Here is a 144,179-nt window from a genome sequence, read left to right on the forward strand (position 1 = left end):
GGTCTCAGATTATTTCAACAAATTAAATGACCAAGGACATCACCCAGTATTTCATCCATGTCTGAGAAAGGAAATGACACATTTTTTTTTTTTAAATTTCAGGGACTGCTTCTTCTTGGTTGTTGTTTTAGAATTTTTTTTTCTATTAGGATGATTTGTGAATATGACTAAATATTTGGTATGAGAATGGACCTGTAAATAACATCTAAAGTATTGTGGTCAGAAATTTCACAAGATAACAGCATTAGATAATTATTATTCAATCAAACATTTATGTACTATTTTAAGGGTATAGAGTTTTCACAAATAATAAATATTATTTAATAATAACCTAATAATAGATGGCCTGTGTTTAAAAATATCTTTAATAAACATATATAATAGATGGCCTATGTTTAAAAATATCTTTAATAAATATAAAATACTTATAACCTTTTATAAACTGATTACTGTTGATAATATTTAAGTCAATTGACATACAGATTGTGACTTCATAAAAATATTCAAGATTGCCAAAGGGTGACCTCAGAAAGAGTATGTGGAAAACACATTATGTAACCTTATTTGAGATGGGGAAGTTCAAAATAAAAAAGTCACATATAGAAGTGGGGATTGTAGATACATATTTTGCCAATATATGTAAAAATAGCAATTTTGAGTGAAAAAGAATGTATTTAAAAGAATTTTAGCAAAATAGATTACCAAAAAAAGAAACCCATCTGGATGCTTGCAATATTCAGAGCAATAGACAACTTTATCTAAGGGAAAAAAGTATTCTATTTTGAACATTACCATATTTGCTAAGAAAAATATCAAAAAAAGATGCCAAAAAATACCTTTCTCCCCAACAACTTAAAGTGAGCTATAAGTAAATAGTTTCTAAGGTCTTATAGAATTCAGGAGTTTGGATATTATTGTATCTTGTTTGCTAATTGGCCTCCAGGCTGAGAAAAGACCAGACACCTGAGAAGAATTTAGTCAAGTAGAAAGAGTTAGCTGTTGGAATTAAGCCCTGTGTTCAAACTCCATTTCTGCAAATCCCAGTATATGAAGAACCTCCTGAGCCTCAGTGTTTAATAAGGAAAAAAAAACTCTTAACTTGAGGGATTATTAGGAAAATTAAATTAGACCTATCTGATTTTCTTATTATAATACCAAACGTATAGAACCTGTCTATTTTTTTAAATAAATAAATGATGAATATTGTATATTTTAAAAGGAATAATTTGTCACTCTGCAAATAGTCTCCTTTCTTAGAGTGTCAATGTACCTAGTACAAAGGCTTGGATGGAGAGATTATTCTATCTCTTTACTTTTGATAACATCATATCAGATTTCAAAGTTGCACTGTAGATATTCCTTTCACTGAAAACACATTATGGAAATTTTCTTCAATTGTATTTGAAAAAAAAATTTGTCTGTGCATGGTAGCAATTGCCTGTAAACCTGCATATTCAGGAGACTGAGGCATGAGGATCACAAAATTAAAGCTAGCCAAGAAAATTTCATGGAACTCTCAGCAACTTAATCATGGGCTGTCTCAAAATAAATTTAAAAAATCTAAATAAAAAGACTCTGTAGCTAGATGTTATTATGCACCTAAACCATTCAATAAACCTTTTATTTTGATTTTTTACTCTATGAGTATTTAAGAGAAACTATTTTCTCATCAAAAGTTAAGATGAGTGCTAGGGATATAACTCATTTGTTAGAGTGCTTGCCTTGAAAGCACAAGGCCCAGGACTCAATCCCCAGCACCACAAAAACAAACAAAAATAAAAAGTTAAGATAAGCTGAGTATGGTGGCACACACCTATAATTCCAGCAGCTTGGGAGCCTGGTGCACAAGAACTGTGAGTTCAAAACCAGCCTGAGCAACTTAACAAGGCCCTAAGCAACTCAGTGAAACCCTATCTCTAAATAAAATATAAAAATGGTCAGTGAATATGGATTAGTGATTAAGCACAGCTGTGTTCAATCCCAGATACAAAAGGGGGGAGGAGTGAAGAAAGATAAAGTTAAAGGTTAAAAAAAAGCAAGCAAGCAAACAAACAAACAAAGAAAAAAACCTACATGTTTACAACATCTAAGAAATTCAGAAAAATTCAGTATGACAGCAAACTCCATATTGATTTATCTAGTAGACTTTGAAAAAAAATGAACCTATTTATCAGTGTGGGTTCAACTAACTACAAAATTGGTAATTTAGGAGAAGTCACTTAACTTCTCTGAATATAAATTGTTTACATAATGAGAAAAATAATATCCTGAATAGTTTTAATGTTCAATGTCTTCAAACTAATCCCTAACATACCATAAGATCCTAATAAATGCTGTTTACTTGTAATAAGACTATTCACGCTAATCATAAAGTTTTGCCAAATTTGGATGTAGCCCTGCCTGTGACTTATTAATGCAATGGCATAATTTAGATTTGAGAGTATAGATAAGTAAAAATAAAGCATTTACTATTTTCTATTGACTAAAATCTTATTGTGCAAATGCATTTGTTAAAATACTATTTCTTGATTTTTGATCAATAACAAAGAAGAGAGGAAGATAATTAAGAGACCCTTTTCTTTAGACTGGATATTACCTGCCTTGGCATTTATTGTGAAAAACAAATGAATCCTCTTAGGTATTCTTAAAATATATTCCAAATACATATTTATCCAAATGTTTCTGTACACATTGTGCATCCAGATATAGCTCTTGTTCTCTTATTGGGACAATGATAATAACCTTGTGTTAATAATTATTTCTTCTTGACCACTCTCCAACTTGAAGAACATTGAGTAACTTCAATAAATATTATTATTTAACTCGAGTAAATGTTTCAAAATATGAATTATTACACTTTCTAGTGAAAACACTGTAAAATAAAATCCATGTTTCTTATTATAGCCATTGTGGTTTCAAGTCCCAAGATGGCCCCAAAATGATCCCTGATTCTTGATTTTTTTATCCTTCTGTAGATCCTTCTATGTTGTGCCATGTTTGGTTTGTCTGGCCAAGAGCATATATCAGAAATGGTGGGACATTGCTTCAAAAAGCTCTTTCACTTTGAAGAAGGTGACCTACTAAGTTATGAGCAGAACTGTACAGAGACTCACATGGAAGCAAGTAAAGTCTTTTGTTTTTTAAGAGTGAGAGAGAGTGAGAAAGAGGGAGAGAGAGAGAGAATTTTTTTAATATTTATTTTTTAGTATTTGGCGGACACAACATCTTTGTATGTGGTGCTGAGGATCGAACCTGGGCTGCACGCATGCCAGGCCAGCGCGCTACCGCTTGAGCCACATCCCCAGCCCCAAGTAAAGTCTTGACCCAATAGCCAGTAAGGAGCTGAGGCTGCCATTACCCTTATTTGCGACTTTAGAATACATCCACCTATTGATTCTTGAGGTGACTGCAAATTTCTTTTGGTACTTGAGCCAGAACCACCCTGCTAGACACTTCTAGATTCTGACTCAGAGAAAGAATATGAGATGGTTAGTTGTAAAATGTTATGTTTGGGTATAATTTGATATACAGTTCTTCTTTCCAGATCCTGAGTGGTAAATTGCTTGCAACAAATAATAATTTTCCCCCTGGATATCTCTAAACACCCTGTCTTTTATTTTACATATTACACTCTTTGATCCAGAGAAGTAGTCAAATAATCTGTAATTTTCCCACATTCGTGTAAAATATATCGTGTTAACATGTAACACCTAAAAGAGCAGGGACCAGATCATCACATTCTTCACTGTATCTCCTATATTTACTCAAGGCATGGCAAAAAAAGAGTGCCTAAATAAAAATGTGTTGATTACATAAAAATTTGAATCTTTTTTTGGAAAAACAAACAAACATAAAGCTCACTTTAGATATTAACTCTAGTGCTGGAGGCCAAGTATTTTTACTGTGAGCATTGTGTACAAAGGATATCTTTGTTAGTGGAGATAAAATCCAGTAAGTATACTGCACACTCTCTTCTATAGAATGCCTTGTCATTTAAAAATTTAAAACCCACTTGAGAGATTTTTAACATTTTGTATTTTAGCAAACCTAATAGATGTGTAACAGTATATTACTAAGATATTAATTTGAATTTCTCTGATGACTGGTTTCTTTCTTCTTCTTATCATTAAATAGAAAAGAGTGTACAGTATACTTACTAGATTTTAGCCACAATTAGATGACCAATGTAGAGATGATCTTTCACCCTCTGCAGGCCTCTTTTTTGTTTTACTCATTCATCAATCAGTAGAGCCCTACTGGAGCACACAAATGATGATAACAATTTACATGTATTGTCAAGAGCAGAAGAAATTTCCCCATAACATAAAAATCCCTCATATAAGTTGGTCATATCAAGAATTATAGGACAAAGTTTTCATAAAATTATACCTTAGAATTGGTAAGAAATGTAAGACTATGATATTTCTAATTCAACAGCATTGTCTCATTAACTCATCACCTGGCCAATATGACACACAGTCATTTTTAATACTTCATTATGAACATTTTGAAATATAAAACTTGAATTAGTTCTCTAATAAATTTTATGACATGTTTAGTTTTCAAACAATGTGTTCTGAGAAAATTTGTTTTACAGTACTTATTCTCAGTATCTGAATGGTTAACACCTTTGCATCCTACTCTACTACATATGCTCTCTGTCTTTTAGTACAAATCTTGGTATAACCAAAACTCAATTCAAAAATTAACATTTTATAGGCATCCAACAATCTGTTCTTCAACTGATTAACTTGTTTCATTTTTGGCATTTTAGTGTGAACTGCAAAAAACAATTCATTATTCCTTGAATACTACAACATGGCTATCACTAACAACAGTTAAATTTTCTTCACTTGCTATAAAATCTTACAAAAAGAAAACCACAAATATACAGATCTAAAGTACACATTTACCAAGATTTGGCAGATTTATTTATTATGTACTCTAAACTCCTATCAAAATATACATAATCATCATCAATCCCAAATGTTATCTTTTTCTCCTCATCATTTATTATTTTAACTAGCAGGAATGGTCTCCATGTGCTTGCTCATAGATGAAATTTTCACTACAGACATAAAATCATTGGGTAAAAAGTTCATTAATGAGAAATCCAAATTTATTTACCACTAATTATATTAAAAATATAAATCCAAGCAGCAAAAATTTAATCACTCACATCTCACCTGCTTTGAACACCTAGCATCTGATGTCCAATTAAAAGAGAATGTGGTTAAAAAATCCCAAGGTGCTATTACCCTTCAGATATCTATAACCCCTGCCATAATACTGCTATATCACCTGGACAAATAAATCCCAGAGACAACTTCTCTGACTCTCTTGTTACCCATGAGTTCCCTCAAACTTCTCCTTTTTTGGATAATCCTCTGGACAATTTCAGGCTATGAGGGGTGTCCTTTCTTTTCTAATTTTTTTTTAATTTAAATTTAATTAATTAATTAATTATTTTTTTGGAACTAGTGAATGAACCCAAGAGCATGCTTAAACACTAAGCCACATCCCCAGGTCTTTTATTCTGTTTATTTACTTATCTATCTATCTATCTATATATATATATATATATATATATAGAGAGAGAGAGAGAGAGAGAGAGAGAGACAGAGAGAGAGAGAGAGTTTCTTTAGGTTGCTTACATCTTTCCTAAGTTGCTGAGTCTGGTTTCAAAAATGTGATCCTTTTTCCTCATTCACCCAAGCTGCTAGTATTACAGGCATGTACCGCCACACCCATTGGAGCATAATTTCTGACGAAACCCTGTCCCATGATTGTATCTTCATGACTGATAAGCATCCAAATCCCCCAATTCTTTATACCAGTCAATTTCAACTCCATGACTCCAGAAGCAATAAGTATTTTAATATTTTCTTAACTGATGACTTGCCTGTGCTAGAATTTTATGTAAAACATACCTGGGTTTATGTACTTTTATATCAGTTACACTTTAGTTATCCTGTTTGGTTATTCATTCATGGTACATTTATCAGTAATGCACTAAAGGACTTTACTGAATACTACTCAGTACACAAGTAAATTTGCCAGGGTGTATTTATTTTCCTATCAGTAGACTCCAAACTTGAGTTTTTAGTTATTATGAATAAAATATTACTAAATACTACTTTTGTGACCTATGTTTTCATTTCTCTTGGGTAAAACCTCTGAGTTTAATTTTTTTTTTTTTTGGTTTTTTTTTTTATATTTTTTTTATTGTTGGTTGTTCAAAACATTACATAGTTCTTGATATATCATATTTCACACTTTGATTCAAGTGGGTTATGAACTCCCATTTTTACTCCGTTTACAAATTGCAGAATCACATCAGTTACACTTCCATTGATTTATATATTGCCATACTAGGGTCTGTTGTATTCTGCTGCCTTTCCTATCCGTTACTACCCCCCTCCCCTCCCCTCCCCTCCCCTCTTCTCTCTCTACCCACTCTACTGCAGTTCATATCTCCCCCTTGTATTATTTTTCCCTTTCCCCTCGTTACCTCTTGTATGTAATTTTGTATAACCCTGAGGGTCTCCTTCCATTTCCATGCAATTTCTCTTCTCCCTCCCTTTCCCTCCCACCTCTCGTCCCTGTTTAATGTTAATCTTCTTCTCATGCTCTTCGTCCCTACTCTGTTCTTAGTTACTCTCCTTATATCAAAGAAGACATTTGGCATTTGTTTTTTAGGGATTGGCTGGCTTCACTCAGCATAATCTGCTCTAATGCCATCCATTTCCCTCCAAATTCTATGATTTTGTCATTTCTTAATGCAGAGTAATATTCCATTGTGTATAAATGCCACATTTTTTTTATCCATTCGTCTATTGAAGGGCATCTAGGTTGGTTCCACAGTCTTGCTATTGTGAACTGTGCTGCTATGAACATCGATGTAGCAGTGTCCCTGTAGCATGCTCTATTTAGGTCTTTAGGGAATAGACCGAGAAGGGGGATAGCTGGGTCAAATGGTGGTTCCATTCCCAACTTTCCAAGAAATCTCCATACTGCTTTCCAGATTGGCTGCACCAATTTGCAGTCCCACCAACAATGAACAAGTGTACCCTTTTCCCCACATCCTCGCCAGCACTTGTTGTTGTTTGACTTCCTAATGGCTGCCAATCTTACTGGAGTGAGATGGTATCTTAGGGTGGTTTTGATTTGCATTTCTCTGACTGCTAGGGATGGTGAGCATTTTTTCATGTACTTGTTGATTGATTGTATGTCCTCCTCTGAGAAGTGTCTGTTCATGTCTTTGGCCCATTTGTTGATTGGGTTATTTGTTATCTTGTTGTCTAATTTTTTGAGTTCTTTGTATACTCTGGATATTAGGGCTCTATCTGAAGTGTGAGGAGTAAAGATTTGTTCCCAGGATGTAGGCTCCCTATTTACCTCTCTTGTTGTTTCTTTTGCTGAGAAAAAACTTTTTAGTTTGAGTAAGTCCCATTTGTTGATTCTAGTTATTAACTGTTGTGCTATGGGTGTCCTATTGAGGAATTTGGAGCCCGACCCCACAGTATGTAGATCGTAGCCGACTTTTTCTTCTATCAGACGCCATGTCTCTGATTTGATATCAAGCTCCTTGATCCATTTTGAGTTAACTTTAGTGCATGGCGAGAGAAAGGGATTCAGTTTCATTTTGTTGCATATGGATTTCCAGTTTTCCCAGCACCATTTGTTGAAGATGCTATCCTTCCTCCATTGCATGCTTTTAGCCCCTTTATCAAATATAAGATAGTTGTAGTTTTGTGGGTTGGTTTCTGTGTCCTCTATTCTGTACCATTGGTCCACCCGCCTGTTTTGGTACCAGTACCATGCTGTTTTTGTTACTATTGCTCTGTAGTATAGTTTGAAGTCTGGTATCGCTATACCGCCTGATTCACCCTTCCTGCTTAGCATTGTTTTTGCTATTCTGGGTCTTTTATTTTTCCATATGAATTTCATGATTACTTTCTCTATTTCTATAAGAAATGCCATTGGGATTTTGATTGGTATTGCATTAAACCTATAGAGAACTTTTGGTAATATTGTCATTTTGATGATGTTAGTTCTGCCTATCCATGAACAGGGTATATTTTTCCATCTTCTAAGATCCTCTTCTATTTCTCTCTTTAGGGTTCTGTAGTTTTCATTGTATAAGTCTTTCACCTCTTTTGTTAGGTTGATTCCTAAGTATTTTATTTTTTGGGGGGATATTGTGAATGGAGTGGTTGTCCTCATTTCCATTTCAGAGGATTTGTCGCTGATATACAGGAATGCCTTTGATTTATGTGTGTTGATTTTATATCCTGCCACTTTACTGAATTCATTTATTAGCTCTAATAGTTTCTTTGTAGACCCTTTTGGGTCTGCTAGGTATAGAATCATGTCATCTGCAAATAGTGATAATTTAAGTTCTTCTTTTCCTATTTTTTATGCCTTTAATTTCTTTCGTCTGTCTAATTGCTCTGGCCAGTGATTCGATAACTATGTTGAACAGAAGTGGTGAGAGAGGGCATCCCTGTCTTGTTCCAGATTTTAGAGGGAATGCCTTCAATTTTTCTCCATTCAGAATGATGCTAGCCTGAGGTTTAGCATAGATTGCTTTTACAATGTTGAGGTAAGTTCCTGTTATCCCTAGTTTTTCTAGCGTTTTGAACATAAAGGGATGCTGTACTTTGTCGAATGCTTTTTCTGCATCTATCGAGATGATCATATGGTTCTTATTTTTAAGTCTATTGATGTGGTGAATAACATTAATTGATTTCCGTATATTGAACCAGCCTTGCATCCCAGGGTGAATCCTACTTGATCATGGTGCACAATTTTTTTGATATGTTTTTGAATCCGATTTGCCAAAATTTTATTGAGGATTTTTGCATCTAGTTTCATTAGAGATATTGGTCTGTAGTTTTCTTTCTTTGAAGTGTCTTTGTCTGGTTTAGGAATCAGGGTGATGTTGGCCTCGTAGAAAGAATTTGGAAGTTCTCCCTCTTTTTCTATTTCCTGAAATAGCTTGAAAAGTATTGGTGTTAGTTCCTCTTTAAAGGTTTTGTAAAACTCTGCTGTATACCCATCCGGTCCTGGGCTTTTCTTAGTTGGTAGTCTTTTGATGGTTTCTTCTATTTCCTCAATTGATATTGGTCTGTTTAGGTTGTCTATATCCTCCTGCCTTAATCTGGGCAGATCATATGACTTAAGAAATTTATCGATGCCTTCACTATCTTCTATTTTATTGGAGTATAAGGATTCAAAATAGTTTCTGATTATCTTCTGTATTTCTGAAGTGTCTGTTGTGATATTGCCTTTTTCATCCCGTATGCTAGTAATTTGATTTCTCTCTCTTCTTCTCTTCGTTAGCATGGCTAAGGGTCTGTCGATTTTATTTATTTTTTCAAAGAACCAACTTTTAGTTTTGTCAATCTTTTCAATTGTTTCTTTTGTTTCGATTTCATTAATTTCAGCTCTGATTTTAATAATTTCTTGCCTTCTACTTCTTTTGCTGTTGTTTTGCTCTTCTTTTTCTAGGATTTTGAGATGGAGTATGAGATCATTTATTTGTTGGTTTTTTCTTTTTTTAAGGAATGAACTCCAAGCAATGAATTTTCCTCTTAGAACTGCTTTTAATGTGTCCCATAGATTCCGATATGTTGTGTCTGTGCTTTCATTTATCTCTAAGAATTTTTTAATTTCCTCCTTGATGTCTTCTATAACCCATTGATCATTTAGTAACCAATTGTTCATTCTCCAAGTGATGCATGTTTTTTCCTTCCTTCTTTTATCGTTGATTTTCAGTTTCATTCCATTATGATCAGATAAGATGCATGGTATTATCTCCACTCCTTTATATTGTCTAAGAGTTGCCCTGTGACATAATATATGATCTATTTTTGAGAAGGATCCATGTGCTGCTGAGAAAAAAGTGTAACTGCTTGATGTTGGGTGGTATATTCTATATATATCAATTAAGTCTAGGTTATTAATTGTGTTATTGAGTTCTATAGTTTCCTTATTCAACTTTTGTTTGGAAGATCTGTCTAGTGGTGAGAGAGGTGTGTTGAAGTCTCCCATGATTATTGTATGTTGGTCTATTAGACTCTTAAACTTAAGAAGAGTTTGTTTGATGAACATAGCTGCACCATTGTTTGGGGCATATATATTTATGATAGTTATGTCTTGTTGGTGTATGGTTCCCTTGAGCAGTATGTAGTGTCCCTCTTTATCCCTTTTGATTAACTTTGGCTTGAAATCTATTTTATTTGATATGAGTATGGACACTCCTGCTTGTTTCCTAAGTCCATATGAGTGATATGATTTTTCCCAACCTTTCACCTTCAGTCTATGTATGTCTTTTCCTATCAAATGCGTCTCCTGTAGGCAGCATATTGTTGGGTCTTGTTTTGTGATCCATTCTACTAGTCTGTGTCTCTTGATTGGTGAGTTTAAGCCATTAACATTTAGGGTTATTATTGAGATATGGGTTGTTCTTCCAGCCATAATTGTTTATTTATGTTACTAAACATGGTTTGTTTTCCTTTTTTGATTATTTTCCCCCCCTTTACTGTCCTACCTCCCACTGTTGGTATTCATTGTTATTTTCCATTTCCTCTTCCTGTAATGTTTTGCCGAGGATGTTTTGAAGACATGGTTTTCTAGCTGCAAATTCTTTTAACTTTTGTTTATCGTGGAAGGTTTTAATTTCATCTTCCATCCTGAAGCTTAATTTCGCTGGATACATGATTCTTGGTTGGAACCCATTTTCTTTCAGTTTTTGAAATATGTGATTCCAGGATCTTCTAGCTTTCAGAGTCTGTGTTGAAAGATCAGCTGTTATCCTGATTGGTTTACCCCTAAATGTAATCTGCTTCCTTTCTCTTGTAGCTTTTAAAATTCTCTCCTTATTCTGTATGTTGGGCATCTTCATTATAATGTGTCTAGGTGTGGATCTCTTATGATTTTGCACATTCGGCGTCCTGTATGCTTCTAGGATTTGGGATTCTGTCTCATTCTTCAAGTCTGGGAAGTTTTCTCGTATTATTTCATTGAATAGGTGGTTCATTCCTTTGGTTTGGACCTCTATACCTTCCTGTATCCCAATGACTCTTAAGTTTGGTCTCTTTATATTATCCCATATTTCTTGGATGTTCTGCTCATGGTTTCTTAACAGTTTTGCTGAGCTATCTATGTTCTTTTCAAGTTGAAATACTTTGTCTTCATTGTCTGATGTTCTATCTTCTAAGTGTTCTACTCTGCTGGTAGTATTCTCAATTGAGTTTTTAAGTTGGTTTATTGCTTCCTGCATTTCTAGGATTTCTGTTTGTTTGTTTTTTATTACCTCTATCTCCCTGTATAGTTGATCTTTTGCTTCTTGGATTTGTTTATGTAATACATTGTCAAAGTGGTCGAAATGATCTTTCATTGTCTGATTTTGCTGTCTAATGTCTTCCTTGAGACTCCAGATCATTTGCAGCATGTATATCCTGAATTCTTTATCTGACATTCCATCTGCTGCAGCTATAACCTCTTCTAAAGTTGAGTTGACCTGCATTGCTTGTGGTCCTTTCTTTCCTTGTCTTTTCATATTGCTCGTGTTTCTTTCTGCTTAGTGAAACTATTGTGTTTTTGAAATTTTTCCCCCTATATATTTATATTGCTCTTGTATAGTTGAAAAGTCTCCCTTGCAGGGGCGGGCGGCAGCTCTGCTCCTCCTCCAATTGGGGTGATCTGTCTACCACGCTGGTGGGCCGCTGGGACTGTTCTGCCGGTCGGTCGCAGGTCTGCCTACCTTGGAGGCGCGGGCAGCGGCTCTGCTCTGCCCTTCCTCCTATTGGTGTGACGTGTCTACCACGTCACCACGTCCGTGAACCCCTGGGCCTGTTCCACTAGTTAGTCGCGGATCTGACTACCTTGCAGGCGTGGGCGGCGGCACTGCTCTGCCCCTTCTCCAATTGGGTTGTCGTGACTACCACCCCGGCAGGTCGCTGTGCCTGTTCTGGGCGCGGGCTGCGGCTCTGCTCTGCCCCTACTCCAAATCGAGTGATGTGACTGCCACGCTGGCGGGCCGCTGGGCCTGATCCAGGCTCGGGGAGCGGCTCTGCTCTGCCCCTCCCCCAAGTGGTGTGACGTGTCTACCACGCCGGCAGGCCGCTGGGGCTGTTCTGCCAGACTGTCACAGGCCTGCCTACCTTGCGGACGCGGGTGGAGGGTCTGCTTTCCCCCTACTCCAATTGGGGATTCTTGACAACCACGCCGGCGGGTCGCTGGGCCTATTCCGGGCTCTGGCAGCGGCTCTGTTCGGCCCCTGCTCGAGCCGGAGCGATGCGACACCAGGCCGGCGGGTCTCTGGACCTGCTCCGGGCGCAGGCAGCGGCTCTGTTCGGCCCCCGCTCTAGCCGGAGCGACGCGACACCACGCCGGCGGGTCGCTGGACCTGTTCCGGGCACAGGCGGCGGCTCTGATCGGCCCCCGCTCCAGCCGGAGCGACGTGACACCACGCCGGCGGGTCGCTGGGCCTGCTCCGGGCCCCGGCGGCGGCTCTGTTCGGCCCCTGCTCTAGCCAGAGTGACGCGACACCACGCCGGCGGGTCGCTGTGCCTGTTCCGGGCTCTGGCGGCGGCTCTGTTTGGCCCCTGCTCTAGCCGGAGCGACGCGACACCACGCCGGCGGGTCGCTGTGCCTGTTCCGGGCTCTGGCGGCGGCTCTGTTCGGCCCCTGCTCTAGCCGGAGCGACGCGACACCACGCCGGCGGGTCGCTGTGCCTGTTCCGGGCTCTGGCGGCGGCTCTGTTCGGCCCCTGCTCTAGCCGGAGCGACGCGACACCACGCCGGCGGGTCGCTGTGCCTGTTCCGGGCTCTGGCGGCGGCTCTGTTTGGCCCCTGCTCTAGCCGGAGCGACGCGACACCACGCCGGCGGGTCGCTGTGCCTGTTCCGGGCTCTGGCGGCGGCTCTGTTCGGCCCCTGCTCTAGCCGGAGCGACGCGACACCACGCCGGCGGGTCGCTGTGCCTGTTCCGGGCTCTGGCGGCGGCTCTGTTTGGCCCCTGCTCTAGCCGGGGCGACGCGACACCACGCCGGCAGGTCGCTAGGCCTGTTCCGGGCCCTGGCGGCGGCTCTGCTCCGCCCCTCTGGCCTTCACAGTATTCAGCAGGACCCGGACCGAGAGACAGTTTCCGCGGGTTCTTTATCCCTGGGCCAGAGCAGTTCCGGGAGCCAGAATTCGGCCTCTCCGGACTTGGTGCATGCTCCGACAGGAGCAGGCTCCAAGAAGCAGTTTCCGCGGGTTCTATAGCCCTGGGCCAGAGCAGCTCCGGTAGCCGGAGCTCCGCCGCTCCGGGCTCGGTGCGTGTTCTGATAGGAGCAGGCTCCAAGAAGCAGTTTCCGCGTGTTATTTAGCACTAAGTCTGAGCAATTTGTCTGCGAGACGCAGACAATTGTCAGCCTGAAATTACCTGTTCTATAGCTGAAAGAGCTGCAATCAGTCAAAAACAAGGATGGTGACGTCAGCTCTCCAAGATGGTGGCCGCTGGCTTCCTCCGTGATCTGACCGGTGTGGAGAACCGAACTGGACCGTTTCCTTCCCCGTCTCCAACCCAGAATTCAGCTCCGAGCTCAGCAAATGCCTAGCTGGCAGGAGCCCGCAGAATCAGCATCGCTGTATCTCTGCGCCACCAGCCCGTCGTTTCCCAGTGCGCTCCGCAGACTCCAGCCGCAGGGCGATCTGCCGAACAATAAGCGCTCCGTACGGACAAATCGCTCGCTTTTGAGCCCCTGAAGCTGATCCTCGTGCGATGAAAATCCTTCCACTAGGTTTTGGAGCACCCCAATTTTGCTGGAAATTCCTAACCAGATAGCTTTTAGCCGTTCTAACTCATCATTTTCCCTCACAGTGACGCAGTACTCGGATTTACTGCACTCCCTTCGCGGCCATCTTCCCTCTCTGAGTTTAATTTTTGGAACTCAGATTTGGTGTCTATGTTTAATTTCAGAAACAAAAATAAAAAATGCCAGCATATTGGTACCAATTTTTATTCTCAGAAATTCCACAGGGGATTCTCAGTTGCTGCACAATCCTGCCCACTTGAGAGGTTTTTAACATTTTGTATTTTAGCAAACATAGTAGATGTATAACACTATATTACTAAGATATTAACTTGAATTTCTCTGATGACTGGTTTCTTTCTCCTTCTTACTGGTATTTTGTATATCTTAAAATTTGTGAATTATTTTCAAATATTTTGTCCACCTCTAGAAAATGGGATATGTTTCTTTATCATTAAGTTTTAAAAGAATTTTTCATACATTGTTTACCAGATGTTTGCCAAATATTTGTTTTGGAAAATATTATCATTAGGTGAGTCAAATAAATTATGACTGTGGACTCTATATTTCAATTTCAAAATTCAATTTGTATCTAACTAATATATATATATATATATATCCCCCTTACAAAACCTCACTTATTTTAGGAAAACCAAAGCAATCACATTAAAAAGAAACTGCAGTCTTAGATAGGTCTGCCTTAACATATCACAAGTGTTTCATGCAAACCTCTGCTAGAATTTCTAATCTTAACATTTACCATTTAAGAAATAAAATTTAACATACTTTCTATTTTAAACAGAAGCAAACATAAACCTTAACATTAAAACTAGATATAATATATACAACAAATATTGGTAATGTGAACTGTCCTAAAGGACTTTTAAACAGTAAAAAAAAAGTAAATTGTATACAAAATTATTTTCCAATTATTAATGTTTTTACCTGGTGCTGTCACCATTGGTATAAATACCTCAATAACATAATATAAAACATAATTTAAAAGGCCTGGTACTTTAAAACAATCTTTTTACTCTGTACAGTATTAACCTCTTTTTTCATTTCACAGTCAACAAAACCAAGAACAAAACAGAATTCTTCTAAATATACCAGGAACATATTAATGGTCATTCTTTACTGAAAGCACTGTATTTAATATAAAAATGATATAAACTTAAAAGTTAAAAGAGAACTCAAGTGTAAAGATAATTTAGAAGTTAGAAAGCTTACTTTTAGAATATAGGTGGTAAAATCAGAATATTGATCATGTGCTGGGAGGAAGACAAGTGTTCAGAAAAGGCTTTGCAGAGGAGTCAGCAGAGATGTGAGTCTCAGAATTATGTTTTGGATGAAATAGTAAATGTGCAGCATAAATATGTCAGGTATTGTGCAAGAAAATTACAAAAATGCTAATTACAAAAAATCATATCTACAGCAATGGTTCCAAAGAATTAATCTTTTGGTCAGGCATAAATATTTTGACAGGAATGGCAGTTTTGATAGTATTTTTGTGTAGTTTTACTCATAAAGAATAACCTTTACCCATTTATCCATCTTACTGGTTGGAATTAATTACAATTTCAATATCAGCTAAAAGGCCATTGAATGCAGAAAAATATCAATGGCATGTTTAAATCACTTACATTATTTGATCTTTCCCTTTTTAAACCAATAGATCTACCTAAAACTGTCTCTTCATAAATATCTGTATCCATGGTATATTAGTAGTGACTGATTATGAAATATGCTATTATTACTTGTCTTTTCATGTAGTTATAGACTATGAATGTGCTGCTTAACACTTAGGTATAATTTTCTATGATGTCTCTACTTACTTTATTTGTCTATGCCAAGTTTTATGCCAAGCTCCAAGTATGTGCCTTAATTACTCTGTGTATCAAGATAGGATCCATGTCTTATTTTTGACACTTTCTTTCCAGAACTGTGCCTAAAGGAGAATATGTACAGAATGATTATCTAGGAAGAAAAAAAGAAAAGAAAAGAAATCTTTCTACAAAATAAAGTCGAGAACACATTTTATTTGTATCATTTTAAAAACCCACTTTGGTCTAAAACTACAGTGCTCCTAGTATATTTTAGCTTGAACTAGTTTTGGGAAACAAAATAATTTTTTTTGGGGGGGGGCTGGTGATTTTCACTATCTCTGGAACATAGTGAAGTATGGTGGAAATAAGTCAGTATCTTTCTTGTTTGAGGCAAATCTGATCATTTGATCCTTATTTCTATCTTTAGAATCATAGATATACCTTTATACCCACACTAAACCACTGAACTTTTTGGAATTCTTTTGTGTTATTTCTTCTTCTTCTTCTTCTTCTTCTTCTTCTTCTTCTTCTTCTTCTTCTTCTTCTTCTTCTTCTTTTTCTTCTTCTTCTAATTTTTTTTAGTTGCAGTTGGTACAATATCTTTATTTATTTATTTGTTTTTATGTGGTGTTGAGGATTGAACCCAGTACCTCACACATGCAAGGCAAGTGCTCTACTACTGAGCTACAGTCCCAGCCCCATTATTTCTTCTTAATAAAATAAAAAGGAAAGAAGACTGCTAGAAATATAAATAATTGATTTCATACAATTTATTTCTTAAGACAAATAATTATTTTTTTTCAAAAAATTAAAAATTCTAAAAATGAGAAAAGTGGAAAGCTATTAGAAATACCCTAAGGCAATTTTCCCTTTTGCTCAGTACACTATAACTCCAACTCATCCCTCTCTAAGAATTGGGCTATGTGCACATATATAAAAATATGTGCTAAAATGCCCCAAATGGCTTATGAAGTTTACAATTCCAACAGGAGCTCAAATCTCTCATTTTTGTTCTTTACAAAATACAAAGTCTGGAATTCATGTACTTAACAAACATTTGCTGAACTGTAATTTAAAATGTCCAAAACAAAATGAAGAAACATTGAAGGAGTTATCTACTGGATATTAGTCATCGAGAGCTATAATATCGAAGACATGACATTAAATGTCTTTTTCATCATTCTCAAAATTTTTTATGTTTATGTTATTGATATATTAATCAAAATTTTTACCCACTTATTAACAAATATCTTAGTTTTTATTTTATTATAGAAATATTAGTAATATTAATATAATAATAATAATAATAGTAATTAATATTAATAATTTAATGTTCATACTTGTTAAAGTATGAAACATGTATTTAAAAAGCTATACCTTTAGCAGGGTGCTGTGGTGCATGGGATCCCAGGAAGCAAGAAGGCACAAGGCCTTCCATGTTTAACTGAGGCAAGAAGAAACAGTATGTACTTTAGTGGATTAGTGAGAGTATTGATTTATTTATTTAAAGCCTATGAAGTTATTTACAAAATAAGAAAATTCTGGAATCAGCTTTCCTAGACTCACAATGATAGCCAATTTTTTTTTCTTAAAGAGAGAAAAACTTTGAGCCCTTTTAAAGTATAAGTTCTCTGTATTATGTGTATTTTTGCATAATTGTAACTTGGGGAGCAAGACCTCACACATAGTTCCCTTTAGAAACTCATCAGCTCTTTTTATAGCAAAACAAGCCATCTGGGGTCAGTAGTTCATCACGCTGTTGTTTTTTCCCCTGCCCAGAGTGTTCAGCTACAATTAAAAATTAACACCTGAGATTAGAGTTGTAGTTCAGTGGTAGATCCCTTGCTTTGCATGCATGAGGTACTGGGTTTGAAACTAAGCACCACATAAAAATAAATAAAGATATTGTTTCTATACACATATGTAAATGAACAAACACCTGGGCACTGCCTTTGTAGGTTTTGTAAGAAGGCAGGTGAATGCCCAATGCCTGGCCTCCAGGTGACTGGCCTGGAAACTAGGCAAGCACCCAGGTTGACCTTGTGAAAGGCTGTCATCATGTGGCCACTGCAGATATTTCTCACCAGTGAGCTAATGAGCCCAGGCACACAGTTTGGTTTTACACTGTTCTGAGCTCTCTAAATTTTCTGCAATGATTGTTATTTTCTGCCTCCAGCCAGAATGCAGGCTCAAGATATTGATTAAGTTCAGTTGGAAGAATAGAATGTTCTAATGCTGCCATCCAGGTCCAAGTCTTCTTCATGGCACCTGTCAGGCCTGCTGTGAGCCTCCACCAAAGTGGGCAGTGCTACATTGACACAAGGGGCTGAAACACCATTTCTGTTTGTATAATTTTTGGTTGATGAGTGTTAGTACAAATGACACACACATGATAAAAGTGGGAGAAGGGAACTTGACATCAGCAAGATTTTATTTATTCAGAATTCAATGGTGAATTCAATCAACCACCTGGCATGACTTATTGGGGCATAAAATGGTGGTTGGTTGAGTTAAGGGTCTGGGTTATATGTGCTTCTTTTAGGGTGGTACAGGAGGATAATTTCTGGAGTTCATTTTATTGGATTCCACTGATCCATTAGTGTCCAACTGGAAAATAAGCAGGAAATTTCCTGGGGCTTATTGCTTTGGGGTCAGCTGACCCATTGAAGTGGGGATTGAGGTACCAGTCAGGCACAAGTTCCTTTTGTGTTACTTATCTCTAGCTAAGGCTTGGGATTTTAAATGACAAAGCTTAGGAAAAATGTTCTTGGACTTACATTTCACATTATTCCAGGAGAAGATGACAAATCAAGCACTCCAAAGGACATTTTGGGACATTTTATTATATTGCCACAGAAATCTCTGGTTGCAATTGTTTCTCTGTGGGCAAGATTCTCTTGGTATTGGCATTTATTTATTTATTTTTTTCCCCATGGGTCACCACTTGTCCATGTGGCAAATAAAATAACATCTTTTTTTTTTCAATTTTTCAACTGACAATCTTGAGTTATATTTATTTTTCAGCAATTTAGATATTATTTTATTCCCTAAGTCAAACTCAAATTTTGGACTGTGTATTGTTCTTTGTTGCTGCCTGAAGTCTCTAAGCATTTGCCCAATCAAGGACCTAGGAATTAAACCAAAGACTCTGTGTCTAATAGAAAAAAAAAAAGTAGGCCCTAATCTTCATCATGTGGCCCCAACTTCCTTAATAAGACTCCTATAGTGCAAGAATTAAAACCAAGAATCAATAAATGGGATGAAATCAAACTAAAAAGTTTCTTCTAAGGAAAAAAAAAATCTCTGAGGTGAACAGAGAGCTTACATCCTGGGAGCAAATTTTTATCCCTCACACATCAGATATAGCTCTAATCTCTTGGGTATATAAAAAACTCAAAAAGTTAAGCACCAAAAAACCCAAATAACCCAATAAACAAATGGGCCAAGGACCTGAACACACACTTCTCAGAAGAGGTTATACAATCAACAAATATATGAAAAAATGCTCATCATTTTTAGCAATTAGAGAAATGTAAATCAAAACTACTCGAAGATATCATCTCACTCCATTCAGAATGGTAGCTATTACAAAGACAAACAACAATAAATGTTGGAGAGGATGTGGGGAAAAAGGTACACTCAAACACTGCTGCTGGTACTGCAAATTGGTGCAGTCCATATGGAAAGCAATATGGAGATTCCTTGGAAATTTGGGAATGGAACCACCATTTGACCCAGCTATCCATTTCCTCTAAAGATACCCAAAAGACTTAAAAACAGCATACTACAGGGACACAGCCACTTCACTGTTTATAGTAGCAAAATTCACAATAGTTAAACTGTGCAGCCAACCTAGATGCCCTTCAGTGGATGAATAGATAAAAAAAATGTGGTATATATATACACAATGGAATTTTACTCAGCATTAAAAGACAATAAAATCATGGCATTTGCAGGTAAATGGATGGCACTGGAGAAGATAATGCCAAGTGAAATTAGCCAATCCCAAAAGAACAAATGCAGAAGGTTTTCTCTGATATAAGGAGGCTGACTCATAGTGGGGTAGGGAGGGGGAGTGTGGGAGGAATAGATGAATTCTAGATAAGGCAGAGGGGTGGAAGGGAAAGGGAGGGGGCAGCGGATTAGCAAGTATAGTGGTATGTGATAGACATCATCATTCAAAGTACATGTATGAAGACATGAATTGGTGTCAACATACTTTATATACAACCAGAGATATGAAAAATTGTGCTATATACATGTAATAAGAATTGCAATGCATTCTGCTGTCATTCATTTTTTTAAAAAATCAATTAAAAATAAAAATTAATAAATGAATGAATAAAGTGAAAAAAAGGAACCTGGGTTGACATAGAACTGTTACTAAAAAATTCCCTAATGTATAAAAAGAATAAATAATAGTCTCTCAAGTGATGTCTTCTCTAGGCTCTCTCTTTAAAATAGAGAATAAATTATATTTCTCTAGACAAACAACCCCTAAATAAGAAGCAAACAAACTTTCAGAATGCTAGAAGAGATTTCATAAAGTTCTCTCCTGGGTACTTCTTTGTTCTTACACATGCTGCTGAGATATTTGATATCTAGAAGCCTATATTTTCTCACCTATAAAATTGGCTGCTTTTAGGGGACTCAGTTGGATAATGGCTTAATGGGAGATATTCATACAAGTAGGTGCTATGCTTCCACAGCTGACATAACACCTTGAAGTTACTGTAAAGATAATGCTTAACTATTACCTGACACACTATCAATTTTCTTTCAGAAGCTTATAACCTTCTCATCATGGGCACTGATGTCATTTATATGCCAAATACAATATGTCAAATCTTCCTTTTCTGAAATCCAGATTCCAATTCTCTGATGTTTCATGATACTGTAAGTAATTATATGTCCCACCTTGGTCTCCCTTTTCTCTATGCCCTCTATTAAAAAAAATCTGTTGTATGTCTTTATAGCCCAAGTCTCTCTTAAAAGAAAAGTGATCATAACACTCAGAGCAACCAAAAGATCTTTATTGCAGCAGTGCAACAAAGAGAAAAGAAATAAGGAGAGAGAGAGACAGAGAGAGACAGAAGAGGAGAGATGAAGAGGGAGATAGCAAGAGCAAGAGAGAGACAGAGAGTGCACACAAGAAAGACAAAGAGAGCAAGAGAGAGGGGGCCCTGGCAGGAGGGAGTTTTTATAGCCCAAATTTAATGGGGCCTCTGGGTCTGCAAGCTGCCTTGTTGGCCCAAGAGGGAGTTAAGTGTTCAGCCTTGAGTGGGGTTGAATGTTCAAACTTGAGGCAAACAGGTGATAAAGGACCAGATAGAGGGGGGCTTGAGTGTGTGGGCTATCTTGCAGCCAACATCTGTTCAGCCTGCCCTGCAGGCAACATAGTTCAGCCTGCTCTGCACCCAACATTCCTCCCTTTTTGTTTTTAAAGTGACACAGGGGATGGTGTAAAGTCCTCTGGCTACTTCCTGCTTAATGGTGGGTGGTGTTGGACCTAGAAGGGGAAGTGGAGGAATGTTCAGGAGACAGGTCTGAGAACACCAGGGCAACCAAAAATAACACTCAGTGGCTACAGACAACTACTGTGGTAGGGGTAAAGTCCATAAAATTTCCTTGAAGCCACAAGTCCTTGATGGCATCAAACCAGTCCTGGATGGAGGAGATTCTTGGTATCAGTCACTGGTCCTGTAGCAGAGACTCTAGGAAGTATTGGAGGTGGCTTGGTTGAATCCAGTAATGTTAAGGGTGACAGACTGATTGCAGCCAGTGGAAGGGCAATCACCTTGATCTATAAACTGAGAGTGGGTGGTGTCATCCTGGTGTCATGTCGCTTGGATATAGAAGTGACATCTGTGGGTTTTGATAAAAACTTGAGAGAGAATAATGATTAGTAAAAGAAGAAGAGGGTTGGCGAAAAATTGTGAGTTTGGTGGTCATGGTGGAAGTCAAGGACTGGACATTTGGAACAGGTGCCTTTTTAACTTGGGAGACATGGTACCAGGGGGAGTGGCCCAAAAGCTTGGCCACCATTGGGGTAGTAACTATGACTGTATGGGGTCCCATCCATTGAGGTTCCAACGATTGAGAATGCAGTTCCTGAAGTAAGACTGAGTCACCCAGTTGAAGAGGGTCCAATTCAGTTGGTGATTGTGCAGGGATTGAGGCAATGAATGGAACAGGAAGGCACCGATCTGCATGTTCTCTTAGGAGTTTGCATAGAAGTGTGAGATTAGGCAAGTAGGACACAAGGGGAGGAGGAGTGATTGGAAAGCTTTGGTTGATTAAGAAAGGAAGCCCAGAGAGTAGCTCAAAGGGGCTAAGGCCTAAGGGAGCTCTTGGGGCTACCTGAATTTAGGTGAGGGCCAATGGCAGAAGATTGGGTCAGAAAAGCCTGAGTTCAATAGCATGTTTAGTGAGATGATCCTTGAGAATGCTGTTAGGCCTCTCAACCTTACCCAAGGATTGGGGTTGATAGGAGATGTGGAGCCCCCAAGTGATTGAAACCTTTGGAGACTAGATGAACAACCTGAGAAGTGAAGGCCAGATTGTTGTTTGACTGGATGGAAACTGGAAGTTTGAATCTGAGAATGATATGCTGGATGAGGATGGAGGTGACAGTGTCAGCAATTTCCCTGGATGTAGGGAAGACTTCTATCCAACCTGAAAAAGTATCAACCAAAGTAAGTAGTTAGCAAAGCTTTTTGTGCCTAAGCACATGAGTGAAGTTGATATACCAATCTTTGCCTGGCTCCTGGCTTCTATCTGATGTGTGGGGAGTTTAGGTTTGATGCTTCCTTGTGGTTTTTGATAAAAACTTGAGAGAGAATAATGATTAGTAAAAGAAGAAGAGGGTTGGCGAAAAATTGTGAGTTTGGTGGTCATGGTGGAAGTCCAGGACTGGACATTTGGAACAGGTAGTTAGCAAAGCTTTTGTGCCTAAGCACATGAGTGAAGTTGATATACCAATCTTTGCCTGGCTACTGGCTTCTATCTGATGTGTGGGGAGTTTAGGTTTGATGCTTCCTTGTGGGGATACTGTAGAGCAGACAGAATAAGCAGAGTGCACATGCTGGAGAGTAGTTCTCATTCCTAGGAAGTGAAAGAGGGGTTGTGAAAACTGGAAAAAGGGGTTAGAGAGGGTTTTAGATGGGCACAGAGTCTCTGGAACCAGAGGAGTTGGTCATGAGTTGTAGGTCTTCGTCTTGAGCATCAGGGCTGGTAGTCTTAAAGAAGTAGTTGATTGACTGACTTGTTGGTGAATTTGTTTATCTGGTCTTGCAGGAACTTCTGTAGGCAATTTAACATACATTGTCCTATTAGGAGAAACATAGAGAAAACTAATAGGGATCCTGTGAGGGGGAGGAGCCAAGGCCATACTTGACTGAACATTCCCCATGGAGCCTGTTGGCTTAGTTGCTGTCTCCTCTTTTTTAGCTGTTCTTGTCCTTTATTACTCCCAGGAATGGCTGTGTTTTGGCTTAACTGGTTTTGGTAGGTGTTTAACATAAAGCTGGTAAAAATTGACTTTGTTTCTCTCTATTGTTAAGAGTCAGCTGAGTTCCCATAGGGGTCGCTCATGGGGGAACTTGAGAGCAGCTTCTTAGTTTTGCTAGTGCCATTTGCGCTAGGATGGGACCAGGTCTTGCTTGACCATGTGGCTTCCCTTGGAAGCATCAGGAATGTCTCCTCTTTCCAATGACCCTCCTATTCACAGCAAGTGCACTGATTGGCTTTTCTTTCTCCAGTGGTCTCAATAATCTCCCCGATCAGGAGGTTATGTGGCCCAGAGTTGCAAAGCTCTTTAGAGAAGTTCGCTGTTCCCTGGATTCAGACTGACTCAGAGGGCCAGAGCCAAATGTTGGTTTTCTTGGCCATTTTAATTTAAGTCTTGATCTTAAACATTCAGCAAAGTCAGTTTCACCCTAAATTAAGAGTATTGGGCTTTAGCTGAAGTCTGGCCTACTTTGGAGTCATTCTGACATGTAGTAAGATGGGAAGCACAGCCTTATCTCAGGTAAGGCTAAGATTTATAAATCTTAGGTGAAGTGTTCTACTATCAAACTGATCTTTGTTTTTAAAGATCATTTTATAAAATTTATATATTGTTGCTTGAGGTCATATGAATACTAGCTAACACAATATGATAATACATTTAAATTGTATCCAATGTATAGAACTTTATATTAATCTTATGGATAACAGGTCCAGTTATAGAAAATTAAATGATATAAATAAATTTCCAATATGTTATTTTTATAAGCCTAAAATTATCATGCAACCTTTTGGAGAACACAAGCTTGATATGCTTTTTTTTTTAAAAAAGCTTCTATCTTAAAGATTTTTATATCTGGAAAATATGAACACATTTAATATACAGAGAAGAGTAATAGTACCACAATTACTATTGAGGTTTTTATATTAATCAAGTTTAGTTCTTAAAGAAATAACATATTACAATATTGCAAATAACAGTTGTTGTTTAACCATAGTTGTATAATGCTTAATTCCTTCAAGATTACTTGCTCAAAAAACTTACATATATAACCAACATACATTGTGTCATTGTTATTAATAATTTTTGTTAAAACACCTTATGTTTTTACAAAAGTAGTTGCTGATGATTATAAATAAAAATTATATATTAAAATAATTATATTGTCCTTATTTTTCAGGCTGTACTATTTTGCCTTTTGCTATTATGTATGCTCAGTTAATTACTGATGGTCATACTAAATTTTATTCTTAACAGGCATGAACATTCATGTTTTATACCATACTTATAAAAATATAACTTTATGTCTTGAATGCTTACAGTTTTTCTCTACTATCAAGTTGTATTAATAAATTTTTTAGCATAAATTGTTTTTTAACATTCCTTTTGATGGCCAATTATTTTTGTTATATCAGGTTCCTTAATTTTATTCCTCTTTCTTAATTTTTAGTATTTCTCTTGTAGATAGATTAACAGTGTATACAGACAGAGGTAAACAAAAAGGAATAATATCTATTTTTGTGAATGAAAAATGGAGTGACTATTATACTCTTCCTCAAATCTCTCCACATAAAGCTGGATTAGCTTCTTCTCTTCCTGCCTCTGCCTCTTGTCTTTGTGTGTCCTTTTATTTTCTTTACATAGCAGAATGGCAGTCTTTTGACCACCAGAGACCAAGATCAATGTAAACAGCTAGTTTGGCCCTCCCTGCCCACGCAAAGCAACTGGTGATGCTGAGAGGCCCAAGCCCAGGTTTGCAGCAGTTTTATACATTCTTTGGAGAAGGCAGGGACCCCCACATATATCATAGCATCTCTTAGCAAATCATCACACACCACGGGAAAATCAAATAACAACTCTAAAACATGATTTGCACATTCACTGGTGGGAACAAGTTGGGTAGGGGTGATTGGTTACTACAAGAGGGGGATTCATTTGAACTGATTGGTTTAAGCCAAGAAGGGTGTACGTGCTGAACTACATGGTTTCCCAACATGTTATCAACCATCATAAACTACTGGGAGGGTCATCTGGCATCCCAGGTATTTGTCTCAAGCTGATTGATGGCTGCTAGGGGGTTGCTATGGGTCTTCACCTAACCTGACCGAGTATGGGACATCTGGCACAGCAGATCTCTCCTGTTGTTTGTAGATAAACAACTCAGCAGGGTGGGTATTTGCCTAGGAGTGCTCTGTGGGTCTTTCCAAAGACAATGGTCATACTCCTTCCTTGGACAGACTTTGCTCTGAGGTAGAGGATGGTTTTTCAAGGTCGGTGTCATCAGTAATATATTATTGTTCATTTTCTTATTAGGCAGGTCACAGAATTAGCAACATTATGCAGTTTATTTCTGCTACATACTATAGTTGTATGGGCAATGTTCAAAGCTTTGTGTTGCTTTCAAGAATGTTTAATGTTTAAAGTTACTGTTATGTGGACAGGTCAGTTCCCTCAGTTGAGCTTGATAAAACATTATGGCTGTCTAAGAGAGTGTCTTTATTCCAAGGAGCTGAGTGCCTGCGATCAAAGTCCAGGCTGATAACACTCTAGCACAGAGCCTTCTCATGCAGGGAATTGGGGGCTGAAGATGTGGCTCAAGCAGTAGCATGCTTGCCTGGCATGCGTGCAGCCTGGGTTCGATCCTCAGCACCACATACAAATAAGGGTGTTGGGTCCACCAAAAAAAAAAAAAAAAAAAAAAAAAACTAAAAAATTAAAATTCTGACGCGGGGAATTGCCCCAGCAGATGGGCATTGCACATGTTTTAGTTATCTTGCTAGTTCCTAGGAGAAACTGCAGAATATTTTAAGTGTGGAAAACAAGGCATCTATTACCTCTCAGGAGTTTGCTCACCAGAAGAATGCTGTCCTGTATGTTTCCAAAGCCAGAATCCTTAAAATTTCTAGAGAATGCCATTGAAATTTTAATAGGAATTGCATTATATTTTTATAGAGCTTTTGGTAGTGTAGCCGTATTGTGAATATTAATACTGCTTATCAATGTACCTGGGAGATTTTTCCATCCTCTAAGAATTTCAATTTATTTTTCAGAATTCTAAAGTTTTCATTGTAGAGAACTTTCACCTCTTTTATTAGATTGGTTGCCAAGTATTTTTTGAGACTATTATGAGTGTGATAGAGTTCCTAAGTTCTATTTTAGCTTATTCAGCTTTGGTGTGTATTTTGCAGAATTCATTAAAAATTTTTTGGCAGATTTTTTTCGATTATTATTATTATTATTATTTAGACATGAAAATAGAGTATATTTTGATATATTTATAGAAACATTAAGTATATCATATTCTAATTGGGATCCAAGTCTTTGATTGTATATTATGTGAATAGCCATTTTGTTGTATTGACATATATACATAGGAATGTTTTGTCAGATTAACTGTACCATCTATTCTATTCCCATTTTTCTATTGCACTTAACTACTTTTCTTTCACCCTACTTTCTATTGTGTTAGCATCCATATACCAAAGAGAACATTCAACCTTTTTTGGGGGGTGATTGACTTATTTTCTTAGCAAATATAAATAGTTTCCTGTGGTCTTTTTCTATTCATATGCATTTAATTTCTTTTTTTTTTTTTGGCTCATTTCTCTGGCTAGAGTTTGAAGAATTATGTTGAATAGAAATGGTAAAAGATGGGGGCTGGGGTTGTGGCTCAGATGTAGAGTGATCATTAGCATGTGTGGAGCATTGGGTTTGATCCTCGGCACCACATAAATATAAAATAAAGATATTGTATCCATCTATAATATAAAAATAAATGTTAAATAAAAATAAATGGTAAACAAATAATGTTGGCCTCAGTTTTGAGATATATATATATATATATATATATATATATATATATATATCTTTTACAATGTTGATGAATATACCTTCTAATCTAGTTTTTTTTGTGTGTGTGTTTTTTAGCATGCATGAACTTTGTAATCTCTATTTATTTATTTGTTTATTTATATTGTTGAGGTAATCTTGTTGCTCTTGTCATTAAGTCTATTTATTTGGTGAATTATATTTATTAATTTCTGTGTGTTGAATTAACTGTGAATCCCTGGGGGTAAAAAACCCTCTTGATCATGGATTTTAAAGTAACCGAAGCAACCACAGAACAGTTACCAAAACAAACAGCCTACTTATGATGACTTTCTATTTTAATGCCTTCCTAATTAAATCAAAGTTTTCAAACCTATACTTTTAAATAAGCTTTTGAAATAAGCAAAATAAAATTGACAATAATGAGCAAGCATTTGTCTCATAACTAAAAAAATATAAAAACTAATGTGTATTATATTTATTTTCATACTCATTCCTCAAATAGATCTTTTTCTCATCCTTTAAGGCCTTCACTTTAAAAGTGTAGAGGAAATGAGTTTGTTTGCTGCTTCTTTTACTTACCTTAACCACATTTGGCATTCCTTATTGTTCTTACCATGTTGACTTGAATTACCTCTATAATTGTATAGTTACTGTGTTCTAACATAATTTCCCCCCACAATCTTGGAAACGTTCTACATTTGTAAATCCTCAAGTCAAAGACCTTGACCTTAGCAAATGTTTCTGCACACTTGCCTCAGGCTCCCATCTTCCATGGGGGAGGAGTGCATTGGATCCAGGTGTAGAGAAGGACCTATATTTCATCTCAGAGTCTGTGTCATGAAAATAGGTGAATATAAACCTTGTGAAAAAGACTTTCATATACTTATTCCATCTGAGTGGCCAGATGCTCATAGAATCAACATCAATTAATTTAAAAAAAGAAAAAAAGAAAAAGCAATCAGGTATTTTCTAAAAATTGGTTCATATGTTTCAAAACAAACAATGTTGTAGACTTATGAAGTAAATCATTACTTAAAGAGTCTGAAAATCTTGAGCTAGAGTAATCACTTTTAGAATATACTGAGTTCCAATAAATCTTCAATCCTCAAATGCAATCAAGTTATGTAGAAAATGTTTGGCAGATATATATGTAAAAGATACAGAAACTTTGGGTCACTTTGGTCACATAGGTAAGATTGTAGGAGTCAACATTTGAAGAAAGAAAACCTAAAATTTTTAAAGGGACAAGATGCCCCCACTCCCTCAGGCACTACTGAACACCCTTATCTCCAGAGCAGTCAGAGTCTCTCTCTCTCTCTCTCTCTCTCTCTCTCTCTCTCTCTCTCTCTCTCTCTCTCCCCACCTCTCTATCTCTTCTCTCTCTCTCTCTCAAACCTATGCTCTATTCTTCAAATAAAACTTGTTTTCTTTCATCAACATTGTTGATGGAAGGGGGGGGGAATGACCCTATCTAATTTTCAAAACCAGTTTCAATTTTACATATTGCTGAGACTTTTTAATATATTTGAACCAATTACAATATAATTTGGTCAATATTACTCCCCAGCACTCCCCTCACAACCACCATTATGGTTGGTTTTGACTTGTCCTTCAAAAGCTTTATATGAGAAAATGCAAGAATGTTCAGAGGAGAAATAATTGGTTTGTTTCAGTCTTAATTCAATAAGTGTTATGCTCGAATTTGGGACCCCCAAAATACCACCAGAGACCAAGATTGATGTAAACTGCAAAGAGGTGTTTATTGCAAGCTAGCTCGGTCCTCTGCACTCACACAGCAACTGGTGATGCTGAGAGGCCCTGAGCTCAGAGTTTGCAGCTGTTTTATACACTCTTTGGGGGAGGCAGGGACTTCACATACATCAAAGCATCTCTTAGCAAATTATCACACACCATGGGAAAATCAAATAACAACTCTAAAACATGATTAGCACATTCACTGGTGGGAACAAGTTGGGTAGGGGTGATTGGTTAGTACAAGAGGGGGACTTATTTGAACTGATTGGTTTAAGCCAAGAGGAGTATACGGGCTGAACTACATGGTTTCCCAACAGGTAATCAACCACAATAAACTACTGGGAAGGTCATCTGGCATTCCAGGTACTTCCCTGTCTTATGCTGATTGGTGGCTGCTAGGGGGTTACTATAGGTCTCCACCTAGCCTGACTGAGTCATGGACACCTGGTGCAGCAGATCTCTCCTGTTATTTGGAGATAAACAAGTTAGCAGGGTGGGAATGTGCCTAGGAGTGCTCTGTGGGTCTTTCCAAGGACAAAGGTCATATCCCTTCCTTGGACAGGCTTTTCTCTGAGATAGAGGCTGGTTTTTCATAAGCAAATTAATTCCCTGATAGAGATTCACTGAGCACTAACAGAAGGTGGGTAGGGGATGGCTGGGCCAGATGTTTACTGGGGGCATGCTTTTCAGGTCAGACCTTTTAGTTACAGCAATTTAAAAAAATGTGCCCCAAATACCTCCTCACTACCTACTTTCCACCCTTTGGTTCCTTTCTTATACTGAGCTTCCTAGTATATTTAGAAGATCTACCCACTGCTTTGTTTTTCCTTTTACTCTATAGCTTCCATATATGACATAAGGCCCTTACCGATCTGTGTTTCACATAGTTTAGTTAAAATGATGGTCTTCAGCTCCATATATTTTCCTCAAAGACATAATTTTGGCTTTCTTTATGAATTAAAAAAAAAAAACTCCATGTGTATATTGTTGGGAAAACATATAATGGCAGCAGTACCCCAGAGAAAACCCCAACATGGCGTCTAACGACCCTCTTTCTCCTCTTTTTTTTTGTTTCTTTCACTGCCACAAAATGTTCCTGTTGGCACAAATGTTCAAATCCTGCTGGTGGGAAGCCTTAGCCCCAATAAGAATTAACTTCTTGGGTTCCAGAACTGACATAAGGAAGAGTCTGCCAATAAATGGGCGACCTGTTATCTACCTCATCCATGCTATCTCTCCTTAGACCTATATAAACACACAGCCTTTTGTAATAAAATGGAACATCTTTGGTGATCTGTGTCATGTGGTATGGCATCTTCCAGTCTTACAGTGGTTCCAAAGATCCGGGAGACGGTGTGCTCGACAAACTGAGCCCCGTCTCCGCCAACACCATCACCAATGACACAATTTGCCCTTGTCTGTCTTTTTGGGCGTGGGCTCCCTGCACTCACCACTGATCTAGGTAAGTTTCCCCCTCCCCAGTGCGCCAACTCCCTTCAGGTTAGGAGCTGGAGATGGACGATAATCATCTGGCACTCTCCTCACGCCCAGTAGGGAGGAGGAAATGCACTCCACTAAGACATTCACTGGTCACAGTGGACCCTCTGGTGACCCGCTTCCCTTTGGGGCATGAGGCTTCTGGGTTTACACGAGAGAGGCTCCCTGGTCTCTTCATCCCCCGCCAGAGTTGTATTCAGCCTGGAGCTGAACTTCTGGCCCAGAGCTGCGTTGTGCTGGGGCTCTGCCTTTCCTTCCTTGATTCTCTCGTTTCAGTGGAAAAATTTTCATGACATCAGGTGGCCCATGGCCTGGACCTTACAGGGTCACACAGACTGCACTTCATTGGTGATGACCGAACTGTGCCCTACTCGCAGTGAACTGGTCACTTCGGGGACGCCCACGTGATCCTTCATCTGCTCTACACTTCCAGGAAGCTCCTATGGCCTGGGCTAATTCTTTTTCTCCCTCTGTTGTCCCTTCCTCCACTCTCTAACTATGGGTGCCTCCCCGTGTATACCAAAAACATCACCACTCAAGTGTCTCCTTAAGAATTTGACTAATCTCTCTCTCCCTGGACCTCAAGCCCAAAATTCTTATCAGATTCTGTACCCAAGATTGGCCCACATATCCGCTAGATAATGACAATCATTGGCCTCCAGAAGGCTTGTTAGATCCAAATTTCCTCCGGGACCTTTTAACTATTGCCAGTGCCTCAAAGGGTAGAAAGAGTTCCCAGGCCTCCCTGTCATGCCTTCTGCTCTCTGTTCCCAGTCTTCCCCTCTGTGCCTTGCCAGCACACTCCCCCCCTCCTCTTCCTCCGTGTCTGCATCCCCTAAAAGGTTCATCAGAAAAAAATTCACCCTGAATGTTAATGCCTGAAGCAAGAAATACATTAAAAATCATTGAAACATATATGGAAAATATGCATTTGGATAGAATTGATATGTTTGCCTTTAATATTTATTGTACTACCAACAAAAAATATTCCTACAGGAGTATTTTGGCAAGAAGGTCCATTAATATGGATACATTTATCTTATTTTCCTAAAAATATTCTTACTAGGTATCCAGAGGCTGTAGGACAATTAATACTCAAAGGAATAAAAGCATCAAAGGGAGTGTTTGGAAATTCTCCCAATAAAATTATTAATCTATATACTATGAATCAAATTGATGAGTTAGCTAATTAGTTAAATACTTGGGCAATAATCATGTGTAAATCTAATGTTTCATTTGATAAACACTTACCATCTAATCCTTTGTTGTCTTTTTGGTCTTCACATCCTGTAATTTTTCCAAAAATGACAAAAAAAACACCTATCATGAATGCTCCAAATATATTCACTGATGGGTCAAATAATGGTACAGCAGAAGTAATTATACCTGATCAAACTTTTACATTTTTAGTATTCAAACAATCAGCTCAAAAGGTAGAGCTTCATGCAGTATTACAAGGTTTTGTGATGTTTAATGATTCTGTATTTAATTTATTTTCCAATAGTCAGTATATGGTAAATGCTATAGTATCCCTTGAAGATGCTGGTAAAATTTCCTCTTCCTCTACTGTTTTCTTTTTGCTTTCCACTATACAAAGTCTAATGTGGGACAGAAAAGATCCATTCTTTATTGGACATATCAGGGCACATACAGGATTGCCTGGATTCCTTATTTTGGGCAATGATTTAGCAGATAAATCTACACATGACATTCACATTTTCTCTACACTAGAAGAAGCTACAAATTTTCATAAAAAGTTCCATGTCAATGCTAATACTTTACAAAAGCATTTTAAAATGACTAAGGAACAAGCTAGACAAATAATAAAACAATCTCAAATTGTGTGACTTTTTACCACAAGTTAATCTTGGAGTCAATCCTAGAGGACTGATACCTAATCATATTTGGCAGATGGATATCACACACTTGCCAGAATTTGGAAAATTAAAATATTTGTATGTTACAGTTGATACTTCTTCTGGATTTTTGATGGGCTCCCTTCATGCTGGAGAAAAAACTAAAGATATTATAGCTAATTGCTTACAAAATTTTGCCAATGTGGGCGTTCCAAAACATGTAAAATCAGATAATGCCCCCTGGTTATACCTCTACCTCTTTTAAAGCATTTTGCTCATCATTTGGCACTACTCATATAACAGGAATCCCATACAATCCACAGGGACAAGGAATAGTTGAAAGAGCTCATCAAACTATTAAAATGTACTTATTAAAGCAAAAAGAGGGTATTGGGAAGGGGTATATATTCCCCAAAGATAAACTTAAAATAACCCTTTTTACTCTAAACTTTTAAAATTTGGATTCATCAGGACTTAGTGCTATGGAAAGGCATATGTGTCCAAAAAATGTACATAAGCCCAAGGTACTTTGGAAGCATATTCTAACAGGACAATGGAAAGGTCCTGACCCAGTAATTGTCTGGAGTCCGGGGTCTGTTTGTGTGTTTTCACAGGGAGAACAGCAGCTGATTTGGATTTCAGAGAGATTTCTACAAACCAAAAAAAAGATGATTTGGTTCAAATTCATAACAGCTGAAATCCAGAACTCCAGTTTGGCTCCCCTTACATCTGTGTCAGAACCAGGATGCTTTTTTCAATATCTATTTTATTATTACCCTTTCCCACATCATGAAGTTCTATTTTGTTTTGTGAGCTCACACAGACCTAGGTTAATGTTTTCCTGATCAGTTCTATTTTTTGACTATAGAGTTTTTAAACATTGCAATGGAGATTTCACCTGTAAAAAGTTATAAGACCTTTACTATTATGTTATGTGTTGTATGTATTATATTATGTGTGCACACTTGTGTTTTATGTTGTATGTTTGTATGTGTGTATGTCCATATATCATATGATGAGCGCTTATGAAAAAATGGATCCAAATATTTTATTTTATTCATGTGATTTAAAAGGTTTAATTCAAATTGGGTAAACAACTGTTGAGGATTGTTTTAATATGTGAACAAAAAAGAAGGTTAACAGATCTGTTTGTTTACTTTCACCTTTCCTTTTCATTATATTTAATAATTCTGTTCAAGATAATGTAAATTGTTCAGAAAATTGTTTTCTTTTAGTGCCTTCTGGAATGTTACATAATTTTTTCTTTAGCCATTATTGCCAGAATTCCTATCTTTATCCCAGTGCCGGTGAAGACAGTGTAAATTATTAAGAAAATTGTTTTATTTTAGTGCCTTCCGGAATGTTACATATTTTTTTCTTTAGCCATTATTGCCAGAATCCCTGTCTTCAGTGAAGACAATGTAAATTGTTAAGAAAATTGTTTTCTTTTAGTGCCTTCTGGAATGTTACATAATTTTTTCTTTAGCCATTATTGCCAGAATTTCTATCTTCATCCCAGTGCATGAAGACAAAGATAAAACCAATCTACAGCTTCTGCAATAGCCATCACTGAACTGCTTGCAGAACTTGCCTGGACTATGTATCACTTGTATGCATTGTGAACTCACTTGTATGCATTGTGAACTATCTGTTGGTGCAGCGACTTGTGTTAGTGTTGGGGTATTTTTGCTGAGGGTGTGGTACAATTTTTCCAAAAGGAGCCGTCAATTGGCTTTGTGTATCTTCATCCCTTCTGCTTGTGATGGTCGTTCAGCTAAAATCTGTGGGCAAACAGAGGTGAGGCAAAGAACCTCAAACCCCCCCACCCCTTGCTGGTACAAAGACCTATCCACAGGTGTGGCTGTATGCTGGACCTGTAGTCAATGATGGGTAAGATCCAATTGCAATGGTACCAACCTAAGACAGAAGGCTGACGCCTTGAGGTCAGCTCATCTGATGACGGGTAAGGACCATATGTAGTATTAGACAACCTAAGGCAGGCACGTTCCCTAAGCCACATGCTTGTTGTTTAAACAGAGAGGGGGAGATGTTGAGAGCCCCAGCCGAAGGGGCCCAGCAAACTTCCAGCTGCCAGCAAACTTCCAGCTGCCAGTTGATGATTGGCTCACAGCGGCCCCAGCAAACATCTAGCTGCCAATTGATTGGCTCCTCTGTGGTGATGGTCATCGGGCTGTTTCCCAGCCTTTTCAGACCACGGAGCTGCTCATTGGGGGACTTTTTTTTTTTTGGCTCTGTCGACGCGACCCAGCCAATCGGCCTCAAGAGCAGGAGAGGTGGGGGAGGTTGAGAGTCTTCTGGGAAGCCAGTGGTGGCAATTGGGCTCTGAGGTTTTTGCTGAAGAGCTCTGTGGTGTGGTGTGTGTGCTCTAAAAATAAAGTTTGTTTCTTTTGACAAGTGGCTCCTGAATTGTGCCCAGCCAGACTGCAGCAGTATGCTCTTTTTAGGACTTTTGGGTATAGTCTGTGATGGGGAATAGCTGGGTCAAATGGTGGTTCCATTCCCAGGTTTCCAAGGAATCTCCATACTGCTTTCCAAATTGGCTGCACCAATTTGCAGTCTCACCAGCAATGTACAAGTGTACCCTTTTTCTCACATCCTTGGCAGCACTTGTTGTTGTTTGACTTTATAATGGCTACCATTCTTAATGGAGTGAGATGTTATATTAGAGTGGTTTTAATTTGCATTTCTCTGATTGCTAGAGATGGTGAGCATTTTTTTGTGTACTTGTTGGTTGATTGTATATCCTCCTCTGAGAAGTGTCTGTTCAGATCCTTGGCCCATTTGTTGATTGGGTTATTTGTATTTTTGTTGTTTAACTATTTGAGTTGTTTGTATAGGCTGAAGATTAGAGCTCTATCTGAAGTATGAAGGGTAAAAATTTGTTCCCAGGATGTAGGCTCCCTATTTACCTCACATATTATTTCTCTTGCTTAGAAAACCTTTTTAGTTTGAATACATCCCATTTGTTGATTCATGATTATAACTCTTATGCTATAGGTGTCCTATTAAGGAATTTGGAGCCCAACCCCTGAGAAGGAGTAGGGCCAATTTTTTCTTTTATTAGATGCAGAATCTCTTGTTTGATTTCTATCTCCTTGATCCATTTTGAGTTAACTTTTGTGCATGGTGAGAGAAAGGGATTCAGATTTATTTTGTTGCATATGGATTTCCAGTTCTCCCAGCAACATTTGTTGAAGATGCTATCCTTTCTCCATTGCATGATTTTAGCACCTTTGTCTAATATAAAGTAGTTGTAATTTTGTGAAATGGTCTCTGAGTTCTCTATTCTGAACCATTGGTCTGCCCACGTGTTTTGGTACCAGTACCATACTGTTTTTGTTACTATTGCTCTATGGTATAGTTTAAAATCTGGTATCACTATACCACCTGTTTCACTCTTCCTGCTTAGAATTGATTTAGCTTTTCTGGGTCTCTTTTTTTTTCCAGATGAATTTCATGATTGCTTTTTCTATTTCTGCAAGGAATGCCTTTGGGATTTTGATTGGCATTGCATTAAACTTATAGAGTAGTTTTGGTAATATGGCCATTTTGAGGATATTAATTCTGCCTATCCATAAATAAGGTATATCTTTCCATATTGTAAGGTCTTCTTCTATTTCCCTTTTTAGGGTTCTGTAGTTTTTGTTGTATAGGTCTTTCACCTCTTTTATCAGCTTGACTCCCAAGTATTTTATTTTATTTTTTTGAGGATATTGTGAATGGGGTGGTTGTCCTCATTTTCATTTCAGATGATTTGTCACTGATATACAGGAATACCTTTGATTTAGGCGTGTTAATTTTATATCCTGCCACTTTGCTGAAATCTTTTACTAGATCTAGGAGTTTCTTGGTAGAAACTTTTGGGTCTGCTAGGTATAGGATCATGTCATCCACAAATAGAGATAATTTAACTTCTTCTTTTCCTATCTTTATGCCTTTAATTTCTTTCATCTGTCTAATTGCTCTGGCCAGTGTTTCGAGAACTATGTTGAATAGAAGTGGTGAGAGAGGGCATCTCATCCTTTTTCCAGATTTTAGAGGAAATGCCTTCAATTTTTCTCTGTTTAGAATAATGCTAGACTGAGGCTTACCATAGATAGCTTTTACAATGTTCAGGTAAGTTCCTGTTATCCCTAGTTTTTCTAGTGTTTTGAACATAAAGGGATGCTGTATTTTGTCGAATGCTTTTTCGGTCTCTATTGAGATGATCATATGGTTCTTATCTTTAAGTCTATTGATGTGGTGAATTACATTTATTGATTTCCGTATATTGAACCAGCCTTTCATTCCAGGGATGAATCCTTCTTGATCATCTTGCATAATCTTTTTGATATGTTTTTGTATCCGATTTGCCAGAATTTTGAGGATTTTTGCATCTATGTTCACTAGAGATATCAGTCTATAGATTTCTTTCTTTGAATGTCTTTGTCTGTTTTAGGAATCAGGGTGATGTTGGCCTCATTTGGAAGTACTCCCTCTTTTTCTATTTCCTGAAATATCTTGAAAAGTATTGGTATTAGTTCTTCTTTAAAGGATTTGTAAAACTCCGCTGTATACCCCTCCGGTCCTGGGCTTTTCTTGGTTGGTAGACTTTGATGGCTTCTTCTATTTCCTCAATTGATATTGGTCTGTTTAAGTTGTATGTATCCTCCTGACTCAATCTGGGCACACCATATGACTATAAGAAATTTTTCGATGCCTTCACTGTCTTCTATGTTATTGGAGTATAAGTTTTCAAAATAATTTCTAATTATCTTCTGTATTTCTGTAGTGTCTGTTGTGATATTGCCTTTTTCATCCTGTATGCTAGTAATTTGAGTTCTCTCTCTTCTTCTCTTCATTAGCATGGCTAAGGGTCTGTTAATCTTTGATTTTTTTCAAAGAATCAACTTTTAATTTTGTTAATTTTTCAATTGTTTCTTTTATTTCAATTTTATCAATTTCAGCACTGATTTTAATTATTTCTTGCCTTCTACTGCATTTACTGTTGTTTTGCACTTCTTTTTCTAGGGCCTTGAGATGAAGTGTGAGATCATTTATTTGTTGTTTTTTTCTTTTTTTGAGGAATGAACTCCATGCAATAAATTTTCCTCTTAGAACTGCTTTCAGTGTGTCCCATAGATTCCAATATGTTGTGTCTGTGTTCTCATTTATCTCTAAGAATTTTTGTAATTTCCTTCTTGATGTCTTCTGTAACCCATTGATCATTCAGTAACATATTGTTCATTCTCCAAGTGATGTAGGAATTTTTCTTCCTTTTTTTATTGTTAATTTCCATTTTAATTCCATTATGATTGGAAAAGATGCATGGTATTATCGATATTCCTTTATAATTGCTAAGAGTTGCCTTATGTCATAATATATGGTCTATTTTTGAGAAGGATTCATGTGCTGCTGAGAAAAAAGTTTATCTGCTTGATGATTGTTGATATATTCTATATATGTCAGTTAAGTCTAAGTTATTAATTGTGTTATTGAGTTCTATAGCTTCTTTATTCAACTTTTGTTTGGAAGATCTTTCCAGTGGTGAGAGAGATGTGTTAAAATCACCCATAATTATTGTGTTATGATCTATGTTTCTCTTGAAGTTGAAGAGAGTTTTTTTATGAACATAGCAGCACCATTGTTTGGGGCATATATATGGATGATTGTTATGTCTTGTTGGTGAATGGTTCCCTTTAACAGTATATAGTGTCCTTCTTTATACCTTTTGATTAATTTAGGCTTAAAGTCAATTTTATTTGATATGAGTATGGCCACCTCTGCTTGCATCTGAGGTCCATGTGAGTGGTATGATTATTCCCAACCTTTCACCATCAGCCTGTGTATGTCTTTTCCTATCAGATGAGTGTGCTGAAGGCAGAATATTGTTGGATCTGTTTTTTTAATTCAGGTTACTAGCCTATGTCGCTTAATTGGTGAGTTTAAGCCATTAATTAGGATTACTATTGGTAAATGATTTGTACTTCTAGTCATGTTTGTCTATTTTTTAAAATTTGGATTGTTTTTTCACTTTGATTAAGTTTTTCCCCTTTACTGAGTTACTTCCCACTGTTGGTTTTGGTTGTTGATTTTCATTTCCTCTTCGTGTAGTGTTTTGCCCAAAATGCTTTGCAGTGCTGGTTTTCTGGCTGTCAATTCTTTTAGCTTTTGTTTCTCATGGAAGATTTTTATTTCATTGTCAAATCTGAAGCTTAATTTTTCTGGATACAATATTCTTGGTTGGCATTCATTGTCTTTGAGCATTTGAAATACATTGTTCCAGGATCTTCTCACTTCAGTGTCTGATGAAAAATCAGCCATTAACCTAATTGATTTACCCCTAATCGTAATCTGCCTCATTTCTGTTGTAGCTTTTAATATTTGCTCCTTTTTCTGTATATTGGATATCTTCATAATAATGTGTTTTGTAGTGGTTTTTTTGTGGTTTTGTACATTCGGCATCCTATAGGCTTCTAGGATTTGGATTTCCATTTCATTTTTTCATGTCTGGAAAGTTTTCTAAAATTATTTAATTTAACAGATTGCTCATTCCTTTGGTTTGGGCCTGTACACCATCCTCTATCCCAATGACTTTTAAGTTTGTTTTTTTTTATGATATCCCATATCTCTTGGATGTTTTGCTCATGGTTTGTTACCAGCCTTTCTGAGTTGACTAGACTCTTTTTGAGATGATATATTTTGTTTTCATTGTCTGATGTTTGGACTTGTACTTGGTCTACTCTACTGGTGATACTCTCATTTGAGTTTTTTATTTAGTTGATAATTTCCTTCATTTCTAAGATTTCTGTTTGATTTTTTAATTAACCTCTATCTCCCTGAAGGGTTGTTCTTTTGATTCCTACATTTGTTTATGTAACTCATTGTCGAAGTGATCTTTCATTGTTTGCATTGGCTGTCTAATGTTCTCTATAAGATTCCATACCATCTAAATCAAGTATGTCTTGAATTCCTTATCTGACCAATTCTTTGATGCATCTGTCATCTCCTGTAAATATAAGTTGTCCTGCATTGTTTATGTTCCTTTTCTTCCCTTTTTTTTTTTATGATGCTCGAATTTCTTTCTAGCTGTTTTTGCTGCTGTGTTATTACTTTCTCCAAAACAATAAAATAGTTTTGGTTTTGTATAGCTCCAAGAACTCTCCTTTGTGATGGGAGACAATGTCTAGAGATGTTGGGTTTAGTTGTAAATTAAAGTAAATTCGTTAGTTTCATAAAAGCCATACAGATTCTGATGGCATATAGAGAACTGAGGTTTGGTCTTAGGACTTTATGTTTAGGTTGGAAGATGTGATGGTATGGGGGTTAGTATATCTTAGCTTCTTCGGAGAATTGCTCTAATGAAGGAGGATACTAACAGGAGAATAGATAGGAGTATTTAGGTGTAGCTAAGGACTTAGGATCACTACAGACAGCCTTGGAACATTCACCTATTTGCATTTAGTAAATTGGTAATGCTTGGCAGGAAAGGTAGGGGAAAGGGAAGGAATAAATTAAGAAAGAGAAAGAAAGAGAAAAAAGAAAAAGAAAAAAAAATTAAAAGTAAAATGAAAAACAAAATGCACTCTTAGAGTTCTATTTTCTTCTCTTCCAGTAGGTGGAGCTGTGTTTTCTGGACTAAATCTCTGCCCTCAGGATGTAGGAAACAATCTTTGGGAGGTGGCTCTCTCTCCCCAGCAGGATGTCTCTCTAAACCCAGTCACTTAGGGTTGCTCCTGGTCTCTAGCCCCCTAGGTTCTCCTGCTCACCAGGTCCTACTTACTGAGGCACTTCTCACTGTTCTATCTACACTCTGGGCCTGCAGTTTCCAGGATTCCCTGCTCTCTGGAATGTCTGGCTGCACTCTTTGGTTGTGGAGCGTGGGATTTGGATACCAGCAGCCTATTCTGTCAAATTCCCTCTCATGGCCACATCTCTGAGAGCTGGCAAGAAAGGTTGCTGTTCAGCTAGCCAGTTCCTCCGCACTCAGGGTAACTCAGATTCATTCACGTCTGAGCCACGTGGCTCCCCATCAGATGTTCAAACTCTTCCGTTAGGTTTTATTGTGGCCCAGCTTCACTGAATATTCCTGACAAGACAGCATCTGGCTGTTCTGAACTCACTCACTGCTGGTGCAGCAGCACGGGTCACGGGGTGCTATTTTCTTACCCACCACCATCTTTCCAACCTCAAGGGCTTATTTTCTAAGTGTTAATATATTTAAACAGTATTGAGAACTTGATGTAGTTAAACTCTTACATGACTCAGGTATAAAAAGCTATTTCTGTAGGAGAGGAAACTAAGGTGGTTGCAGCACATTGTAAAAATGTGTGCTGCATATGAGCACCTGTGTTTGATCTCAGTCACGGCAAGAAGAAATCAACTAAACAAAAACAGACTGGGAAATTCCACAGTATACATTACCTATTTGTTTCAATAAGTAGGTTAGAAGAACAGAAAAGGGAAGAGGACTTAAGCTGTACTTGTTGGGAAAACATATAACGGTGGCAACACCCCAGAAAAAAACCCCAACATGGCGTCTAAGGACCCTCTTTCCCCTCTTTGTTTCTTTCACTGTTGCGAAACATTCCCACCAATGTCAATGTTCAAACCCTGCTGGTTGGAAGCCTTAGCCCCAATTAGAATTAACTTCTTGGGCTCCAGAACTGACATATGGAAGAGCTTGCCAATAAACGGGCAACCTGTTATCTACCTCAGCACCTGCTACCTCTTCTTAGACCTATATAAACACACAGCCTCTTGTAATAAAGCGGAAACATCTTCGGTGATCTGTGTTGTGTGGTGCGACGTCTTTCAGTCTTACAGTGGTGCTGGAAATCCGGGAGACAGTGTGCTCAACAAACCGAGGCCCATCTCTGCCACCGCCATCACCAACGACACATTTTGCCCTCATCTGTCTTTTTGGGCATGGGCTCCCTGCAGTCACCACTGATAGGGTCTAGGTACGTTTCCCCCCTCCCCGGCTCCCCAACTCCCTTCGGGCTCCCGGCAGCAGAAGTGACCGTGATCATCCGGCATGCTCCTGATGCCCAGTAGGGAGGAGGGAATTCACCCAATAAGACCTTCACTGGTTGAAGTGGACCCTCTGGCGATCCACTTCCCTTTGAGGCATGAGGCTTCTGGGTTTACAAGAGAGAGGCTCCCTGGTCTCTCCCTCCTCCACAGAGCTGTGCACTGCAGTACCCGCGCACGCACCCCGCCCAGCATGGAGGCGAATGCCCCTCTCATGCAAGCAGTTTCTAATAAGGTAGTTAAACTTTGATAAACTAAAAAACATTACCCAGAACCTGGTGAAAATCCATCCTTATTTCTCAACCACCTTACAGAGGCCCTAACCAAATACATTAAGCTAGATCTTGAGTCTCCCATCAGGGCTACAGTGTTAGCAACCCATTTCATTACTCAATCGGCTCATGATATTAGAAAAAGCTCAAATGAGCTGAGAAGGACTATCAGACCCCTATCTGAGATTTGGTGAAAATGGCTTTTAAAGCAGGCTCCATTGCATAAAAGAAGGTAACACCCCAAACTCAGGCTTTGACAGCAGCCCTGAGGCCTACATCTCCAGCAAAAAGTTTCAGAGGGGAAACAGCATTCCTCTCCACCAGAGGCTTGCCTCAAATATGGATGGGAAGATCACTGTGCTTGCCAATGCCCACGGCCTCCTTTCAGGCCATGCCCCACCTCTAAGCAGACAGGTCATTGGAAGTTTGACTGCCCCTGGCTGGCCCTTCCTTGGCGCCTCTTTGCGGGAGTATGACCAGTCAGGAAGTCCCTTCTCCTGAACTTTTGGGGTTTGCAGAAGACTGAGGAGGCCAGATTCAAAGACCCCCTCAGCCCTCTCCAAGCCCAGGGTAATGCTCCAGGCAGCGGGTAAGTCCATAGCCTTCCTTGTGGACACGCGGGCTACCTATTCTGTCTTGCCTGCCCCTTCAAGGCCTCGGTTTCCTTCCCACGTCTCAGTTATGGGGATCACTGACAAACCTTTCCCCACCAAACAGAACTGTAAAGCTGCTCTGTGCCCTTAGGGAGACCCATTCACTCACTATTCTGGTTATTTTATCCTGTCCAGTTTCTCTCCTAGGCAGAGATGTTCTCCAATTATTAGGAGCCACCCTCCAATTACACCTCAAGAATACTACCACCCATCTTCTTCAGCCTTTAACTCTTACCCTCTCTAATTACCTGACAGTACCCACTGTGCCATTGCCCCCTGATCCCTAGGTCTGAGACATCTCCATGCTTGTAATTGCCTCCCACCACAAGCCAGTCCATACCCAGCTGGAACACCAAACTAAACTTCCTTGTGTTCCCAATTCCCTTTCTCTAAAACCCATAGGGAGGGATTTAAGCCCATTATACACCTGTTGCTGGCCGAGGGACTCCCAATCCTTACTGACTCCCTCTGTAATACTCCTATATTTCTGATATGCAAACCCTCAGGAGCCTATCACTTAGTCTAGGAACTCTGCCTAATTAATGAGGCAGTTATTCCCATCCAATTGGTATCCAACCCTCATGCTTTTCTTTCTCATATCCCCCTTTGACCATTCACTTTACTGTCCTGGATCTTAAACCTAAGGTTTTTACAGTGCCTCTGCATCCGGACTCTTATTACCTCTTTGCTTTCACATGGGAAGACCTTACATTCTTTAGGTTTTAACAGCTGACAAGGACAGGCCTACTCCAAGTCTTCAGGGACAGTCCCTACCACTTTGGTCAGGCCTTGACACAGGATTTCACTGTTTGTAATTTGGGGATAGCACTCTCTTACAGTTGAATAGAAGCCTTCCCTACCTCCAGGAAAACTGATGACACTGTTGCCTAAAACCTCATTGAGCAGATCATTCCTAGGTTTGAACTTCCTGCCTCCATCCAGTCAGACAATGGTCCAGCCTTCACTTCTCAGATTGTTTAACTAGTTTCCAAAGGCCTTAACAGCACTTGGAGGCTCCACATCCCCCATTGACCCCAATCCTCGGGTAAGGTTGAGAGGCCTAATGGCATTCTCAAGGATCATCTCACTAAACTTGCTATTGAACTCAGACTGTCCTGGCCCAATCTTTTGCCATTGGTCCTCACCCAAATTCGGGCAACACCTAGAGCCCCCTCAGGCCTTAGCCCCTTTGAGCTGTTCTATGGATGCCTTTCTTAATCAACTAAAACTTTCCTGTCACTCCTCCTCCCCTTTTGTCCCACCTGCCCTATCTCATGCTTCTGTACAAACTCCTAAGAGAATACACAGACTGGTGTCTTCCTGCACCATCTGTTACTTCTGTTCCAGCACAATTGGGAATTAAATCAGACCCTCTTCAACCGGATGATGCAGTCTTACTTCGAGAGCTACATTCTCAGTCATTGAAACCTCACCAGACAGGACCCCATACAGTCACATTTCCACCATGCTGGGGCCCACCAAACTTAAAGATTTCTCGCCAACCCTCTCCTGTTACTAATCATTAATCTCTCTCAAGCTTCTATCCCAACCCACAGATGGCGCTTCTACATCCAAGCGACATGGCAACAGGATGGCACCACCCGCTCTCAGTCTATGGGCCAAGGTGATTGGCCTTTCACTGGCTGTAATCGGGCCCTTAATGTTACAGGATTCAATTGGGCCACCTCATCCCACTTATGTTCAGCAATGCTATGCTTCATAGCAGATCAAACTGAGGAATCCTGTTGAAGCCATATCATCAGGAGGCCGCCCCACCTGATGATGACAAGACTACCCCAGAGGAGCCTCAAGAGTCACCTCCTAGACCTCTCCTTTACTCCTGCTCTCCACATCCTAACTATCCTCTAAAGCTTCACCTGTCTCATGTAACCACCCATACTCTACCATCACTCCCACTCTTCTAAGTGGTATTTTCCCAGTCATCACCCTTTTCCAGGGGACATCATCCTCCTCTTAAAGCATTCTGAATAGCAGTTGTTAGACTCCATACAGGATCCATATGAGCCTAATGTTGGGAGTTCACCACAGTATTCATGGCTACGACTACTTACTGAATCTGTAATCTTTTTAAATCTAACCCTCCCTGCCATCACACCAACTTATTGCTGCTCATGCGCCTCTCTGACTCGACTGTTGCTTGCAACAGTTCCCTTGAATGTCTCGGCTTCTGATCTCTCAAATTTCTCCACTCCATCTGCCCGCCGTTCTCTCTGAACCCTTTCAGCCAACGCTCCATTATGGGAGCCCAAGGAGTCTAACCATACTGTGATTCCCCGGTGCTGCCTTCTGGGTTTGGGTGTCTCCCAGTCAAAGTTTTGCCACTCTAACATCACCTTTAACTTCACCCTCTATGGACCACCTGGCTCATTCTTCTGGTGTAATGGTTCTCTCATCACTATCTTATTCACCAACACCTCTACCCCATGTATACTGGTGACACTTGTCCCACAATTGACTCTTTATACCCCAGCTGAAGTGCAGACCCTCTTGTCTCCCCCAGTGCAGAATAAGCGGGCTGCTTCCCTTCCAATACTGGTGGGTCTCTCACTGGTTGTATCTGCAGCGGGAGCAGAAATTTCTGGTGGAGCTCTAGGACACTCCTTATGGGCTGTACAGGGCTTAAGTTCTAAACTTGAACAAGTTTTCACTTCTACAGCAGAATCTCTAGCATCCTTACAAAGGCAGGTCACATCCTTGGCTCAAGTTACTCTTCAAAATCGACGAGCTATAGACTTACAGCCGAAAAATGTGGAACCTGTCTTTTCTTGAGGGAAGAATGCTGTTACTACATCAATGAATCAGGCCTTATGGAAACTAATGTAGTCAAGCTCACCGACTTGGCTACCTCTTTGAAAAATCCACCAAACCAAAACCCATTTGCCACCTTCTTTTTAGCCCATTTCCAATCATGGCTGTTTCCTCTTTTAGGGCCAATATGTCTTCTTTTTCTGATGTTTCTGTTCCTGCCCTGTCTGCCTCGCTTCCTACAGGGCCAATTACAAAAGATCTCTAACGAAACTTTCAACCAGCCTCTGCTTAGGTACTACCAGCCTCTGATGACCGATGAGCCCCCAACATCTTCCAGAGAACAGCTCATTCATTGCTGAAGGTCACTACCAGGCATGAGGGAATGCAACGGACATTGGACAGTGGGAGACAACGAGCCTGGAGAACCTCTTAATCTGCCATCCTGGATTCTTGAGCCTTTATGTCCTTTTAAGCCTCCTCATGGCCCTTGGCCTCTTCTCTGTCAGTCCCCCGACATGGAACTCCTGCCAAAAACTGACATTTGCTTTAATTTTATCTTCATCCTGCTTTTGTTTGCTCTGATCTTCTTCGGGTCCTAGTGACACCATGTCAAGGCAAGACTTCTAATATTTCCTAGACTCTCTGTTACAGGACCAGTGGCTGATACCAACAATCTCCTCCATCCAGGACTGGTTCGACTATAGACTTTACCCCTACTGAAGTAGCTGTCTATAGCCACTGGGTTTTATTTCTGGTTGCCATGATATCCCCAGACCTGCCCCCCCACAACATTCCTCCACTTCCCCTTCTAGGCCCTACGCTGCCCCCGCACAGCAGGAAGCAGCCAGATATGACCAGTGATGTACCAATTTTTAAGAAAACAAAAAGGGAGGAATGTTGGGAAAACATACAATGGCAGCAGCACCCCAGAGAAAAACCCCAACATGGCGTCTAACGACCCTCTTTCTCCACTTTGTTTCTTTCACTTGCGTGAAACGTTCCCACAGGCGCCAATGTTCAAATTCTGCTTTTGGGAAGCCTTAGCCCCAATAAGAATTAACTTCTTGGGCTCCGGAACTGACATATGGAAGAGCTTGCCAATAAACGGGTGACCTGTTATCTACCTCATCCCTGCTACCTCTCCTTAGACCTATATAAACACACAGCCTTTTGTAATAAAGTGGAACCTCTTTGGTGATCTGTGTTGTGTTGTGCGGTGTCTTCCAGTCTTACGTATATATACCACATTATCTTTAACTATGTATACCTGATGGACACCTAGGCTGGTTTTATAGTTTGACTACTGTGAATTGTGCTTATAAACAATTATAACTGGTATGTATATACATACCAATGTAGCATGATGGCTTTTGTTTTTAGGATAAACAGTGTGGAGTGGTATAGGTCATATTGGTAGTTTCATGTCTAGTATTTTGAAGATTCTTTGTACTAATTTCCATAGTGGTTATATTAATTTACATTTCCCCCCCAAGAATAAAAATGTGTTCCTTTTTCTACACATTCATTGTGGCATTTATTATTTGTATTCTTGATGCCTGCTATTCTGGCTGGTTTAAGATGGAATCTCAGTACAGTTTTGATTTGTATTTCCCTAATTGGTAATGATGTTGAACATTGTTTTATATATTCATTGGTCATTTGTATTTCTTCTTTTGAGAAGTCTGCTTAATTTATTTGCCCATTTATCACTTGGGTTATTTGATTTTATTTTCTCAGATATAATCTTCTTTTCTTCTTTTGTACCATCCTCTTGTCCCTCCATTAATATAAAAGAAATGGAAATGAGAAAAACCATATATGAGTAAATACACTTGATTTAAAATTACAGAAATCTAGCCAAAAGTAAAAAAAGGCAAAAGTTGTGTTTGTGTGTGGGGGGTGGGGGTGTTGTTTTTCTTTTACAAGTAAACCCTGAGGGTAGTTTTAAATGCAGGCACAGCTGGTATCAGTGATCCAAGTCTTCATCTCTCTGTTCCTATTCCATTTTCTGATCATCACTGTAGCTCCAAGATGACAGTAAGGTTTTTATACTAACTTTTTTGGACCATCTGTCAACTAGCTCAAACCAACTTGGCAGGCTAAGTGGCTCCTTGTTCAGGGGACTTCCATGCTTTGACTTGTTAGGCCTTGTCACCTGCCTCACTCACCACACATGGAGTGAAATGCAGAGGGCAGTCCAAGTAAAATTCAGGGGCTACTTTTGGAAGAAGGAAAAACAGATACTGGAGAAAGATTAAACCCTCTGGGCAAACACCACTCTGATTTTCAGGAAAACGGTTGTTTCCATTATAACCTAGGAAGCCTCCATTCTTGCCAACTCATGGAACCAAGAGACCAGGATATCTTGACTTCATAGATCAGAAGACCAGGGCTGAGAGAAAATTAAACTTCCTGCCCAAGGCCACTGGCCTTGAAAGTGGTATAGCCAGAATATGAAAACAAATTTGGTCTGCAAAGGTATGTTTTAAATCAATCTTGGGATAAATACTTACTGCTAGTCTTCTGCAGGTTAAAAAAAAAAAGATTATTATATACCTAGAGAAAAAAGAGGAAGCAGAAAGAATAAAGACTCCCTTACAGCACCTAGCAGAAACCCTGAACCAGTCAGATTTTTGCTGAGTTTCAAAATGATTCCTACCTACTCATGTCTTCTAGAAGTTTCCACAAATACTTATTTCCATATCACCTTTGCAATTTTGGCACATATATTATTTTTTATTTACCTATTTTTCTTAATTTAATTTGTGTATTATACTTACAAAAATTTGTGTTAAGCCTGAACTGTTTATGGCAATTGTCAATCAAAATGAGGACTACTTGCCTCAAATAAAATTTAACTTCAAAATTCCATAGAAACACTAAATCAAATAGTGGCCATCTGTGTACCATTCAAAATCACCCGACATCCACTCAGTCTCAGTTTGGAGAATTAGAACTGGCAGGTCACACCAGAACACAAATGAATCCTGTGCTCCTCTGCCACAAGCAGTGATCTAGGCATGCTTGCAGTGTCCCTTGCACTCTGAGAATGAGATCAGGGAAGTCCAATGAAGAGGCCAGTAAATTGTAAACCAAATTTGTCCTCATCATCAGGCTCCTTGTTCTGTACACTGCATTCTTAGATTCTGACCACATTCCCTTGCAGACATATGATATTCCAGGTTTGTAGACCATTCCAGCACCTTTTGGCCTAAAAATTTGGTCATATTTTTACTGCTGTCGACCGGTGACAAGTCCTTGCTTTCCAATGTTGAAGAATAACACCAGAGAAGCATGCCAGGGCAAGGTCAGAGTGGAAAACAGAAGTTTATTAAAGGATAGCAGAAAAGATTTCTCCCAGAGGAAGAAGGGGACCCAAGAGATGAAATCCGTGGAAGCACAGTTGTCTCCCATTTTTATAGTCTTCATTTAGCTTTTTTGCATTCCTGTCACATTCCTGTCTTTTGTTCTGTTAAGGGTGGGGCACAGGTGAGCCAAAGGAGTAATTTGGGCAGGAAAGACTTTTCAGTCTGCATCTTCAAGTTTGCTGGGGGCTGTTTCATTAACACTTTTTGGGGATGGGCTCTGGGCCTTGGGCTTTTTCCTGGACTTCATTAACATTCCAAGAGTTGTTCAACTTTTCCCAGAATTCATTCTAAACATGGCCTCCATTTTGGATTTTACTTGATATTAGACCTGATTTACCTAACTACACTGACTACCTAACTTTAAATCTAGCTTCAATATCATAACTCCCAATTTACTTCTTCTGTGATGATTAGACTGGTTATGTGCTCTGGGAAAAAGAAACCAGGTTTGCATGATGTCTCCATGAAGCCAGGCAGTTCTAGGCTAAGCAGAGTCCTACTGACCTTCTGTCCAGTGGAAGCTCAATGTCTGCCAGAGACCAATCTCCATGGGAAGAAAGAGAAGCCACCAACTCCAAAAAAAAAGGGTCTTTGAAAGCATGGGAGAGAAGCAATTCCCTTTACAGAAAATGAAGCCAGTATAGAGGGCTCTTCTCTTTCTATCTTGTGCAATCATCTGGAATAAGCTGTATTGAATCAATGTCTCCTAAATACTAGCATAAGTTTAACATTTATTCAACTGAGAATATTTCCAACTAAAATTACATTGAGCTTATAGCTTCAAGAAAAGAGAGTGCAAACTCCTTACTATATAACTATCTATCCCCTGGTGTTTATAGTCCATGTAGTCACAATGACAATCTCTCACCTGGAAGATGAACCACATGACCTAATAGAATCTATTGATCCTATACAATTAGAAGTCAAAAGCTTGGTTCACCTAAAAAAGATTTGAGTAGCCCTACCCTCCTCACTCTTATCCTGAAAACTCCAAGGCTTGCTATCTGGTGGGTGAGGACTCTCAAACCAGTTGCTGTATATATATTAAATTTTATCTTGGGGCCGGGGACGTGGCTCAAGCAGTAGTGTGCTCACCTGGAAGTGTGCGGCCCGGGTTCGATCCTCAGCACCACATACAAACAAAGATGTTGTGTCTGCCGAAAAACTAAAAAATAAATATTAAAAATTCTCTCTCTCTCTCTCTCTCTCTCTCTCTCTCTCTCTCTCTCTCTCTCTCTCTTTAAAAAAATAAATAAATGTTATCTTACTCAGAAAGCAATATGGAGTCACTATGTCTTAGAAAATTCAGGCTGTGTCCTGATCCCTTTTTTTCTCACATGTGGCCACTCTGTTTCCTGCTGCTCAGCACTGTTACTCAATTGAGCTTCAGTGTGGCCACCCCTGACTCCTTTCCCAGTTCTAATGGGAGATGGCCAGGAAGGCATGCTGCTTCCCACATGCCCAGATTCAGCACAACTACACCAGTAGGAGAGCTGAGTAGGCATCAGAGACACAAGGAGACTGAGGGGACAGAATGCCAAACAATTCAAGGGCAGAGCTTGTGCCAAGAAAACCTTCCCCGTACCTACTCAACAGCCTCAGAGCTACCTGGGACACCCAACTCTGCCTTGCTACACAGCTGTCACTGTAATTTTAGCCTAGGAAGCTCATCCAAGTGGCCTAGGTTGCCCTGCTTCATAGGAGGAGACATAGAGGAAGAATGGCATTGAAATTTGCTGAATTCAAGTCATCTTGAGGGTTTTTATTCTCAAATATTCAGGCTTGAAATTGACATCCATATGTGACTGAATGTATCAATATTGGTTGGGCATTGAGCCGTGACCCTGACCTCAGCCAGTTAACCATTCAGAATAAATATTCACAAGTGAACACTTTGCTTCTACCTGCTACTCTAGCACTGTAAAGAAACTCAAGGTCATCATACCATGCTGCCAGCCACTGCCACAGTTCTCTGTGTCTCTTTCTCTGTCTTTTCATATGTTGCCATGCTGCTTGTTAACACTAGAATGAAACTAGAGCCCCAGTTTTCTTACTATCATTTCTTCTTATTGGACTGCTACGTGCACTGACACAAAATATTGGTAAGACTAGGCCATGTCTACCATGGTCAATAGTCTGATAGACTTGAGCACAGCACATGGCCCAAAATGTCTGAAAGGGATGGCTGCATTAAGGAAGACAAGTGTGTACTGACCTCAGTGACTAAAAAAGGCACATGTTGTGACAAGGCTTGGAGGATATTGGGCATATTTTTTACTGGTCAATGATTGGATTTTTTTTCCATTTTTTAATGGCATTTGGAAAATTGGCCTTAGCTATGAAAATGGCCTATCACTTTCACCAAAACGTGAGGACTAAGCATGTATCCTGTTAGCTTAAGCTTCATGGGGGTAGGTGGGGCTCTTGAATGCAACATGTGGCATTTACTTTCCTTCCCCTGTCTTCCTTCCTTCTTCTCATTCAACAGTCCACTTTTTATAATTATGTACTGGGCATCCATGTAAAACTGTACATGTGCCTTAAGATTCCCAGTCAATTATTCAAAAGAAACATTGTTCCCATTTCATTAATGAAGGAAAAGTGGTCCTCAAAATACCTTGGACGCCATTACTGAGAAGCAAACGTTAAAATTACTTAAAAGAAACATTGAACTAAATTGATGTCATCATAGCCTGATACTGAAATGTCTTTAGGTATATCCCAAATATCTAAATCTCTACCCCAGTAGAGGCTTCCAAATGTGTCAGAGCCTGTGAGGAAGGTAGAGGTTCAGGGTGCATCAGAGAGCAGCATGAAATACTTCACATCCTATGTCCCTTCATCCAAGGAGACAGAATCCCAGGAAACAGGGAGTCTCCAGGCCATTAGGTGGGACAGGAATATAAACAGGAAATGTCTTGGGGCTTATTGTATTGGGCTTGGTTGACACTTTAGGGTGGGGTGTCAAGTGCCAGTCAGGTGCAAGTTTATCTTGTGTTTTTTCACTGTGGCTGAGGCCTGGGATTTTAAATGACAAAAGCTTAGGGAAAATATGCTTGGATTTATTCTTCACATTCTTCAGTGAGTAGATCACAAGTTAAGCACTCCAAAGGACACTTTGAGAGGTTTTATTACATTGCCACATTATTAGCACATTCACTGGTGGGAACAAATTGGGTCGAGGTGATTGGTTATTACAAGAACAGATTGAACTGATTAGTTTAATCCAAGAGGTGTGTTCCTGCTGAATTACATCATTTCTCAACACTATAAACTACTGGGAGGATCATCTGGCATCCCAGGTATTTCCCTGTCTCATGCTGATTGGTGGATGCTAGGGGGTTGCTATGGGTCCCCACCTAGCCTGACTGAGTCAGGGACACCTGGCTCAGCAGATCTCTCCTGTTATTTGTAGATAAACAAGTTAGCAGGGTGGGAATATGCCTAGGAGTGCTCTGTGGGTCTTTCAAAGGACAAAGGTCATGCTTCTTCCTTGGATGGGCTTTGCTCTGAGGTAGAGGCTGGTTTTTCAGTGGCAAATAAAATCACAGTTTTTTATATTTTCTTTTTCAATTTCTCAAATGACAAGTTTGAGTTATCTTTCTGTTGATATATATATATATATTGTTATGCTCGAATTCGGGACCCCCAAAGACCACCAGAGACCCAAGATCGATGTAAGCAGCAAAAGAGGCATTTACTGCAAGCTAGCTCAGTCCTTCACGCGCACACACACAGCAACTGGTGACACTGAAAAGCCCCGGGCCCAGGGTTTGCAGCAGTTTTATACATTCTTTGGAGAGGGCAGTGACTTCACATATATCATAGCAAATCATCACACACCGCGGGAAAATCAAATAACAACTCTAAAACATGATTAGCACATTCACTGGCGGGAACAAGTTGGGTAGGGGTGATTGGTCAGTACAAAAGGGGTATTCATTTGAACTGATTGGTTTAAGCCAAGAGGGGTGTACGTGCTGAACTACATGGTTTCCCAACTTGTTATCAATCACCATAAACCACTGGCATCCCAGGTATTTCCCTGTCTCATGCTGATTGGTGGCTGCTAGGGGGCTGCTGTGGATCCCCACCTAGCCTGACTGAGACAGGGACACCTGGTGCAGCAGATCTCTCCTGTTATTTGTAGATAAACAACTCAGCAGGGTGGGAAGGTGCTTAGGAGTGCTCTGTGGGTATTTTCAAGGACTAAGGTCATGTCCCTTTCTTGGACAGGCTTTGCTCTGAGATAGAGGCTGGTTTTCATTCTTCCTGTCTGAAATCCAGATTTCAAATCTCTGATTTTTCAGTAATTGTATATCCCACCTTGTTCTTCTTTACTCAATGCTCTCTATAAAATTAGGGAAAAAAAAGCTGCATGCCTGTGTAACCCATGTCCTCCTTTGTTTTAAAAACATAGGGCTTGGTGGTCTTTTACATCCCCCTAGATCAACTTGTTCTATAATAAATAAACCTTGATTAAAATTCCCACCTCTTCAATATCGAGTTATATTTTTATATGTAAAGGGGTGTTGAGGTTTTTTTAGCTGGTGTTTGCCCTTGATGCAAATTTTGAAAAACATGGAAAATAAGTCTAAAACCATTTTCCCTAAGTTCTTGTCATTTAAAACCCCAGGTCAGCCAAAGTAAAAAAAAAAAAAAAAAAAAAAAAAAAAAAAAAAAAAAAACCACACAAAAGGAACTTGCACATGACTGTCACTTGACACCCTTCCCACAAAATGGGTCCCCTGTCCCCAATACAATAAGCCACAGGAAATTTCCTATTCATATTCCTTTCTCACCCTAATTGATAAGTGGAACTCAATAAAAGGAACGCCAGTAATTGCCTTACTTTCCCACCCTAAATGAAGCCTATAGAGTCCAGACCCTTGTTTCAGCCCACTGCCATTTTCTTCCTCAAAAATGAGCTTCACGAGGGTTACACCAACAGACTCAACTGCTAAATAAAGAAAAGCTTAGGGATCTGAAGCCTGTTTTCCATCTCTTCTCACCTTCATCATGTGTGCATTATTTGTCCTGAAAATGTAAAGTAAGATTCCCTGGATACTTAAATGGGAGCTCCAAGATGATTTAAAAGATATAAGAGAATCTATTTGTGTTTTACTGTGTAATTCATAGGACTAAATTTATATACATATATCACAAATTCTGCTTCTTTGAATAATTGTGACTTTCCAATATGAGAAGTATAAGAAATGTTGCAAGAGTCTTCTGATTTGGTGGAGGTGTTTATGCTTTGAAATCAGAAACAGACCATCCTGAGTCCGAGCCAACCTTCTCATTTGTTGTGGGAATTTGTCCACAGCAGGAAACAGATATTAAAGCCTGGCCAATATATATAAACTCAAATTTCCAAATAAGTATAAGTTTTATGTATTCAAACAATAGGTCAACACTGGGAAAGACTGCAAGCTCTGCATCCCCCTAGAACCTCATCTTTCGTTATTTACTCTCTGATATCTGTAATGAGAAAAAAAATCTGTGACCACTATAAAGTAGGAAAGAATGACCTATTTTTGGACACTTCCTGGTTGGAGCTTTCTGCTCGCCCTAGACATTTCTTTATTCTACTTTTTGGGCCTGAGGAGAAATAGAGAGAGACCAGGCCCTTTCAGTCCCTGACATCAGGTATCCATAGCTTTCAAATCTGAAATGTGGATAACTGAGAACTTAGATATGATGGAGAGAGTCAAACATGAAGGCTTAGTATTTTATTAGTCCCATAAAGGTAATATTCTGGATATTCTGGGTTATGTTATTAATATCAATTTCAGCTGTTTCTTTTAATGTTATTAGTATTATCATTATTAATGTGAATACTAGGCAAATTTAATTTATCATGTGTTTCAGGTGTTGTTTTTGCTGGGCAATGTTGCTTTAGGGGGTTATTTTCTAGTTTAATCTATCACATGAAAAAAAAATGTAAGGTTATAATGGATACTTTGGCTTATTTCCTCCACATCCTCACCAACCCTATTGTTGCTTATATTCCTTATAGCTGCTATTCTGAGTAGAGTGAGATAAAATCTTAGAAGTAGTTTTGGTTTGCTAGAAAGGTTGATATATATATCAACCTTTCTAGCAATTAGAGAAATATATATATATTGTTGAATGATTGCATATCTTTTTCTGAGAATTGTCTGTTCAGTTACTAAGTCCATTTATTGATTGGGCTATTTGCTTTTTTGGTGTTAAATAATTTGTGTTTTTTATATATCCTAAAGATTAGTACTCTAGCTGATATGTGTGTGTGTGTGTGTGTGTGTGTGTGTGTGTGTGCATGTGTGCATGTGTGCGTGTGTGGTAAAAATTTGCTCCCATTCTGTAGGTTTTCTCTTCATCATTGAGGTGATTGATGAATCATTGATTTATTATCAATGATCGTTTTATTTGTTGCAAAGAAGCTTTTCTGTTTGAATCCTTCCCATTTATTGATTTTTAATTTTATTTCTTGCACTTTTGGAGTCCTGTTAAGGAAATTGGGGCCTAATCTCACATGATAAAGATTAAGACCTACTTTTTCTTCTGCTAGGTTCAGAGTCTCTGGTTAAATTCTTAGGTTCTTGATTCACTTTGAGTTGAGTTTCTTGCATGGTGGGAGATTGGAGCTTAATTTCATTTCACTGCATATGAATTTCCAGTTTTCTCAGCTCCATTTATGGAAGAGGCTGTCTTTACTCCAATAAGTGTTTTTGACTTGCCTGCATTTCTTCAGTTGATGAGTACAACTCCTAACCAATATTTCTTCTCTGATCTGAAAAAGAGAAGAAATTATCCTGAGTGAGAGAAGAAATCTTTAACCAGAAAGTTTCCAGAGGTTAAATTTCTCCTACCAAATCCTGGCCATTGTCCATTCCACATTCCATTCCAGTTACTAGACAGTAAGAAAAAAAACAAAAACAAAAAACAAACAAAAACCCAAAAGATATATATATATATTTGAATAAGTGTTACTAACCAAGTTCTAAACTAATAAGAAAAGTCATATGAGTCATATGGTGTAGTAGAGGTATTTGGGCTTCCAAATTAGACTTGTTGTTTTTTTTGTTGTTGTTGTCATTGTTATTATTATTATTTTGATACTGGGATTAATCCAAGAAACATTTAACCACAGAACCTTATATGCAGCACTTTTTATTAATAACAGGGTTTTGCTAAGTTGTTGAAGCTGGTGTGGAATTTGTAATTCTCTTAGCTCACCTTCCCAAGTTTCTGGGATTGCAGGTGTGTACCATCATACCTAGAACCCAACAATGTGTCTTTATTCCAAGTCCACTTGCTTAAAAGGGGCCTTGATTTTTTTTGCTATTTGCTATTTTAATAACATACATAAATAGCATAAATTATTTGAACTCAAATTCATTAGTCAATGTTTTCTTTAAGTGGTTTACCTTGTTGCATTTAAAAAGTTTATCTGATACAACTGGTATTGGAATCACTAGACAGCTTGCTACATATTGAGAAAACCCAGCTCCATCCCAGAGCTAATGAATAAGATTCAATTTGAGAATTCTCTTTCTTAATTACCATAATTTTCTCATCTGAGAGAGATGTACATTTAGCTCATGCAATAAAAAATTACAGAATGTATATTTTTGTGGTGATGCCTGAGTTTTATATTTTATTTCATATAAGCAGAGTATATATACCCTTTTGTCACTTATTAGTCAAAGGTAGATAATGATATCACTGTGTTTAAATGTATCTTAATAAATAATTAATTTGATCACTTACATGAGAGTCTTTGTACAAGTCTTTGTACAAATTTAAATAAAATTAAATTACAAACTCTGCAAATGATCATGTGGTCAATGTGCTATTTATTTACCTATTCTTATTTCAGGAGCTGTTGACATTCAGGGATGTGGCCATTGATTTCACTGAAGAGGAGTGGGAATGCCTTCAACCAACTCAGAGAAACTTATACAGAGATGTGATGTTAGAGAACTACAAAAACTTGGCTTTCCTACATAAGCATAATGTTCCTTCAGAATTCTTAATTCATTATTGTTATTTAATTTTCTTTTCATGGAGAATGTCTTTTGGGAACTTGTTTGAAGGAATAAATTTCAGATTTGTGCTTTCAAGAAAAAGGGCATTTGTTTTTGTTTTTGTTTTTTTTTTTTTTTTGCACAGATAAAATGTGAATTATTTATTATTACATTATTACACACTACCACTGAGCTATAACCTCAGACCAGTAAATTCTAATCATCTAGACAAATAGACCTTTCAATTAAGGACTCAATTTGACCACTATGTACATGGCAGTCTTAAAGAAACTGCATATATGTAATAAAAATTTTTTGAGTATTCTTCAAAATACGAGTTTTTTGGCTCTTTACCAATCCAGTGTGGTGCAATGCTCAAATTTTCAGAAGGCAATTATTCCTAGGACTTTCAACAAACAGAAAAAAAATTCTTTACAAATTCATACACTGGCAACCACTTAAGCATCTAGAAACACTAGATGTGGATTAGGACTCTCTTGTTTTTTATATATACTATGCACACAACAAAGTAAAACAAAACCCAAAGACATAGGAACAATGCTTACTCCTGCATCTTTGTAAGCACACTGGCAGGGTGCTCCAGAGAACCAGCACACAATATGTATTATACAAAAAGGAATTTTGCTATTAGCCCACCCAAAAATATTTCATAAGAATTTTATAAAAATAAATTTAGAAAATATGTTATATTTTACCACTTCTACTTTTGATATGCATCAAGCACTTTAGAATATCTAGAAAGTCTATATATTTTCAAATAAGTACTTAGCCTTGTCAAATATATATACAGTTATGAGAAGTAAAATACACACAGCAAACAATGGTTATAATGTGAAAATTTTCTTTTACATATAACCAGTCTGGCAAGAGGTACATTCTTCTCATGGATCAACATATTCTCCATGTCCTATTGAGCCAACTGAACAGATGTGGTCTCCTGGAGCCATTAAGGAGAAGTCAAAGTGTGCCCTAGTATGCACTTATTGTCCAAGCTCTTTGATGTCCAGTAACTGTCTTGAACCATCAAACTCCCTGCTGACTTCCACATGTTTTGTTGGCTGCCATGTTTTCTTTTTGCCATACTACAAACCCACCACCCAAGGTGCCATTTTCTTAATGCTGGCTTTAGCTGGGATGGACAGAATTGGACCAAGAAACTTGGCCCCCCAGGGGTCCTGGGTCCAAGGCAAGACAGGTCAAAGCCACCATCAGTTCATCTAGGTGGGAGAAGAGGTTTTCAAGTTCTTTATGGCCTGGGCCAACCAGTGGGCATTTTCAGTAGAACCTCTAGGTGTCTTCAGGGCAGAGGCTATGACTTTTCCCTTTTATCCCCACCACTCCCACCAGCCTAGGGCTGGAGAGCCCCAGTGTTTCTCTGGGAGTAGGTCATTCTCTGTTTCTTGCCACACTTTCTGATGGAACTAACTTGGAAGTTCCTTGTTTTAGATATAATTCTGTTAGTGCTTTTGGTTTGATATTTGCTTGGGAATAATACATTAACAATCAAATTTTTCAAAGTGATAATCTTATTACTCTTACTCTATAAGTTGTTTTATTAATATTTTTATAATTGTTTTTTTTTCTACTTTGCTTAATGGTTTAACTTGCAATTCATTGCTTTTCATAGTGGCATGCTTGGATTCCTCTCATACTTACCATTATATATCTTTTAAGTTTTTAATTTTTCACATGATCTCACCAAGTTTCTAAGACTGACTTTGAACTTAAGGTCCTCCTTGCTCATTCTCTTCCATGTTGTTGGGACTATAGCTTTGCACACTGAGCATGCCTCCTTCAGTAAATTTTTCTTAAGGACTTTTTCACATACACAATTTCTGCCTATTTATGTTAACAATTTTTGTCTGAATTTAGCTCACTAAACTTTTTTCAAATAGTTATTCAGTGTTTTTGTGTAATTCATAATTCTTAGTATCTTAATGTCAAATCCCTAATGCTGTTTTGTCACTTGCACTTTATTTGCTTTACTATTTTAATTATTATTATTATTATTTTTAGTAAAAACAGCCAACTATAAATAATATAGTCATTTTTGAAAAAAGTATGGAAGTTTTTATTTTTAAAAAATACAGGGAATTACAGAGCTAACATTTTGAATCCTAGCTAACTGGGAGGATATGCAAAAAATATTTCAAGTTCAAGGCAAGTTACAGAGAATTGGATACACCATCTTTCAAAAATTTTAAGAATGGGTTCTGTTGTAGTTCACTGGTATAGCACCCTTAAACTTAATTCCAAGCATGACACATAAAAAATTAAAAGTTGAATTAATTCATGATTCAGAAATGCCAATACTAAATACGTATGCATAAGTGATAAAATCAGCATGTTTTGGAGATATCTCTACTATTGGGTCTATTGCAAACATTGGTCTCAATACTCAAGATATGGGCTCAATCTATGTGCCCATCAATGATTAAATAAGTAAAAATATTGTATTTATATGTTATTATTATTTAGTAATAAAAAGAAATATATTGTCATTTAAAATATTATAAGATGAATATGCAGGACTTTGCATTAAGTGAAATACAGCAGAGGGTCAGCTTCAGGAGCATATAACTTATGTTAGGAAGTCAGAAATTTAGAGAGTATAATTGTCCTTACCATGTACTGTGTTTTGTGCATTGTTGACATATTGTTAGTCAAAGTCTGCAAATTTTTATTTTAATGGGCATTAGAAGGTCAAGAGTTTTATTATACCACATAGTGAATGTGGTGTATTATTTTCTTGATTAAATAGTATTAGAATGAATAATTTGTAAGCACAAAACTGATAATTATATGAAATATGCATATGCTAATTCACTTCATTTAGTCATTTCGCCTTGTATATATACTTTCAAATACCGTGATGTTAGTAAATACAAAGTTGAAATTGTCATTAAAACATATCAGCAAATAACAAATTTATTTTTAAAAAGCCATTTATTATTTTGATTGCTTTGTGTTGGCTTCATCCACAGGATATGGACATAGGCTATGGAAGGTTTTTATAGCCTCTCAATCTTGTTTTCATTGAAAATCTTCTATACATATATATGTATATTTCTCATTAAAATTTCTGTCCATATTTCTTCTTAAATTTTCATACCCTCTTTACACTTACAGAATATCTGTGGTATTATCATCCAAAATCTACCTGTTATTTCCAGGTTTCTGTTTATGGTGGATAGAAACCTATTTCTCAGACACTCTTCAAAAAAATACCAAACTTTTGTATATGTTTTGTATTTCCCTCATTACATCATGAGTGAAGACAGCTGGTAGATATTTCCTGAATACACAATGCTATATGATACACAAAGAAAGGTTGTGGTTGATAAAAGTAACATACTTTTCTTTCCTTTACTGTATTATTCTACTTTGTAAGGTATTCAGCTTGGATACTGTGGTCTCTACAATAGTTTGAATAACTTTTACTGATAAATTAATCTTTACATTTTTATTTAACTTATATACTTATGGAATAATGATGACTTTGGGTTTCTTAATCTGCACCAGTGTCAATGTTTTTACATTGCTATAATTGTAAAGGTTAAGTATGCAAAATATATTCTTCCCAGTCTAGTTAGTAAACTCTTATTTATTTGGATTTTATTTCAGCCACGAATTCTCATCATGCCCAACAATTTTCACTAGCACAGGGCAAAAAGCATATATTTCAAAAAGTGATAAGTAGAAAATATGGACATTTATGACAAAGAAAAATATGGAAAACTGTGAGTATGATTTCTGAAATTATATTATCAAAATTATATTATCAAAAATCCGGCCTTGTTCACCACCAGAGAATTCATATTGGAGAGAAACACTACAAATGTGAAGAATGTGGAAAAACTTTTAGTCAACAATCTAATCTAATATGTCACAGCAGAATTCACACTGGAGAGAAGCCCTACAAATGTGAAGAATGTGGCAAAACTTTTAGTCAAAAAAAAAAAAAAAAAAAGGCCTTACTTACCACAGCAGAACTCACACTGGAGAGAAGCCCTAAAAATGTGAAGAATGTAATACAGCACTTAAAAGCAAATCAGTCCTTATTATCCACAGCAGAATTCATAATGGATGGAAACCCTACAGATGTGCAGAATGTGGCACAGCTTTTAGTCAACAATCACACGTAATATATCATAGCAGAACTCACACTGGAAAGAAGCCCTACAAATGTGAAGAATATGACAAAGCTTTCAGTCAAAAATAGGCTTTATTTACCACAATAGGACTCACATTGGAGAGCAGGCCCACAAAGGTAAAGAAAGTGATAAATCTTTTAAAGAAAAAATCAATCCTTCTTATCCAGAGAAGAATTCATACTGGAGAGAGGTCCTACAAATGTGAAGATATGAAAAAGCTTATAGTAAAAGCATTACCACAGCATAACTCACACTGAAGAAAAGCCCTCTGAATGTGAATAATGTGGCAAACATTTTAGTCAAAAAATGTATCTTATTAACTACAACAGAACTCACACTGAGAGAAGTCCTACAAATGTGAAGAATGTGATAAAGCTTTTAAAACCAAATCAATTCTTATTATTCCACAGAATAACACACTGAAGAGAGGCCCTACAAGTGTGAAGAATGTGATAAAGCTTTTAATGAAGAATTGATTTTTATTAACCACAGCAGAGCTAACAGTGAAGAGAAGCTCTACAAATGTAAACAATGTTGCAAAGCTTTTTAGTGAAAAAATAGACCTTATTTCCCACAGCAGAATTCATTGTAGGGAGAAGCCCTACAAATGTGAAGAATGTGACAAAGATTTTAATCATATATCATTTATTACTAGACATCAAAAGAATCATACTAGAGACAAGCTCTACAGATGAGAATACTGTACTATTTCTTTAAGAATGGGTCAAAATTTAATCCATACCAAAATGATCATACCAGAGAGAAATTATCCAAATATAAAAACTGACAATGTGACAAAGTCTCCATCAGTTGTTCACCCATTACTCTGTACCTGGGGATATGTACTGGTTAGAGTGATTACTATGTACCTGAGGATATGTACTGGTTATGGTTAGAGTGAATAAAAGTGGAAAAAAATCTTTCAAAGCTTTTGGCCATCTATTGCTCAAACATTACTGATCAATGGAGAATTCATACTCCCAGAAATTATAAGAAGTTAAATAAGGTTTTCAAAGCCTTATTCAAATTTTAAATTTCTTTAAAATCTGAAACCTCATGCCTGTTCTAAAGATTGAACAACATTTGACCAAAATATATGCCTGATATAAAAGCAAAACATTTACAATAAACACATTGACAAATGTAAAAGTATAGTAAAGTCATTACTTACACTTTATACCTTAAATTATTTGAGGATCAGAAAAGAGGAAACTTATTTAAATATAGAAAATAAGTAATTGTCTTAAACTTTTTCTTAAAATTTGTTAAAAATTATTAGTGATGTAGTTAAAAATAAAAATCATCATAAATATCATACATGCATAGTGGAGATAGCTCATCTTTGACAGGCTATGAATTTCTTATAAATCAAAGATTACTAAATATTCTCACTTTTTAATACTGGAGAAAGCAATTATAAGATTTTTTTCCCTTAGATTTTACACTAAATTGTAATATCTTAAACTGAATTTTTGTACTGTGAATTGAATTTAGGAATGTTTAACCACTGAGACACATCCCCAGGCCTCCTCTCCCCTTTTTAAAACTTTGAAACTAGGTCTTGCTAAATTGCTTAAGACTTCACTAAGTTGCTGAGGCTGACTTTGAACTTGTGAAACTCCTCAGCTTCTCAATTTTCTTGGATTACAGTCATGAATCATCATGCCCAGTTTTCAGTGTATTTTTTTACCTATATTTACATTTTGCAATGTGTTCATATACATAAATATTTGTTAAAATGTTAACACTCATATATTGAATCATGTTATTATCTCACAGATATCACAGTATCCACTTGAGTAAAGGATGTATATAACAGTAAAACAAAATATTTGGTAAGTAGTACTGTAACATCTCTTAATTGTTTTCTACATTTTTTGATCAAGTTTATTTGGGAAATATAATTTGTGTAAGTCAGTCGTTTAAACTTTTTGGTTTGTATTTATGGAGAAATTAAGACAGTTATAAGAAGGACATACAGGTATATGAGAAAATAAGCAACTGATTTTTATATGTTGAATTACAACATTAACATTTTACCTTATGTAATAACTTTTAAAGCCTGTGCTACACTGGAAAGTCATAAAATCTTTAAATCATGTAGATTATGAACACCCTGAGACTAGGAACTTACAGTTCACATTTTATGTAAAGAAGTCATTGAAGAGGAAGCTATTCTCAGTGTTTCCATGGAATTCATGTGGTGAACAGGACACTTACCTAGTCTAGTAAGAAAAAAAAGATTGAGGAACCCAAGCATTTCTTTTTCACTCATTCAGAGTAACCCCTGAAGAAACTTGACTGAACTCTAAACATTTATATAAAAAACAAACAAACAAACAAAAAAAAAAACAAAACAATCTTGTATAGCCTTGGACACTCCGCGAGTAAATAAAACCAAGAAAAAATTTAAAGTGATGTAAATATTCACACCTCCCACAATTTATTTTATTATCTTTTGACATTAGAGACCTCTTTTATTCTATTTTATAGTTAATAGGCCCTGTTATACATTTCAGATTATAGGATAAATTATATATGGCATGGTCTCCTTAAACTTCTTTGCAACCGAGTTTTTATATATTGAATTTCATTATAAATTAAACCTGTCCCCTTTTAGGTCTAACAGGTACCATGCCATTAGGGGAAAAAACTATTTTTATTCAAATGAGCCACTGGACTACAAGTTGTATTCAAATACCAAAACCCCATAAATTATTCTATATTTTCTACATGTGTTAGCCCTTTGGGTCAACAAAACACCACAAACATTGTTTTTAGTTAAATTATTTGAATATGTATATGTTGCAATATAATAACTTGTGAGCAAGAACTGTGGGAAGAGTAATAATCCATGTGTAAATCATTTGAAATTTACTTGTACTCATGTGATCCTCATAGCTATTCTCCTTCATTATATGTGTGTGACTCTAGCTTTTATTTTTATTTTCAATCCATGTCACCTCACACAGGAAAGTTTATCTTCAATTTACATATTAAACCTTTATTTATGAGGTTCATAGAGAACTTTCAATAATAAAGAGTTAATAAAAATATTAAATATCTTCATTTTCCATGTGCCTGTGTTACTCTTATAACCTTGATGGAATATCTAATGAATGCCCTTATCTACTCTTTTATTTTGTGTCTGTCCATATAATATTTCCTCTTCCCTGTGTTCCCAAAATGATTCCACATACCATTCATTATTGAATAGGAATGCCACAAGTGCTTGTGAATGAGAACACCACAGAATTTACCTTTGCTGACTTATTTCCTGAAAATAGAAAGAAATATTATTTTTCAGAATTAGAAGTAAATTGTTAGAAAATTTGTGGTCATTTTCAATAAGAGATCACATGTGACAGACAAATGAAGGACTGAGAGATGCTCAGTTTGGAAGCCCACATGCCAGGGCCTTCTATAATATGCTGAGTCTATGCCTGCCACAGGCTGGACATCAGATTGTTCAGGAAAAGCCAAGTGAACTGAAAGGAGTGGAAGAGATAGAATTAGCAATAAACTTATGCTTCTTTAGGAACTCTTTTGCATGAATTTTGTGTTCACCAGCATGCTTTTCTGACCCAGATTTTCTGGGGTAAATGTGTTGTGATTTAATCTTGGTAGATGGTGCCTAGTTGTATTCCAATGATGGAATATATCTCAGTTTGTAGTCACAAAAATGGATACTTTATCTTCACCAACCACATAGTCAAAAAATTATACTATTAATAATTTTTGCCCATTTTGTTGGAAGGGAGCTATAGGAAGAGAGAGAGAGAAAGAGAGAGAGAGAGAAACTGAATCTTATTTTCTAGTGATCAGCAACTGAGCTCCCCTCCATATCAGCTCTTTTCTATTTGTTTACAACCTGGATACTTAAATAGGATAGATGTATTTTTTTCCTCTATCTCTATCACTGGATCATCTTCCCGTAAAGTTATGGGGACGAGATGTCCTAGATCAATTAGGTTTGACATTAACAAATAATATCAACCAAAATGCACCCACGATTACGACTAGACAAGGTTTTAGGAAAAGAAAAAGATTAGAAAAACAAGAACAAGATATAGCAGCACCAATACAAATAGATCAAGGAACAGACAGACATGGGTTGGATTTTCAGAAAGGGCCACTGAGACAATAAAAATTACTTGGAAATCAGAAAGACCAGTATGGGTTGCTCAGTGGCCCCTGACTAAAAAAAAAGATACAAGCAGCCCATGACTGGTCAAACAACAATTAGCGGAAGGACATATACAACCTTCTGTATCTCCCCATAATACTCCCATTTTTGTCATCAAAAAGAAATCTGGTAAATGGAGATTATTGCAAGATTTAAGAGCCATTAATAATGAGATGGTTATTATGGGACCTGCTCAATCAGGGATTCCTCAATTGTCTGCTTTGCTAAAAAGTTGGTATGTTTTAGTTATAGATATTAAAGATTATTTTTTTTTCAATTCCAATTCATCCTGAGGATAGTCCACGTTTTGCATTTACTATCCCTGCACTGAATCATGAAGGTCCTGATCAGAGATATGAATGGAAAGTACGCCCTCAAGGGATGGCTAACAGCCCAACTATGTGTCAAATTTATGTTAACAAAGTAATCCAGCCACTTAGAAATCAAAATCCTGAACTACAAATATTTCATTATATGGACGATGCATTATTAGCACACAAAGCTAAAAACACATTGCTAGAATGTTATGCCACACTTACAAAATTATTAAAAAATTATAATTTAGAGATAGCAATAGATAAAGTACAATTAAATCTTCCAATCAATTATTTAGGAGTTCTATTATCCTCAACCATGGTCCGTCCACCAAAAATTCAAATACGAGTAGATCAACTCAAATCTCTTAACGACTTTCAAAAGTTATTAGGAGACATAAATTAGATAAGGCCTTATCTAGGTATACCAACAGGAGAGTTAGGACCTTTATTTCATATCCTAAAAGGTCCATCAGATCCAAATTCACCCTGAATGTTAATGCCTGAAGTAAGAAAGGCATTAAAAATCATTGAAACATATATGGAAAATATGCATTTGGATAGAAATGATGTAAGTTTGCCTTTATTATTTATTGTACTACCAACAGAAAATATTCCTACAGGAGTATTTTGGCAAGAAGGTCCATTATTATGGATACATTTATCTTATTTTCCTAAGACTATTCTTACTAGATATCCTGAGGCTGTAGGACAATTAATATTCAAAGGAATAAAAGCAGCAAAGGAAGTGTTTGGAATTTCTCCCAATAGAATTAATACTCTATGAATCAAATTGATGAGTTAGCTAATGAGTTAAATACTTGGGCAATAATCATGTGAAAATCTAATGTTTCATTTGATAACCACTTACCATCTAATCCTTTATTGTCTTTTTGGTCATCACATCCTGTAATTTTTCCAAAAATGACAAGAAAAACACTTATCATGAATGCTCCAAATATATTCACTGATTGATCAAATAATGGTGCAGCAGCAATAGTTACACCTGATAAAACTTTTACATTTTTAGGACCCAAACAATCAGCTCAAAAGGTAGAGCTTAATGCAGTATTACAAGCTTTTGTGATGTTTAAAGATTCTGTATTTAATTTATTTTCCGATAGTCAGTATATAGTTAATGCTATAGTATCCCTTGAAGATGCTGGTAGGATTTCCCCTTACTCTACTGTTTTCTCTTTGCTTTCAACTATAAAAAGTCTAATCTGGGACAGAAAAGATCCATTCTTTATAGGACATATCAGGGCACATACAGGCTTGCCTGGATTTCTTAATTTGGGCAATGATTTAGCAGATAAAACTACACATGACATACATATTTTATCTACTCTAGAAGAAGGTATAAATTTTCATAAAAAGTTCCATGTCAATGCTAATACTTTACAAAAGCATTTTAAAATAACTAAGGAACAAGCTAGAAAAATTATAAAACAATGTCAAAATTGTGTGACCTTTTTACCACAAGTTAATTTTGGAGTCAATCCTATAGGATTGATACCAAACCATATTTGGCAGACAGACATCACACACTTGCCAGAATTTGGAAAATTGAAATATTTGCATGTTACAGTTGATACTTCTTCTGGATTTTTGATGGGCTCCCTTCATGCTGGAGAAAAAACTAAAGATGTTATAGCTCATTGCTTACAAAATTTTGCCACTGTGGGTGTTTCAAAACATTTAAAAACAGAAAATGCCCCTGGTTATTCTTCTACCTCTTTTAAACAATTTTGCACATCATTTGCCATTACTCATATAACAGGAATCCCATACAATCCACAGGGACTAGGCATAGTTGAATGAGCTCATCAAACTATTAAAATGTACTTACTAAAGCAAAAAGAAGGAATTGGGAAGGGGTATATATTCCCCAAAGATAAACTTAAAATAACCCGTTTTACTCTAAACTTTTTAAATTTGGACTCATCAGGACTTAGTGCTGCAGAAAGGCATATGTGTCCAAAAAATGTACATAAGCCCAAAGTACTTTGGAAGGATATTCTAACAGGACAATGGAAAGGACCTGACCCAGTAATTGTCTGGAGTCGGGGGTCTGTTTGTGTGTTTCCACAGGGAGAACAGCAGCCGATTTGGATTCCAGAGAGATTAACTAAAGCAATTTCTACAGACCAAAAAGAAGATGATTTGGCTCAAATCCATAACAGCTGATATCCAGAACTCCAGTTTGGCTATTCTTACATCTGCGACAGAACCAGGATGTTTTTTTCATTATCTATTTTATTATTGCCCTTTCCCATATCATGAAGTTCTATTTTGTTTTTTGAGCTCATACAGACCTAGGTTAATGTTTTGCTGATCAGTTCTATTTTTTGACTGTAGAGTTTTTAAACATTGCAATGGAAATTTCACCTGTAAAAAGTTACAAGGCCTTTACTATTATGTTATGTGTTGTACGTATTATATTATGTGTGCACACTTGTGTTTTATGTTGTATATTTGTATGTACGTATATCCATATATCATGAGCCCTCATGAAAAAATGGATCCAAATATTTTTTTTTATTCACATGATTTAAATGGTTTAATTTAAATTGGGTAAACAGCTGTTGAGGATTGTTTTAAAATGTGAACAAAAAGGGAGGTTCACAGATCTGTTTGTTTACTTTCACCTTTCCTTTTCAGTATATCTAATAATTCTCTTCAAGATAATGTAAATTGTTAAGAAAATTGGTTTTTTTTTTAGTGCCTTCTGGAATGTTACATAATTTTTTCTTTAGCCATTATTGCCAGAATTCCTATCTTCATCCCAGTGCTTGTGAAGACAAAGATAAAACCAATCTACAGCTTCTGCAATAGCCATCACTGAACTACTTCCAGAACTTGCCTGGACTATGTATCACTTGTATGCATTGTGAACTATTTGTTGGTGCAGCAACTTTTGGTAGTGTTGGGGTATTTATGCTGATGGTGTCATCGGTGGTACAATTTTTCCAAAAGGAGCCGTCAATTGGCTTGGTGTATCTTCCTCCCTTCTGCTTGTCATGATCGTTCAGCTAAAATTTGGCGGCCAACAGAGGTGAGGCAAAGAACCTCTCCCCCGCCCACCCCCCCATTGGTACAAAGACCTCTTCACAGGTTTGGATGTATACTGGACCGGTAGTCAGTGACCGGTAAGATGCAATTGCAATGGTACCAACCTAAGACAGGAGGCTGACGCCTTGAGGTCAGCTCATCTGATAACGGGTAAGGACCATATGTACTATTGGACAACCTAAGGCAGGCACGGTCCCTAAGCCACATGCTTGTTGTTTAAACAGAGAGGGGGAGATGTTGAGAGCCACAGCCGAAAGGGCCCCAGCAAACTTTCAGACTGCCAGCTGATGATTGGCTCACAGCGGCCCCAGCAACATCTAGCTGATTGGCTCCTCTGCGGTGATGCTCATTGGGCTGTTTCCCTGCCCTTTCAGGCCATGGAGCTGCTTATTGGGGGACTTTTTTGGCTCTGCCCATGAGACCTAGTCAATCGGCCTCAAGAGCAGGAGGATTGGGGGAGGTGGAGAGGCTGAGACCTGTGGGAGAGGCTTGTGGGAAGCTGGTGGTGGCAGTTGGACTCTGAGGGTTTTTCCTGAGGAGCTGTTTTGTTTGGCATGTGTGGTTCTAAAAATAAAGTTAGTTTCTTTTGACAAGTGGCTCCTGAATTGTGCCCAGCTGGACTGCTCTTTTCCATATCAGCTCTTTTCTATTTTTTTACAACCTGGATACTTAAATAGGATAGATGTATTTTTTTCTTTATCTCTATCACTCCCATGGAGTTTTCTCATTTTGTACATGGTGGTACCTGTTGTGGATTTCTCACACCTAGTAACTACAGGGACCCTCATGAGACTGCCTCCTGACTGCTTAAACCCACAGTTATGTATCTGCTGGCAGGTATCCTGGTGACAAAATGTCATCTCATGATCTAGCCATAAATTTGAATATTTTTGATCCCAATAAGGAACTAAGTTCTGAATCATATTCAAACAGGGTTGATTCTTATAAAAAGTGTGCTGAGCAAAAGAAGCAGTACCAAAGGACAAATTGTCTTTTCAAATTAAATGACATCTATGGAATAGACAAATGTCTGTGTAGACAAACTAGAATCTTAGATATCTAAAACTGGGCAAAGTGAAAAATTGGAATTCATTGTTCAGAAACTAAATCCTGTTATTGTTTTAGTTTGGAATAATAAAGTTCTGAAGATGGATAATGGTAATTTGTAACAGAATGAAAGAAGCCAGCAGCAAGAGAAGGAGACAGAAGCAGAGACAGATGGGTTCTCGTCTAAGCTGGCATCTTTATTTGTAGCATTAGGTTACATTAGGTCATTAGGACCATTAGTACATTATTATTTGTTATATCATTAAGCAGAGTACATTCGGGTATAATGTAAGATGTTCTTGCTTATGATTAGATTGTGTTCTGGGTAAGCATGTATTAGTTATCATAATAGTTTCTGGGGAAAACTGCACAATATTCCAGCTGTGGAAACAAGATGCCTATTTTTTTTTTTTCTGGGAGTTTTCTCGCCAGAGAAACCTGTTGTCCTGTATATCTCCACAGTCAAAACCCTTACAGCCACCCCCCACCCCCTTTGTTTTTTATGGTATTTTTGATAGATAGCATTTGTTTTCTCTTTAATATTGATTGAGTCAAAAAAAGGAAAGGCATTGACAACAACAAGCACAACATAACAATATCAGTATTAGTAAACACTCACCTATGAATAGTTGTTTTATCATAGTAAAAGTAGGTAACCAAAAGGCTAGGAACTCTAATGAATCTAAACCCTTATCACCCTATTGTAACATATTTTTGATAACCTTAACTATTTTTTTAATTTTTAAAATTTGTTTTAATTAGTTATTCATGACAGCAGGATGCATTTATGCACTTAGGTATATCATACATAGATGGAGTTTAATTTCTCATTATCCTGGGTGTACCTGTGGCAGGATCATATTGGTCATGCAGTCACATATATACATATCCTGGTGAAAAAATTCATTCTAGTATCATTCCTATTCCTACATCCCCTCTCCTTCCCTCCCATCACTTCCTTGTACCTAATCTAAGGTAATGCTATTCTTCCCTAGTGTCGCCCCACCTTATTGTGAATTAGCATCCACATATTAAAGAAAACATTTGGCTTTTGGTTTTGTGAGATTGGCTTATTTTGCTTAGCATGATATTCTCCAACTCCAACCTGTCATAATTTTATTCTTTAAAGCTGGTTAATATTCCATTGAGATATATATATATATATATATATATATATATATATATATATATATATCTCAATGGAATATTATATATAGATATATAAACTTTTTTTATTCATTCATCTATTGAGGGACACCTAGTTTGGTTGCATAGTCTTGGTAATGTGAATTATTGAGCTGCTATAAGCATTGATGTGGCTGTGTCACTGTAGTATGCTGATTTTAAGGCCTTTGGGTATAAGTCAAGAAGTTAGATAGCTGGGTCAAATGGTGGTTCCATTCCCAATTTTCTAAGGAATCTCCATAATGCTTTCCATAGTGGTTGCACCAATTTGTAGTCCCACCAGCAATGCTTAGCAATGTTTAGCAAGAAAATTGAAGTAGAAGGCATCATAATCCAAGATGTTAAACTATACAGAGCTATAATAATAAAAATGGCATAGTGTATGGGTGTACTTTTTTCACCATATCCTCGCCAACATTTATTGTTGCCTGTTTTCTTGATGATTGCCATTCTGACTGGACTGAAATGAATTCTTAGAGTAGTTTTAATTTCCATTTCTCTAATTGCTAAAGATGTTGAACACTTTTGTATATATTTGTTGATCAATGGTATTTCTTTGAAGTGTCTGTTCAGTTCCTTTGGCCATTTATTGATTGCTTGTGTGTGTGTGTGTGTGTGTGTGTGTGTGTGTGTGTGTGTGTGTTTTCTGTTATTTCTTTTAGTTCTTTACATATCCAAGAGATTAAAGTTTTATCAGAGGGGGATGTGGTAAAGATTTTCTCCAAATCTGTAAACTATTTCCTCACTTTATTTTTTTTCTTTTGCTAAGAAAAAGCTATTTAACTTGAATCTATCCCATTTATTAATTGTTGATTTTACTTTTTGCATTTTAGGAGTCTTGTTAAGAAAGTTAGATTATAGGGTGATGTCATAAAGATTTGGGCCTATTTTTTATCTATTATTTTATAAAAGGTTCTCTGATCTAGTGCCTAAGCCTTTGATCCACTTTGAATTGATTTTTTTGGAAGGGTGAGAGATAAAAGTTTAAGACAGGAAATAATTAAAATCAGAGTTAAAATTAATAAAGTTGAAGCAAAAGAAACACTTGGAAAAATTGACAAACCAAAAAGTTGTTTTTTTGAAATAATGAATAAAATAGACAAACACCTGGCAATGCTAATAAAGAGAAAAAAAGAGAAAACTCAAATTATTAAAATACAAGATGAAGAAGGGAATATCACAGAAGTCTGATGTACAGAATAAAACTAGAAACTATTTTTAAAAAATTATTCTAATAAAATAAAAAATATCAAAGACATCAACAAATTTCTAGAGATACTTGAACTACTCAAACTGAATGAGGAGGTCATACATGATTTAAATAGATCAATTTTAAGTAATGAAATAGAAAACAGCATCAAAAGCCTACCAACAAAGTATAGCCCAGGACCAGATGGATTCTCAGCTGAGTTCTACAAAACTTTCAAAGAAGAATTAACACCAACACTCAATTTATTTCATAAAATAGAAAAAGAGGGAACCGTTCCAGATTCATTTTATGAGGCTAATATCATCCTGATACCAAAACCAGACAAAAATCCATCAAATAAAGAAAACTTCAGAACAATATCCCTAGTGAACATATATGCAAAAAGTCTCAATAAAATTCTAGAAGATTGCATACAGAAACATTAAAAAAAAAATACTTCACCACGATCAAGTGGAATTCATTCCAGGGATGCAGGGTTAGTTCAACATACAGAAATTAATAAACATAATACATGATTTTAATAGACTTAAAACCAAGAATTGTATGATCATCTCAATAGATGCAGAAAAAGCATTTGACAAAATACTCCTGGTTTGTGGTCATCTATTATGTGAGTTCTAGGAAAAAATTTCATTTTTTTTTGTTATAATAATGCAATAATTCAGTTTCTAATTTGGTGGTTGCTTTTATGCATCAATGTGACTAGGTTAAGGAATATCCAAATAGCAGGCAAGCTATGATTTGGGGAAGTGTATGAAAGGGTGTTTCCAGAAGGGATTAGTGATTGAATCATAAGACTTAAAAAAAAATGATGTGCCTTACCAAGAATGGAAACAGGGAGGCCAGTTAAGAGAAAATGTACGTTGTCAGGAAAGATGTGATGGGAAAGATTCATTTGTTTATTAAGGGATTGGAGGGAATATGAGAATATGATGGGTAGTAGAATGAATAAGACATCATTATGCTACATGCATATATGATTATATGACCAGCAATTCAACATCATGTACAATCAAAAGAATGAGAACATATACATCATTTATGTATAATGTGATAAGTGCATTCTACTGTCACATATAACTAATTTGAAAAAATACAAGTGTAAATAAGAATATTCATTAGTCTAAACATTTGTGAATGCCTGTTTTAAAATTCCATACCTTAATCAGGAAATGTTAAAAGAACAGTATCAAGTGACAAGATAGAAAGAAAATTTTTCGTGTTTACAACACTGCAGAGCTATCTGAGATGTGATAAATTGCATTTTCCTGAAGAGCTGAAGGAAAGCAGTTGATAGAATAAGAAATTAGCTCCTGAGAAAGGCTTACACCCTTCTGTGTCTGACCACACTAAATAGCCTGGGCTAACATAAAGTAGATGATCCCAAGTAGATTATTTCATGTTTGGCAATAGCTTATTCTATGTTTTCTAAATTTGAAAAAGCAATTCTCCAACTGTTCAGCTAAAATAAAAATAAATACAAAGGCAGTAGGGAAAAAAGATCTAACCCTTTCAAGGTTTTCTGCCTTCTTTGTGAAAATCAGGTAGCCCCAGGCAGTTCACTTTCAGGAACTGTCTTTACCTGCCTTGGGTCACAGGAAGGTGCTAGTGGACAGAGGAAAGCAAGAAAGATTGTAACAGTGTGCTAGACCCAAATATAAAAATTAACCTGGTAGAGATAGTCAAGCCATTTTGCATTCAAGATCCTTTATGTAGCATGGAAATAAAGTGGCCCAACATACATAGACCTACCCACCCCTCACCTCATATTGTAGAAAGAAAAGGAGGTTAGCACCTGCCCCTTAGCAACCAGTGGACACCAAGTCATGTATTGATGATTGTAGATAAAGCATGGCTTACACCAAAACAACACCAACTGTAAAATATCAGAGAAGCTACTGTTTTGCAATAGCCATGATGGCATGTGTAGGAGCCACAGTGGTTAACAACAAAATGTGTGTCTGGTCTCCTAGGACTCATTTTCCAGCAAGAACTTGAGAAGAAAAATTCCTCCAGGAATAATCTTATGCCAAATTTTATTTTCAGCTCCTACAGACAAAATCACATCATAATGTCTCTTCTGACATAGTTTGTGAGGTTATATCCTTATCATCTTTTCCTCATGCACTGAGTGACAAAAAAGCCACTGCCAACATTACTCATCCTTCCTACTGAGTTTGTTCCCCAAATAGCCAATGCTGGCCTAATTTCTCTCCAAGTCTCCCAAATCCTTTGGTCCATGATGTTGCTTAATTCAGGGCACCTTATCCCCATTCTTCCAGTTTCTGACTGAATATCAGAAAGCTCATGCCCTACAATGTTTTCCACTTGAGCTTACATTAAATAGTTTTTACATTTGAGTATATTTTATCTAAATTTGACGATAAATCACTTTTTTTCTTTCCCTTGGTTGCTTAAAATATTAACAGTTTGTCTATAGTTTTTTTTTTTTTTTGTAACGATGCTTCTTTCCCTAAATGCAACTTGAATCTGTACTGCAAGCTTCCCAGAGCAGTATATCACAAATCTGGCTACATATTTAAAACACCTGGTGAATATTATAGAGTAGTGGCTTTTGGGCTACCATAGACTAATTCAGAACTGCCTAGGGTGAAGAGGACCCAAGGTTTTCTCAATGCTCCCCAGAGGATCTAATACACAACAGGTTTCAGAACCACCTCATGAAGATCCCTGTTGCAATAAGAGAAGAGCAATTGCTACCAGAAATGCTGCATGCAAACCGGCCTTGCACTGAAAAAGTGGGCCAGGAAAGAGCCTGCAAAAATAGCCCAGACCCTGAGTTTTAGAAAAAAAAAAGTTAGTTTACTCTGATACTGATTTGTTTTGAGCAAAGACTTCATAGAAATGCAAGCATAAGAAATCTTTAAATTGTATAAGAGAAAAGCAGAGCTTTCCTCTATGATATAGGACAGTGTCCTCATGTTATGCTCAAATTCAGGACCCCCAAAAGACCACCAGAGACCAACATCCATGTAAGCAGCAAAGAGGTGCTTATTGTGAGCTAGCTCAGTCCTCTGAATGCACACAGCAACTGGTGACACTGAGAGGCTCTGAGCCCAGGGTCTGCAGCAATTTTATACACTCTTTGTGGAAGGCAGGGACTTCACATACATCATAGCATCTTTTAGCAAATCATCAAACATCGTGGGAAAATCATAAAAAAACTATAAAAAATGATTAGCACATTCATTGGCGGGAACAAGTTGGGTAGGGGTGATTGGTTACTACAAGAGGAGGATTTGTTTGAACTGATTGGTTTAAGCCAAGAGGGGTGTTCCTGCTGAACTACATGGTTTCGCAATACCATAAAATACTGGGAGGGTCATCTGGCTTCCCAGGTATTTCCCTGTTTCATGCTGATTGGTAGCTGCTAGGGAATTGCTATGGGTCCCCAACCTAGCCTGACTGAGTTAGGGACACCTGTTATTTGTAGATAAACAACTTAGCAGGGTGGGAATGTGCCTAGCAGTGCTCTGTGGGTCTTTCCAAGGACAAAGGTCATGCTCCTTCCTTGGACAGGCTTTGCTCTGAGGTAGAGTCTGGTTTTTCATTCACACATTAAAAGCTACAGAATGTATAAGGAGGAAATGAAAAAAGAGGAAAATTAACCCCCTTCTTCTCCCGCCTTTTCCACAACTCAGAAGAGGATCAAATATTTTCACCTGGAGAGAAGAGGTTTCTAATATAACACAAACAGTATACTCTCCATTCGTTATTTTAGAGGTTGAATGATCTCATCTATTATAGCCTGGTATGCAAGTGTTATCTCAACACCCAATTACAAAATTATCAGTGAAAACCAACAGATGCAAACCAGATTGTAAATGGCACAGACTATTTTTCATCTGGATGTAATACAGAATGCGGTAGAAATTCCAAATATCTCATTGACATTTGGATAGGTTCAGGGTTTAGATACCATGTATCTTGTGTAAAAGAAGGCACTAATTATTCACATGGCATGTATGAAAATTGTTTATCTTTAACTATCGACTTTTGCATAATATTGAGACAAGAGTTCAGGCACACAGAATACTGCATTTGCCCTCAGAGGAACACACATATCCAGTGACAAATATATCAGCTGAGTCAGGAGAATCACAAGATTAAATCCAGCATCAGCAAATTTGAACCCCCTCAGTGAAATCCAGCATCAGCAAATTTGAACCCCCTCAGTGACTTAGGAATACCTGTCTCAAACAAACCAAGTAAATAAATATATAGAGTTAGGGGGTGAGTTGTTGCTCAGAGGTAAAGCATCCCTGATGATAAAGAGGAGGAGGAGCAGCAGGAGGACAGTTGTGTGCCTGCTAGTGGACAGTGGGTGCTGAGGCTGGCGGTGGAGGTTGCCCTGAGTTCCCTAGACCACATTGGTTTCTCCCCCAGGCCCCAAAGTATGATTATTGGGGATAGTGTTGGTTAGCATGCCAGTAGCCCACTGCCCTCTGTGGCAGTCCTGCTCCCAGGAACCCCTAGCCACCAATGCCTGCTTGGGATGCAAGGAAGGTCGGCACCACCCATTCCCACCCTACCAGGGGGCTCAAGTAGTGGGAGGAGAAATACTATAGCAGGGGAATGGCATCCCCTGGGGATGAGTGTCCTGGCAGAGACCATAGGGACCCTCATGTTGTCCTCTCTCCCCATTTTCCTCCCTGTTCCCGCCTGAGGGAGCCTCCCCACCCAGTGGAATAAGAGAAGAGTGATGGCTCCTGTGGAGGGAGAGGCCAATAGTGAGGCCAATAGAAGAGAGTTCCTTGCTGTGTTTTGCCTTTCAAAGACCTGAATATGGACGGGAAGCTTGCCTTGCCCCACCCTGCCTTGATTTCACTTCCCCTGGGCTGTGGGGAGGAAGCCTCCCTGGCCTCCCCTTCCTTTCCAGGTCCGTTATGGTTTTGTAAATAGTTTAAAGGAACCTCTCTTTTGTTGAATTTTGGAATTAAAGTTCTTATTCTAGCTGTCAAAAACAACATTATACCATATTTTCTTATATTCAAATACTCATGTAATTTCTTCTCGTTTCAGCTTGTTTTCCTCTTTCTTCCATTGAGTTCTTTGCTGCTTGTTTAAGCATTCTTCTATGTCAACTAACTTATAAAATATATATTTTATTATTATCCATTAGTTCTAATGTACCATAGTCTCTTCAGCATTATCTTGGCCATAGTTACCTCTACATTATTTGTGATAAATGTTTTTTAGTGTGTGATATATATATATATATATATATATATATATATATATATATTCAATGCTAAATATTGACAATGCTAAATATTGTCTTTCAAAGACATAGCCAAATCTCATAATTGGCAGATCTATTTTTTTTCTAGTTTGATTATATGTATCAATTATAACATGATGTTTTTATAGTGTATTTGTGACTCAATTATTTGTTGTTGGGAGAGGGCACTAGAGATTTAACCTAGGGGTATTTTGCAGCTGAACTTCACCTCTAATCTTACTATTTAATTATTTATACTTTGAGATAGGGTCTTACTAATTTGCTGATGTTCTTACTAAATTGATGAGACTGGCTTTGAACTTGTGATCCTCCTCTTTTATCCCTCCAATGCTGGGATTTTAGGCCTGTAGCCTTATACCTTGTTCCTTAAAATGTTTGAAGATATATATATATATATATATATATATATATATATATATATATATATATATATATATATCACATTAGACCAAGGTAATTAATAATAAATTCATAAAGATAAACTTAACTAAAAGACCCAGTGAATATTTCTTTGTTATATGCTATGTAAGTTGATTTTTTATTTTGTTCTTATGTATGTGTAACTAAAGACCCCAGGAAGATAAATATTTAAAGGATAATATTTCTTGGTAGATACAAATCAGAGTATTTTAGGATATTTTATATTGTTCAAATATACAAATTGGTCAAATATAAAAACTGAATTCAAAAACAGGGATTAAAAAAAAATATTTACAACGCTGTCATTTTATATTCTGAGATTTTGAAAATTGTATATAAAGTCATCAGAAAAATGTGGTGTGATATATATTTACAAAGCAGTAAGAGAATTATTTAAGATGGCTTTAAAATGATTTGTCGCATTAGCAGGAAATTAGATGTAGTGCAAGGATCAGCAAACAAGTTCCTGTAGGACAATCCAACACATGGATATATTTAAATAAAATCAACTTTTTGGCTTTTTTGTTTTATTTTATTGCTGCTAGACATCAACCTCAGGGATTTTCATGTACACTTATGGTAGGCAATCACCCTACTACTACTCTAGTAATAACTTGATTTGGAATGTTTCCACACCCATTTATTTATTGTCTATAACATATTTCAGATTATAGCCACAGAAATTCATTGGACTCCAATTTCTAATATGAATAAAGCTATTGTTCAATAAATTCATTCTTTATTCATGTCTTATTGTAATTTTAAGATATTGAGAAAAATTTTTAACAATATCTCAGGTTTTCCAAGTGAACATTTTTGAGATTAATAATAAAGTATTTTTCACCTTTTGTAGTACATATGTCACTTATCTCCTTTCCTTTCTTAAATATACCTATTTCTTGTTTAAGTAGTTTTGAATAGTGCATTTTTATTTACTTGCATTTAAATATAAACAACAATAGTTGGCATGCCTCAAGTTCAAGATTTTAAATAAAAAAATAAGTGTTGTGCCATCTAAAATTGTACTGTATACTACTTCATGGAAATGGTGCTTATTTGTTTCCACTTTCACTATTCTTTTAATTTGAAATACTTACCAATATGTTCTTTCATCTGCATTTCTCTTTAAACTATTGATTAGACATATTCTCTGATTGGAATGTCTTTAACTTCCATATTTATGTCTCTAGAATGTATTTTTCATTTTTTATAGATTCTCTTTACAGATGTCATAATTAGAGGTTTTCACTTGTATTAATTTGTGCTATTTTTGTGCCATTTTTGAGCTTTTAATATTCATGTATTTCCAAATTAATAAAATGAAGCACCAAGACTTCTGTTAGGTTTCCATAGTCCAGAAAATGTGTAAATGCCTTAAAATTCTAATGATCTGGTCTTTAAAGATGACTAGAAATCAGCTCTTAACCTATGCAGTATAATTGCCTTTCTAATGGTAGCTGATAGTCCCCTTTCAGATATGATCATTCATTCATTCATGTTTGTCACTTACTGAGATATTTTTTTATTTTTTTCATATTAGATTCAAACAATTTATGTAAATTTATATATAATTTGTATAGATTATTCTGTTAATTCAATTTTATTTTTATTTCTTTTTTCCACATTTTCAAATTGGTACATTATAGTTGTACATAATGATGGGATTTGTTGTTACATAATAATGTATGCACACAATATAACAATATCATTTGGCTAGTATCACTCCCTAAGTTTGTTTGTTTTTTTTTAACAAATTCATTTTTTTTCTGATCTGTGAAGCAGAGGCTAAGTAAGATAACATATATAGTCACAGTGTAGAAAAGTTGTGTTTTCTCTTTTCTTTTTTTTATTGGTTGTTCAAAACATTACAAAGCTCATGACATATCATCTTCCATGCATTTGATTCAAGTGGGTTATGAACTTCCATTTTTTTACCCCAAATACAAGTTGCAGAATCAAATCAGTTACACATCCACATTTTTACATAATGCCATATTAATGACTGTTGTATTCTGCTACCTTTCCTATCCCCTACTATCCCCCTCCCCTTCCCTCTCATCTTCCCTCTCTACCCCATCTGCTGTTGTTTAATTCTCTCCCTTGTTTTTTTCCCCCATTCCCCTCACAAAATCTTATATGTAATTTTGTGTAACAATGAGGGTCTCCTTCCATTTCCATACAGTTTCCCTTCTCTCTCCCTCTCTCGCACCCCACTCGTCTCTGTTTAATGTTTATCTTTTCCTCATGCTCTTCTTCCCTGTTCTGATCTTAGTTGCTCTCTTTATATCAAATAAGACATTTGGCATTTGCTTTTTTAAGGATTGGCTAGCTTCACATAGCATGATCTGCTCTAATGCCATCCATTTCCCTGCAAAATCCATGATTTTGTCGTTTTTTAGTGCTGCGTAATACTCCATTGTGTATAGATGCCACAGTTCTTTAATCCATTCATCTATTGAAGGGCATCTAGGTTGATTCCAAAGTCTAGTTATTGTGAATTGTGCTGCTATGATCATTGATGTGGCAGTATCCCTATAGTATGCTCTTTTAAGGTCCTCAGGGAATAGACCAAGAAGGGCAATAGCTGGGTCAAATGGTGGTTCCATTCCCAGCTTTCCCAGGAATCTCCATACTGCTTTCCATATTGGCCGCACCAATTTGCAGTCCCACCAGCAATGTACAAGTGTACCCTTTTCCCCACATCCTCGCCAGCACTTATTGTTACTTGACTTCATAATGGCTGCCAATCTTACTGGAGTGAGATGGTATTTTAGGGTGGCTTTGATTTGCATTTCTCTGACTGCTAGAGATGGTGAGCATTTTTTCATATACTTATTGATTGAGTGTATGTCCTCCTCTGAGAAATGTCTGTTCAGGTCCTTGGCCCATTTGTTGATGGGGTTGTTTATTATCTTATTGTTTAATTTTTTGAGTCCTTTGTATATTCTGGATATTAGGGCTTTATCTGAAGTGTGAGGAGTAAAAATTTATTCTCAGGATGTAGGTTTCCTATTTACCTCTCTTATTGTTTCTCTTGCTGAGAAAAAACAATGATAAAAGAAGGAAGGAAAAATCCTGCATCACATGGAAAATAAACAATGTGTTACTGAATGATCAATGGGTTAAAGAAGACATAAAGGAGGAAATCAAAAAATTCTTAGAGATAAATGACAATTCAGACACAACATACCGGAATCTATGGGACACAATGAAAGCAGTTTTAAGAGGGAAATTCATTTCCTGGAGTTCATTCCTCAAAAAAAGAAAAAAAACAACAAATAAATGAACTCACACTACATCTCAAAACCCTAGAAAAGGAAGAGCAAAACAACAGCAAATATAGCAGAAGACAAGAAATAATTAAAATCAGAGCAGAAATCAACAAAATTGAAACAAAAAAAACATTGAAAAAATTGACAAAACTAAAAGTTGGTTCTTTGAAAGAATAAATAAGATCGACAGACCCTTAGCCATGCTAACGAAGAGAAGAAGAGAGAAAACTCAAATTACTAACATACGGGATGAAAAAGGCAGTATCAAAACAGACACTACAGAAATACAGAAGATAATTAGAAAGTATTTTGAAGCCCTATATTCTAATAAAATAGAAGACAGTGAAGATATCGATAAATTTCTTAAGTCATATGAGCTGCCCATATTGAGTGAGGAAGACACATACAATTTAAACAGACCAATAACAAAGGAAGAAATAGAAGAAGACATCAAAAGACTACCAACCAAGAAAAGCCCTGGACCAGATGGGTATACAGTGTAGTTTTATAAAACCTTCAAAGAAGAATTAATACCAATACTTTACAAGTTATTTCAAGAAATAGAAAAAGAAGGAGCTCTGCCAAATTCATTCTATGAGGCCAACATCACCCTGATCCCAAAACCAGACAAAGACACTTCAAAGAAAGACAACTACAGACCAATATCTCTAATGAACATAGATGCAAAAATCCTCAATAAAATCCTAGTGAATCAAATACAAAAGCATATCAAAAAAATTGTGCACCATGATCAAGTAGGATTCATCCCTGGGATGCAAGGTTGGTTCAATACACGGAAATCAATAAATATTATTCACCACATCAATAGACTTAAAGATAAGAACCATATGATCATCTTGATAGACGCAGAAAAAAGCATTCGACAAAGTACAGCAACCCTTTTATGTTCAAGACACTAGAAAAACTGGGGATAATAGAAACTTACCTCAACATTGTAAAAGTATCTATGCTAACCCTCAGGATAGCATCATTCTAAATGGAGAAAAACTGAAGGCATTCCCGCTAAAATCTGGAACAAGACAGGGATGCCCTCTCTCACCACTTCTATTTAATTTAGTTCTTGAAATACTAGCCAGAGCAATTAGACAGACAAAAGAAATTAAAGGCATAAAAATCGGAAAAGAAGAACTTAAAATATCACTTTTTACAGACGATATGATCCTATACCTAGAAGACCCAAAAGGGTCTACAAAGAAACTACTGGAACTAACAAATGAATTCAGCAAAGTGGCAGGATATAAAATCAACACGCATAAATCAAAGGCATTCCTGTATATCAGCAACAAAACTTCTGAAATGGAAATGAGAAAAACCACCCCATTCACAATATCCTCAAAAAAAAAACAAAATACTTGGGAATCAATCTAACAAAAGAGGTGAAAGATTTATACAAAGAAAACTACAGAACCCTAAAGAGAGAGATAGAAGAAGATCTTAGAAGATGGAAAAATGTACCCTGTTCATGGATAGGCAGAACCAACATCATCAAAATGGCAATATTACCCAAAGTTCTCGACAGGTTCAACGCAATGCAATCAAAATCCTAATGGCATTTCTTGTAGAAATAGATAAAGCTATCATGAAATTCATATGGAAAAACAAAAGACCAAGAATAGCAAAAGCAATTCTAAGCATGAAGTGCGAATCAGGCGGTATAGCGATACCAGATTTCAAACTATATTACAGAGCAATAGTAACAAAAACAGCATGGTACTGGTACCAAAACAGGCAGGTGGACAAATGGTACAGAATAGAGGACACAGAGACCAATCCACAAAATTACAACTTTCTTATATTTGATAAAGGTGCTAAAAGCGTGCAAGGGAGAAAGAATAGCATCTTCAACAAATGGTGCTGGGGAAACTGGAAATCCATATGCAACAAAATGAAGCTGAACCCCTTTCTCTCGCCAGGCACAAAAGTTAATTCAAAATGGATCAAGGAGCTAGATATCAAATCAGAGACTCTGAACCTGATAGAAGAAAAAGTTGGCTCCGATCTACATATTGTGGGGTTGGGCTCCAAATCCCTTAATATGACGCCCATAGCCCAAGAGTTAAATACAAGAATAAACAAATAGAACTTACTTAAACTGTGTTATTTTTATCTGCATAAAATTTTTTTCAAAAATAGTCCTTCTTCTTGGTTCTCAAATGAAGTGCTACTAATCATCTGCTGTATTCTCTTCTGAGATTTTATTAAATATATTTATTTTTCAGTTATAGGTGGACCCAATATCTTTATTTTATTTTATGTGGTAATGAGTAGTAGTAGTGCCTCACGCATACTAGGCCAGTGCTCTGTCTCTGAGGCACAACACAGACCAGACTTGTGATTTTTATTAATTTATTTTTTCTGTAGGAGGTTTATTTCTACCAAGTTCCTTTCCCATCTTTTTCATATTTTAATTTGACAAAGAATCTCATTAAGTTGCTTAAGGCCTTTTTAAATTGCTGTAACTGGCCCTTATTTTGTAACCCTTTCATTCAGTCTTCCAAGTCAAATCACTGGGACAAAATACATGTATCAATTTTCCTGTCTTTTATGTTAGCTAATATATCTTTACTGGACTATGGTTATTATTCTTACTCATTACTAATATTAAATTTTCATTTGCCTTTCTTATTCCCTTTATTTAAGATTGAGAAGCTGGGCATAGTGGCTCATGCCTGTAATCTCACCACAGCCTCAACAACAATAACAATTTTTCATGGGAAAGAAATTCTTCCTTAATACTGTAATATAGAAATCCTGCCTAAGTTTCCAGTTTGGCAGAGGTATGATCACATTCTGACTTGTGAGCAGTGACCAGTGGTTTTACTACATGGTTAAAAACTCAGAAAGAGCACATTTAGAAATCTGGCAATAAATAATTATAGGCAAGAGGCACATGGATGCATATTTCTGAATGGAAAAAAGTGAGAATATTTGTAAGAAAAAATAACAGTATACTTTTTTTCAAGCCACAAACATTTGGGATTTTAAAAAAATATTATTTTGCAGCTGCATGCCCTTACCACTCCTCATTCTCTGACTCTTCTGGAGTATGAATATTTTTGGCCAGTGATTTCCTCTCTTTGGTAAGAATAATGATGATGATCATGGGAATTATGAAATGATATTGGTATCCCCTCTTTTAGGAAATTTTGACTTTGCTTCATCCCCTTTATGCAGTAATCTTACATTGAAAGCACAATTTACAACAAAAAATGAAAAATTAAAAAAAAATAAGTTAAAAAGACATTTTCTTTACTAGTTAAGAAATTTTAAAAGTTTTTCAAGTCTCATTATTTATGAACTTTAAATGTATTAGATAAAAAAAGAAAAAAATTTGCATAAAAATTATATTAATAGTATACAAAGATAGAAGATACACAAACAATATTGCTGAAAATGTGGAACAAGAAAGTTGCAAAATATTTTACATTAAACAGAGAAAAAATTCTAATTTTGTAGAAAAAGTTCTAAGAAGATAGTAATATAATCATTTTTAGTGACAACAAACATGTTATTTGAAGATTTATTTGATGCTAACATGTAATTTTATTTTCTTAAACCCCAGGAAGTTAATAGTTTTCTACTTCCTTAAAAAAATCAGAATAATGCAGTAAAATTGCAAAAAGAAAATTGATAACATGAACTATTATGTCTTTTTTTATTAAAAAATCTATAGGACTATGTTCATTAGCAAATTGTGTAATTTAAAATTTCTAGATGATATGTGATTTTAAGTGTATAAATACATATTTCCCACATAGGAAAACAACCACTTTAGAGTTGTCTAAAACTCACAGTAAAATCAGAAATATATTTCAGAATATAAACATTTTCCAATCACAAATTTCAAAGGCAGGTTAACATTATATACTTTTTTAATATTTATTTTTTAGTTGTTGTTGAACACAATAACCTTTATTTTATTTATTTATTTTTATGTGGTGCTGAGGATCAAACCCACTGCCTCGCACGTGCTAGGTGAGCACTGTACTGCTAAGCCACAACCCCAGCCCTACATTATATATTTTTATTTAAATATAATACAATACCTGAATTGCAAATATTACCTTGAGTATTGTCTTGTCTGCTTCATTATTATCTAATACATGCATTTCTGCTATCATTTATATGTCTTATATTTAAATTTATCTGACATTTATAATATCTATATAAAATATTTAGTTTTATTTTATTTTATTCACTACTGAAAAACCAGCCTCTACCTCAGAGCAAAGCCTGTCCAAGGAAGGGACATCAACTTTGTCCTTGGAAAAATCCACAGAGCACTCCTAGGCACATTCCCACCCTGCTAAGTTGTTTATCTACAAATAATAGGAGAGATCTGCTGTTCCAGGTGTTCCTGAATCAGTCAGGCTAGGTGGGGATCCATAGGAACCCCCTAGCAGCCACCAATCAGCATGAGACAAAAACCTGGGATGCCAGATGACCCTCTCAGTAGTTTATGGTGGTTGATAACATGTTGGGAAACCATGTAGTTCAGCATGAACACCCCTCTTGGCTTAAACCAATCAGTTCAAATGAATACCCCTTTTGTAGTGACCAATCACCCCTACCCAACTTGTTCCCACCAGTGAATGTGCTAATCATGTTTTGGAGTTGTTATTTGATTTTCCCATGGTGTGTGATGATTTCATAGAGATGGTATGATGTATGTGAAGTCCCTGCATTCTCCAAAGAATGTATAAATCTGCTGCAAACCCTGGGCTCGCGGCCTCTCAGTGTCACCAGTTGCTCTGTGTGCGTGCGCGGAGGACCAAGCTAGCTCGCAATAGACACCTCTTTGCTGCTTACATCAATCTTGGGTCTCTGTTGGTCTTTTTGGGGTCCTGAATTCGACCATAACACTACATGTGATGGTAGGAATTGAACATGGGTTTCTTAGCTTGGTAAATGCTCTACCACTTAAGCCACATCCCTCAAGTTTATTCTGGATAGACATGATTTTGGTTTATGATTGAAGCTATTACCAACAATTAGCTGGGGATATACTAATGCTAGTGTTAAATATTATTGCAAGTATAAAAAATGCAGCTAAATAGAATTTGATTATTTCAGAAGCCTATATTTATAAAGTTTAAATTTGTTATTGCATGTATCTTAACATGTTAAAAATATGTTCCATACAAACATACTACAAAATTTCTCAAAATTTTGCTTAGCAAAAGGCTTTGGAGTAGAATTCAGTGGTAACACTAAAAAAGTCAGGATCAGGGTAAGTGCTAAGCACTTTGTTTTGAGCATGTGAACCTAAATTAGTAGCAATTACCAGTTCCCAACTGGCAACTGGCCTTGTGTAGCTCTTGGAAAGTTCAGATTAAAACTAACTACGCCATTCAGTCACACATTATTTATAGATTTGGCTAAAGTACTTGTGTCCCACATCTATGTGTTTCTGAAAGTTTGGACATTGTCTTAGTTTTCCTTACAATCATAAATTCTTCTTTAGTTGTGAGGCAAATAGAGAGTAACTAAAACATTTGTTTGAGAAAATTGGTTCATTTAATTGAATAGTGAGACATTTCTAAAAAAAATTTAATTTTTTAAAATTAATTTTGATAGCATCCATTTTCTTCCAGAGTTTTGTATACATTATTTCAAGCTGAAAAATCAGCTGAAATTCTTATTTGTTTACTTCTAAACAAATTACCAGTCATTTTCTTTCTAGCTGCTTTTAAAATTCTGTCCTTTTTCTGCAGATTAGGACTTTAAAAGAAAAAAAAAAACAATATATATATATATATATATATATATATATATATATATATATATATATATATATTGCATATATACGGATATATATACATACGTATGTGTGTGTGTGTGTGTGTGTGTGTGTGTGTGTATATATATATATATATATATATTTGTAGATGGACACGATATCTTTATTTATTTATTTTTATGTTGTGCTGAGGATTGTACCCAGTTCTTCACATGTTGGAGGCAATCACTCTACCACTGAATTATAGCCTCAGCCCCTAGGTAAAGCATTTTTATAATAATATTCCTTGGAATGGGTTGGTTGTAATTTTATATATTTGGAGTCCTGATTGCCTTGTGCATTTTATTTTCCACTTAATTATTAAGATTTGGTAATTTTTCTCTAAATGTATTATTGAATATAATTGTGCATTCCTTTTATTTGTACCTCAGTGTCCCTATAAATTTTAGATTTGGCATTTTAATACTACCCATATTTCTTGAAAATTGTGTTCATGTTCTCTTAACAGTTTTTTTTTCCATGATCAAGTTTCTTTGTCAAGATTATATTGTCTTTGTTCCCTCAACATCTATCTTTCAAATGATCTAGTCTATTGGTAATGCTTTCTATTGAATTCTTAATTTGGTTTCTTGATTCTCCATTTCAAGAATTTCCAATTGATTCTTCTTCAAAATTTCTATCTCCTTTTTGATGTGATATTTTACTTCTTGTATTTTCTGTCTGATTTCACTCCTTACACAATATTTTAACCCTTAGATCATCTTATCTATGAACTTTCTAAATTCCTTCCTTGGCATTTCCTGCAGTGCAGTGTCAGTGGAGTCTATTGTTGAATATACTCCAGTATTTTGTTTTGGATGTTTTCTTCTCTTGTTTTTTTCATATTGTTTATGTATCTACCCATATATTCAAATGAATCTGAAGCAGTGTGGCTTCTACTCTACAAGCTTTTAGTTATCCTGTAGGTTTCCAGTGCCTCACAGATTAGGGGGAGTCAAATAACTGCAAAACCTATGCATATAACATATAGGATTAAATTAAGTGATTAGTTTCTATTATGACATCTACAATGTTGATTGACACAATAAATAGAAATGGTGGGGCCAGCAATATTTTTCAGTAAAGATAGTAGTTAATTCATGAATTATGTTCATTGTAAACTTAAACAATCGGTAATTCCTATGACTTCCAGTGTTTTAACTACTTGTACAGAATTAATGGTGGGGTCTGACATTTTACAAACTAACCAGTGATAAGAAAAGTTAAAAATAGAGTTAATTAAGAGGAAAGAACAAGACATAAGGGTAGACAAAGTTTTGCAATTCCAAAAGTTGAATAGGGCTCATGCAGCGGCAACATAGGGTGTGTTGTTTATGAGGAGGAACAGAAAGAATACAAGTAAAAATAAAAAAAGGAAGAGTGAAAGATGGAACAATGAGTTTGGCTTCTGTTGGTTTATCTTCTATTTTTTATAGATTTTTAAATTACTGTTAGTATCCACATATTATAAAGACTACTTGGCCTTTGGTTGATTGGGTCTAGTATGCTGATTTTATGCCCTTTGGGTTTATACTGAAAAGTGGGATAACTTGGTCAACTAGTGGTTACATTACAAGTTTTCTGAGGAATCTCCATACTTCTTTCAGAATTGGTTGCACCAATCTGCAGTTCCACCAGCAATGTATGAGTGAACATTTTCCCTACATCCTTGCCAACATGTATTGTTACTTGTATTCTTGATAATTGTCATTCTGACTGGAGTGAGATGGAATGCCAGTGTAGCTTTAATTTGCATTTTTCTAATTGGTAGTGATGCTGAACATTCATTTCATATATTTGTTGGCTCTTTGTATTTCTTTTGTAATGTGCCTATTCAGTTCCTTTGCCCATTTAGTGTTTGGAATATTGTTTTTTACAGTGTGAAGTTTTATGATTCCTTTTTATATCCTGGAGATGAATTCTCAACCTGATATGCAGGTGGCAAAGATTTTCTCCCATTTAAGTTCTCTTCGTATTCTTGATTGTTTCCTTTGCTGTGAAGAAGATTGCTAAATGGTCAACTCATGCAACTCTTGAAGCAATTCAATGATAAATGATGCATGGAAACCAAAAATATAACTTACTATGTATCATGCTCATTTTTAAGAGTCATAAGGCCTCCATGAGATAAAGGCAGTGATAATCCTATTTAAAATCATGAATGCAGGTTCACAAAATGTATGCCCTTTAACCAAATCCCAGTTTCAGTAGGTCATAGAATAGATAGAAACCTAGTTCTGCACTGTTAGTTGTGTTTGCTGTGAGCCAGGCTGCAGTAACAGGCCCAACAATCTAATAAATTCAGAATAGGGATAATAAGACATTCTTATTAAAACCTATAGGCCCAGATTATATGATGGTTTAACATTATGTACTGTTTACCAGTGTTAGATGTTTGACAATTTAACTATTGTTTAGCATTTATTGCAGATTTTTCTAGCCACAGATGTTGGGGTGGCTGAGGTAGAGAGAGAGACTCTGCTTTTGATCATATAAAATAACAAATTGGTTCATTCAAAAGTTGACAGATGTTCCTGAAGTGTGTTAGAACAATCAAAAAAGTGAAAGAAGTTCAAGGGTGAGAAGTAAGCCTGTATTCTCATTACAACTGATACAAATATATAAATGTATTAATACAAATTGTCATTTGTTTTACCTGCTTACCCCACCACCACCACCTTGTATTTCCATTTTGACTTCAGAGAGAAAAAAGAATTAAAGAAATCAATGAATAAACAGATGCAGGAATAGATAAAAGAAGCAAAATGCAAAGACCAGAAGCATATGGAAAAGTAAGTAAAAAGGGTCTTCTCTACCCTACCTTATATCTGGGAATGATTTTATTCTGCTTCAGAGTAACAGGTTTATAACTAGACAGCACCCCCCCCCCCGTGAATTTCTCCTCTGTTTAACTTTCCAAATGACCACCATTGTAAGCAATTTAATAGTAAACTCTTAACTATGGGGTAGTTCAATATAAGGTTGAGGCACACTCAGTGCCTTTTAGATAAAAATATAAGAGCTTGGGAGATGGTTAAAGCACCACTATCTGAGTTTTTGAGCATCCTTCATTCAGAGCATGTGGAGAAAACAGAGCTTGTGTCCTGGGAGGCACCTGACCTTTGTCCAATATCAGGCAAATAGTACCCTTCTAGGAGTAATAAGAATGTTGGGAGTTCATTTTGAGGTGTGAGGTTTCAGATTAGTTGGTGTAATGATCTATTGCTTTAAGGCAAAGATAAATATTTTCTGCACAAGCATCCTGGAAGTGGTGTATCAAGAAGTATGTGGGCTCATGATGGTTTATACTTTGTAAAGGGTATGTGAACATTTTGTGAGCTTGTTGTGAACTTATGGATGCAAATAACATGCCTTGTTGTACTTTTGATCTTTAGCAATCTTCAGAGTTGCTACAGGGTGTAAGCACTCTATAATCAGTGTTTCTTCAAAAACTACTCTGTATAAAATTGTTACTCTGAAAATAGAAAAGAATCATTTGATGAAACATGATGTAAAAGGGAGTTTTTATTTTTTTTTACTTGTAGTTAGATGCAATATCTTTCTTTCTTTCTTTCTTTCTTTCTTTCTTTCTTTCTTTCTTTCTTTCTTTCTTTCTTTCTTTATTTATTATGTGGTGCAGAAGATCGAACCTAGGGCCTTGCACATGCTGGGAACGTGCTCTAGGCAAGTGCATGATACATAGTAAGTTATATTTTTGGTTTCCATGCATCATTTATCATTGAATTGCTTCAAGAGTTGCATGAGTTGCCCATTTAGCAACTGAGTCACAACCCCATCCCCAAAAGGGAGTTTTTCTGTAATCATAAGTGATAGAAAAGTGTGGCAGCCTCCAGGTGTTGCCAGACCAAGCTTCAGGTGCCTCATTACTGGAAAACCAATTGTCAGTATTTGGGAATTAGTGGGAAAGAAATCAGGTTTACTGGGGGTCCAACTCTTCTGTGGAAGAGGGAGGGAGCTGTCATCCTCATTGTGCTCTTGGGGATTTCAGAAACACAAAAGGTTTTTATAGGGAGAGAAAGATGGGATTGTGAGGCAATGGCAGGGAAGGTTTCTCTAAGCAGGACTTTTGTCATCCAGGGTTTGTCTTCTTTTCTTTCTTTCTGAATGAGCCATCACAGTGGAACTTAACTTTCTGGAGCAGTACCTGTACTTTCTTTAAACAGACATATTTCCTTCTGCATGTTAAATGTCACAGAAATTTACTTGTTTTGTGTTGATACATAATGAAAGACTAAGAAGAGGCATAACACATTCTGATTTGATCTGATTATCACCAGATTTTTTGGGTTTTGTAAATCTGAAGAAACATTATACAGCAATTCACATCTTAATCAGCTGCAGCTTTTCTCCAGAAGTTAGAAACCTGGGTAGAAGAGAGGGTGTGATTCTGTGGGGGTGCACAGAAAAGGAAGCTGAAGTAACTATCCAGGACAGCTCCCAGTGGAGACATCCTTCTCACTTTTTTCTTTGTTTTTGGCTAATGAATCCAGAGGCACTTTACTATACAACTGTACTTATATATGTTTACTTTTTAAAAAATTTTTTGTGCCAGTATCTCAGTAAGTTGTTGAAACTGGCCTCAAAGTTGAGATATCCTGTCTCAGCCTTCTGAGTAGATGAGGTGAAAAGAGTATAGCACTGAATCTGGATAAGGGTGGCCACTTTTACATAGAAGCAGTCTTTATTTTTAATGTGTTGTTATGAAAATATACAAACACAAAAATATAAGTACATGGAATACCATCCCACCCTTTCCTGTGTACCTATCACCATGTTTCAAATCTTATCTCTAGAGTACTATATATGAAGGGTAATTCTTGAGCAGGACAGCATATGATGAAATAGACAATATAGATTAAAAGAGCTTCAATTTTTAAAAAAGCACAAAAGCTTTTGAATTTTCCTGAAAATTAACCTTTTTTAGTATGTATTTTATTATAGATAGAAGAGGTACAAAGTAAATGACAAGAACAGCTCATGGAAAAATACGAGGAGATCTGTTAGCAGATCTTGGATAGGGAGCCCAAGGTAAATACAAATGACATTTAATCTCAATTCAATAAGAATTAAAAACTTCCTGCTTCATGTAAGCAGGGTTGCATTCCACAGAGACTGGACTGTGATGCCTGGAGTCCTCAGTACATTCCTGAATGACATCACTGCCAGCCCAACCATGTCCTGGAAGGGCACCCATCAGCCAGTAGGGAAGGCTTCAGTATGTCTAAGGGTATGGGGAGGCATTTTAGTCCCTGTCAGTAGAGGCTCCAGGAGACCAGCACAGTGCTGTTGAGGAAGGTTGGGGTGAAAAGAAGACAGGGATGGGGAGTGTCTTGGAGCCTGGTGTAGGGGTTCTGTGCAAGGCAGAGGAGGCAGAGTCTGGGAGTTTGTTAGGGGCAGCAGCCTCACAGAAGTGATAGCATGCCAAGCTTGGGAACTGGGTAGAGGTGGGTGTACTTGGGGCTTTAGGACCTGGGCATGGGGACTGGAGTGGACAAGGGAAGCACACTTGGACTGGAATAAAGGAAATATTACTTTTATTAATAAGTGTCCTGAAGTTGTTTCATTTAAAGTCAAGTTTCAGAACTTGAGCTGCCAGTGGAAATGTTTCCTCTAAAGAAGAACTTGCAGGGTTTCAGTATGGTCTGTAGATCAGGTGAATTGTTCTTAGGAGTGGTTATTTTTTTTCCCCACTGGTCATTCACCCCAGCTCAATGGAATGGTAGTGATCCACTCTTTTGTATGCTAAAGATTTCCACGTCCATGCACAACTTAATGTTACTGGAAACATTTTGTGTAATTCTCCCTTGACTTTTCTTTTATTTTGTGTTTCCCAATAAGCAGAGTAACTATCCAGTGGTGTTTGTCAGCATGGTCCCCGGTGTCTATACAAACATTTAGAAAGACCACAGGAGATCCTTTTTGAAGTGCATGATGAGAGACTTTGAGTCCAAATAGAATTCACAAGTGTGTAATTAAGTGTTCAAAAGTATTTTAAAGATTTATTATAACACCTCTACTTTGAACCTGAGGGGGACCATGACATTCTCAAGTGAGAAGGAAAAAGGATTCTGCAGTATGATTGATCCTTCAAGGTATCTCTGAACAGAAAAGTATTGTGTTGAGAATAATTTAGCTACATATTGAGATTTGTGTGTATCTTACCTAGATGGCAGAATCTAGAATTGTTTTAGTTTAACCTTGATTTGTTAGTACTGTAATAGTGGCGAGGACATTGCCATGACTTTTCTTATCTTTCTTGCTTTCAATTTCCTTCTGTATGTAAACTTAAAAAAATGTGTGTGAGTGAAGTTCTTATTTTTTTCACATTCTGTTGTAAATGATGTTTATATTTTGACCACTAGAAACTTAGATGTACCATGTTCGTGGTAGTTAAATATTAATACAGGTTATTTTAGCTTATTCTGTTCACACTCAGCTTTGATAAATGTACCCCTGTTAGGAAAACATTGTGGTTGGTATTAGAAGTGTATGAAAATAGAGGCACCATTGCCTATGATCCTTGACCTGTTAGTTTTCAGGTCTTGCTTGCTGAGTAGAAGAAGGTTTTTGAGCCTCAGGTCAGTAACTTGTTTCTGGTGAAGAGTATTTCTTGATAATCTTGTGCTCTAGTTTCTTTTCTGTGTGTGACAGGTTATGTTGATGGGAGAGGATGCCAAGTATAAAGGGAAGGATGGTGCTCCAAAGCCAAGGAAATGATCCCTAGAAACATCAGGTCCCACACTCAGACCAAGAGTGATCTGCAGGTACTTGAGATTCTGACACTGGCCATGAGTCAGTGGATAGGAGACCCTTGGAGGCCCTTCTGCAGGAGGCACTGGTTTGAATTTGACTAGCAAGGCTGTGTGGGCTCTGGTTCAACCTTCACTTGGCAGACACCATCACCAATGCCTGAAGATGGAAGAGCACCCTCCAGATCTGGGTTGTGCTTGACTCCATGGAAATGGCACAAACGGAGCAGTTAGTTGTGGCCTACATGACAGGAAAGTGTGTTCCTGAACAGTTGTTACTGGGAGGACCATCTGCCTTCTACACACACACCACAGAACTTTGGCTGCCTGGAAGCCCTGGGAGATATGTCTAGGCATTAGTGAGCAGCAGGAGAGTGGGAGGTAGTGGGAGGTCCCAGAAAGGGGAAGAGGTAGAACTCAGGGCCCTGTCAGGATAGGGTTCAGGTGGGGGTTAGGCTAGTGTGGGGTGGGATTGTTGGGAGGGGAAACAGTGGGAGTCAGAGCAGGGGCTACTGGCTGAGGAGTAGCAGTTTGAGTCTGGGAATTGGCTGAGTGATCTTTGCAGAGGTTTGAGAATGCCAAGCCTGGGACACACATGCCAAGGATGTAGGGCCTGCACCTGGAGGTGGGGTGGAGCCACTGCAGGGCGGGGGAAGTATTATATGGCAAATGTGCATGGGTGTTGGTTACAGGGGAACTTTCTTTTCTTATGAAGCACATTGAAATAGTGAATGTAAAATCCAGGTTCTGAACATCATCTGACACTGTTTTTTTTCTCTGTAAGGAGTCTACTACAAACTTGTGACTTCTTCACTGTAGTTGATAGGTCCTAGCTGATTGGTAGTGGTTTATTCTTTTGTATACCAATGATTCCTATAATTTAAAACAAGCTCACATTGCCCCAAACACTTTTTGTATCTTTTCAGGTACTTTCAAGTTTGTTTTACCTTTGCCAGTAAACAATGTCTTTCCAATGACGTTTGTCATCAAGTTTTGCAGCCTGAGTACTTGGTAACTTTGCTGTCTGTCACATTCAATATGTTTAAAGGCTCACCCATCTTAAGAACTACCTTGCCACAGAAAATTTGTATATGCAGGTGTCCTGGTTTAAATGCTAGCATGTTGCACTTTGTTTCCCCTACCTCTAGACAACCACAGCAGGCCAAGATGGAGGATCCTAACTTGGCAAGACCTATAGCTCCAGGAGTGAAGCTTCTTCCATGTTTGTGTTTGAAGGGAAGAAGGAGCCTTCAATACTAGTGGCTGGCTTCCAAAATGAAGCAGGGAGGCCCAACAATTGAGAGACCAGATACTGCAGGAGCTGGAATAGTGTCTGGACCATCTAAGAGTCCCTGCAGAGTAGGCCCTGCATCAATGGGAAGGCCTACGCAATTTCACAAGTTGCTTCTCTGAGACCTGAGGTGTGTCTCTGAAGCAAGTTAGGATGGCAATGAGGTTGTGGGTGAATTGATCAGCACCATGAAGTGTACCTTCTCAAAGTCACAAGGAGAAGGAGAAAAAGGAAAGAGCAATATCTCAGATCATTGTTAAGTGCTAGTCTGACTTACTCAAATATTGAAGTTTGGGGTTGAGAGAACACAAAGTCATTCTGGCCAAGGAAGAAGAAACTGTGAATGGATGGGGTCTTTGTATTTTTGGAAGAATAGAATTGGTGATTGGTCTTTGGCTAACACCATGCACTCCATTTTCCAGGAACAGGCCTTATAATAATGACCCTGGTAGAAGATCACCTTATGTGTGTGTATGTTGCATATCCTGGCATCAGCTGTGCTGTTGGTGACATCGTCATTCTGCTCATGGGCCATTATCTATCTGTCCCTGATTTGGCAGCCCTGTTTGGATATTTAATAATTCCTGCACTCCTGTTTGCTGATCAAGACATGATATTGTTGATCCTGGTGTATCAGTAGCAGACTGTGTACTTGCGTTTATATTGGAGAACCAGACTTTGGCCATGGACTTGAAGTTACTTGAGAAAGAAGCTGTGATATACTGCAGAATTTGACTGAAAGCAAAGGTGGTAAAATTGATATCAATATTGTACTTGGGATAGACATGTCAAAACCCAAGAATATACTAACAGATGTGAAAACCATGACTGAAGTTTAGAAAGTAAGGAGTTTTGGGATTCTTCTGAATGAGTTACAGCAGCTCTCCACTCACTCACTACACTCTGTACTGCCCTTCAGGGACTTATGAACTGTTCCCATAGCCTCAGTTGATACATGTGCAATGTTCCTTTCCTCTGGCACTTAAATCATCTGATGTTTCTTAGGACATATACTTTTGTTTCTAATTCAGTTCCTCATTGAGAAAGAAATCTTAGAAGCTTCAGAGCATTTTTATTTATTCTAAAGTACATTTTATACTGTAGTTAGTACTTTACCCTCTTACATCTTTGTAACCAGTCAGGTGGCTCTTCTCTGTGTGATCTTCTTTCTATTTTTATGTGACCCCTTGTTTGTTCTTCATTTTTTCTCTCTAGCTTTTGAATCGGAGATAAAACATGCAACAATTTCCATTCTGCATCTGGATTATTTCACTGATCATGTCATTTCTAGTTTTGTTCATCATTTTGTTCTACATAGCAGTCTTGGTTGGCAAGTGTTTCCTTTCAAAGCTTGGAACATTTCACTCCAACTCTCCTTGATTTTAAAGTCTGAGGTGAGAAGTTTGAAGTGAGGCTTTATAAACATACTTAAATTTATACAAACAAATATAAACTTATATAAATGTAAATAAATGTGACCTCATGTTTTTATTGTATATGTTTTACTATTTTTTCTTATTTCCATTGTTAGTCACTTGATTATAATATGTCTTGCAGAGCTGCTTTTTTTCTTAATCTTTTTTCTTTGGGATTCTGTATGGGTCATGTATGTTTATGTCTATCTTATTTTTAATGTTTGAAATTTTTTCTAGTGATATTTTGTCAAAAATGTTAATGCTATTAGCCTGAATCTCCATGTTCTTACATTTTGCCAAGATTTTCTATTTAATCTTGGGCCCAAAGCAATGATGTTTGCCAATATGTACTGAAACTTTTGAAAATGTGAGCACAAATAAACTTTCCTCCTTTAAATTTTTTTCTGGTATATTAGTCATATTAATAAATAACTATTAACAGGAAAGGAGATTTTTTTATTAAGATTTTGAGCTTTTGCTTTATTTCAACTTATTCTGTTCTATGTTTTAAGGCTATTTTGAAGTGGAACTTAATGTATCTCAATTTTATTTATTAAGGTTTACATTTTTATTTGTACCAGTTTTGCTTCAATGTAAGTTTCTCTTCAAAGTAAAATTGTACAAAATTGGTTGAGACTATAAATTTGATCCATCAGATCCTCCAGGAATGTTCTTATTTAATATGCATAAGCTTATCTCAAATGATTTGGAGAGCTCTTCAGGCCTGGGAGCTTAATTTAAAGAGAAGAAAATTTTAAATTAAAAGCTGCAAGTTATAAATGCATTTTTGAACCAACTCATATCTTTCTCAGCTGTGTTGTACTTGTCAACCACCTGTGGGAAATTTCACTAAGATGTTTCAATTATTATCTTGCAACTATAGGATTAATATTTACTGATATTGTTCTCAAGACAAATCATAAGTGTGCTTTCCACTGATACTTTGACAGCAATAGTCACTACACAATTTTAAAATAACAGATATTTTCTCCTCTAAATCTACTTTCTGACAGGGTGCAGTAAGTAAATGTTGTGTGGAGTTGTATGGAAAACTAAATAGCTGTAGCCAACAGACTATATAAACATTTGATAATGTATCTGAATCACAGATATCAAGGTACATTTCTATTGAAGACTAATAAAATAACAGAAGATTTTGAATCACTCCTTCTTCATACTTATAAACCATTCATTTAAAAAATGATTGTAGTAGAGTGACATGATTTTAATGAAACTCATATAATTATATGAGCATCTCAATTATACTTGAATGGCATTCCCTTGCCCTTCATTAATACATCATCATATTACACAGAGTGAGAATTAAGTAATGAACTTTCCTGTGGTTGGCAGTATGATTGATATTGGTGCAGAAACAGAGGATCTGTCCTTAAACCATAAGTGCTCTTCAGCAGGGAGTAAATGCTCATATAATTAGATATCTATAACTATCAGCTACCATAACTTCTAATATGATGATATGTAAGTAAGTAGTTTTATATTGCCTTTATCAGTCATATGGATAAGGTTACTTTTTGGTTTTCCATTTGTTATTCTTATTTGTTATTCAGAAAGTCATTCTTTAGCAACTACTTTGCATTCAGCACTATTTTGGATACTGGAAAATCTATATTAGCATTTTGACTTTTGTATTTTATTTTTTACTTTCAATATTGAAAATGTTGTCTATCCCTTTCTGTTTCAGGACATGAATGTATCTGTAAGGATTTCAAAGTGGGGTTAAAATAAATAAAGGACCCAAACTGTGGGAGGCCATCCTCACATGTGATTTGAGTTACCTCCCTGGCTGGGTGAGAGGTGATTAGACACAGTTGTGTCAGAGTTTTCCCCACCCTTTTCCAGATCCGAGGGCTTGTCGGTGCAGAAGCATGTCTGGCCACTGCCCCGAATACCCAATCGTTGCCCCTGACCTTAAGAAGCTGCCCCCCTTAACCTTCATTGGATGGGATTTTCCCTGGAATTTTTTGTTCCCCAATAAAAGCAATAAAAGTCCACTCCCTGGCGTCTCTCTCTCTCTCTCTCTCTCTCTCTCTCTCTCTCTCTCTCTCTCTCTCTCTCTCCCGCCTCTTCCGTTAAACCTCGCTACCACATTAGGTAGCTGGAGGTGGGAGCTAGGAGAAGTCGTTCCAGAGCTGGTTTTAAAGGTAATTAGAGTCTTGTCTCTTTAATTTAAAACTCCCTAGCATTTACTCAAGAATCGAACCTTCTTTAATGAAGCCAGCACTGATTGCTTGCCAGACAACCAAAAAGCACTTAACCACAAGCCATTATATAAAGAGCATGAATCATACTGTCTTTAATTAAGTATATCTAAGTCTAAAAGGCCAGGAGGCTCATCCTGTTTATAAATAGGTTGAGTTCTTTTGTGAGTCTTGAGTGTTGTTATATATCTATATCTATGTATCTATCTATCTATCTATCTATATCTATATCTATATCTCTCTCTCTCTCTCTCTCTCTCTCTCTCTCTCTCTATATATATATATATATATATATATATATACACATATTTGGTTCAGTAATATACATATATGCAGAAATACATATACATACTTGTATATGTATGGAATATGGCTTCTAAGAGACAGAGGGACATAAAATGATTATAGATATTTGTAGATTTTTAAGCTGAAACATAATCAGTGCCAATTAGCTTTTTTTCTTTCCACATTTTTTTAATTTGTTCATTATAATTGTACATGACAAGATTTCTTGTTAGATATTCATACATGCACACAATCTAACAATATAATTTGGCCAATATTGCTCCCCAGCACTTCTCCCCTACCTGCCTACCTCCCACCCCTTGGTCTTTTTAAAAAAAATAATAATTTCCCTTTGATTTTCTTGAGATCATCCCACACACACACCTTTTTGTTTTCTTTTTTCTTCTCTAGCTTGCACACATGTGAGAAAACATATGACCCTTGACCTTCTGACTTTGATGTATTTTGCTTAACATTATGGTCTCCATCCATACTCCTGCAAATCACATGATTTTATTTTTCTTTGTGACTGAATAAACTTCTGTATTACCTCACTTCTCTTTGGATTCCTGGTGTTAGGCACATAGGGAAGCTAGTGCTAGTCCACCATATTGATGATAGAAATAGGACAGCCATCCTTCCTCCTTCGCCTCCAATTTCAGTGTTCCTCCTGTGTGCTTGCTGTGATCTTTGAGAGTTATCTTTCATCCTTGTCGTGGAATAGTATGACTTCCTGTAAGGATGAAAGATACTAAGCCAGGGAAGTAAACAGACAGCTGTGGGGGGGAATTCCAGTTATTTGATTTTTTTTTCTGAACACCTAGAAGCATTTTTTATTTGTTCTACTTAGTTATACATGACACTGAATGCATTTTGACACATCATACATACAATGGAGTATAATTTCTCATTCTTCTGGTTGTACATGATGTAGACTCACACTGGTCATTTAGTCATATATGCACATAGGGTAATTATGTCAGATCCATTCTGCTATTCTTCCTACCTCCATTCCTCTTCCCCTCCCTTCACTCCCCTCTGTCTGATAACCTCTGTTCTTTCCTAGGCACCCACACCCTGTGAATTAGCATCTGAAAATCAGAGAAAACATTCAGCCTTTGGTTCTTTGAGTTTAGCTTATTTTGATTAGCATGGTATTCTCCAGCTCCATTCATTTACAACCAAATGCCAAAATTTTACTCTTCTTTAAGGCTGAGCAATATCCAGTTGTTTGTACATGCCACATTTTCTTTATTGAAAGGCACCTAGATTGGTTTCATAATTTAGCTATAACATTGATGTGACTTCATCACTGTAGCATGCTGACTTTAAGTCTTTTGGGTATAAACTGATAAGTGGGATAACTGGGACAATTCCAAGTTTTCTGAGGAATCTCCATACTGCTTTCCATAGTGGTTGCACCAATTTGCCTCCCCACGAGCAAGGTATGAGTGTACCTTTCTCCTATATCCTCACGAACATTTTTTTTTATTTTTCTATTTTTTATGTATGCAAAACAGTCATCATTTATTATTTATGATTAAGGTATTGCAAATCAAAGTCATAATAAGAGAAGACTTAATGGCTAGAAGGATGGCTACAATCAAAGACATGGACAACAACATATGTTCTCAGGGACAAAAACACACAGTGACCTGGGGAAGGAAATGTAAAGGATGTGGCTGCTTTCTAGCACAGTCTGGCAACTCCTCCCATGTTAGACAGAGACTTACTAAGTGACCCTGCAAACCCACTACTAGGTGTGAAAAACAAAGTTAGACATGCACACAAAATTTTGTATATGAGTGTTCACAGCAGTGTTATTCAAATTGCCAAAAAGTACAAGTGACTCAGTCAACTAAGAAAATAGATTAATAAATATGAAATATCCATCTAATGCAATGCTGTTCTGCAATAGAAAGGAATGGAGTACTCATAAAATGCTACAACATGAGTGAACCTTGAAAATATAGGCCAACTCAAAGAAGCCAGTCATAAAAAGACAGGGTCTAATTAGTTGCTGAAGGCCCTGATTTTATCCTTAATGAAGGAAGAGCCACTTGGCACTTTGTCCCATAGGCAGACAGCCACACACCTCTCCAGGCACAGTTAGTGAAGGCTTACTGAAAAGTTCCTAGGAGAAGACAGGTTTCACAGCATGCTTTTCATGGTTCCTCCCCCAAGTTCCCTGGGGCCACAATTCCTTTCAACACCTGTTCCTCCAGCAGGTGCTCCAGACAGAAGGCAGCATATTCCAGAATATTCCTTGTCGTGCCAGCCCAGACTTGTCCATTTCTGCCTTACTTTGTATCTCATCAGAGAGCCACTTTCAAGGTTGCTCAGGGCAGAGCTCACTGTTCTCAGGCAGCAGGCCCTGCAGCCTCCAGGAGGTGCTGTCCTTAGAGGCATGGGCTCATGAAAGAGAGGGGACTCAGGAATCACCAACATTTATTGTTGCTTGTATTCTTGATAATTGCCATTCTGACTAGAGTGAGATGAAATATCAGTGTAAATTTGATTTACATTTCTGAACATTTTTTTTTCATATATTTGTTAATTGCATTTTTTTCTTTTGTGCAGTATCTGTCCAGATTCTTAGCCCACTTATTCATTGGGTTGTTGTCATTATTATTGGTGTAAAGATTTTTGAGTTTTTCATGTATTCTGGAGATTACTGTATCTGAGGTGCATGTGTAAAGATCTTCTCCCATTCAATAGGCTTTCTCTTTATGTTATTGTTTCTTTTGCTGAGAAATGTTAAAAGGCTACATCTTTGATTCTATCTCATTTATTGATTCTTGATTTTAATTTTTGTGTTTTAGGGGTCTTGTTAAGAAAGTTAGGTTTCTAAGCTGATGTGGTAGAAATTTGGGCCTACTTTTTCTTCAGTTAGTTGCAGGCTCTCTAGAGTTCTAGTGTCTAAGTCCTTGATTCACTTTTTTTTTCTCTCTTTTTTTTATTGGTTGTTCAAACTATTACAAATCTCTTGACATATCATATTTCATACATTAGATTCAAGTGGATTATGAACTCCCATTTTTACCCCAAATACAGATTGCAGAATCACATCGGTTACACATCCACATTTTTACATAATGCCCTATTAGTAACTGTTGTATTCTGCTACCTTTCCTATCCTCTACTATCCTACCTCCCCTCCCCTCCTCTCCCATCTTCTCTCTCTACCCCATCTACTGTAATTCATTTCCCTCCTTGTTTATTTTCCCCTTCCCCTCACAACCTCTTATATGTAATTTTGTATAACATTGATGGTCTCCCTCCATTTCCATGCAATTTCCCTTTTCTCTCCCTTTCCCTCTCACCTCATGTCTCTTTTTAATGTTAATCTTTTCTTCTTGCTCTTTCTCCCTGCTCTTTCTCCCTGCTCTGTTCTTAGTTGCTCTCCTTATATCAAAGAAGACATTTGGCATTTGTTTTTTAGGGATTGGCTAGCTTCACTTAGCATAATCTGCTCTAGTGCCATCCATTTCCCTGCAAATTCCATGATTTTGTCATTTTTTAGTGCTGCGTAATACTCCATGGTGTATAAATGCCACATTTTTTTTTTCTCCATTCATCTATTGAAGGGCATCTGGATTGTTTCCACAGCCTAGCAATTGTGAATTGTGATGCTATGAATATCGATGTGGCAGTATCTGTGTAGTACGCTCTTTTAAGGTCTTCAGGGAATTGTCTGAGAAGGGCAATGGCTGGGTCAAATGGTGGTTCCATTCCCAGCTTTCCCAGGAATCTCCAGACTGCTTTCCAAATTGACCGCACCAGTTTGCAGTCCCACCAGCAATGTACAAGAGTACACTTTTCCCCACATCCTCGCCAGCGCTTTTTGTTGTTTGACTTCAGAATGGCTGCCAATCTTACTGGAGTGAGACGGTATCTTAGGGTGGTTTTGATTTGCATTTCTCTGACTGCTAGAGATGGTGAGCATTTTTTCATGTACTTGTTGATTGATTGTATGTCCTCCTCTGAGAAGTGTCTGTTCAGGTCCTTGGCCCATTTGTTGATTGGGTTATTTGTTATCCTATTGTCTAATTTTTTTGAGTTCTTTCTATATTCTGGATATTAGGGCTCTATCTGAAGTGTGAGGAGTAAATATTTGTTCCCATGATATAGGCTCCCTATTTAGCTCTCTTATTGTTTCTCTTGCTGAGAAAAAGCTTTTCAGTTTAAGTAAGTCCCATTTGTTGATTCTTGTTATTAACTCTTGTGCCATGAGTGTCCTATTAAGGAATTTGGAGCCCGACCCCACAATATGTAGATCGAAGCCAACTTTTTCTTCTATCAGACGCAGAGTCTCTGATTTGATATTTAGCTCCTTGATCCACTTTGAGTTAACTTTTGTGCATGGCAAGAGGAGGGGATTCAGTTTCGTTTTGTTGCATATGGATTTCCAGTTTTTCCAACACCATTTGTTGAAGATGCTATCCTTCCTCCATTGCATGCTTTTAGCTCCTTTATCAAATATAAGATAGTTGTAGCTTTGTGGATTAGTCTCTGTGTCCTCTATTCTGTACCATTGGTCCACCTGCCTGTTTTGGTACCAGTACCATGCTGGTTTTGTTACTATTGCTCTGTAATATAGTTTGAAATCTGGTATCGCTATACCACTTGATTCATATTTCCTGATTAGAATTGCTTTTGCTATTCTGGGTCTTTTATTTTTCCATATGAATTTCATGATTGCTTTATCTATTTCTACAAGAAATGCCTTTGGGATTTTGATTGGCATTGCATTAGAGAGCTTTTGGTAATATCGCCATTTTGATGATGTTAGTTCTGCCTATCCATGAACAGGGTATATTTTTCCATCTTCTAAGATCTTCTTCTACTTCTCTTTTTAGGGTTCTGTAGTTTTCATTGTATAAATCTTTCACCTCATTTGTTAGGTTGATTCCCGAGTATTTTATTTTTTTGAGGATATTGTGAATGGAGTGTTTTTCCTCATTTGCGTTTCAGAAATTTTGTCGCTGATATACAGAAATGCCTTTGATTTATGCGTGTTGATTTTATATCCTGCAACTTTTCTGAATTCATTTATTAGTTCTACTGTTTTTTTTTTTTGTAGACCTTTTTGGGTCTTCTAGGTATAGAATCGTGTCCTATGCAAACGGTGATAATTTAAGTTCCTCTTTTCCTATTTTATGCCTTTAATTTCTTTCATCTGTCTAATTGCTCTGGCCAGTGTTTTGAGAACTATATTGAATAGAAGTGGAGATAAAGGGCATCCCTGTCTTGTTCCAGATTTTAGAGGGAATGCCTTCAATTTTTCTCCATTCAGAATGATGCTAGCCTGAGGCTTAGCATAGATAGCTTTTACAATGTCAAGGAAAGTTCCTGTTATCCCTAGTTTTTCTAGTGTTTTGAACATAAAGGGATGCTGTACTTTGTCAAATACTTTTTCTGCATCTATCGAGATGATCATATGGTTCTTATCTTTAAGTCTATTTATGTGGTGAATAACATTTATTGATTTCCGTATATTGAACCATCCTTGCATCCCAGGGATGAATCCTACTTGATCATGGTGCACAATTTTTTTGATGTGCCTTTTTATCCGATTCGCCAAAATTTTATTGAGGATTTTTGCATCTAGGTTCATCAGAGATATGGGTCTGTAGTTTTCTTTCTTTGAGGTGTCTTTGTCTGGTTTTGGAATCAGGGTGATGTTGGCCTCGTAGAATGAAGTTGGCAGAGCTCCCTCTTTTTCTATTTCCTGAAATAACTTGAAAAGTATTGGTATTAATTCTTCTTTAAAGGTTTCGTAAAACTCCACTGTATACCCATCCGGTCCTGGGCTTTTCTTGGTTGGTAGTCTTCTGTTTGCTTCTTCTATTTCATCCATTGAAATTGGTCTGTTTAAATTGTGTGTATCCTCCTGACTCAGACTAGGCAAATCACATGACTTAAGAAATTTATCGATGTCTTCACTATCTTCTATTTTATTGGAATATAGGTGTTCAAAATAATTTCTAATTGTCTTCTGTATTTCTGTAGCATCTGTTGTTTCCCAGCGCGCGCCGCAGACTCTAGCAGTGGGGCGATTTGCTGAATAAGCAGCGTGACCCTCCGTGCGGAGAAATCTCTCACGTTTGAGCCCCAGTAGTTGATCCTCATGCAATGGAAATCCTTCCTCTAGGTTTTGGAGCACCCCAATTTTGCTGGAAATTCCTAACAAGCTAGCTTTTAGCCATTCTACCTCGTCAATCTCCTGCTCAGTGACGCGGTGCACGGGGATGATGCACTCCCTTCGCCACCATCTTCCCTCTCTCTGCCTTGATTCACTTTGAATTTGTACAAGGTGAGAAGCAGGGGTTTAGTTTCATTTTGCTGCATGTGGATTACTGGTTTTCCCAGCACCATTTGTTGAAAATGCTGTCTTTTCTCCAAGTGTATGTTTTTGCCACCTTTATCTAGTATTAGATATGTTTTTATGTGGTTTCTTTACCATTGTTCCGTGTGTCTGTTTTGGTGCCAATATCACACTATTTTTGTTACATGGCTTGGTAGTTTAGTTTAAGGTCGGGTATTGTGATGCCTCCTGCATCACATTTCTTGTAAATGACTGCTTTGGCTACTCTGGGTTTCTCATTTTTCCAATTGAATTTTATGGTTGCTTTTTCTTGTTCTACAAAGGAAGTCATTTGGATTTAAATAGGAATTGCGATGAATCTGTATAGCACTTTGAGTAGTGTGGCCATTTTGACAATATTAATTTTGCCTATCAATGGCATAGAAGATCTTTTCATCTTCTAAGGTCTTCTTAAATTTCTCTCTTTATTGCTCTGTAGTTTTCATTGTAGAAGTATTTCACATATTTTGTTCAATTTATTCCCAAGTATTTTATTGTTTCCTATGGCTATTATGTTCTCTATTGTGAATGTGTTTTGCAATTTCTCTTTTAGTTAGTTTGCCATTGGTATATAGATATATAGTTGAATTATTGGTTTTAATTACCCAATATATTTTGATGTATTGTATCTCTGTTCTAATTTATTTCTGAAAAATTTATTATTTCTTCCCCGATCTCATCTGTGATCCAATCATAATCCAGATTTGTATACTTTAATCTCCAGGCATTAAATGGTTTCTTTATTCTAACTTGTCATTAACTTCTTCTTTTATTATCTGATTTGATGCAAGAAATTATCTCTATTTCTTGTATTTACCTTGTACCCCCAAGTATTAACTTATGGGGGGGGTACCAGTGATTGAACTCAGAGGTACTTGACAATTGAGCCACATCTCCAGCCTTATTTAGAGATGGGGTCTCACTGAGTTGCCATTGCTGAGGGTGGCTTTAAAATCACACTCCTTCTGTCTTAGCTTCCCAAGCTGTTGGGATTATAGGTGTGCTCCACCATGCCTGGCAATATGAACTATTTTAAAGAATGTTCATTGTTTCATGGAGAAGCAAATAAATTCATTATTGATGGATCATATAGTCCAAAGATGTTTATGAGGTCCATCTGATTAATACTATTTATTTAGTTCTGAAGAGGTCAGGATGGCAGGGTTTCCTTCTTGGGTGGGTGTGGTACAAAAAGGACTCCCCAAACCTCAGCAGTGTGAAGAGCCTAGAGTGTGGTCCTCACAAGGCATTTTATCTGCAACCACAAACTCTGTCTTCCATCTGTGGCTCCCTCCAATTGTCACCTGCTCAAACCCCCACCAACATCAGACTACTTTATAATGTACTTATTTTGTTTAAAAGCATTGACACAGGTGTTAAATATATGGCTAGCAGTAGAGTGCTTCCCTAGCATGTATGACAACCTGGGTATGGTGCTCATCTCTTTTTAAAAAATGACTTCCCAAAATGACTCTTGCCAATGAAGAAGCTCATCAAGGGAGATTGAGGGATTAGGGATCCTGGCTGGTGTGAACCCTATTTGGAGGTCCTGAACTCAAAGCCTAAAGAAGCAAAGAGGCCCTGAGTGTCTACATGCATCTATTCACTCATTTCACAAATTTGACTGAGTCCTGGAGGTTGAAGTGTGAGTCAGTTATGTAGGTTAGAACAGTGTCCAAGACAGTATGTCTGACCTCCTTTATCTCAGTGAATATTTAGGGATAAAATAAATTAAGTACAATAAATACAATGAAGGAGGGTCTGTAAAGGATGTGAAGTAGGTGATCAGAGTTCATGGGTCCAAAACTGACTTGCTTCTGAGTGAGACTCCATTATCCTATGATGGGCAGGAAGAGTGGATCCAAACCTGTAAGGAGCAAGCTGGTACCAGAGGCATTGGAGCAGGTGTAGGGATATGAAATGAAGCCATAGGCCCTGAGGGAATGGAGCAAAGTGAAGGGAGGGTACAAAGGGATTAGGAAGACTGAGGCCTGGTCATGGGGCCTGTGAGACATGGTGAGTATTTTGAGCTTTATTTGAGCTAAGAGGAATAGGAAGTTATCTATGCCTGAAGTAGGGTGGGTATCATGGGTTGGCTTCTGGTGTAAACTTTTTTCATAGAACTGATTTTTTTTTTAGTTTTTTTTTTTTTTTTGGTGGACACAACATCTTTGTTTGTATGTGGTGCTGAGGATTGAACCAGGGCCACACACATGCCAGGAAAGCGTGCTACCACTTGAGCCACATCCCCAGCCCAAACTGATTTTTTTTTTAACCTAACTGTTACGTTGTGCTTTCATTTTCATTATATTAAGGTCTCCAATTTTGTTTGGCCATTTGCTGAAGGCTTTTTGAGTTCCTTGTGTTACCACTTGTTTCTCTGCTTCTTTATGACCCTTGTAGCTCGAAAAGGTATCTGCACATTTGAAGAAACCATCAATTTTTTTCACACTTAAAGATTTACTTCAGCATGGGAGGACTTTTGCCTTCAGAGTAGTACAGGGAGGACATACTGACCTGGTATAGCTCCCACCTAGTGGCATGGAGCACCAACTTTGTTATCTGAGGTTGAAGGATGCATTGCTTCTCATTTAGCTGACACAGCTATTGGTCACATGAGAAACCTCATGGTCATTGGTGGCTAGAGCTGGATATCTAGAGTTACTATGAGGACTAGCTGAGTCATCAATAGTGCCTGTAGGTCCATGCAGAGGGGAATAGAAAATGTGAGTGACATATGGGCCAGGAAGTGTGCATACTTTGGTGCAGTGCCAGCTGCAGGTATGTGCATAGTAGAGAGGAGTACCTGTGGGCATAGAAGTGGTAAGGAATATCTAGGACCAAAGACAAAATCCAGGGCTCTGCAAAAGTGTCTATGAGGTGGAACCTAGTTTGTTTAGGCATAGGGCTGTAAGATCAGATCTGATTGTAGACACATTATGGCTTCAGGGAAGAGAAACAGGCCAGAAGCAGGGCTCTTCCTGGCTGTTGTGTATCTACAGTTCTGGGGCCTAATCATGGATGCATGAAGCAACAAACCTCAGCTGTGAGTGCAAGTATGGTGACAGGGGTATGCAGGTGTTGAGGCTGGCTATAAGCATGCACTGTTATTTGGTGAGTGGAGCTGAGGGGAACCGTGTGTGTGTGTGGTGGCACAGAACAGCTATCTTCAGTCACATGGTGATAGGGATGGTTAATGGGACTCTGGGTGCTATGAATATGTTCATATCACCATGAAACAGAGCTGGTGATACATATATACATGACTGCAGAGGGTGCTAAGTATAGCAAGCAGTGGCTCATGACAGGTGTGAGAAGTAGTGTTGTGCATGTGCAGATGTCAATACAGCATTTGGCAGGGTGCATGAACCTGGCTGCAGGGGTCAGTCACAGCTGTGCACCCAGCACATGTCATCATGCCTGCAGTATGGACTGGAGCTCATCATGTTCTCATGCACAGGAAAAGGCTCTTTGGGGACCTTGGGTGTGGGTGTGTGGCAACTGCAGCTGAGGGACCTTGTGTAGGCATGATCTAGAGGTAGTGGTTCAGGTGCTTGGATATTGTGAATGCAAACACCTTTGGGGCTTTTTGTAGTAGGGAATGATTCAGGGTTCCTCTGTGACTGTTGGTTTCCTCAGTGGCAAAAGCTACTGGAGTCTGGATCAAACACCTAATGTATGTAATGGCAAACCCTGACCCAACATCAGAAGTGAAGGCTAGAGTTGTTTATAGGAGACAGTGCAGAGGTGGTGAGAGTTCCAGGCAAAATAGCCACAGGGGACCATGGCATCTTCTGCTACAAGGTGATTTGGGTGTAGCACCACTTTATTCCAGGCCATCTCAACTAGCTCATCTGTTCTTGTCTGCTCAGCAGTCTGGGTGGGGATATACTGAATCAGGAGTACTGAATCACGAGAAGTACACTGGAAAGCCTGGGGATATGGGTGTTACACTATTCTTCTTTTGCTTGTGTGTGTGGGGGGACTGGTTGGCTGCTTACCCTCTGTGTTGAACAGAGCTGTGCCAAGGCCTGGGTGATGCAGAAAAGTAACACTAAACTTGGTTTTGGTGCAGTTATTCTGTTGTTTTCTTGTAATCTGTTGTTTTATCTTAAGTGCATTCCTGAATTTTCCCAGGTATTATTATATTTTTAATGGACATCTTAAGTCTGAGAACTCCTTTTCTGCCATCCTACTGAATGAAGTAGAAGAGTACAGTATTTGTTTCCTTCTGTGGATGGCAGGCAGCTGTGCCATGGCAAACAGGATGAGTCCTGTCCACCCAGGTATGGGTGTGAGGGGTTCTCACTGGCCTTCCATTGCGGCCCACCAGGGTATTGGGGTCTCTGGAGAGCCCAACCTGGGTCTGGGGAGGCAATGGGGGTCCCATCTGCTGCTTGCCATCTGCTATAGAGGCCCATCTGGGTGGGGGGGCAGGGTCCAATACACACACACACCCACCTTTGAGGCCCACCTGGTTTGGGGGGGGTTACCTGCCACCCACCATCATGGCCCACCTGATTCTGGGCAGTGAGGGGGGTTTCTCATCCTCCTCCCACCATTTAGGCTCACTCAATTCTTGAAGGGGGAGGTTTCTCACCGGCATTAAGGACCACCAGGTCTGGGTGGGGGTTCTCACCTGTGGCCCCGTTGAGGCCCAGTCAGGTCTGGGGAGGTGTGTCTCACCTGCTGCCTGCCATGGAGGCCCACCCTGTCTAGGGAGGACCTTCTCACCCACCACCTGCTGTTGAGGCTCACCTGGGTCTGGAGGGTATGTCTCCCCCGCTGACTGCTGTGGAGGACGATCTGGGTATGGGCATGTGTGTCTTACCAGCTGCCTGCCATCAAGGCCCACCTGTGTCTCCAGGGCTCAGATTCTCACCCACTGCCTACTGTTGAGGCCCACTCAGGTCTGTAGGGGGTTTGTACACCCCACCTGCCATGGAGGCCCACCCGGGTCTGTGAGGGTCTCACACCAGCCTGCTATAGAGGTCCACCTGAGTCTGTGAGGGGCTCTCAAACCAGCCTTCCATGGAGGTACACAGGGTCTGTGAGGGGATTTCACACCAGACTGCCATGGAGGCTCACTGGATCTGTGAGGGGCTCTCACACCAGCCTGCCATGGAGGCCCACCCGTGTCTGTGAGGGGATCTCACACCCCGCCTGCCATGGAGGCCCGACGGGTTTATGAGGGGATCTGACTCCCTGCCTGCCATACCTCAGGGGTGGGGTTCTCACCCACTGCCTGCTATTGGGTCCACCCAGGTTTGGGGGACTCTCACCTACCTCTTGCTGTTGAGGCCCACCTGTGTCTGTGGGGGAATCTCACCCATGGCTGGCCTTGAGGCCCACCTGGGTCTGGGACGTGGTCTCACCCGCTTCCCACATCGAGGCCCACTGGGGTCTCTGGGAGCCCCAACCTGTTCTGGGTGGTGTTCCACCTTGCCCACCATCAAAGCCCACCCAGGTCTCTAGGGGTGAGTCTCACTGTTGAGGCCCACCTGGGGCTGGGGCTGGGGTGATCTCACCCACTGCCCACCATCAAACCTCCAGAGGTCTCACCTGCCACCCACCTTCAAGGCTCCTTTGACAGCTGGGGACCTGCTTTCGCACTGTGGGTCCAGATGGGTAGGTCGAGCTACACCATCCATCCTCTTGCTTTCCCTGACCCAGAGTCCAAGTGAAGCACTGTATCCCATGTTGTGTTTTGATTCTCACATGGTTCTGATGTTTATTTAAAACTTTCCCCCCCTGATTTCATCAGTGACCCTTTGATTATGCAATTGTATTATTCATTCTTCAAGTGTTTATGCAGTTTCTGCAGTTTTACTCACTGATTACTTCATTTTCTTAATTAGATCATTATTTCATATATAATGTTGGGGTTAATTTTGAAATAATCATACAAGCATGATATACATTTTTCCAGTTTAATCCCCAGTCCTCTCCCTCTCTACCTCTGGTATCTTTCTTCTACTCTACTGATTTTTCTTGTATTTATATGTAGTTGTTTTAATTAGTGCATCATTAATATACAAAAGGCCCTTAGAGTTGTCCAGGTACATTACCATTTATCAATGACTTGGTGCATCTCTCTTGAATTTGTAAAAATTCTTCTTTGCCCTGGATTTTGTCATTTTAACCAAAATATAATGTGGACAGTTTCTTTTTTGGCCACGTCTATGTGGCCTTCTAAATGCTTTCTGTGCCTGATGTTCATTTTATTTCCACAACTAAGGATTTGTTTCTGGTGCTATTTCACTGAATAAGTTTTCTATGCCTTTAGTCTGTATATACACTCCTTCCTTCAAGACCTTAGTCTCAGTTGGTCTTTTAAAGTTGTCATAAAATGCTTGTATATTCTTTTTAAAGTCTTTCCTTTTTATTACTGTAGGAAAGTTCTACATCATCTACCTTGTCTTCAAGACTTAACATTTTTCCATCTACCTGACATAGTATATTGGCAGTACTTCTCATTTGGAATTTTATTTGAGTTATTAAATGTATCATTTCCAAATTTTCTGCTTTTTTTCAGAAACTCTATTTATTGTGGAGATGTTCTTTCAAAACCTGGATTGTCTTCATTAATTCATGTTTTAGTCCTTTAGTTCGTTAAATATTTTCATAATAAATTGTATAAATTCTTTGCTCAGCATATCCTACACATAAATGCATGTGGATTAAATTATTGGGAAATTAAGCACTTTGTGTAGTGTCTTAGTGCTTTTCTCTCTCATGTTTTCTGTTTAATATGCAGAGGTTTGTGCAGATGATCAAATAGATTTCTATTCCCCTCTTAGATGTGGGTCATTTGGTTGAGCAGATTTCTCTTCAGATATTCCCTAAACAGAATGTATGATCTATTTTCAAAGACCCAAATGATTGACAGAAGTGCTGGGACCACTAACACAAAGCACTTTAAGAGAAAAGTATAGCCATCACTAATATCAAAAAGTTAGAAGCTAAGCACATGTTGATTCACGACCAAAGCCAAAACTTTTTAAAATTATCTCTAAAACTTCAGTAAATTGCAGAAGTGGTTAATAATAAACAATTCCTCAAATTTATGAGTTAGTGATTCTAAAATTAATACTAAAATATATAGAAAAAAGTGGTGATATGGAAAAAAGAAGAAGAAGGGAAAAATGAAGAAGAAAACTAGTGCAAATACCAATAAAAAATAAGAAAACAAGTACAAAGAAAGTTAAAATATCATGTAAGTTAGAAAGTGAAAAACAAATAAGAAAAGCCACTTAAAGATGCAATGCCAAGAAAAGTACTTGATTTCCTTATCTGATGTAATTCAAATATAGACACTTTCTATTCCAACTTCTAGTTTAAAGATTAACAATTTGGGGGGTGTTTCTGGGGAGCAGCTACAGTTGTACTGGTTTCTTCTCAGTTCTAGCCCAAACAGGCCAATACTGGTTGTGGAATCTTGGATGTGGAAAAGTTTCATCTATGTCTACCAGGAAGTACTATTAGACCATTTTCATATGAAGAGGTAAATCATTCACAATATTGGTTTTGTGTACCTGGGGATTGGACTCTGGCTATAGTAGGAGCTATCAACATAACTCTCACACATAGACCCTGTGAGTCAGTCTGTGCTGAAAACCCCAATTCTCAACTTCTTTCAGTGAGCTCAGGGTCATTTAAGACTCCAAGTCTCCGTGGTGTTTGGTTTCACTTTCTCTAAACATGATAGAGATGGACTGCATGCAAGATCTGTGCTTGGTTGGGGGAGATGCAGGAAATAAGCTTTTCACAAGACCTTCCAAGCACTCCAAAATATTCTGCCCCACAAAATCATACACAGCTCATCTTCTTTCCTGTTACTAATCTCAAAACACCAGTTTTAACAGGGAGAGTTCCCCATACCCGTCATTCTATAAGGTGGTCAATCAGCACATCATATTTCTTTCTGACCAGAGTTTTCCACACATCTCTGTTAATCTTGACCAAAAGTGTGGGTACTCACAATTCCAGTAAAGAGAGGCAGTCCCTGTGTCTTGGAGATAAAGCATGCAGGAGATTCTGATATCTCAAAAACAGAGTTCCAGCAATGGGACATTTCTAAAAGGGGGAACCCCCTTGGTGAATCACCAAGGAAGTGACTATAATTGCTTCAGTTGAAGAAGTGGTGATTCTGCATTCACATGCCTCTGAGCATAGTGAGATGGCCCAACTCAGGAAATCAGCTCTCCTCTCTGGAGAATGTAGCAGCAAGTTATCTACAAGAATCAATCCTGACACACACTGTCACATAGTTCCTACAGGCACATTTAATTGAAACTCACCTCAATTTCTATCCCTTGGCTGACCATGTAGCCATGACTATGGTTTCCAGAGATCCCTACAGATCTGTGTCACAGTTACTATTCCTGATAGAGCCTGACTTGTGTTGTGGATGCTTCCTGACCTACCAAATTTATGTCATTTTGGGGTACTGGAAATATAAGAACATAAATGCAGGGTTTCTAATCTCCCATCAAGAAAGTCTAGAAAAGATACCCCAAGTGAAGAAGTTTCTTGAGTAAGCACTCATGATTCCACTAAGAAGAATCTGCAGTATACCTGTCCTCCATTGACATCTCAAGCAGATTCCAACTGGCTGAAACTCATTACTGGAATTTAAAATATGATTTTCTTGAGATTATAGAGGGTAGTGTGAGTCTACCAGAGAAGAGCTTCCACCTAGCCAGTTTTTATTTGACAATTGCTGCAGGTAAAAATCTTTTATGAATTCTTTTATTACTGTAAAAAGTATATTTCTGGGTCTTATCTGTTGATTGGCTCTCTGTAGTTGCATTCCACTGCTTATCCACTACCAGTGTTTGTATGGTCACACATCAGTTGATATGACTAGAATTCAGGGTGCAGTCAGTTACCACTGTATGCATCTACATACATGCTTTTTACCATAGTATAATAATTTGTAGTTCTTTCTTTTATTTTTTTTAAAGAGAGAGAGATGAGAGAGAGAGAGAGAGAGAGAGGGAGAGAGAGAGAGAGAGAGAGAGAGAGAGAGAGAGAGAGAGAGAATTTTTTAATATTTATTTATTTTAGTTTTCGGCAGACACAACATCTTTGTTTGTATGTGGTGCTGAGGATCCAACCCAGGCCGCACGCATGCCAGGCGAGCGCGCTACTGCTTGAACCACATCCCCAGCCCCGTAGTTCTTTCTTGAGTGGAAACTCATGCATACTCTACCATCATATATTGAAAAAGAAAGAAAATGTTTCTAAAACAAGTTTATCATTTTATTAAACTAGTTTTTATATTAGTAAAAGTTTCACCAAAAGAAATTTAGATTTCTGTAAGCCCCTGTGTACCTGAATAAGAGAGTGGGAACATGGCTTCTTTTCTACTTGCTGTGACATAATTCAGTCTCTATAACAAAGTATCTTAGTTCAACACTAAAAGCTTATAATTAGAATGTTTTAAATGTTTAATGATGTGTAGAAAGTATATATATATATATATATATATATATATATATATATATATATATACAACTTACATATATTATACATATTATATATTATATATGTTATATATGGTAGAGGGTCCTCTTATTATTAGTGGTAAGTTATGAGTAGTGTTAGGTGTAATGAAGTTACTTCCTGACAGAAATATGCACATCAGTTAGTGTGCTATTGTTAGTTTTTTTTTCTTTTTTAGTTGTTTTATTCATTTGTATGCAGTGCTGAGAAATGAACCCAGTGCCTCACACATGCATGGTAAGCACTTTGCCACTGAGCCACAATCCCAGCCCTCATGTTGATAGTTTTCTATTGTCTTTCTATCCTGGTTTAATAGAGTTAGTAGACAAATGAATATAATATTTGGCTGATTTGCAGAAGATATATGACACTCTGATATAAAATATTTCAATTTCCAATGTGTACTTCTATAGTTTTTAAGTCTAAATTTATTTCAAATCTGGAAAATTAGGTTTTTCTTTAGAATAATGATTAGGAAATCTTTATATAAATCATTAGTGATATTAATTTTACCAGAGTACCTCTCAAATTCTTCCTCCGAATAATTTTGGTCATTTATTTGGTGAAGCACATCAAAGAGCAAAAGGTGGTGTAAGTGTACACACAGAAAGTAAGAACAACTCATTATAAAATCATTGGATATAATGCTTATTTAAAACATGCACACTAGTATGATTTTTAATAGTGTAAGAAATGAAAACAATAAATAGTAAGGAGATTGAATTAGTGTATCTTATCAAGTTGCAACCACAGAGTAATTTGGAGTGTCCCTAAAGGAGCTGAATTATTAGGTCCATTTCCAGACCTGCTTAAAATGGAGGAAAGTTGAGAAATGAGGAAGGGGGGGAGGGGAAACTAGGAATGAAGAATGAGAAAAAACTATACACAACAACAACCAGAAAAAAAAAGGAAAAAGAAGCAGGTCACATTGATCATGGCCTCATAAAATGTTCCCTGGAAAGATTATGACTTCTAATACACCTACAATTTGGGGGACAAGATAGGGAGAATTTTAAATAGGCAAATTAAATGGCCAGGCACATGGTACATGCCTATATTCCCAGCAGCTCTGGAGGCTAAAAACAGAGAATTTTGAATTTAAAGCCAGCTGAGTAACTTAATGAGGCCCTCAAAAGTTCAGCAAGACTCTGTCTCTAAATAAAATATAAAAAGGGATGGGGATGTAGCTCAGTAGTTAGGCAACCCTGGGTTCAATTCTCAGTGCCAATAACAAAATAACAAAGCAAGAAGAAACATCAAATAGGCAAGTTAAGTTAGAAAAATTTGTAGAAGATTAAGCATGCATAAGAATTCTCAAATTTTAGTGAATCATATGTTGGGGACCATGTATAAAATGTATGTTCTGACTTAGCAGGTCTTTGGTTCTACATCCTGAATACATTCAAAGATTTTCCAATGCTCCTTGATCCACAGACCACATTCTGAGTTGAAAGGAATGAACTGCCCTTTAGAAAATCTAAATAAAAAGCCATTGTGTCTTAATTCAGGGAATAACCAGATCAAGTTTTAAGATTTTTTTAGCTGTAAATGGACACAATACTAAAAAATTCTGTAAGTTTATTGTTGAAAATGTGTATTATATTTAATTATATTTCTCAAGAGTACTTAAGTATTTAATGCATCCTCATTTCTTGTGAGATATGGTTGGTTACATACATTTCTGTTATTGTATTATCAAGGAATTTCATTTCTATGACATCCATCCTGCTTTTACCAAATCAGGAGCCATTGGAAGATAAAGAGTTCAGCTTCATTTGGAGCAGAATGCTAGGTTGCCCTGTGGAAAGTATGACTTTTCAGTCTGTACTTGTCTACATTTTAGTTAGCTGCTTTCAAGGCCAAAATTTGGATGATGTCTAAAAGAGTGATCATGAAGTCTTCATGCAGCTCATCAGGGTTCTTTATTTTGCAGATATTCCCTGAAGATCATCCACAGATGTGTGTTTTTCAGTCATCTGGAGAGAAATATTGTAGAGCAAAAGAGAAAGAAGATGGACATGTCCATGGTAAGAACTACACACTATACACAGTTCTTTGAACAGAATATTGATTTCTAACATGAGTGCTGATATATTCTAATACTTGGAGAAATGAATCTAGTAAATAGGTAATAATGAAAAAGTGAGAAAGGTAATGACTTGTCTGTCTTAAGACCAAAAGTCCAGCAGCAGGTTACAGTGGGATTGTCCCTTTTAGTTTCTATATAAGACATGCATAGATCACAGTGGAGTTGGAAATTGTGAAGTAGAGAGGAGAAGTGGGAATAAACATTGAGAAAGGCAGAGAGAGTGAGTACAGGAAATAAAATGAAGGAAAAAGAAGCTGTGCAGGCAGAGAAATTTCAGTCATGTATCAGAATAGAAAGACTAGCCAATTCAAAATGTGGTAAGAAAATGGGAGTTTCTATTCTGAACATGACTGAAGGTCTGAATGACTTTTGTGTGTTTTGATTTTGGCTTTTTTCAGGTAGAAACTGAGTCCATAATTATTACTTCATCTTGGATAGATGCAGATTGCATAACATTCTCAGAACATTTTTATGTTAGAATACTGTTATTCATATTCTGATTTCTATTCATTTCTCGGTGTATTCTCATTTTCCGCAGGGAATCTTTTCTGTAGATCAGATTCCTTTATTAGATCACTATCTCTCATATCATCTGTCTAAAATTATAATGATCTTTTTATGTGTCTCTCTTCTCCATTAGACTTTAAGCTAAAAAACAAAAGAGGTCTTCTCTCATCTGCTTTATCTGCAGAGTGAAGCATAATGTATCACATGTTTTAGACACTCATTGGTTTAGTGTATGAATAATGAATGTGAAATATATAGCATTAATAAATGTAAATTACTCATATATTTTATTTCTATCTTCTTTTATTTCTGACAGATTCTGTTAGCCCATCAAAAATCCAGAAAGCAGTTCTATCACTTCAAAAAATAATAAAACTTTAAAAAGTCACTGCACACAGTGTTCACTATATGTAAAAAAAAATGCACAACTGGCAAATGAGATTCATGAGCTAAAAAAGAGGGTATCAGAGTTAAAGAAAGAAAATACAGAATTGAAACAACAACTTCACAATTTGAGGTATTACATTCTACATTGAAAGAAGGGGTGGAATCTTTTCTTTTACTCTAGTAGAAATAATAAGAAGATTTTTTTTTAACTGCTGACTTTTCTGTTAGCATTTTGCAAGGAAGAAAACTTGAATAAATATAAAATTCTTACAAATAATATAGCATTCATTATTAAATGTGATTACTCCTAAAAACTAAGTGCATATTTTTCCCCAATCACAATTTTAATATCTCTATGGAAACCCATCTGCTTATTTTTGTTAAATCTATTTATTTAACAAACAGAATTTGGGATTGCTATTGGTTTATATTTTAACTTTTTATAGCAATTAACATTTGAAGAAATATCATTTTTAAGAAAAGTCATTTTCTACTCAGATGCCATGGTATGTGCCTATAATTTCAGCAGCTTTTGAGGCAGAGACAGGAGGATCAAAAGTTCAAATCAAGCCTCACCAACTTAGCAAGGTCATAGCAAATGAGTGAGACCCTGTCTCCAAATTAAAAAAAAAATGAAAAAGGCCTTGGGATGCAGCTAAGTGGTTTAGTTCCTGTGTTTTCAATCCTGGGTATCAAAGACGTGGGTGAGAACAAAAGAAAATGAAAGAAAAAATAATTTTCTATATTTTTGTTTACTTTTGAAAAAATTTAATATAGATTTATTTGGTTTAGTGGGGAACTTTAAAAAATATTTGATGAGGATTTCTAAATTGCTCTCAAGAAAATTTGTATTCTACCAATGAGGAATTTTTCACTGCCCTGAAACATGTTTTTTATACATTTATAGTTTTTCTTCTGATGCTTGGGATCAAACTCAGGGTTTTGTGTGACTAGTGTGATGTACTAGTGCTGAGCTAGACCCTCAACTACACTTTTAGCATTAACATTCATTAAAATATAAAATGAAAACTTATTATAAGTTATTTTATTCAAATTCATTTTCATTCATAAATAAAATTTGTTCAGATATCTATATTGAAAAGACGTACTTTTCTTTAGTTGTACATGACAGTAGACTATATGTTGACATAAAGTTAGTTTTTATGGCTAATATTCCATTGTGATATATATATATATATATATATATATATATATATATATATATACACACACAAATACACATACATACACATATATGCATATATACATATCCATTCATCTGTGAAGGGCATTACTCTTCATTATTGGATTAAATATTAGGTTCTTTTTTGTTCAAAGGGGGATTTTAAGTTGTTTGTAAAATACTTAATGATCAACAAGTTGAAAGTGTTACCATAAAAAAAAACATAAAAAGTGTATTAACAGGTATTAGATTTCTTATCACAGTTTTGGGTTATAGTATAGTATATATAACAAAAGATACATGTTGAAAGAAGAATTTCTGAATATGCTGTTACACTGCAAGGCAATTGTAGGTATATCTGACATGTTTTATGAAGATAAAATCTTATTACTACTGAATTCATAAGTTTGTATATAAACAATAGACAAGTCTTTAAAACTTATTTGACTTGAAATTATCTTTTTAACTTGGAAGGATCTATGATAGTGCAAAAAAAAATCACTTTTAACTTGTCACTTTACCAAATCATTTCAAAATTCCTTTTCTGGAGTATCTAAAGGATTTACTAGTAGCAGAAACTTACCAAATAACAAAATAATCTTTTATTATTGCTTTTCAATTATGAATGTTTTAGACAATGTTAAAAGAGAAATTAAAAATGTGAAACTAGAAAAGCTACAGAGAACATAGAATTTTTATTAGGATACTAAATCAGCATACAAAGAACCAGAATATAAAAAGACATTTTTGTTTTCTGGCAAAAATCAATTTAAAGGTAATCATATTTAACTTCAGATGTACCTTAAAAGAAGAAGAGGCGAAGAGAAAAAATGATAATATTACACGAAAAAAATAAGTACCCATTAAAAGAAAAAGAAATAGAATAAAACAAAGAGGATAAAGTGAGAAAGCAATCTGATATCTCTGCTTGTAAAATAGACACAGAATTGGAGAGTACAAGAAATTATTTTAATCAGGTAAATGAACCTTCAGTAAAGTTTCAAATTTTTACTTTATTTCATCAGCATTATTTATAAAATCCCTTTTATTCGCTGTATGCGGCCATATTTCACTTAACAATGGCAATGTGGTCTGAGGAATGTGCTGTTTGGCAATTTCACCAACATGCAGTCATCATGTGTGTGTACTTCCATACACTTCAGACATCTACCACAATGCCAGGAAATAAAGACTTCCAGGACCTCCATTTATATGCAGTGTATTGTCTCCAAAAGCATTGGTATGTGGTGTGTGAACTACTATTTTGATTTAAAACACAATGTTATCTGACTCTAAAATTAAATGATGACATCTATTGCAAAACTAGTTACTTCAAATCTTAGCATCCTGTAGATGTTCAGCAGTTGTTTCCTGAATGGAGAAATTGAGTTTGATCACTGAAATAAATACCAATTTAGGGCTTTTTATGTTAAGATACAGACTAAATAACTATGAACTAGTTAAAACATTTTTTTATTATTGATTTTTTAAAAATTTAAATTACTTTAAAAAACTGGTGTCCCAGTACCCACATTAAACTCAGCTTCTTGTTTTGTGACATTTGCTACAGGATATTTTGAAAGTCATAAACATAGCAGATATATTGATATCTTCTACTTGTAACCTAATTCTTATTGGCTCTCCCCAATATAGCCCCTGTTTTGAATGTAGTACTTTAAAATCTCACAGATTTTATAAAGATGATACCATTACTTTTTTACAAATCACTAAAATTACATATTATTTTGGTAGGTTTAATATCTTGGAAACGACACACCACACTCTGTAGATTTTACTGTTGTCTTCTATTAGGCCGACATGTATAATTCTAGTTTATTTACTAGAAATGTCAAGGAATTATATTGTAAAATTACTATAATTGATTTACTCATTAAGATCTTGAGGAAATGTGCTTGTTTGCAAATACTTACTAGTAATAGATAATTTTACAATGACCATTTCAAATGCACATCTCCTTTAAAAATGTGTCTCACAATTACATCTCTGCCTATATTTAACAAATGTTTTTACTCAGCAAAATTTATCTGTCATTTGTGCAGTTGAAATATAAGACATTTACTCATAAAGAATAAATCTACCTTTTAGATCTCTTTTTTTTAATCTTGAAGGTACCACTCTTAAATTAAGTTTTTAGACTTTCTATCACCTGCTGATATGCAGACAAAACCTTGATGAAATACATTTGTAGATTTTAGCAAGACAAAATGAAACCCACAATTTCTGTGAGACCTGAATGCTAGAATTTACAATATGAAATTTCAGTAAAACATTTTTGCAAGCAAAAAGAAATAGACATACGTAAAAAGGAAATGTTTTCTGAATTATTTTTCTGTTTTCAAATGAGTGTGTGTGTGTGTGTAACATAGTTAAACTTATTCTTCTTAAAGTTAAATGTTCTTTTATTTGCCACTATTCATCATGGGAAAGTATAGAAGGTTTTAAATCCATATATTTATAACCATAATATACATATTTTGGAGGTAAAGGTGGCATTTTTTGTCCCATTGAATTAAGTAGTCTTCTTAATTCAACTCTATTTCTCTGCAACAGTCCCATGATGACTTTCAGAGAAGTCAACTCTATTTCTCTGCAAAAGTCCCATGATGACTTAAAGAAAAAAGACTTTTAATATTTTCCACAGGAATACGTGATTTTTTTCTATGATTTCAAAACCTTTGCTTCTAATAGTAGATATTCTAGTTTGGTGAAGTGACTTCACTCCCTTGTTGTGTTGATGTATATTATTTCTCCCACCGTTAAGTAAGGAGGAAAAGTGGGGCCAGTGAATACTCTGGTTTTCTATATTTTTTTTCTCACACTTGAGAAGAGAAACAAGCACTTTGCTCCAAGTAATCTCCTATTTCAGGACAAAACACCTTTGGAAACAATGGCAAACTATAATATGTTCTTAGAAATAAATTACTGATATTTGTTCCTAGTAAATAAGATTCATTTATTTTCCCTATTTTATATTTATGCATGTTTCACATTTCACTAAGATAAAATAAATGCTACTGAGTAGCAATCTCAGGGTTTTCTGAGTAGAGCCTTATACATTTTGCCTTATTTGTCATTTCTATTTTGAAACACAAGCCTTCTTTGGTGTTTATCTATTCACAGGAGAGAAATTACTGGCTTTGTGGATGAGCACTAGAAGCAGAGGCAAAAGACTTGGAGAAAATCTTGCAACTTGCCTATGTTTTAAGCCTTGTGCTCCTTTTCAAAATAGTGATACATTGTTCATTGATATACACACATGTGTTTAGTGCTATTCCTACATCTATCATTTATCAATAGATGCAATTCTTATTCCTGACTACAAAATGTTAGAAAACAGAATATGTTAAAAATACTTTCAGGAAAAGACCTTGGGGAAATTTTGCATGTCTCAGTAGATGTAGAGGTAAGGCTTTTACTACTAGCTGGTTGAATACATGAGGTGTCAGATTGCAAACTTATTCTTATTAAAGTTAAATGTTCTTTTATTTGCCACTGAAGCCATTACAACAGATAGTTATATAATAAAATATTTGGAATTTTTAACTGTTTAAAGCATAGAGAATATAATCCTAAAAATGGATCAATATGAGAAAGAGTGAATTATTATTTTTTATTGGTATACATTACAGTAGAGGTGTTTTGACATATTATACATAAATAACATATAACTTGTTCTTCTATTTAAAATTCCATTCCTGTGGTCAAAAATGATGTGATGTTTTGCTGGTCATGTATTAATATGTGAACATAGGAATGTGATGTCAGATTCATTCTACTGTCTTTCTCATTTCCTCTCAGCTCTTATATCTAATCCAACAAACTTCTATTCTTTTTCCCCCACCTTTATGTGTGTTAGCATCCACATATTAAGGAGAATATTCAGACTTTGGATTTGGGGGACTGGCTTATTTTCACTTGCCATGCTAGTCTCCAGTTCCATTCATTTACCAGCAAATTCCATAATTTCATTCTTTATAGCTGAGTCCATTGTGTACATATGACACATTTTCTTTATCCATTCATCTGTTGAAAGAGGAACCTAGGTTGGTTCCACAGCCTAGCTTTTGTGAATAGCTGCTATAAGTATTTATGTGGCTGTGTTACTATAGTATCATTTGAGCATACACTGAGGAGTAGAATAATTGGGTCAAAAGGTTATTCCATTCCAGGTTTTCTGAGGAATCTCTATACTGCATTCCTGAGTGATCGCTTGGTGCAATGTATGAGTGAATCTTTTCCCCACATTCTCAGTAACATTTATTGTGACTTTAATTCTTTATATTTATAATTTCTGACTGGAGTGAGATGGAATCTCAGTGTAGTTTTAATTTGCATTTCTCTGATTGCTAGAGATGTTGAACATTTTTTCATATATTTGTTAAATATTTGCACATCTTCTTCTTTAAAGCGCCTGCTCAGTTCTTTTGTTCATTTATTGATTGTGTTATTTTTTGTGTGTGCGTTGGGGGGTTCTTTGTGTGTGTTAATTTTTGGAATTGTTATATATTCTGGAGATTAATGCTCTATTAGAGGTGTCAGTGACAAAGATTTTTTTCCCATTCTGTAGGCTTTCTGTTCACATTCTTGATGATTTCCTTTCCTGTAAAGATATCACCCCATTTATTGATTCTTGATTTGACTTCTTGTGCTTTAAGAGTCTTTTTGAGGATTTTGGTTCCTACTCTGATGTGATGGAGCCTTGGGCCTGTCTTGTCCTGTAATAGGCCTAGGGTCTCTTGTCCAATGTCTAGGTCATTGATCCACTTTGTGTTGAGTTTTCTGTGGGGTGAGAAATAGGTGATAAATTCCTCCTACTCCGTGTGGGTTTTCAGTTTTCCCAGCACCATTTGTTGAAGAACCTATCCTTTCTCCAATGTATGTTTTATAGTGTGTTTATCTAGTATTAGATAACTGTATATATGTAGGGTTTTCTCTGGCTTCTGTTTTGAAAAAAATATTTCTTTACATTGGAAAACTAACTAATACTTACTCTATTCTTTCATACTGCTGTAATGCAGATTTTTTCAATCCTTATTTTTTTTTTAATAATCAGGAATTGAACCAGGGTTCTCAACCACTGAGATGCATCCTCAGCCATTTATTTATTTATTTATGAATGAGTCAGTGTCTCACTGAATGCGGAAGGCTGGCTTTGAAATTGCAATCCTCCTGTCTCAGTCTCTTGATACACTGGGATTATAGGCATGTGCCCCTACACCTGGCAATTCTGACATTCTTTAAATTGCAATTTTCTTTTACTCTCTTAGATCTATTTTTTTTTTGAATTAACTTTTGAACTCTTTGGAATTTGTATTTCTATAAGCTCAGAAGTTTACATCTAATTTTTCTTCAGTGGGGTACCTATTTATTGAAACCCTTTTACCATATAAATTTACAGGTTATTATTCATTTCTGTGAGAGTTATGAAATGTCATTTTATTGAGTGGTAGCTAAATGAATCCTTGGTTTTATTTAGGTTTCTACTAGTGATGGGACTGTGAACAAGCTATCACATAAATATTACAGGAATAAGGATGAAATCTCCATGAGTAAACTGGAAATGGACACAATAAAATATCAGAACCAGGAAAATAAGTGTTTTGTGAGTACTGAAATTTTAATAGAAAAGAATGGCAGACTTCCATGAGCACATAAATTAAATGAGGAAACACTTCCAGAAATATTCCAGTACAATGAACAGTTGGATATTTGGAAAGCTGAGAATACAGTGCAAAATTTTACACTAGAGAGTGAAAAACAAAGCACAGAGAGACCAGAAACAGAATCCAAATCACACCCTGCCAGACCTGGTGCTGCTCCACACTATCATGGTGAAAGTCCAACACCAAAAAGACATCTAGAACTTACTTTCCAGAGAGCAAGAGATAAAGACTTTGGTTCCTAGGAAGAAAAGAATATTGATGTATCTAACCTAAAAGTTAGTAATGAGATTCCTTCCCAACAGGTTCAAAAGTCTGAAATAAAAACAAGTGATCTAGAAAATGAGCTATGTGAGACAAGAGGTATATTAAGAGTAATGACTTTGGCTACAGATCAGGTAAACAGACACCTAAAACAAAGACAGTTCCAAATTATAGGGATGGAACACAGGTCTCAATATGAGCAAAGAAAAAGGAATGAACACCTCAGAAAGCAGGAAGCTTCTAGAGAGAAGATATCTAAACTACAAAGTAAAACTATATTGCGTGAAGACCAATCACATGACTTTCAGAACAAAGGTGACATTAAAAAAGATGGGGTTATTAATATTCAAACCCAATTCTATGATGTTATAAAAAAAACTTCAAGCTCAGAATGACAAACATCATCTCGTGCTGGAAAACAAATACTTGGAATTTATCAATGAAAACAATCATTTAAAAAAAAAAACAATTGGATCAATATGGAAATGAGAAAGCAGAAAAGTAAATATCAAGAATGATAAATGTATAAAGAGTCTTTGATGGAATACTCAAAGTGTATCTGCTTATGGCTAAATGTTGAATCTTGATGAATATAAAAATTTAGATATTATAAATGTGTTTTCTGTATCAACCCAGAAGTACAACCTGGTTTCCAGCAAATATAACTTAGACCTCATTCCCAGCACAACCAATCTCTGTTTGAAATGCTAAGTCTTCTAATCTCCCTCTCTAATTCTTACACTCTGTGTACATATTTTTAAATAATTGTAGGTAGTCATGTGCCAACTAAACATAAAAGACAGATAAAATGGATTTTAATATTTAAAAAAGGTGGACATTTTTAAAACTTGGATATGACAGATCCCTCAATTTAAGAAATTTTGTTTCTTATAAAGATTTAAGAGGTTGGGTTACAGATTTTTAGTAGAAGTATATGCTGATATTAGTAATATGGTCTAAATAGTGTTGAAACAATATCTAATTTTGGTGCTGTTAATTCAACTCAAACCTTCGCACATGCTTAACACATACTCTACCAATGAGATACATCCCATCACTGAATAACAATTTTAATGTCTTCTTGTTGCCATACTTTAAGATCACAATGAAACAGATAAATGGAAATGCTCATACCTAGCTTCAATTAAGTTAGTTACTTTGAAAGTTCATTTCAGATTTCCCAGTTGAACTGAAATGTAGAGGCTGTATTTTGTAATAGATTTTCTTCACTATATTTTTATATATTTCTAGTTGATAAATTTATTTTTAGTCATTTCAATTCAACTTGCATCTGAAAATAACTGACCTGATATTTTATATTCTCATTCATGACTTGTCCACTTCTTATCGTTATCGTAAATTGGGACTAATGTGATGAATTGCAGCAAAACCACAGTTGATTTAATCTGTAACTTATTGCATGTATTCATGATAACTTGCTCATAGTTTTCTTTATTTCATGGCCCAATTGCTATTCTGAAAGTTATATAGTGTCTTTCATTATAAAGATAATTGTAGTCATACAATTATCTTTGTAATGAAATTTAACATAATTTGGCACTGAACCCCCATGTCCATTCTAAAGAGGGTGGCAGGATTTATATACAGTAGGAGTGGTGTGAGGACCAGTGAGATTTCCAGGAGATGTGGACCGGCAGTGAGGTGGAGACCAGGTTACCTAGGGTCTTCTTTATTCTTCATGAAAGTATACTGGAATTATTTTAGCAAAGGTTCATGAAAGTATATTGGAATTATTTTAGCAAAGCTTTAAAGATGTGAGGATTTGGGGTATTAATTTGAGCCTCTAATAAGAGAGGGATAATAACCTCTTTAGAATTCACCACCACCAATGAGACCTGTGTAACTATTTCTGATTGAGAATTCAGTAGGTTGTTAAACATTGCACCTCTCTCAAGAGCCATATGTAGAGATAAAGGCTGATCCTGTCATCTAAGGAATGTGATAGTGATTAGGCTGAAGTACAGAACATTCTGTTTCCTTAAGGAAATTCAAAAATAAATAGGAGTGTACATGAATGTGAAAAAGAGGATAAAGTGATGTAAGTAGTGATATTTTTTCAGAGTAAAAATATCATTGTAAATATTATTAGTATAATAATATTTTATAAAATATTATTAGTATATTTTTAAAGTGAGCTGAATAACAAAATTATTAACAGAAATATCAAGTAATTGTAAGACATCTTGAAAAATAACTGACTGGTACCCTAATATTACAATCTGTATAAGAGGCTTCACTAGAAGATTTACCAACTTTTCACATAAATTTAAAAGATAAATCAGGATTTAATGAAGACACTAGGACAAATGACAAGTTAACTATGTATAAAAGTGAACATGTCAATTGTAAATCTATATCAGCTTAAGTAATAAAAATTGTTCTGGGATACTAATTTCAATGAAGAGCTTTCTTTATATTTTCATTATAGTTGATGTTATTATATTTTGGGATCTTCATTCTGCATTTATTTATTACACTTAAAATTTTATTTTGGAAATTTTCTCTTACAACATCATACATGTTTCATTAAAATATCTACCCCGAGGAAAGTTTTTTTTCTATTACCCAGCAGTTTTTAATCCTATCTCTACTTCCATGGTGGGACAAGGATAATTAAATCATAGGTTAATATTCAATAGAATGTTTCAGGAAATTTTGTTATTTTTACCTTCATTTTTGTGCATCTATACAGAATCTGCAGGTAATTACTAAATGAATCTCAAAAAATTCTGTACAAAAAAATTTTTATGCTTTTCTCAAAATACATGTATGTTTTAGGTAATTGTTTAATTATTGTAAAACTTTGGCTATTTCTTTATTTTTTCTTTCACTTTAGATACATTATGAAAGCATATAAATATTTGTATTATGTCTGGACTGATATCCAATCTAGACAATGAAAAATGTTATCTAAATTTTTTTCAGTAGACCTCTTAAAAGGCATTTTTATAATATATATGATGCACATGCCATCCAATTCACCCATTTAACATGTAAAACATATATAAAATAAGAGACAGAGAGAGAGAGAGAGAGAGAGAGAGAGAGAGAGAGAGAGAGAGAGAAATTTTAATATGTATTTTTTTAGTTTTCGGTGGACACAACATCTTTATTTTTATGTGGTGCTGAGTATTGAACCCAGTGCCCTGAGCATGCCAGGCAAACACACTACCACTTGATCCACATCCCCAGCCCCACCGATATAATTTTTTAGTAATTTATAAATGTAAACAACAGTAATTTATATATATACATATATATATATATATGTATATATATATGTGTATATATGTATATATATATATATAGTTGTACATGACAGTAGACTGTATTTTGACATACATGGAGTATAACTTCACATTTTTATGTGTTATGTGTTAAGTTATACTGGTCATTTATTCATGTGTGAACATAGAAATGTTGTGTCAATTTATTCTATTGTCTTTTCTATTCCCATTCTCATTCCCATCCCTTTTGTTTAATCCAATGAACTTTTATTCTTTCCTCCCCCATTCCTTACTGTGTGTTATCATCTACTTATGAGAGACTTTTGGCCTTTGGATTTGGGGGATTGGCTTATTTCACTTAGCATGATAATCTCAAATTCCCTCCATTTACTCGCAAATACTACAATTTCAATCTTTTTCACAGCTGAGTAATATTTTTTAAATTTATTCATCTATTGAAGTGCACCTAGATTGGTTTCATAGCTTAGCTATTGTGATTTGAGATACTATAGACATTGTTGTGGCTGTGTCACTATAGTATGATTTTAAGGATTTTGTGTGTAAATCAAGGAGTGGGATAAATGGGTCAAATGGTGGTTATATTCCAAGATTTCTGAGGACTCTCCATACTGCTTTCCAGAATTATTGCACCAATTTGCAGTCCCATCAGCAATGTGTAAGTAAACATTTTCCCCACAGCACTGCCAATATTTATCATTACTTGTATTCTTGTCAATTGCCATTTTGACTGGAGTGAGATGAAATCTCAGCCTTTGGATTTGGGAGATTGGCTTATTTTTCTAAATTGCTAGAGATGGTGATTTTTTTTTCATTTATTTGTAGGTCATTTTCATATGTTCTTCTGTGAAGTGCCTTTTCAGTTCCTTTGCTCATTTATTGATTTGTGTTAATTGGGTTTTGTTGTTTTGATGTTAAATAATTTGAGTTATTTTTATATCCTGGAGATTAATGCTCTATCTGAGGTGCACATGGCAAAGATTTTCTCCCCTTCTGTAGGCTCTCTGTTCATATTCTTGAATGTTTCCTTTGCTGTGTAAAACATTTTTGGTTCAATACCAACCTATTTATAGATCCTTTAAAAAATTTTTTTAGTTGTATATAGACCAGGATATCTTTATTTATTTTTATGTGATTCTGAGGATCAAATACTGTGCCTCACACATGGAAAGCAAGCACTCTACCACTGAATTACCAGCCCTCATTTACTGATTCTTGATATTCTTGGCTTTGGGGAATCTTGATGAGGAAGTTGGCTTATAGTTTCAACTCTAAAATTACTCTGTCATGGATATTTTATACAAGTAGATTTATACAATTCTAGGACTTTTTTTACCAGTTTCTTTGACTTAGAATACTATTAGAATCCTCTGTGTTGTACCAAGCATCACTATTTAATTTTTTTCTGTTGTCTAGTGAATTCTGTTTTATGACTATGTCACTTAGCCTATCATCAGTTGATGAACCTTAAAATGCTTCCACCTCTTGAGACTACACAAGTACTACATGCCTGGGTACATATATTTACAAGTTAACTTTTAGACATGTTTTTATTACCCTGTCTGCTGATGATCTTCATTAATTGTGCTGATTTTATCATCTCTCTGTCTTACTCATGCTGTGCTTTTTGTCTTGTCTGTTTTTATTAATTTGATCTCCCTTTTCAGAGCTCGCAAAAAAATGTTTTTATTTTTCATGCACTTCTCTGACTTTTCTGTCACCAACTTTATTTTCCTGGTGATTATCTTGTTGAAATATAAATTCACTCAAGGTGAGAGTAATATATGATATTCACACCTATTCTGAAATGAATGGAAGAACATGGCGGCGGCATGGAAAGATTAAATCTCTGACCTCTTCAGCTGTGTGGGCATAGGGAGCCGTAATCCATCTAAATGCTGTTTGCTCGGGATCACTAGGCAATGCTGAGGTGAGGTGGATCTGGGGCAAACAGTCTGGGCCTCTCAGAACACACACCGAGCCCGGATCAGCTGAATTCAAGCTCCCGTTCACCTGCGTCTCGCAGGCAAACCACTGTGACTCAGCACTAAATGATCCTGCTGAAACAACTGGTCTGCCCTTCTTATCCTATGGAGGTTAATGCCAACAGAGCCTTCATAGGCAGTGGCCACAGGTTTGAGATGGAGCTTGGGAGAGCCAGTCAGGACCCACCCGGCAAAGGGAACGAACTGTCGCCATTTGCATGGAATACCACCATGGCACAGAGCTGACGTCACCAGAATGCAGCGGAGGAGATAACTTCATTGAAACCAGTGGCGACAGGTGTGTAATCCCCAAGCCGTCCCTCTCCTCACAGCGGGGAAAACTTAAGGGCCCCTCCCAGCTCTCCCGTGAGTGCAATAGCCAGATGGTGGGAATCAGGAGTGGAGCAGGAACTCCCGGCTACAGCTCCCACCAGTGCTGACAACTGAGGTCTCTTGCACCAGCTACCAGGGGCATGGCTACCAGATGGCTAGCAAAATTCGCTGAGGGTTCTCAGCCCCAAGCTCTACATACTTAGGGTCTGAGGGAATGGCAAACAGGGAGAGTGTGCCAGTCATTCATAAAAACAGGGCACCCAGGAGCAGCAGACCTGGCTTGTAGCCAGTATTGTGGTGAGCGTCACTGGTGATCCAGGCCTGGCTTGAGGAAAAAAGGGGAAGTCACTAGACACAAGAGAAGGCCCTAGGCACTCAGGATTGGAGACCCGCCCAGCCTGGGAGGAGGAGCTGCTGCACAGTATTTGGTTCCCGCATATTGAGAGGAGAAGCTTGGCCCGGTGGGCACAGCTCCACCTACTGGAAGAGAAGTTAATCAAACATTAAGACAGCATTTATTATTTTTTTTAATTTGGTTTTTTTTTTCATTTTCATTTTTTGTTGTTGTTTTTTAAATTTTTAAAAATTTTTTTTAGTTTTAATTTTTATTTTTTTTCTTTTTCTTTTTTTTCTATTTTTTTCTTTTGCTTTTCATTTCTTTTCAATTTTCTTATTCCTCCTTCCTTGAATTCTACCTGCTTACTCTCATTCTCTTTAGGGACTTCTTCCCTTCCCTTCTAATACCTTTCCTCCCAAACATCAAATAAATTTATGGGAGTAAACAGTAACTCAGCAGTCAAACAAAACAAGAAGTAACATGAGCAGCATGAAAAAGCAAGGAAGAAAAGTAGTACAAACAATTCAGGACAGCCTAAATATTCAGGAGGACTTAGAGTTATCAGAAAAATGGTCAAATAAAGAACTCAAGGAATACCTTAAACAGATGGAATGAAACCTTAAAGAGGATATGAGACAGCAAATTCAAACAGTGAAAGAACACATTGAAAATGAATTACATAAACAGATAAAAAAAGAAGTTAAGCATCTTTATCAGGAGGTAGAGATTATAAAAAAAATCAAACAATAATTCTAGAAATGAAGGAAACTATAAACCAAATTAAAAACTCAAATGAGAGTATCACTAATAGAGTGGAGCAAGTAGAAGCCAGAACGTTAGATAATGAAGACAAAATATATCATCTTGAAAAGAGTCTAGCCAACTCAGGAAGGCTGGCAAAAAATCACGAGAAAAACATCCAATAGATATAACATTAAAAAACCAAATTTAAAGTCATCGGGATAGAGAAAAACATAGAGGTTCAAACCAAGGGAATGAGTAACCTGCTGAATAAAATAATTATAAAAAAGTTTCCAGAAATAAAAAAGGAAACAGATATACAAATTGTAGATGCATACAGGACACCGAACATACAAAATCACAGTAGACCAATGCCAAAACACATTGTTATGAAGATATCCAATATACAGAACAAAGAGAAAATATTAAAAGCTACAAGAGAAAGGAGGCAGATTACATTCAGGGGTAAACCAATAAGGTTAAAAACGGATTTTTCATCACAGACGCTGAAAGCGAGAAGATCCTGGAACAACGTATTTCAAACACTGAAAGACAATGGATGCCAACCAAGAATTCTGTATCCAGCAAAATTAAGCTTCAGGTACGACAAGGAAATAAAAATCTTTCATGATAAACAAAAGTTAAAAGAATTTGCAGCCAGAGAACCAGCATTGCAATGCATCTTGAGCAAAACACTACATGAGGAAGAAATGAAAAACAATAACCAAAACCAACAGTGGGAAGTGCCTAAGTAAAGACAAAGGGTGGGGGAAAAGCTAATCATGGAGAAACAACTAAATTAAAAAAAAGGATAAATAATCAAACATGGCTGGAAGTACAAACCATATATCAATAATAACTCTAAACGTTAATGGCTTAAATTTTCCAATAAAGCGACATAGGCTGGTAACATGGATTAAAAAAAAAAAATCCAACAATATGCTGCATCCAGGAGACACATCTGATTGGAAAAGACATACACAGGCTGAAGGTGAAAGGTTGGGAAAAAATATATGATGCACACGGTCCTCGTAAGCAAGCAGGGGTGGCCATCCTCATATCTAATAAAATTGACTTCAAGACTAAGTTAATCAAAGGGATAAGGAAGGAAATTATATACTGTTAAAAGGAACCATTCACCAACAAGACATAACAAATATCAATATTTATGCACCAAATAATGGTGCTGTGAGGTTCATAAAACAAATTCTCCTCAAGTTTAAGAATCAAATAGACCACAACACAATAATGATGGGTGACTTCAACACACCTCTCTCACCATTGGACAGATCCTCCAAACAAAAGTTGAATAAAGAAACTATAGAACTCAATATCACAATCAATAACCTAGACTTAACTGACATATATAGAATATATCATCCATCATCAAGAGGATATACTTTTTTCTCAGCAGCACATGAATCCTTCTCAAAAATAGACCATATATTATGCCATAGGGCAACCCTCAGTAAATATAAAGGGGTGGAGATAATACCATGCATTTTATCTGATCATAATAAAATGAAACTGGAAATCAATGATAAAAGAAGGAAGGAAAAATCCTACATCACATGGAAAATGAATAATATGTTACTGAATGATCAATGGGTTACAGATGACATAAAGGAGGAAATCAAAAAATTCTTAGAGATAAATGAAAATACAGACACAACATATCGGAATCTATGGGACACAATGAAAGCAGTTTTAAGAGGGAAATTCATCGCCTGGAGGTCATTCCTCAAAAAAAAGAAAAAAACAACAAATAAATGAGTTCACACTTCATCTCAAAGCCCTAGAAAAGGAAGAGCAAAACAACAGCAAATGTAGCAGAAGGCAAGAAATAATTAAAATCAGAGTGGAAATCAATAAAATTGAAACAAAAGAAACTATTGAAAAAATTAACAAAACTAAAAGTTGGTTCTTTGAAAAAATAAATAAGATCGACAGACTCTTAGCCATGCTAACGAAGAGAAGAAGAGAGAGAACTCAAATTACTAACATACGGGATGAAAAAGCCAATATCACAACAGATGCTACAGAAATACAGAAGACAGTTAGAAATTATTTTGAAAACCTATATTCCAATAAAATAGAAGATAGTGAAGACATCGATAAATTTCTTAAGTCATATGATTTGCTCCGACTGAGTCAGGAGGAAACACACATTTTGAACAGACCAATATCAATGGATGAAATAGAAGAAGCAATCAAAAGACTACCAACCAAGAAAAGGCCAGGACCGGATGGGTATACAGCGGAGTTTTACAAAACCTTTAAAGAAGAATTAATACCAATACTTTTCAAGTTATTTCAGGAAATAGAAAAAGAGGGAGCTTTGTCAAATTCATTCTATGAGGCCAACATCACCCTCATTCCGAAACCAGACAGACACCTCAAAGAAAGAAAACTACAGAACAATATCTCCAGTGAACCTAGATGCAAAAATCCTCAATAAAATTCTGGTGAATTGGATACAAAAACACATCAAAAAAAATTGTGCACCATGATCAAGTACGATTCATCCCTGAAATGCAAGGATGGTTCAATATATGAAAATCAATAAATGTTATTCACCACATCAATATACTTAAAGATAAGAACCATATGATCATCTCGATAGATGCAGAAAAAGCATTCAACAAAGTACAGCATCCCTTTATGTTCAAAACACTAGAAAAACTAGGGATAACAGAAACTTATCTCAACATTGTAAAAGCTATCTATGCTAAGCCTCAGGCTAGCATCATTCTGAATGGAGAAAAATTGAAGGCATTCCCTCTAAAATCTGGAACAAAACAGGGATGCCCTCTATCACCACTTCTATTCAATATAGTTCTCGAAACACTGGCCAGAGCAATTAGACAGACGAAAGAAATTAAAGGCATAAAAATAGAAAAAGAAGAACTTAAATTATCACTATTTGTGGATAACATGATTGTATACCTAGAAGACCCAAAAGGGTCTACAAAGAAACTACTAGATCTAACAAATGAATTCAGCAAAGTGGCAGGATATAAAATCAACACGCATAAATCAAAGGCATTTCTGTATATCAGCGACAAAACTTCTGAAATGGAAATGAGGAAAAATACTCCATTCACAATATCCTCAAAAAAAAAAATACTTGGGAATCAATCTAACAAAAGAGGTGAAAGATTTATACAATGAAAACTACAGAACCCTAAAGAGAGAAATAGAAGATCTTAGAAGATGGAAAAATATACCCTGTGCATGGATAGGCAGAACTAACATCATCAAAATGGCGATATTACCAAAAGTTCTCTATAGGTTTAATACAATGCCAATCAAAATCTCAATGGAATTTCTTGTAGAAATAGATAAAGTAATCATGAAATTCATGTTGAAAAATAAAAGACCCAGAATAGTAAAAATAAGTCTAAGCAGGAAGTGTGAATCAGGCGGTATAGCGATACCAGATTTCAACATATATTACAGAGCAATAGTAACAAAAACAGCATGGCACTGGTACCAAAACAGGTGGGTGGACCAATGGTACAGAATAGAGGACACAGAGGCTAATCCACAAAGTTACATCTATCTTATATTTGATAAAGGGGCTAAAAGCATGCAATGGGTGAAGGATAGCATCTTCAACAAATGGTGTTGGGAAAACTGGAAATCCATATGCAACAAAATGAAACTGAATCCCCTCCTCTTGCCATGCACAAAAGTTAACTCAAAGTGGATCAAGGAGCTTGATATCAAATCAGAGACTCTGCGTCTGATAGAAGAAAAAGTTGGCTCCGATATACATGTTGTGGGGTCGGGCTCCAAATTCCTTAATAGGACACCCATAGCACAAGAGTTAATAACAAGAATCAACAAATGGGACTTACTTAAACTAAAATGTTTTTTCTCAGCAAGAAAAACAATAAGAGAGGTAAATAGAGAGCCTACATCATGCGAACAAATTTTTACTCCTCACACTTTAGATAGAGCTCTAATATCCAGAGTATACAAAGAACTCAAAAAATTAGACAATAAGATAACAAATAACCCAATCAACAAATGGGCCAAGGACCTGAACAGGCACTTCTCAGAGGAGGACATACAATCAATCAACAAGTACATGAAAAAATGCTCACCATCTCTAGCAGTCAGAGAAATGCAAATCAAACCACCCTAAGATACCATCTCACTCCAGTAAGATTGGCAGCCATTCTGAAGTCAAACAACAACAAGTGCTGGCGAGGATGTGGGGAAAAGGGTACTCTTGTAAATTGCTGGTGGGACTGCAAATTGGTGTGGCCAATTTGGAAAGCAGTATGGAGATTCCTGGGAAAGCTGGAAATGGAACCACCATTTGACCCAGCTATTATCCTTCTTGGACTATTCCCTGAAGACATTAAAAGAGCGTGCTACAGGGATACTGCCACATCGATGTTCATAGCAGCACAATTCACAGTAGCTAGTCTGTGGAACCAACCCAGATGCCCTTCAATAGATGAATGGATAAAAAAAAGTGGCATTTATACACCATGGAGTATTACACAGCACTAAAAAATGACAAAATTATGGCATTTGCAGGAAAATGGATGGCACTAGAGCATATTATGCTAAGTGAAGCTAGCCAATCCCTAAAAAACAAATGCCAAATGTCATCTTTGATATAATGAGAGCAACTAAAAACAGAGCAGGGAGGAAGAGCAGGAGGAAAAGATTAACATTAAACAGAGACATGAGGTGGGAGAGAAAGGGAGAGAAAAGGGAAAATGCTTGGAAATGGAAGGAGACCCTCATTGTTATACAAAATTACATATAAGAGGCTGTGAGGTTAATGGGAAGAAAACAAGGAGAGATATGAATTACAGTAAATGGGATAGAGAGAGAAGATGGGAGGGGATGGGAGGGGTGATAGTAAAGGATAGGAAAGGTAGCAGAATACAACAGTTACTAATATGACATAATGTAAAAATGTGGATGTGTAACCGATGTGATTCTGCAATCTGTGTTTGGGGTAAAAATGGGAGTTCATAACCCACTTGAATCTAATGTATGAAATATGATATGTCAAGAGCTTTGTAATGTTTTGAACAACCAATAAAAAAACAGACAAAAAATAAATAAAATGAATTTAAAATATTATTGCCTAATATGTTGTTTTAATAAAATTACTATTTGATATCATACCAATAATTTTTGTTAATAGATTGACCTGTTAAGACTTCTATTCTAACTGTACTTTAATGATTAAGTGTAAAATTAAATTCACTTTATCTGATAGTGAATTCATCTGTAGAATGCTCATACTTGTGTCAGTATGGGAAAAATCTTCTATATAGATTTCCCCAACATTCATTATGTAGCCAGAATAGGGATTTATAGATCTGTAATCCTTGACCAACTGGAAAGCTAATACTTTGTATTATAAAAACAATCTACTCATCATAATACTGGTATAGATTATGGTTTTTTTTTCAATTGAATTTTTGTAAAGCTTATTATTTGAGTTTTTGTCAAATATTTTCAGTATCTTATTTTCATATTGTGTTATTTCATACTTATTTTATTCATGCAGATGGATGATCTTACTTCAAAGATGGACAATGCATCTTCAAAACATTTACAATTGAAAGCAAACTATCAATGTTTTATGCAGAATTTTTGTTTTGAAAAGTATACATGATAAATGATATTTAAAAAAATAGAGAGGAATCAAAAAAAAGTTGGAAGAAAATGTAGCAAACTTCCCAAGGCATACCCAGAGCACTAGAGTAGAACCAGGCCAAGGAGGACAGTGGAAATGTGGCACTGAATGACACGCAACATGGAATTTAAAGGAGAAGCAAAAACAAGTACTTCTGATTTTACAGGCTATGTTATTTATCTGTAATGTGCTTTAATTTATTTCACTGTAAATTGTATTTTGGATACATACATTATATGTGTATTCTATATCTCTTGAGGAACGTTGTGTAGATTTCTAAGAGGAAGAAGACATTTGATGCCCCCTTCAAATACCTCAGTTTACATCATTCTTATAGCTAATTCAATATGAATAATGATTTTTATCAGATAATCTTTATATTGTGTAATAATGAGCATAAATAAGACTATGAGGGAAAAAGAAAAATGTGATGCAGAAATATAACATGCTTTTGAATTGTTAGTATAAATTTTTCAATTTTTATACTTTGAATTGATTCTATTACTATTTAAATTATCAGATGATCTGAGTACTAACATGAGAATGATTCATGACTAAGAGCACAGTTCAATGGTAGATAGCTTGCCAAGCCTGTGCAAGGACCTGGGTTCCATCTGCAATAGAAAGGAGGAGGAGGAGAGGGGAGGAGGTGGACAAGGGAGGAGAAGGGGAAGAAGGAGAGGAATAACTCAATTATTATTAGTTCAGGTTTAATTAGTTTATGGGCAGGGGAGGAGGAGGGGAAGGAGAAGAGGAAGAACTTAATTATTATTAGTTCAGGTTTAATGTAGTTGATACTGATGACAGAAGTTTATAGTCTAGCATTTTTTTCTTCACATTTAAAATTGCTGGGTGAATTTTTGACTCAGAACTAAATGAAATAAAAACATAATAACCATTGGGGTTCTAATTGTTTTTAAAATGCATTTTTATTTTCTTTAGACACAAGCAGCAGCTGTGGAAATTTCAGAGCAGTTAAGAGAGACTAACTTTGCTTCAATAAGAAGTCAAATGTAACTCAGAATTAGCAATCTGGAATCTGAACTAAAAATTCTAAGAAATACAACTGAAAGAATATATCACATCTATATAGAAGAATCAAAATTCCACAAGTATTACAAAACCTAGACTTAAAGGGAGCACCTTAATCTCCTTAATTGGTCTCTAGTGCATAACTTCGAGACAGGTTCATGAGATCAGTAGCATGGAAAAGCTAACTAGACAAAATAATGTGTAGAAGTGATGTTAGGAAATTAATGTACTTTTGATATATTAGACTAGGAAATTTATCTTTCACTCACATTTTACATCTGGAAGCAAATTATCAAGCTTTCTTTTCTTAGTGTTCTCCTATATGTAACCTTGTCTAAGAGTTCTAGTTAAGTATTTTTGAAGTTTTGTAATTCAGATAGGTATATTGTGACCAAACTGTTTCTAAGCATTTTATTACATTGGAACATGTACAAGTTTAACAATTTTTGAAAGATTATTACTTAAACCCTAAGTGTCTGGTGTTGCTATAACTACCTTCTCAGCACATTCTGACACCTGACAGATTAACTGATTTTTATTTTGATATTTGATATTATGCTTAGATGGTACCTAGAGACAAAATGTTCTGTATAGTTTTTTCTCTCTACATTGTCATGCTTGTGATAAAGGAAAGATCATCACAGGAATGAAGGGAAGTATAACTTGCAAAGTGGTTGAAAATATTCTGATGATCAGTGTTCGGGCCTGTGAATGACAGAATGAATAGGCAGGAGTCTCCTGAAGCCCTGGTAACAAATTCATGAGCCAACTTTCTTGGAAGCAGTTTTAATTCATCTTGATCACCAACCCAGCTATCTTGTTCAGCACCAGTGGTGGTTGCTCTGAATTAAGCATTTGCTCTCAGTGCCAAATGCTTAATTTATCTAAATAATTTATCTGGGTAGAATATACATGTGGAGGTAGTAAATGCTTGAAAACATCTTCAAGGAATGTTTTTTAAGTCCTTGAACTGGTTCACTAAGTATGGATCTTTCTACCTTTACTAAAATTTTTTAGTTGCATATTTTTATGGAAACCATAATGATTTAATATACTTCAACATAGTGAAATGGCTTTGGTAGTCAAATAAACTAAGGTATATATAATCTGCTATATTTATCTTTCAAATACCAATATTTCTAATGGCATCCTCCAAAAAGAGTTTTTCAAGAAGGCAGCATTGTTACCTGCAAAGTCATACATCTCTGATTGCTTTCTCTCTTTCACCTACATTACTTTAATTGCAAGTTTGAAGCCCCCTAGAAATAAGTGCACTTCTTTAGAAAAATTACAAACTCATGATTGCATGCACTCTCTCTATTTTGATTCTTTTCAATGTTGTGCCCACTTATGAGAATTTCCACCTACTATTTTTCTTAATATTTTATTTAGTTGTAGATGGACAGAATACCTTTATTTTGTTTATTTATTTTATGTGGTGCTAAGGATTGAATTCAGTGCCTCACATGTTTAGGCAAGTACTCTACCACTGAGCCACAATCCCTCTTCTTACTCTTATGGCAACTTTTAAAATTATTTTATTTGATGAAAATCTTTAATTTATATATACATATATTTATGTATACATATATAAATAATATTTATACATGATATTGAGGTTAATTTTTATATAATTAAACAAGCATGAAATATAATATGCTCTAATTAAGTGACCAGTACTTCTGCTTTATCTCCCCTGCTTCCTCCCTGTATTCTCTTTCTTCTGCTCTACTGATCTATGTTATACTTATTTCTAGTTTTTTAAAATTATTAATTATGGATATACATGAAGGTGAAATTCAGTGTGGTATGTTCATATGCATACACAGAAAAATTTGATCAGATTCATTCCACTATTCCACACTGAGTGCTGTCCCCAACTCCCTGGGTTGGGTTGGATTAGGGTTAGAGTTAAGATTAACAGGAGCCTTTCAGTACAACCATGTGATTTCCTTCATACTAAGACTTCATTTGGGTGAGTCAAATATGATTCAACAGTGATAAGCCATATTTTTAAGAGCTGACAAGAAAAATAATATTCAACTATTTTGAATTCATTTGAAGATATTTCTATAATATTTGACCATTTTTTGATCAATGGTAATATTACAACATTGAAATATCTGCTTGAAAATGAACAAATAAAAGATAGCATCTTGCTTTCATTGCATATCATTGTTGTTAGAATACCCATTTCATTGCACCTTGGTTTAGATATTTTTTGTTTTTTTTTTTATACCAGGGATTGAACTCAAGGGAAATCGACCACTAAGCCACATCCTGAGACCTATTTTGTATTTTCTACAGAGACAGCGTCTCACTGAGTTACTTAGAGCCTCACAGTTGCTGAGGCTCGCTTTGAACTCAGGATCCTCCTGTCTCAGCCTCTTGAGCCACTGATATTATATGCATCTACCTCCACACCCTTCTTCCATGGTGTTTTGATAATCTTCTTTAACTCACAGTAAAGCCATGTATGCCTATGTTAAATGTAGCCTCAACCTTATTCTTTTATTTGAAATTTTGACCTAAAAAAATCATAGGAGAACAAATCTAAACTTTACAAAACAATGCTGCAGTCAAATAATTGTGACAGAAATAATAGTTTTTAATACATAAATTACAATGTAATTATTTACATATTTTTTTCAGTTTCTTAACTTACATGAATATCTTTCTGAAAAAAATTAGAATCAGGTTTGAAGCACTTCAGAATCATAAAATTGGATGACCATGTACAAAAAGATAATGAAAGTTGTTATGCATGATGAAAGTATAAGTTGTTCTTATTAATTCTTAACAGAAAAATGAGATAATTGACCATTTACAAAAAAAAAAAAAATGTGTGTGAATGTAGACACAATGCAAAGGGATTTGAGGGGCAATTCTTTTCCCATAGTATTTCTGAGAGAACGTGATGTTTATTTTTTTACTTATTCATAAGCTAGTTTATTTAAAACTTAATTTAATAGTTCTAGATTTCTTTGTGGAACATTAATTTGTAATATCATGTTAGCCTTAATCAGAGAGTTTAAAAAGCACTCTTATATTAAGACACAAAGATATGTCTTCTTAATCACTGCAATTTTTTTCAAAGGTGAAGGGAGAAGAAGAGAGGAGAAAAATACTAGAAAAGAAAGAGTAATCAAATTCTTTTATGTGCATCTGTGAATATTTCATAATTCCACTATTATTTATAATTAAATGCACCTGAAAAAATTTTGTTTAAAATAATTTCCCTGAAAAAGAAAAGACAGGAATGGGAATTCTGTCAATCAAAATCATTTGATTTCACATCAAAAGTGTGAAGGCATTGGACATCACCCTATTGTTATCACTACAACATATTTACTGTGTTCAGTAAACTATTTTACACCCTGTTTTGGAAATTAGTAAGAGAACAGCTTTTATATAAAGGACACTCTACATGGTAATACTTATGCAAGAGTTGCAAGTATTTTCACACATTTCTCATCAAGTGCACACCTATAATAAGCCAAATGCTTCAAAAATGCTGGTCATAACTTCTGAGAAGAAATTAATTACAATTAAAGAGCTATCTTTTTTTCAAGTCTGAAAATCAACAAATCAAAAATCTTAAGTTTGAAACTGCCTTTTTTTCCACTTCTCCCTCACTATGAAACTGTAAGTCTGTACACTGACAGTCTTCTGTTGGGCAAAAATGGCTTCACCCATTTTTTGTGGCTTATGGCCAAAAGCCCAGACTGACCCAGTCAAGCATTTAAAATACCCTGTCATGACTCTGACATTAGTTTACATTTTGCCCTCCAAATAAAAGTCTGAAATGTCTCAGTCAAAAAGTAAAATACCCGCATCAACTGGATTCTTGTCAGGTTATTTAGCTTTATCTCTTCTCATTTGCTGTACTGTCTCTTTGCTCTGGATTCTAGTGACATTGCAACACTGGTGATTCCACAAGTGTTCTTTCTCATCTCATTGTCTGCATGCATCTCTTCCCTCCCTGTCACAATTTCTCCTTTTCCTTCAGGTGTTAACTCACATATTACTTCCACTGAAGAACCTCAAACACTGACACAAATTTGGGACAGAAGTCCTTTCTAAGTTTTCCAGTAGAATTCTGTTTTATCCCTGTCATAATGCCAATGAATCTGTATGGAAATTGCCTGCTTGCCTTGCTTTTCAAGCTATACTATATGACTGTTGAGGGGTGTCCATTATCATCTCCATGTTGTCATCCTAGTGCTTAGAGAAAACCCTAGCATATGAAAGTCAAATTTATGCATAGTGAAGAAACCAAAGCTCTAATACTCATTAATAATGACAGCTGTGTAGAAAAATATGGGCACATTGTATTTCATAGTAATTTTGTATTGTGCACATACATATCTATTTTTTATTCTTATAAACAATGAAAAGTTCCCAACTTCTTCACTGATTTATACTTATAAAATCTTTGAGAAAAAAATATAATTCTTTTTTCCTCCCCTTGCTGCAGAATTTGAATCTTGACCGTGGGAGCTTCTTAAGAATTACTAATAAGCCAAGACAAGATCTACTTTTGGAAACATCATAAGTATATACAAAGATTTTAAGAAAAAATATATGAAAGCTAATATTGTGTTTTTCAGACTGTTGGTATAATGTTTGAAGTGTTTGATGAAATGTACAATGTAAAAACTTAATTTAAATGTATGTGTTTATCATATATATGATGAAATTCTCAAAATATAAAAATTATTTACATCTGTAAGAAAATTTGAAGTGCAAGTCCAAACCAGTTTTTATTGAGATGTATTTTCAAACTGTCTAAATGCTGGCATTTAAGATTCATTCAACAACCAAATGGTCAACACTAATTTGGTGGATCTAAATATCACATTAATGTTAGATTATTTGTATTATAAAAAATGTATCACTGATTATGGGTCCAGAGAATTAGGCAACATTAGTTTGGAATGCCTGTTACTATATTCACTAATGGATTAATGTATTAAAATTATTATATTGCCATCAAACGTACAATCTTTAAATTTTTATAATTTTAATTTGAAGCACTGACTTAATATTTCTTCCTAATAAGAAACAGTATTTGCTTAATGTTTTTTGCCTTTTCTCTTTGTTTATACAATCTTGGGAAATAATAGTAAAGTTGTAGGTTCTAATATAAAGTACTTTTGTCCACTGAAGCATCTTAAATTGAATTTCTAACATATGCAATCATTCATGATATTTTTAGAATTTCCTACAAGTCAGAACATGCTAGATAACTGCAATACAACCTTAATTCATTGTGAATGAATTTTTAAAATATTAACACATAACAGCATACTTGTTAATCATATCCATTTGATTATGAAGTTTATATTGTTATCTAGCTGGGTCTGTCAGTGGGATCACCTAATATGGCTTATCAATATGGTCTCAGCTACCTCGCAGCATGTGGTCTTTGGGTAGCCAGACTTCTTTCATGGTGGCTTGGGGCATCTCAGGACATAAGGCAGAGGTCCAGCGTCTCATTTGATTTATTCCTGGAAGTCACAAAGCATCTTTACCACTTATGCAATTGGTCATGGCCTGCCCATATTCTGTACAGAAAATACACTACCTAATTCTTAATGGGCAGGTAGGGAGTGGCCAAACAGACTGCTCATTCTGCTCAAAGTTGATTCTTCAGTCCAAGAAGCCCTGTGACTCCAATATTCATTAAATTTTGACATCTCCATCTGTCACTATAATGTGTTAGTACCTATGTATTCTAAAAGAACCAAGTTATGCATGGTCCACTGATGATCTTAAAATATCTTGAAATAAGATGCAAAATTTGTACTTCATGTATTTGTCAGAAGACTTTGTTACAGAAATTAATCATTTATTGAAGTGCATTAGGTAGGTAGCTTACAGACTTTCTAAAGGGGTCTGAGAATCAGGCTTGGAAACTAAATGTTTTCTCACCCTCCATCAGGGCTTTCCTCATGTTGCTATGAAGCCTGCAAAAGGTAGAGGACAAATTTGGGTACTTAAATAATGGAGTAATCTTACTCTCTTAGCCAAGAATACCCATATCAAAGTCAGTCCAAAATCGAGGGTACATAAGATATTATCTTGATGACAGAATGTGTCAAGTCAAAGCACAAAAATATAGAAAGTTTGTGAAAAATTAGTGCCATATTTGTAACCAATTTACCACATTTTCATCAATTTATTCAATCTTTCTTGTTTGGCATATACTGTGCCTTCGCAGTGCTACTGTAAACCATGAGGATAAGCAAAGAAAAATTCTTGATCTTGTTCTTAGCTGTGAGTTAAAAAAATCATGAAGTCAAAGCACCTGTTTCCTAAGGCAATTGGGCAATTGGATAAAATTTATATTGTGGCACAGAAAGTCATTAGTTGTGCCTTAATTTTTTTAAAAAAAATTTAACTGTATTTTATTTATTTTTATGCAGTACCGTGCCAGGTGAGTGCTCATCACTGAGCCACAGCCCAGCCCTCTTCCTTAAATTTGACTTTCTAACTTCCATTTAAAAATGACACAGAAATTCAGGAGTAATGTCAGTTGAAAAAATTAAAATTGTTTTTTTAAAATGATTGACTCCTCAGAGGCACAGCCAGGGAAATTTCCAATTACACTCAGGAATATTTCATACTGACTTCTGGCAACCACCCTTTCCAGGACTTGTCCCATTGTGGTTGGCTGAGCCACCTATATCTTCCACTATTCCACACCTCCTGGGTTCTC

Source organism: Callospermophilus lateralis, chromosome 1 (assembly GCF_048772815.1).
Source record: "Callospermophilus lateralis isolate mCalLat2 chromosome 1, mCalLat2.hap1, whole genome shotgun sequence".
NCBI lineage: Eukaryota > Metazoa > Chordata > Mammalia > Rodentia > Sciuridae > Callospermophilus > Callospermophilus lateralis.